At 47.9% G+C, this 144,179-nt stretch overlaps 2 protein-coding genes across 5 annotated transcripts; one reads left to right on the top strand and one right to left on the bottom strand.

Annotated features, from left to right (window-relative positions):
- Nucleotides 1-43,907: 43,907 nt before the first annotated feature.
- LOC144173189 (uncharacterized) lies at nucleotides 43,908-102,102 on the top strand. 4 transcript variants are annotated; one of them, XM_077701695.1, is made up of 11 exons: nucleotides 43,908-44,079; nucleotides 60,851-61,053; nucleotides 70,240-70,315; nucleotides 72,764-72,855; nucleotides 74,599-74,634; nucleotides 77,876-77,977; nucleotides 79,054-79,143; nucleotides 83,904-83,957; nucleotides 84,857-85,018; nucleotides 96,320-96,528; nucleotides 101,074-102,102. In XM_077701695.1, the coding sequence occupies exons 6-11, from the start codon at nucleotides 77,884-77,886 to the stop codon at nucleotides 101,431-101,433; spliced, it is 969 nt and encodes a 322-aa protein (XP_077557821.1). In that variant the 5' UTR covers nucleotides 43,908-44,079; nucleotides 60,851-61,053; nucleotides 70,240-70,315; nucleotides 72,764-72,855; nucleotides 74,599-74,634; nucleotides 77,876-77,883; the 3' UTR covers nucleotides 101,434-102,102. The 4 variants fall into 4 exon arrangements, with proteins under 4 accessions (XP_077557821.1, XP_077557822.1, XP_077557823.1 ...); XM_077701696.1 differs by lacking the exon at nucleotides 74,599-74,634 and having other exon boundaries at nucleotides 70,180-70,315; XM_077701697.1 differs by lacking the exon at nucleotides 70,240-70,315 and having other exon boundaries at nucleotides 101,074-101,236.
- Nucleotides 102,103-117,789: 15,687 nt separating this feature from the next.
- On the bottom strand, nucleotides 117,790-126,454 carry LOC144173816 (uncharacterized). Its single transcript, XM_077702072.1, has 4 exons — nucleotides 126,099-126,454; nucleotides 125,327-125,368; nucleotides 123,661-123,714; nucleotides 117,790-118,684 (listed from the first exon to the last, which is right to left on the bottom strand). Exons 1-4 carry the CDS (start codon nucleotides 126,279-126,281, stop codon nucleotides 118,130-118,132), a joined length of 834 nt encoding a protein of 277 aa, XP_077558198.1. The 5' UTR covers nucleotides 126,282-126,454; the 3' UTR covers nucleotides 117,790-118,129.
- Nucleotides 126,455-144,179: the final 17,725 nt, after the last annotated feature.

Below are 144,179 nucleotides of genomic sequence, written 5' to 3'. Positions count from 1 at the left end.
TTTTTTTTGTCCGCATTTATTTCCCAACCCCGCCTGCCTTCATCCGTGTATGCATGCTATGCCCCCAAGCGCTATTTTTTTAAGACTCCTTGCGTGCACTTTTTATTTCTGGCAACGTCATATCGGCGCTGGACAAACGATTTAATATTTATGCTGCGACACTGCTTTACTTACTTTCCAGTAAACGACAAAAGAGAAAGATGATCTTTCCTTGCTTTTATTTCATTGCAACGGCAACCACAAAAAAAAAAAGGGGGCTGTTAGTTTGTACGGTTCTAGCACAATGCCAGCCGCTGCGCAGTCTACTAGCGGCAAGATTCTGGCGCCAGGAAGGTGCAACAAAATCTACGATGAAAGACGTTCTATACGAAACTCAATATGACGGCGATAGGAGAGACTCTTTGGCGAAAATTTCGCTTCCTCGTGTGCCTCCGAGGAGGCTTCGTGGTCTTGATATTTTTTGTTCCTTTCCGTCTCCCACCCTCTCGATTGCCGATGCCGCTGTTGCTCTAAGGGATGTAAGTGGAGTCCCAGCAGCGGCTCCCAGAGCGCCAAAGAGAACCACCTCCAGCTGTCTGATTAATGCTCAACGGGTGTCGGCGACAAGATTCCTGCTATAGTCGGTCCGGCCCTCTTCTCCCGGTTCGGTCGGAAAGTAAGTCACGTAGGCGTATATAGCAGGCAGACTCGACGCTGAGTCACGTATACTTACCACGAAGTTCCGACGCATCGGTTCGCCGCTGCTGTGTACGCCGTGGTGTGTTCGATTCAATCAAAAAGTTTCCCGAACCAGCCCGGCGTCTGCGTCGAGGGCTTTCAGAGATCGAATCGCCGCGCTGAACGTGGAGGGAGACGGGCTTTGATATTAAAGAAATGTGAAAAGAAGTTGACAAACGGCGGTCTTAGCTGAGCTTTATACCGGCCGTGGTCGCCCGGCGGTGCCCTGATTTTGGCGCTGAGCTTGTCAGGTACGGAACGTTTGGCCTAACGATATATGCTTAGGGGCTGCGTTGTTAGCCGGTACTCGCAGCTTGAAGTGCAGTGACTTTGATGTTGCTTGGCACGTCGTTAGGCTTAATGTTAAGACTAAGACTTTAACTAAGACTAATGTTAAGACTTTAGGACTTTCGGTTACAGGGCTCCTGCGCTGCCCAGGCAGCGCTGCACGGCAGGAGGCTAAAACCTACTTCCGTGTAGTACTTCCGGGTAGGACAAAGCTGCGTCGTCTTTGGCTTCGTGACAATATGATCCCGTGTTGACTGAAGCAAAATAAGCTGCATATTTATTTATTTATTTATTTATTTATTTATTTATTTATTTATTTATTTATTTATTTAAGAACATACTGCAGGCCATGTAGGCCCAAGCAGGAGGGGCATGATGTGGTAACAATATCAACCAAATACAAACAGTAAACAGCAAAGAACAGAAACAAGAACTCAAGTATAAAACAGTGAACGCTAGAGGCAACTACAAAGGCACAACTAAACATTTGCCTCAAATGAACCAAGAGAGTTTAGACAATTTTCGGGTGTATTATTCCAATCATTAATTGTGCGGGGAAAAAAGGAAAAAAATTAAACAGATTGGTGTAAGCGAACATTGGCGTTAAGGACAGAGAATGGGAATGACGAGTAGAGCGAGTAGCAAGGGGTTTCAAGAAAGAACTACAGTCTAAAGCAAGTTTGCGGTGATAAAGTGAATACAATAATTTAAGGCGGAGAAACTGTCTTCTGGACTGCAAGGTTGGAATTCCGTTGTCACGCATGAGCTCGGAAACCGAATCTGTGCGATGAAATTTTGAATAAACAAACCGAATAGCTTTCCTTTGGATCTTTTCTAATAAGTCAATATTCTTTTATGTATGAGGGTCCCAAACAGCGCAAGCATATCCTAGTTTAGGTCTAATTAGCGTTGTGTATGCAAATAGTTTAACATTAGTTGGAGCATCTCGAAGCTTATGGCGAAGTAAACATAATTCACGAAAGGAAGAGGGAGAAACGTTAGTAACATGCGAGTTCCAGCTTAAATTATTTGTTAAAGTTATGCCCAAATATTTATATTCCTGAACTTGGTTTAAGGGATTTCCTGCAAGAGAATACGAAAATTGGCGAGGATTCCATTTATTAGTGATGCGGAGGGAGACGGTTTTATCCGGATTTAGTACCATGCCCCATTCAAGGCTCCAAGAGAGGATTGCAGCAAGAGAGGAGTTTAGAACTTCCTGGTCACTAATAGAATGAATATTATTAAAGATAACGCAATCGCCGGCGAAAAGTCGAATATGAACGGGTTCTTTGATTACTGAGACAATATCATTACAGTAAATTAGGAAAAGTAAGGGGCAAAGAACGCTACCCTGTGGGACTCCGGAGGTGACTGGAAGAGTACTAGAAACAGAACCATCAATGTCTACATATTGACTTCGATTAGATAAATAATCCGAAACCCATGCTACAAGAAAAGAAGGAAGCCCGATGAGATGCAGTTTGTGAATTAATTTATGATGCTGTACTAAATCAAACGCTTTGGTGAAGTCTAAAAAAATTACATGTACCTGCCCACCATCATCAAGTTTTGAAGCAAAAGAATGAACAATTGAACATAATTGAGTTGTGGTTGAAAAGCCCTTCCTAAAACCATGTTGCAGTGGAGATAGAATCTGGTGTTCGTCAAGAAAATTTAAGATAAGAGTTGCTACTATATGCTCTAGAAGTTTCCATGAGGATGGCAGAATAGAAATTGGACGATAGTTAGCGAAAGAAAGAGGGTCACCTTTTTTAAAGATAGGAACAACACGCGCCACTTTAACATCCTGAGGTATAATAGCAGATCTAATGGACGCCTGAAAAACAATAACGAGGAAATTGGCTAAGGGTTCAGCATAACAACGCTAGAAAGCGTTGGGTAAACCATCGGGTCCTGAAGAAGATTTTAGTTTTAAATTGAGGAGCATGTTAAGAACGCCATCGTAAGACACCACGTTAATATCTGGGGAACTGGAATTAATTGGAGGTTGTACACCAGAGCTAGAAAAGACGCTGTGAAAGTATCGGTTAAACTGGCAAGCGATATCCGAGGGGTTATCTAATAATGCGCCGTTGTGCGAAATCTTATAAATCTTCTTTTTACGTTCGCTGATAAAGCTCCAAAATTTCTGGGGGTCTTCTTTTATGAAATTTGGCATGGTAGTATTAAAATAAAAACTCTTGGTCTGACGGATCTCTTGCGCAAGCGCAGAGCGGACTTGATGAAGTTGAGAAGGGGCACAACGCTTAGATCGCAAGCGCTTGGCTTTGCGCTTTAAGTGCGTTATCTTTCGATTGATCCAGGGGGTGAATTTGTTAGTTTTCTTGGTTTTGGTGGGTATGAAATGATCTAGGCAAAAATAACACATGTTTTTGAACGAGTTCCAAAGTACAGAGACATCATCATGATCAAATTTAACAAGTTGTGCACTGAGGTAATCAAGAACTGCCACATCATTAGCGCGTGCGAAATCTTTAAGTTTTTTAATACTGCATGACTTAGTCATATGCTTAGAGCACAGAAAGAAGGTTACAGAGACGATGCTATGGTCAGATAAACCAGGCTCAACCGAAACTTCGTATTGATTGATAGAACGCGGGAGAAAAACAAGATCGAGTAAAGAACATGAATTGCCGGCAAAACGTGTCGGTTGACATACAACTTGACCAAGATTGTGCTGCAGCAGTATATCAAAAATTACATTTGCGTTGTTAGAAGTAAGGGCATCAGCGCCTGACCTCAAGCGATCCCAATCAATGCTTGGGAGGTTAAAATCCCCGGCAATAATTAATTTCGGATTATTATATTGGGCCATATGTGACTGTAAATTCAACAAGAAGTCAGGCGCTGATTCCGGATGTCTGTAAACGGCACATAATATGAAAACATTCTCAAAACATACTCCCGATTGTTTTGAGACATAATCTCCACTTTAAACCCAGCGCGTCCGATCTCTTCCGGCGATCAACTTGGCACAATGGGAAAAAGTTTTGCAGCGATAAATACGTTTACATCGTCGAGGAAATTTCTGGTGACGGTGACGGCGCTCTGCCATGTCTCGCAGGTTCACCCATCGATATTCGTATGAAGTGGAATTTGAAGTGAGAGCTTCTTGTTTAAACTAATACACTTGGTGACAAGGAGCTTTCAACAACAGCCGATCAAAAAAAAAGAAAAAAAAAAAAAGACTAACGCAATCGGGCGTAGTCAGCGAGTCCGGCCGTTCGCTGGCTCATCTGCTGCGGTGCGCGGCGCTTTCGCGCACCTGTGCACTATGCCTGCACTTTAATTAAGCGCTGCTGGTTTGCGTCGCCATCACGAATACGTGGTGCAGCGGTAGTTTGCCTTTTTGTTGTATCGTGGCTCAGTGACAAAATGCAGCGAGCGTCAGAAGCGTGAAATCTGTTTCGGGATTCCGAAGGGACCGTAAAAAAAAGATGTCTTGCGAACTGAGTGGCCGTTCTGTTTCCTTGTTTGCTCTCACTTTATTTAATTATGGTTTTGTATCATATGTTCGCCATTCGCAATTAATAGACTAGAACACGGGTAGGCAACGTTTTGAGGTAGAGGGCCGAGTTGCATGAAGACGACGCGGCGGAGGGCTGGACGGCAAATCGGGTTGGAGGGGGATGGGGGCTTTGAATGCAAAGAGAAAAAAAAATCAGGCAATTGCCGGTAATATTTGACAATAATTGACTATAATCTGGCTAGGTGTGAAGATGGGGGACAATGCAACTTGAACGATCAATTCTATGTTCTTGTCTACCGTCTAACCCCACTTGACTTCGAAACTGGCGTGTCGGGCTTGAGATAGTTAGTGACAAGGGTCGCATGCTGCCCGCGGTAAGTAGGTGGCCGACCCCTGCACTAAAGATCTAAGATAACAAACACAGTGACAATCGTATGTAAATATTTGGGGCGCGCACCGTGTATGCGGCTGTGTTACGTTACGTAAGTATAGAAGTACACATCTACGCAGGCAGAAAAAGTGCGATCTGGTGATTGTTTCACGTACTTTAATTACGCTCAATTTCTTTATTTGACCCTGTTGCTTCACCTACCCTCTAGTATACATGTACCCTGCCGTTCATAACTCGTGCGGCGTAAAATGTTGCGTGAAAAATTATTTAGTTTGTGAAAATAGAAAACAAAATTTCCACTCGTTTTCAATGCGGTGCCGGGCCGTTGGTACCAGCTGAGCCGTCTGCGCTGGTCGTGTCCGCTTGCATGCTCCCGCTGAAACAACCTTTTGCAGTTATTTCAGGATAGAAGGCCAACATTCTGTGTTCTATGCTAGTACCTGCGAACTGTTTCTTTGTGAGCCGTATACACAAGGACGATAATTACAGTCAGAAAGTAAGACCACCCGACCGGGCGATACTGACGCACGTCGCGACGCTCGAGGCAGCTCGCTCAATAGAAAGCCCATAAATCGGCTTGTGTTAGCGGATATTATTTTTCTTAGCCTCTGCAACTACTTTAAGGGCTATTTTCTTCAGTGTTCAATCATTTAAACACACGAAAACGCAAGTAAATTAAGCACAACCAAGTTTTCCTCTGGCTTATAATTGAAAACACATGGAGGGCGGCGAGGGTCGTCTGCATTATGTACTACCCAGACACGTCGGGCAGGAGGGGGCGCTGCATGTTACCGAAACACCAGCGCAGGGGCCATATGCTCCAGAGGTTAGGCATAACGTACCGCTCTGACGTCTTAAGTCGTCAACCGGTTCTCGAAGATTCAATTATGCATGCTTAACGTTAGGGATACCAAACATAATTAGGCCTCTACAGTAGCCTAACTAGAGCGATTGGCATAGGCTTTCAGTCATTGCAAAGGAAAAAAACGGAAATATCGCGAAGGAAACAGCAGCAGGAACTGCCGGGTATGCCTAGAATTAGGCCTAAAGTTGCGCGTTGCGGCCTGTCGTCGCCGACCCGTCGTCCCCTCACCTTGAAGTACAACGAGTCTGACGTTGCCTGGCACGCAGAGAAGCTTAAGGCTAATTAACATTGAGCCTAAACATAGGCCCAGTGAGTGGGCCATCATATGAGTGGGCACGGCACAAGGATGCGGTTCACGAACTCTTTTGTGTTCCTTATCCAGATCGCAACGGGATTGCTGGTGTCACCGATTGAAGCATTACCTACCTGGGTCACGCCGGAGGGGCACTGCTGATAACGTGGCCAGCTGGATTTGAAGCGATCTGCCAGCCTTCATCACTTCACGACTACTAACCCAGTTCCGTCACTGGGAACGCGATTCTATGGCGCTCTGTGCCGTACACATCGCCGGGGGATATAAAGCAGCGGACTGAAGGGGCGTCCAGCAGTGGGCACGGCAGTAGCAGAAGGATGCGGTTCGCGAACCCTTTTGTGTTCCTTATCCAGGTGAGCAAACGATTCGAGAAATGTTTTAAAAGTGACTATGTGTTTTTGCTCCTGCTGCCGTGCCCCCGGCCTGTTCATGACATGTTGTGTCAACTCTCTGCATCACTTCGTTTTCTATTGCTTATGAGTGGCGACATTGAGAAAACCCAGGCCCACATGAAGTGTCTATCTCAGTTCCGCTGAAGGCTATTGCGGAGGATTTCGCAGAAATGAAGAAGTCAAAGGATTCAACTAACGAGAATCTCAAAGCTATTAATAAGAAGCTTGAGAAGATCACCTTCTTAGAAAAACAAGTGTCTGAACGCATGTCCGAAATTTCCCAGCTTGAGAAAAACCTTGCCGCGATGACGAAAAAAGTGGACGACTTGGAAAACCATAACCGTCGATGGTTTTTCAGTGTTATTCACGCCTTGTAAACGACGCGCTATATCTCAAAACTAAACTAGGATCGTGTGACGGATAGCGATGATCCACATTCATCCCTACTAAGATGCGCTGTGCCACCAGTGAAGGAGGGCCGCTCGCCGGAACCGCCGAAACGTGCACCCGCGTTTCCCTTAGAGCCGAGAACGTCGATTGGCTACAGCATTTAATTGGGTCCACCAATAGCAACGCCGTACTGTTAGTGCTTCGTGCGTCATTGAGGCTGCGTCAGAGCCAATCCTTTACGTCAGAGTGCGGCAGAATGGCGACGAGGATCGATAGGTAAATTTGAAGAAAATAAATGATGACCTTTTTTGCGTATTTGTGCGGCCCTTGCTTTACACAGAGGTGTAATATTTGGTATACGTTGTCCTGAAGGGTTACTGTAGCGACTGCGCAATTGAAATAGCGACCTTAGGAAGCCTATTTAGGGCCCCTTTAAGAAGAATAGTTGATGTCCCTGAGTTGATTGTGTCGCCTTATACTATATGCTGCAGTCGCATGTTATCCTGAATTGCAAAGGATTTTCCTTGAGAAGGTCAGGTGATACTCTCGAAAGGACAGTTGCCCGTATTGGCCTATAGTCGCGCGCCATGCTGATTTGCCGATGCTTAGTTTGGAGAAGCTGAGGAAAACCGAGCACTACCTTATAACGATTTGTGCAGCATATATGTGCACAGTCGCGCGCTATCTTGAATTGCCAGAAATCAGTTTGTTTCATGTTTGCTGTGCCCAGCTTTGCGTTTAGCTAAGGCTTTGTTTGGTACTGCACGGCCATTGCGAAAGATGAAAAAACAAGAGATCGGAACCCAACGGACATTGCATTACCCACCACCTATATCGTACCCCCGACGCCACAGAATAATGTAGGCGACGTTTTTTCCTTAGGAACCAGTAAAGAGCTCTCGCGGGAGTAAGACAAAAAGGGCGACGGCCAGCGGCAATTGAAGGCGTGCGTATATCTACCCGGCCCGCCGCGTGTGCGTGGCCCATAGGGCCCATGGGCTGTGCGAAGAAGGAAGCGCAAGACGCGCAGGATGGAAAACAGCCTCCTGCAACAGCGCCGCGGCGGCTTTCAGCCGTCGGCGGCCAGCGAGCCCGCAGTCCTGGCTATTCGCGCGTCTTGGGAGAAACACGGGCCCATGCATTAAAGATGCCCCGGCGGCCATTACTATTGCATTTCCGGCGGGCAAAAGTGGATTATACCGCACTGTCCTCCGCACTGTGCAACGCCTGCTTTTCATTCCAACCCTGGGCACTTTATCCGCGCTCATCCCCCTCTCTCTGTCTGGTTGGTCCTGGGCAAAGCGTATGTCTCTTATCCGTGTCTTCTTTCACGCTCACTGTTTCTTTTTGTGCGCATGCCTTCTTCTTGCACGCGCGCGCGCGCGCTTCTTTTTGTTCCTCGATCGGTTTTATTTGGAAGGCCGTTTTCTTAGCCGATATCTTTCTTCCTTATCGTTCCTGTATTATTAAGCGCAGCTTACGGCGCAACTTCTGGCCTTTTAGGCCTGCTCTTGCCATTCAGCTCCGTACTTCTTATTTGTTTTTGCTTTAACTCTTTTTTCGTCCCGTCGAGCTGAAAAAAAGAAACAACGTTGTGGAAATAGCTTCCGCGCACTTAGTCGCATGTTTTTATTTATTATTAGGGAGGGCGACGCTGGCGGCGTTTTTCTTCTGTCGTGCGGCCTGCTAGACTTTCGTCGTCGATCACGGGCTGGTACGGAGGCTGTTATGTTCTCGACCGGCGTGTTTACATCGCCCAATCGACTGGCGCTGTGCCCTCCCGAGACAAGAAGTTGAGCTTGTGTTTGCGCCGACATCGCCGCTTTTACAGGAGACACGTGTTTACAATTCTCCGTTCCGTTAGTATAGTTGTAAACAGGTTGGGGGGGGGGGGGGGGGGTATGTTGAGCGCGTCTAGTCTATTCCCGAGCTCCCGTTCTGCAATCATTCTAACGTTTTTTTTTCTTTTCGGATAGGTTTTAAAGGGGATTTATGCACAAAGAGGGGGAAGTATACCAACCGCGTTGGTTCGCGCAACTACATCCCTTTTGCAATAATAGACCACCGTTGGTGTTTGGAACTGTTTACCCTTTCTATTTGTCACTTCCTTTCGTAAGAAGCTAAATAGCTTACCCGTATACCGGGCCGGGACAACATTGCCGCCTCTGATCTGCGAGTGTTCGTGGAAACACGAAATCAACGGCTTACGGAGCGCTGACTTTCGCGTGGCCTCGGTGCCGATGTTTTCATTTTCCATGAGTGCGCGCGTTCGAAGCCTCTTTTAGAATTCTGTACGAAGGGAAGATTTCTTCGGGAAAATACGGCGGGAGTCTAAAGTGGCTCCTGAATAACGAAAGCGAAGAAAGATACGTTCGCAGGTTGGATGTTGCCTGTTGGTTTCCGTGGGGCTGAAAAGCTGGGGAAGTTGTTTTGGTGTTTTTATCGACAGCGTTGCGAGCGAAATGCACCGGATATAAGCGTCATCACCGCGTTCATTAAGTCACCTTTTGCGGCGTCAAATGCTTCACCCACGTTCGATAATACTCAGTACAGCGTAGTGAAAGGCAGCCTTTGAGATGTAAATACTGTGTCATTTCTATTTTGCCGACCGTTACGAATACCCGACTGTGGGTTTCCGCACTTACCGAGCCCTTAGTGGAGAAATAATCCCGCATTCCGCACTCAATGCGTTGTTTTGTTATGCAGTTTACAAATCCTCCGACACGCAGTTATTTTTAACGGGAGAGCTGCTAAGGCCGCCGAAAATCCTTCCGGCATAGGCAGCAAACCCGAGCGCACGTGAGCGCGTGCCTCGCGGCGACCGCCCGGTGGCGTATAATCGTTTCCTTGTCAGCACAGCCAGTTGCCATCTGAGCTTGCTAGGGGCCTATATCACAGCAGAAACCTGCCTAAAGCGCATAAAACCACTAGAACTGAAATAAATAACAGACAAAACTCGCCTAAAATGGATGAAACAATGCAATTGTAAGAAATAACATACGCAAATCCTCACCGCAGCTAGCTCAGACAGCCGTTTGCTGACCTATATGAAGAGGCGAAAACAACCTAAAGCTCACAAAATCACCAAAAAAAAAAAAAAAAGATGCAGTGAACCGACCCAACAGGAAACAATCACGGTTTTTTAATATTGACACGGGGTAGATGCGGTTAGAATTATATGTATTTGCGCTATTTACAAACGGAGAAAATCAGAGACCCAGCAGATGACCGTTTTAGCTCACGCCGGGCGCCACACCGACCGTCGCCTTCCTCGTCCTCCACGATTGGCCTCATGCCGTGCAGGGGGATTTCTCTTCATAGCAGTGGCTTCACCACTTGGCCAAGGAAGGCTGCATCGTAACAATATTCAACAGAAATAGCCGAATTAAGCCGAACGGAATGAGACAAAACCACAAAAACAGTAGTGAGAACTGACATAAAGGTAATGAAGCTAACCTAAGCCCAATTTATAATCCATAAAGATGCCATAAATAGATTATATTCGTGATAAAAATAATAATCTGCAAGTATGACAAACCATTCAAAAAGTTTTAAAAAGCGGTAACGGCATTTTAACCACGGCTAGGATGTTTGCTACGGAGGAGCGTAACTCCTACACTATGAGACCCTTTTTTGTTTAATGCCAGTCTTTGACAGTAACACAAGGCGAAAAGCAGAAACGCCCGTGTGTACGAGATTTCGGTGCACGTTAAAGATCCCCAGATGGTCAAAATTAACCCGGATCCCTCCACTACGGCGCGCCTCATCGTCTGCGCTGCGTCGACGCGTTAAACCCTACAATCAATCAATCAATTGACAGTAACACAAGACACCAGGTACAATGAAAAAAAAAAACATCAACTTTAATGCCACTATGCCATCAAGAGCCGGTGTTGTCTTTTAAAATTCCCTTCTTCTTAAAATTCTTCTTCTTCTTCTTCTTCTTCTTCTTCTTCTTCTTCTTCTTCTTCTTCTTCTTCTTCTCATTATTATTATTATTATTATTATTATTATTATTATTATTATTATTATTATTATTATTATTATTTATTTCAATTTTTTGTTTTATTTTAATATTGGCTAATTTTCAAACTCTTCAAACACAAGAAGGAAAAAAAACTTCAAAATTTTTCTAATTTTCCTCGAGTAATGTACCTAGGCAGTAATCTCTTTCGGTTTAACGACTGATGTTAGGCCTATTCCCTGATTGGGTATGCGCCATTAACTACAAGGAACAACCATCCCTTCACAATCCACACGTGGAGACGGCCACCGGGCCAGCTGACGAAGTGAAGGTCTACCGAGCCGGAGACGCGCTACAAGAGGATTTTCCCTAAGCCACTGGGCCGTCAAAAGACGACGACAAGAGGAATTACGACGAATGCTACTGAATAAAACACTGTACATACTTTAATCACTGACACACTTTCATCGCGATCACTGACAGTGATCATGATGGCGTGGGAACTAAAAGCCTTTAATTGATCTGACAGTATATTTTTTTTTTTGCATCTTGATGAGCTGTTGTCGGTTCGAACTACAGGGGAAACGCTGAAATGGAAGCGCGAACAGCTTTCGCTAGTGAGAAAACTAATAAATTGACTATCCATACTGCTTTAAACGCTCACGCATTGCTTTGTGGACTCCACAAGAAAACCTGACAGTCCTTACGTACAGATTGGTGGGTCGCTCTTCTGCCGCATACGAAAATGCTATTAAGGAAGAACGCTAGGGCAGTCATACTCTTTTGTGAGACTCTTATATTGCAGATGAAATGCTTTTATATATAATATGGAAGCCGGCTCTGCAAGAGCCCGTTGAATAGCGTTTTACGGGACTCTTTGAGTTTTATGCAGTATTTAGTGGAAAGTCATAGGGCCTTCGTATTTTCCAGTGCACCTCATATTTCTTCCATAAATATGACTTCAGAGTAAAGCGCTAGTGTACAGTAATGAAGCCGCCCTGACAGCTTCTCGACATATAGCGTTTCAAAGGGATGCATGGGGTGTTATGCAGCTATTCATTACATGGCTTTAGGGCCGTCCCACTCAGATATCAAACTGCTTATATGACGCCTAAAGCTGTCTTCTCAGCATTGCAAGTGCGTCTAGGAGTGAAGCAAAATTATTTTATTTGTTAGAGCGCAGCCCTTTGGCGGCTGTCTCTGAACGGAGCCGCGTTGGCGGCGTAACCGAGTGAACGATGGCAGACGACGGGTGAAAGGAAAAGCGAACGACGAAAGAAAGCAAAGGAGGAGGGTGTCATGAAATTGGGAGGGGAGGGCGGTTCACCGTGGCGGCGCGAGACAGCGCTCTCTGAGAGTCTGCGGTGGAGGATAGGAGGGGCAGCCTGCTCTACCCGCACGAGGCGCTCGAGGGTGCGACGCTTGACGAAAACGTGAGGGGGACATGCGCGTGACTATGATGTGCGTTCGCTTAAGACGCAGCCCGTGGTCCGTCCCTGAGACGCACTTCGCGCCGCCGGCGCAGAGGCTCATCATCGCTGCCGTCGAGAGAACCCACGAGTGAGTGCTGCCTCAGCGCACTGCTGCTGCGTGCTAATATTGCATTAGGGAGTATCGTAATCCCCAGCCCGCTTTTTTATCTGCGATTCCCAATTTGAAGTCCTTGCATCCTTTGTAATTGTAATTTTGTAGTTTCAGGGGTTTAAAGAGCTGAAGCTGCATCTGGGCTGTGAGGGGCACCGTATATAGTGGAGGGCTCCGTATCAATTTAAGTTATCGATAGTGCAAAAACACCACAGAAGTTGAACAGTTGTTTACACTATCGGCAGTTTTACTGTAGGCGGCTGTTGTTAGGTAGAATGATCGGTAGTTCTCCGCTAACCGCAACTATAAAGTGACCGTTTTAGAACGCTGGCACCACCTGCGCTTGCGCTCGTGAGCTGCAACTTGTTAAGCTGTGCTTGCTGCCTCTCGCTACATTCGACTAGATAGTGTATAAAATAGCTGCCGCAGAAGCTACCACAGTTTTCCCGTTAGATTTAACGTACAGGTAAATCTTAGACTATAAGTAGAGCAATAGCATGCAACAATGTTAAAAGATAATGCGGTATGGCTCAAAATAAACCATTACGCTCATAGCGTGAGCTTGCGAGCATGACAGTAAATATATTTTCGTCCATTCAAACAATGTGTCTTACTGCAAGGCAATGTGTCTTACTGCAATGTGTCTTACTGGCACAGCAAGGCTGGCACAGTGAAGAACAGTGAACACGGGAGATTGTGATATCGGCTGATATGTAGCGCGAGGGCAACAAGTGCGTCAGCAGCTCCTTTGATCTTTGATCGCAAAGGGACTGGCCTTCTTGGCCATGTACGTGATAAAGGTGGATGAGGAACGTGTGCGCTTGCACACTGCGCAGTTACGTTGTTTAGTCTTCGCTAATGGCGAATTCCATTGAGAGATCAGGAGCAGTGGCGTCGTGCAGTGAGGAGTAGGGGAGAGAGCACTTGGGAGCACGCGGGAGCAGGACCACTGCACCTGCCATTGGAATGCGGCACGCACCCGGAGAGCAGGTGGGAGAGGAAAAAACGGCGAGGGAAAGCACGCTCTCGACCCGACTGTCGTGGCCTGCCGAAATGGGCATGCATGCACGTTAGCATTTATCGGGTTAAATAAGGGGACCCGGCTACATTGCTTGCAGTAGTAGCAATATGAGGCCCGTCTGCAAGATCGGCGAGTGAGGAACAGGCGGTATCATTACGAGGGCATCTCATTTTGCACATATGCGCCATCTCGCGGGGTGGAGTAGAGGTTGTTCTTGGAGTCGCTGGTTCGAATTTCCCCGGCGCCGTTCGTTTCTCTTTTCTTTTTTTTTTTCCTTCTGTCTCTAGCGTTTTTGAGAACTTAGAACGAATATTTCAGTGGAAGAAACACGCCCCCACACGCACAATCGTTAAATGACGTACAACCCAAGTGGGAAGCTCCTTCATGTATACTGAACGGCACCGTTGATTCTGGGCGTGGAGGTCACTGAGAGCAACCCCGCGGCGGCGCGCGCCGTGTCGTCGCTCCATGTGGCTCAGCCCGAAGAACACACGGCGTCCTGCCGCGGGAGATTTCCCGCCGCGCGAACTTCGTCGTGAAAGTTCGCTCCACGTAAGCAATCTCTGCGGAAAAGCATGTGTGAACAAAGCCGGGCAAAGCACGTGTGGCGGTAGGAAGCACTCGCATGCTCGTAGGGCTCGCTGCCCATTCCGCAAAGTTGAAAATGCACGATGGATACCGCCGCGCTCTCCAGCCCGCGCTCGCTGAGCCGCGACAATTCGCAAGAAAAAAAAAAAACAGAGAAACATAAAAAAGGGGAGGATATGACGTTAAAGGTCATGCGACTTCCTTCGTACTGCGCTTACTCCGCTTTTCAAGCGGGAGCAGATCGGACTGCTCCCGACTGCTCTCGGAGCAGCGAAAGTGACCTCGCTCTACCATTGGATGACAGTGCTCCTACTCCTGTTCGACCACTAGAACACGCCTGCTGAGGAGAGAGCACTTTCAGAGTGCTTTTGAGTGTCCCTGCTCTCCCAATGGAATTCGCCATAAGTGTCATTGATACAATTTATGTATTTCTCGCCTTAAAAATGAAATTCAGTTCACAGTCCAAAATTACAATAGGAATATTGCAAAAACCTAACAGGAATTCCTGTCGTACGACAAAAAAACATTGTTGACAACAGAAGTCCTGTTGCTACGACAAAGCCATCTGTTGGTGCGACACACCTTTCTGTCGTAACGACGAAGTCAATTTTCTCAACGACAAACATTCCTGTAGTCACAACAGAACTGCCATTTACGCTACTCTCCACAAAGGGCAATAACAATCAAACCATGTGCAACTACTAATGGAACATCGGGATCACGACAAGACACAAATTTGGCATGACGGAACATCAAAATCAGGACTGGAAAACGACACACTACAGAACATCAGAATCAGGACACGAAAAGAATACGACAAGACGACAGTACGACACGCGAAAATACGACAAACTACAGATATTTTGCTGTCGTCATTTTTGACTGGGTTGGAAATGGGCGCCTGTCCTTCACCTTCATGTCCTACGTTTGAATTTTTCCGTGCTTGAATGAATGAATAAAATCTGTAATCGACAACAAGTGCTGGCGTTAGGGCACCCGCCCGGAGGAGGGGATCCTCAGTCTGGGATATCCTGGCTGTTGCTGGCTGCGCGGGCCCTGTTCACCAGGTCAAGCTGGATCGTATATAGGGTCCTTGCTGGCCGGCCGCTCCGTTCGCTGATGATAAGAGGAGTTGGGGATGGGTTGTCGACGTGGTGTTTGCTGAAACTCCCATACCTGATGGTATATGGTGCCGAGTGATGGGCAGTAGTTCGCACTTAAAGCTGTTAATCATGAAGTACCAACTAGCTCGAACTCACACGTTATTAAGTTTTTCTGGTGACCTCTCTTGCAGTTGCAGTTGCACTGATGAAAACTGGAAGATATTGCAGGTTTTGCTGTCATAAACAAGAAACGAGTCATCCCTCGGCGAACACCGCTAGACGACGTTCAAACGGAAGATAATTTGTGTAGTGCCTGACATTCTAAATACGCAAGGACGCTTTGTGCCTTGACTGCAAAATTTATGCATCTCTACGAAAAGGCTGGTCCTTGAATACAAATGATGAACGAACAGGGTAACTAAATGTGATATCACTAAAAGAGAAACGGAAAAGTGGGGCGTCCAAAACAATAACATTGCGAAAAGTTTGGAGAAACTTAAAATCTATAATGCGACATAGTCTAGCGTGGCTTCTGCCGAAAAAATCAGGCCGCTCCCGCAGTAACGACGTGACCAACAACCTCCTGCCTTCTCGTTTTGTATACATGGCGATTTCCGTAGCGATAGGGGCAGAGCTCGCGCCAGAGGAATACCTGGGTAGAGGCAAGCACATTTTAAAGCCGTATACGTATTTCACGATAATCATGTAAAACAGACCATACCCGCACGCACGCACCTACTTGTCTCACAAGCCGTGTCGCCTCAAGAGCGAAGCCGTGCTGTGTGGGAAAAGTAGCTTGCGGGCGTTCCCGCCATTAAGTAGCCGATCTGTTATCGAGACCTTTTCGATGCCTAATTCCATACTGTGGCGAAGGAAGTCTAGATTCCGTGCCTTCTGCAATTTAAATGAGACACTGATTCAAAATTCTTCTCATTAATTACGGACGTGCATCCCGCCCTGCATATTTCGGTTACAACTGATGCCTCTTCAATTAAGTCTGCAAATTCGTTTGATGAGTTTTTCGCCGCTGGCTAATTATGAAGCTTAAATTAGTGAACATAAACACCGAGACAACTAAACAGAATCGAAATACCTTTAAGAAAAGAACCCCTTTCGACACGAAGGTTTTCTGACCGGATAGTTGGTACATTGTTGACGGTAACTTTGGGTGCACTGCATTATGTTGGTACATTCGGACTCCAAAAAAACAAAAAAAAAAAACAGTAAAGAAGATGGAACAAATCAAGGGCAACACACAACAGGCACTGAGTTGTGTGATTTCATTGCTTTGTTCCGTTGTTTACGCTGTTTTTCTTCGAACCGTTCCCCGTTAGTATCGCCTGACGGTTTCTAGTAACGACTTACCCATGTTAAGTCTACAGTACCCCAGGGCTTCATTCTTAGGGGAATGTTGTTCTTGATTTTGCTTAATGACATTGGTATTCATTTGTGTTCCACCATTCAGTTGTTTAGCGCCAGCTGTATTATCTGCAAAAAACCACGGAGGCCACGGAGACCACGGCAGACACGGAAAAAAACAACGGGAATCGGCAAACCATGGAGACGCTAATGTTTTGCCGTCGTATTTTAACCACTAACACAATGGTCCGATGAATGGGAAATCCCAATTTGTTTGGCTAAAAGCAAATTACACCGACGGGGCGACCACACCACAATGAATATCACTACTGTCTAAACAATATCTATGTTCGTACCGTGTGCACCATAAACTAGCTTGACATCCGCATAATGTCGGATTTAGCATGGAATGTACGTACATATCAATGCGGCAACTATAGTAAGGATTTTCACCTGGATCCATTCGGCGGACTTCATGCAATGCGAATGAACCAACAAAGTGACCGGTTTGAAAACAGCTAACGTCGAAATTTACATACGTGTAACAATTATCTGATATCGGCATCACAGATATCTTACTAATTCACTCAAGTTTACGTGCCCAATCAAGTTGAAAGCCAAGAAAGATCGTTGCTATATATAGCGTATATAGTGTTGCGTATATATAGCGTATATATAGCGTCCCACAAAACCCATGGGTTTTGTGGGACGCTGCTGGCAGAAGCGTTCGAAGCTCCTCCTCTGCTACCGTGCATAGCCAATCGGCACTCCCCCGGTAAACTTTCAATTGTACGATTTTCAGTTCTACGTGAGAGCGTATAAGTCCTAACTTAAGATTCGTGTAGAGCGTTTGTGAAGCTGGGCGATAACAGTTGGCGTAACGACAAGAATGAGATCAGCGGCTCAGTTGACACGGCGTAACAGAAATAATTAGACAAGCAGTAACATAAGCAACTTCGTGCGCAATAACAGAATAATGAGGCAAACGTTGACAGCAGAAATTAGAGAAAGCGTGCGCACGCATAATATAGATTTCCTAGAACAATCCACGGAAACTTTTAGTGTAACATGCAGCGTAAACGTGTCATCCACTCAGCAGCGTTTTTCCCGGTAATTAAAAAAAATCATTTGCTCTATTTTATTTTTTCCTTCTGCTCAGAAACTATGTGGGCTGGTAACGTGGAAAACTGCTGAGCTTGTCGCATAAACATTCCAAGCGCATTTCCTAATTAGAGCACACGTCTAGGTAAACAGCGCAAACAATTTTGTTAACGTAAATCTGCTCGTCATTTGCAGCACTTCCGTCCTTCGCGACGACGACTGCGAGCCCTATAAATACGAGCCAGACGTCGAGAGGACGAACAGCAAACAAAAGGATTGGAAGAAGCAAGAGCTTTGCACTTCATTACGCGCAATTCCGCACTGAAAGCCAACCAACCCTTCTTTTTTTTCCTTCTTTCTTATCGCTCTTCAAACACATTAGTTCAATCTACAGAGCGAAACAGTTTGAGATTTAAAAGCTGACGACGTTTCCCGCGCTCCCAGCAACGCCTCAACGCTTAATGAGCCAAGAGAAATCTCTCTCGACGTTCCTAATGTAGCCGGTATTAACTCAGTTCCACCCACTCTTTTCCTCTTCCTCCACATACCGCCACCAGGCAGGCGGCCTAATTAGAAGAGTGACGGGCGGGCCGTTCGCCCACTTTTTGTGTCTGCCATTTTGAGAGCCGGCTAATCACGTTATCTCGCCGAAGGGGCGCTGTGAAGTGCGACCCGGAGGCCCTAAATTGGCCTTGGAATACTCCCTCGCTGAATATATTGCGAGGCGAAGCGAGGGCTATAGAAAGCGCGACTGCAAACGAAAAAGGAAGGAGGTGAAGAAGAAGAATTGCTGTTATTGTTCTACACCGAGCGCCTGCGCCAACCGTGCACCGAACACCCGGCGAATTGACTCCGTCTAGCGTTGTTATTTCTGCTTCTCCTTTTTCGGGCCCCTTTTGTCTGACCTCGTTAGATTTTGTTGATTTATGTAATCACGGACACCCGTTGTGCCCCGGCCTATGCGCCGCTTATTTTGCTGAACTGCATGCGTGCGCTGTAGTGCAATCCTCAGTAGCCCAATCACGGTGCCGAGTTGCTGGCGAGAGAAAAAAAATAGCAGTGGCTTAGCTCGGCTATGCCAGGATATACTTAGCGTGAGCTAAGGTTCAGCTGGTTATTCTTAGCTTTCCTGGTTGTCTAGGATTAGCTGATTATCATGCTTACTCCTGCTAAAACGATTTCCAACCCAATCCAGTCCAATCCAGTCCAGTCCAGTCCAGTCCAGTCCAGTCCAGTCCAGTCCAGTCCAGTCACTGCTACTCGAGCTTGCGCAGCACGGCTCTCCAGGAGCCACGCGAAACTGCTCAACCTCGGCCAGTGTGCTCACGCTACAAAAAAGAAAGACCGTGATGCAGTCTAAGAATATTAGTGTAACAAGCTCTCACGTAAGCGCTATGATCGCTGGTGCGCAATTTACCCCCTACCTTTGTCACAGCGCATTCACGTTGATACCACATGAGGAGGACTGGAGGTGTCATTGGGAATAAGGGTTTCAGTCGACAAATATGGTGCAAAAGCAAGTGCTTAAGTAGGGGCGTGGGGGGGGGGGTAAAAAACATGGCATATATATGTGCAGCTGCTGTGGAGGGACGACAAGAAGCTAATTTAATGTCACTGTAACTCAATGTCTCACTCTTTGAGGTCGCGTACTAACATTGTTCACAAATGGACAAGTTACCACTTGTTAGTAGTACGGCTGGAGCATTGTAAGCTTCAGAAGCTCAAGCTTTTTTAAACCCGAAAGTGTTTTATTCCGGGATTTACGAATATTTCACTTACGTCATATCCATCACGGACGTGACGCCAGTACAACGAAGCAAGCAGCCTGTATGGGGCTTCTTGCGGGGAAGCAACCTTCAGTACTAAAGAGTGCGCTATACTTCGGGTTCTTCGCTTTCGGGTTTTATATTTTATCCCGAAAGTGTTTTCTTCCGGATAAACCAAGATTTGAATGACGTCATATCCGTCACAGAAATGACCCAGTACACCTTTGACGAAGCGACCCGCAAGCAGGACGTCGCTTGCCAAGCACACCCACAAGACAGCCGCCGACCCGCAAGTCATGCCCAGCTGCAGATTTCGCTGCACATTTTACTTTCGTGTTTTACCGATTCCTATGACAGAGGAATCAACCAGTTTTTTTTTCGCCTCGTCAGCTGGGAAAGTGAAGCTGACTGACTTAATATTTCATTTACAGGTTGAACATTCAAAGTGTAAACGATAATAAGTAATTATTCAAAATTGTTTTGAGCATCTTAGTACGAGCCAGAGAGGCGAAACTGCGGCGTTCTGTCGACTCCATGCAGGGTAACTAAGGCAGAAAGTTGGACCATTAGTTCATGGTTTTTAAGGTGAGAAACAATGGTGAAGACGCTGCACAAAGAGTTATAAGAAGACACACACAGACAGCCACTGGACTTGTAAGATTTTTTTTGGTGCAGTTGTGGCAGCATCTCTCTTTCTAAAATGTGAAAATTCCAGTAGAATAAAATGTTTAAAAAGTTTCGGGAGCACCCATTAGATTTTTCCATGTCGTCAGAATGCACGGGAATCACTTCTCGTTCAGTTGTAAAGGCATGCGCGTGAATGGGTGTGTTGACGTCGCTGCAACATGAATTGTTGAACCCTCTGCCATGAGCCTCTGACAGCTGCTATCACCGCCACTAGCCAATCTCCCTTAGTGGGCATGCGAGGATTATGTGCTGGTCGTCTGACGTGTCAGTCAAACGGGGAGTGGTAAATTGAATTGGGCCGTGAGCTTCTCACGGCAACTGACGTCGTCATTGCCCATGAGAGGGTGTGCGTGAACTGGGGGTGGTATGTTGACGTCGCAGCCAAGCGAAGATTGTTTAATTTGACGGTTGGGGGCGTCTGACGGCTGCTGTTGTTTTCACTGACCAATACACCTGATGTGGTATGTTTGGATTGGAGGCAAGTGATGAAGGTTAGATCAACATTTAAGGAGGCAGCCAGGAATACCGCAGGGCTATGTGCCGAGATAAGGATAGCCATGCTCCAAGCGTTTTCTACAAGCGGCGACGAAGAGGAGGCGAACGAAGGCTAACTGTTCCATGACCTCTTCTTTGTGAACCCATGGGTATTGCTGAAACGGCCGGGAGCTTCCGACGGCTGTCACCATCACTAACCGATTCACCTGACTGGCTATTTTGCGGGGCAGTAGCAGCCAATAGAAAGCTCGCTGAAACAGCCGGGTTACCTAAGGCGGTGTTTTTTTTTTTCGCCAAATGAGGCAGCTAACGCGTAATTGATGCTGACCCATTAGAGAAAAGCACTTACCTACTAACTACCGTAACTGAGACCACTTGGGGGGAGCTACTGCGTGCTTTCGTATACGAGCACGTCCACTCTTTCGATCGAAACTTCTTTGATTCATGTGCGCAACAGCGATCATGCGGGAGGCTGCTTGGAATTCTTCGTTCGTTTCCTCTCCGGAGAGCGTCGGGGAGAACGGATTTCTCTCCACTGCCGCGCGGCGGCTGCAGTTGCGTGAAACCCACCCCGCTGTGGCCGTGCTCTCCGGGGAACACGGAGTCCCCGAGCCGCCCTCGCGGCATCCCGCCGAGATCACCGGGGTCGGGCCGCGCCGCCAGTGCCCGCTGGGATCTGTGCGGCCGGAATCCGGCAGCAACGTGGTTTGACTGGGATTAGGCTCGAATTCCAGCCCATTGACAGAAGGAATGTTGGAGACTCGGCAAAACGCAAGACAAGGGCCGCAGTAAAACACTCGAAAAGAGAGGCCTCGAAGTAAGACCGTGTGGTCGAGGGAAATGCGGTTGCTGTATACTGAGTGATTTTTTTTTTTCTGTCTTTCTTTCGGTCGGGCAATCCCGGGAGTCAAATACTTAATGTCTCGACCCGGGTGCTATTTAGAAATGCGGCTTTACTTTTAGTGCCTCCAGAAAAAAAAAAAAAATCTCATTCCTGACTAACTCACGGTTTAATGAAGGCACAATCGAAGAAAAGGGGAACAAGAAAGAAAAAATAACGAACGAAGGAATGGAAGAAGCGGATGGGTAAGCTAAAAAGAAATTACAAGAAAGAAATTGTCAGCAGACTGTTCCGAAGAAAGAGGCTACGAAATAAAATGGGAAAATGAGAGAGAGAGAGAGAGAGAGAGAGAGAGAGAGAGAGAGAGAGAGAGAGAGAGAGAGAGAGAGAGAGAGAGAGAGAGAGAGAGAGAGAGAGAGAGAGAGAGAGAGGGAGGGAGGGAGGGAAGAAACAAAAAAGAATTGAACAAAAACGGGGGCAATGAAAATACAGGAGGTGGAACAACCAGTGAGGGCGTCCAGTTTTTGTGCTCGCGTTATATACATCGGAACAGAACACTTGTACGTACTTGCCTTAAACATGCATGTCAAGGTCTCTCATCTATTTTGCGCGCTTCATTGAACGTGTCAGTCCTTTACCATAAAAGAACCGGTTTCTTGCATCGCTTACATTGACGTTGCGATACCAACTTCAATGTAAATACACCACTCAACGGTCGTTACTGAGACTCCGCGTAATAAAAAATATCCGCGTACACCAAAGCGTTTGTCCATTTTTCTGTGCGCGCCTTTGTTACGAACACGAAACAACCGGAACTGAGCATGTCCGCTGAATCAAGATTGCCTTAAGTATTTACGAGTATTTTAATTGACGACTTTCTCATGTTTGTTTGAAGTTGCTTTAGTGTTTCATCATGTCCAACCCTTCGTATATACTAATGAAGGCGCGTTCAGTGGAACTGTTTATTTGTCTGGGAGATCACACTCTGCAATTGCGGTATCCCCCCCCCCCCCTCCCCCCAACAATTTCCCGTCTTCTCGGCGCCACCGCACAGGAAGTTGTCCAAGGAGCTACGCTCTTTCCCCAACCCCCTTTCTCCGATATGGTGGAAAAACACCCCCTGCAAAAGCGAATAAACCACCTATCTGCCTTTGGTCTAATCGGCGTTAGATGCGTCCGGCTTGAAACGTCTTAGCCCAAATGCACGACCGTCGTGGCCGGCTGGGGGGTGACCGAAGAGCCGGGAAAGTTCGTACACTTATACAAAACGGCTTGACGTTGGCGTGGGCGCGACTCCTTTGCGGCTGACGTCTCTGACGTTCCCTGCAAGAGGGTGGTGCCGTCTTCTGCACCGGGAACGATATGCGCGCCGTATGCGCTAGGCTGGTCGCTCCCGCAACGTGACCCGGGGTCAGAGGTCGGCTACGGTGATTACACGCGGACAGCGGGTGTCCGAGTACCTCAAGAGGACTCACCTTTTCCTCTTTTGGGCCACGTCTCGCCTCATCACGCGGGCGCGTCACTTCGCGTCAGACCTCAAGCGACACTCGCCTGATAAAATGCCCACTGGCTTCTCTACCCCCCCCCCCCCTTTGATTTTCGCTAGTAACACCACCAACATACCTCCCTCCCATCTGGGTTAATAACCTCGTCAACCCAAAAAATGGAAGCGGGCCCCCACACTAGTGGTGGTTGCATTGTTGGTAGGTCTCCTCGTCTAGGAGGTGCTGTTTTTACTGTAGATTCGTTGCTGCATCGCAGCGAATTCTCACCTTCGACAAGTGCAGGTCCGCTGATCGCGAAGTACGCGGCCCTACGCGGTCACAAAGCGAGATTGAATACGGTGACCGCCAGAATAGCCGGGGAAGCCAGCAAGCTTGATGTTATAGGCAACAGGACGCCTGAACTGGCGCTGGATACGCGCCGTCAGGTTATTTCCGCCGGCAAGCACAGACAATTTTAGAGATTTGCGTGCGTCCCCCAAAGACCACGAAGACATATATTCAGCTCAAAACAAAAATAAATAGAACGGTGCACGTGCATTGAATCATGTATGCGCAGTCGTCCTTCATGACGGACAGCATTTGTCTTGAGTAAAATGCTGTCCGGTTACCAAAGGGCATGCCACTCAATAAACACGAAGACAAAAATTGTATCCAACGGTCGCAGAGGCTCAGAGTTTGATGACCCGCTTTTTGCGAATAGGCCACTTTATTCGCGTTAAAGGGGCCATGCAGACAAAATACAAGTTTGTTTTATTCGAAAAATTTGGTGTCTTATAGTGCCCTCAGCGCCTGTCCGGCAGGAAATGATGCTTTATTCACTGAGAAATTAAACATTTTAAGCCAAAATTTCATTTCTCCGGCTAAATCGTATGTTTTCATGACGTCTAGAATGACGTATCCAGAGCAGGGCACTAGAACTAAAGATAGCCTGCTGACCAGGGCTGCTACCATCTCACAGACGGTCGTTTGGTCACGGCCGGGCTAGAGCGGCGGTGAACGAGGTTTTTTTTTTTTTTTGTTATCTTGTTTATATTATTTATTTTGGTTATCTGGTTTGGTTATCTTGTTCATCGCCCCCTTTCATAGTGGAACTGCAATACCGCTGAAGTGCCAGTGTTCGCACTTTGCCTCTGGCCGGACTTCTATACCTGCCATATTTTTATTAGGGTTCATACTAATCGTTTCCTAAAACGTACGTAAGCTATGAATCGACAAACACGGTCATGCAAGTGACCGTGCCGCTTATTTCCAGTAGGCGAGTGTTGTTTCAGACAAGTCCAACACTCCCGACGGCTGTGTTGGGCAAAGTGCCGCACTAACTGCTTCGGTGTTTACGTCTGCGTTGGTAATGTTAATTGTTCACCGCACAAGAATGTGCACTAAATTTAAGCACAAACAGCTCGTTTGGCAAGCTTAAAAGCCCTGCCTAATTTGCGTTTGCTTGTTTTGCCGGCCTCAGCCAATCGCACAGCTGGGCATATGACATCATATATAGGTTCTGCTGCGGGAAATGAGCTAGTGGGTCGCATGGCCATTCCCTTTTATCCTCATTATGTAGCTTATTTCAGCGACGTTCACGTTAAAAGTGGTGTCACTTTGATTTTAACGAGGCAATCATTCGAATGAACCAAACTTGTGCTTTGCCTGCATGGGTCCTTTAAGCAGAGAAACACCACTGCCACAAATAAAAAAAAGTCAAATTTAACTGGTGTCGACGTTAGCATTACTTAACAGCAGACCTTAAAAACAAACACGGGCGATTCCGGCGCAGTTTCAGAACGAGCGTTCGATCTATCTTGTATATATTAAGCCTTAAAAAGTTGCTGCACTAATTTGCTATTTACCTATGAATAACAAGCAAACAAGGGCCATTGTGGGTGCAATAATTACATTAGCAAGCCTGCCGGCTGCAAGTATCGTACGCGCGCACAAACCAGGCAGTGAAGTTCCTCTTTTATTTTCAAAGGATGCAAGACTCACTACACCAATGAAACGCGTAGCGTTCGGGTAAGCTTTATTTTGAAAAATTCGTTTCCACGCTGCTTGGTTCTTGACTAGCGACATTTCGGCAGCGCATTAAGACTTGGTCATGAGGGTTCTGATCCCGCTCAATGAAAAACTTAACCCTACAAGTTTTCTTGAAAAGAGAGAGAGAGAAAATACTTTATTCAAAGCGTCCGGCTCAGTCACCGCACGCGAGTTTCTTTTTGTGTTCTACTGCTACATTTTTCACAGCGATGGCCACAAATACACTTAGTGAAATCTCGCGCTAACCATGAACATGGGCTCGGCATTTGTAGCATCTGCACTGTATGTTTTTCAGAGGGTCTTGCCTTTCGATCATCTGTCTCTGCTTTAATGGTTGTTACGTGCGGTTTTTCTGTGGAAACCAAGCAACAACTGTCATCAATGTGCAGCTAAGAACTTCGCGCATCGATAGACACCAGAATCTTCGCCGTTGACCAACGAGTGCCCAAGTACTGGCCTAAAACCCCGGACTACACCGCCTGGCGCGGTAAGCCTGACGCCGCTGCCGCTATGGCGGCCGCCGATCCATCTTCGCTCACCAACCCGCCAGCACCGTGTGCAAACGCAATGGATTATGACGAAAACAGCGGTAGGACAATCTATCATCCCGGACCATGGAAAACTCTGCTCAGGCAACGCTGCGTCGAAGCCACACAGCTCCAACCACCGTTGCTTGCCTCCAACTCCCCTGTACACCAAGTAAGTCAGCCACTGGCACCCCCTCGCAAGGTTTCTGCTCCCCGACTACCCGAAACCGACTATAAAGTCGTCTATCGACCTCGCGATGGTTGGAGACTTGCCACATGGAGCGATCGGCAGCTAACCCACGGGCTTCAGCAGGCTAGCAACATCCCGCAAAACATCTTTTACCAGCAAGTCACTCTACAAGTTCAGGCCGCAGAGAACCTTATGGTGGCTAGCACCCCTACGCCTGCCTGCGCGGCCGCCCTTAGCGAGGTTACCAGCATTCAACTCGGCACTGCTACAAATGCGCTAGCGCCGTACTTGAAGCCTTTCCCTGGCACTGTTCGCGGTGTAATCACTGGCCTGGACCCAGGCACAACTACCCAGCAGCTACCGGACATCATCGCCTCCCCACGTCACAGAATCATCCATGCCCGAGTGCTTGGCTCGTCTACGACAGCAGTACTCACCTTCGAAGGTCCACACATCCCTTTCTACGTCAACCTTTATGGTCTGCAAACGAGATGTCGGCCATACCACCACTCTATACAGTGCTGCGCGGTCTGCAGGGATGTGGGTCACCGCCGTGACGTACGCCCAAACCCTGACGTCCGCATCTGTCCCCAGTGTCACGAACGCGATCCGAGCGACAATCACCAATGCGTTTCGAAATGTAAATTGTGTAGCCTGGAACACCCAACGGCAAGCAAGGAGTGTCGAAAGAAACTCAGGCCTCCTCCACCCCCCTTACGAGTGCGTGAACGACTTGCCAAACTCCCATCCAGCACACGTATCACCCAACCGCAATCCACCCCCTCAAATACAGTCGCCGCCGCTTCGCCCCCTCCACCACCACCACTAGCGAAGCCATGGAGCCATGTTGCTAGCCAGCACCAAACCCCACCAACTGATTTTCCTCCCTTGCACCCTCTTACGCAGCCCGAACTCGACAGCCAAGCTATGATCACCGCACTTCGAGAAGAAAATGCCCAGCTCAGGCAACCGTTGACAGCCCAGGCAGAGCGCACCGCCAACCTTGAAAGGCGTTTAGAAGAACTACTCAGCACAACCGCATCCACCCCCCAAACTACCCCTCCACCAGCCGCGCCTTCTTCTGCCAACCCTACGCCACCCCCAAACCCCTTCACATCGGCGGACATCGCTTGCCTTGAAAGCCTCATCCGTGATATTGGCCAAGCCCTCTCGGAACGCATAGCTGCCCTTGAAAGCCAGTCAGATCTCCCCGCCTCACCAGAGCCGAAACGCCGCATCCCGCGGAAGGACCAAGCACCATCAGCCAGCTCCACAGCAATGGACGAATCTGAAGATGAGCACTTCTCCCAAGAACACCCACCGCAGTAAGTGCCACACTCCCTCGCACCTTTCTCTCTGGCAATGGAACTGCAGTTCATATCGCAATAAGCAGCATGTACTGAATCAATATGTTCTACCCAACCCTCCCACTCTCATTGCGCTTCGAAAAACGGACACAGAAAACCCCCGCCTGCAAGTATACTCCACATTTGTCTCCGGCTCCGCCTCTCGAACGGCCATATTAGTGCAATCGCACCAGCCTGCCCAAATTCACACCCTTCCCACTGATTTAGACTATGTGTTCGTGGAACTCCTCCCGGGCACTCGCCAGCTTAAAAGCACTTTTGTTCTGAACATCTACAGTGCTCCCTCTCAACTGCTCCCCACGTTACTCCCACTCATTCCCATCATGCGGCAACGCACCAAAGACCATGCACTGGTAATTGTAGGAGATTTTAATGCCCACCACACCACCTGGGGTTACCCCAAGGACAGCAAGAAGGGCAGGCAGGTTTACGAAGCCATACGGCAAAACAACCTGCACCTATGCGATGCTCCCGGTACAATCACCCGTATTGGCAACAGCGTATCTCGTGACTCTTCACCGGACTTGACTATGACTTATAATGTGACAGACCCAATTTGGACATGCCTCCCAACATTAGGGAGTGATCACCACATCATCAGCCTGCAGCTGCCTCACACAAAAGCTACAAAAGCTCGTCTTGGAACTGCACGCTTAACGGATTGGACACAATTTCGTCATGACACTCCTGCCCAATCTATTCACGACATCGAAAAATGGTCAGCTGCCATCCTAGACACAGCACGCAAGTGCACAAAGGAAATCCCGCTGACCCCTGACACCCCCGTGGTAGATGCGCACCTCGATCATCTTTGGGCTGCCCGCCGTTGTCTAATCAAGCGATGGAAAACTCGAAGGACCAATCGGCGCCTCCGCATTCGGATCGCTAAGTTGACCAAGGAGGCTGCGAATTGTGCCCAGCATCTTAGCCGGCAAAATTGGGCTCAATTTTGTACCAAGCTCCAATGAACGCTAGGCACGCGACGAACTTGGCATCTCCTCAGATCCCTAATGGGCAACAACGAAACCAAAACAGCAGTGGCTCACCAACTGCGCCACCTCATACAAAACTATCCCGGCACGGAAAAATAACTGCTAGAGGAGCTAAGGAAACCATGAGCACGACCAGACGGGGACTCGTCCCTGCCCCATGCTCCTTACACAGGCCCCCCAAACGCTGAACTCGATGCGCCCTTCACCCTTCCAGAAATTGAGGCAGTCGTGCGCAACCTCACCCGCAATACCACACCGGGTAAAGACCGCATCCAGAACAAATACTTGCGCAATTTCGATACAGCCGCCCTTGAAGCTTTGTTAGAGTACATCAACAAACAATGGAATGCGGGTACTCTGCCACAACTCTGGCGGCACGCGGATATTACTCTTATCCCAAAGCCTAAGAAACCATTGACTCTAGCAAACCTTCGCCCCATTTCACTGACATCGTGTGCTGGAAAACTGTACGAACCTTTAGTGCATAACCGCTTGGTAGCACACATTGAGGATAATGATCTGTTCCCAATGACCATGTTCGGCTTTCAAACCCATCTGTCCACGCAAGATATTTTAATCCAACTGAAGTCGGACATTATTGATCGCCTCACGTCATCCCACAAGCGCTGCATACTCACTCTGGACATCAAGGGTGCTTTCGATAACGTTTCACACTCGGCAATACTTGCAGAACTCGCATCTCTCGGATGTGGACAGCGCATGTATGACTACGTCAAGGCCTTCTTAACGGACCGTACTGCGACAATTGGTATTGGATATCTTCGATCTTCCGCTTTTACAATTCAAGCGAAAGGTACTCCGCAAGGGTCAGTCATCTCGCCACTGTTATTCAACATCGCTATGAAGGACCTCCCACCACAATTGCAGTCAATTCCCCATATTAAACACGCACTATATGCGGATGACCTTACCGTCTGGACACCTACTGGCTCCATTGGAGAGCAGCAAGACGCCTTGCAGCAAGCGATTACTTTTACCTTTCACTACCTCCAGACACGAGGCCTCCAGTGCGCACCCGAAAAATCGGCTTTACTGACGCTCCACTCCCAGCCTTCTCACAAATCTGCTCGAGGTATACCTGAACCTCAACTGGCCATTGCAGGGAAGCCAGTCCCCAACGTCCCGCAACTGTGTGTGTTGGGTCTCACAATACCCAAAAACGGCTCTGGACTGCACACAATTTCCCCTCTACATAAAACCCTGTCGCAACTGATGCACCTTCTGCAACACATCTCCCACCGCCGTCGAGACCTTAAAGAGCACGATACCCTACAGATAGTGCAAGCTTTGCTTATTAGCCGCATTACCTACGGAACCCCATACCTCGCTCTCAAAACAACACAAAAAGCTCGACTCAACATCATGATTCGGCAAGCGTACAAAACTGCACTTGGCCTCCCCACTGCCACTGCGACCCAAAAACTACTTGCTTTGGTAGTCCACAGCACGTGGGAAGAGCTGCAAGAAGCCCATCATTCAGCTCAATTACGGCGCCTGCAATTGACTCCCACAGGTCGACAAGTCCTTAAAGCACTACGACACCGCCCGATACAACAAACGATGGAACAACAAAAACGCATCCCTCTAGCTCTGCGAGATTGCATCCGAGTGGCCCCAATCCCTCGAAATATGCGCGCCAACTACCGCATTGGCCGCCGGGCTTCTCGGGCTAGACCCCTTACTGCGCGATACGGGGACGACCCCAGCGCCCTGTACACCGATGCTACCCCCTACCCTGCGCGCGCCGGCCACGTAGCCTGTGTAGTGACACATACTGGCCAATGCATCAATGCCGCTACTACTCGAGCAACCTCAATCGATGTCGCTTAAGAAATAGCCATTGCCCTGGCCGCCACTTCCCGCTCTCAACCAGTTACTATCCTCACCGATTCACAGACAGCCTGCCGAAACTACCAGATTGGCCGCATTTCATTATCAGCCCTACTCATCCTCCAAAACTGCTCGACAATCCCCGATATCTGCATCGTCTGGGCTCCTGGACACACCGCCATCCCCGGCAATGAAGCGGCTCATGCCGCGGCTCGCGATTTGGTACACCGAGCCATTGCCGACGGTGGCCAATGTCTACCCCCTCAAGATAAACCCCACCCACTGAGCGGCTACACAGAGATTCTTTCACATTACAAGCAAACTCGCCGCAGCCTCCCACCACCACACTGGCGCCTCTCTATAGAGGAAGCTACAACTTGGCGGCGTCTCCAAACAAATACCTACCCACATCCCACCCGCCTCCACCTCATCTTCCCCACCCAACAACCTTCCCTTTGCGCTTATTGTCCCCAGCCTGGCACCCTCTACCACATCATATGGTAGGGCCAACGAACTCCAGTCTTGCCCCCCCTTTCCAACCCAACCGTAGAGCAGTGGAGGGCTTCCCTGGCTAGCCCGGGCCCGGATATCCAGCTTAAGTTTGTGACCCGAGCACGGACGGCCAGCCGAAGTCAAGGCATCCCGGACTAGGGACGCCTTCCACGGAGCGAGGCCCGCACATCAGCCTCTGTTGGAGAAATAAAAATATTTTCTCTCTCTCCCTCCCTCTCTCTCTCTCTCTCTCTCTCTCTCTCTCTCTCTCTGAGGGTCTTCTGGCGCATCCTGTCGCATGGTTCATTACTTATTGATGCTTTTGTGCGTCAACTTCAGCAAGAATCCGATGAACTTAGGAAATGTCGCTAAAATTGTACCTGCCGAGAACTGGACAACAACTTAAAGAGACCACTAAGAAAAATACGTTTGTTTAATTCAAAAGACTACATTTACTTAACAATTATGCCAATTTTCATGCCAACCTAGAATCATTATCACGAATAAAAAAGAAAACGGACGAAACAACGGCGATTAACCGTCCTCTTTCTAGCCTAGCTCTCATCACAGGACATCACGTCAAACGAAGAAATTTTGTCTGCAAGCTTGTCAATAGAAATAGCGTAAAGGTAAAAAAAAATAACCCAGCTTCCCTGAATTGACGCGCGAACGCTGATGTTGACAACGAAGCTGCCTGGCGTCCTCTAATCGCAAGGCTAAGCTTCACAGAACTTCTCAAGGCCAGCAGATCGATTCTCGTTCGCGCCAGGTCATTTTTGTTGTGTTTAAGAGTTCCTGTATGTAGCTCCCCTAGGGGAGCAAAGTTGCTCGTCCATACGCCATCTTGAGTTCTAGGTCGTGCGGGAAAGCCACCCGTCTCGCATGTAGAAGCTGCCGCCGGGCCGCCGCGCCAGCGGCAGCGGCGAGGAGTGGCCAGGAGCGGCGTGAACAAAACCTGGCGCACGATAGCACGATAGTCGGCTGCTTATCAGCTGACCGGCCGCCGCTGCCGCCGCTTCCGCAACCGTGGATTCTCAGTGGAGCAGAACTGAAGGAATACGGGTTCTTGTGCGCATCACTGAAAACGGGCTTTCCTGACGAACTGGAACCCGCTGCATGTGGCAATCAGAGGCGAACTCTTGCACTAAGCGATATGCAGGAACTCTGGTTGTGTTCCACTGCTCGCGCCATCTACTGAAACCTCTTGTTACTTTTGAGCTTGGAACACTGCCACGGGGGGCGCCGCAAGCGCTTTTTGTTTTTTCACGCCGTATTTTTATTAGCTATCCCAAAAATTAAGCGTCCATGTATTTTTTATTAAAAGAACAATGCAAATATCGCTTATATATTGATGTCTTGCCTCAAATATGCTTAATGTTTCTTTTTGGTCCACTATGTCGGCAAGTATAAACGCTGCCACCAGACTTAGTAGTTTAGAGAAGCTTTGCCAAAATAAGCGTCTCCTTCAAGCATTACTTCGACTTGCTGCATTTATGCACTTGGCCCTTGCCATCATCGCTAGGTTATGGCTCTCCACATTGCTGCGACCACGTTACCACGTTTCGTCCCATGAAATCCTCGACCAAGAGCCATTCCACTGTCAAAATAAAATAGAGACTGCTTCGCGCTGATATTGTCCACATGGGCCGATTTGGTGACGGGGTCCAGATCTCGCGGCCCACTGCCCTGCTACTCCGCCGCTAGTTTGGGTGGCTGTGGTCGTTTGTCTGTTTGACTGTATTCTACTTCCCCATTCGCATCGTGGAAACATGCCTCCATGTTTCGACGATTCGCTCCTACTAATACACTCCTACTATCAATATCGTGCTCACCTGTTCTCTCACACGAGACTAAAGTTCACTCAGGGCAAGTGTCCTTGCTTGATTAATTGTATGATTCGCATACCCTAAGCAGGCGTCGGAGGAATCTGGACGCCCTCATAAGAAAGACGTACAAATCAGCCCTCAGCCTGCCTACTTACACCGCGAACGAACGTCTCATGACACTTGGCCTCCACAACACCCTGAATGAACTCATCGAAGCCCAGCGCGTGTCTCAGCTGCAAAGACTTGCCCTCACCCCCACAGGCCATCAGGTTCTTCATAATATAGGCCGAACCACGCCCCCTGCTCGTCTTAACCTACAGCGCATCCCCCTTTCCATTCGGCAAAAACTCAGAACAGCGCCCATACCCAGGCACATGCACCCCATTTACAACCGTACGCGAAGAGACGCTCGAGTACGCCACCTCGAGAAGCGTTACGGCAATGACCCGCAGACCCGTTACACGGATGTTGCGCATCCCTCCCCCAATTATCCGGCTACGCTTGTCACCCTGGACACTTCTGGCAACACCCTTACTGCGGCAACTTACCGAAATATGCATACACCCGAAGCCGAAGCCCTGGCCATCGCCCATGCCATTACTACACATCGAAATCAGCCATATATCACCATCATTAGCGATTCACAGCAAGCCTGCCGCCTTTGCCAGGCCGGTCTCGCCCCACAGCAAGCCTTACCCATGCTACGCTGCCTACCTCCGGACCTAGAAGTGACCATTGTATGGACTCCTGGCCATGCCGGCCTGGTTGGGAATGAAGCGCCTCGTGCCGCAGCCCGCGGTCTGCACTACCGGGCATTCCCAACTTCAAGGACCGACACGGGGTGCTACCCTCCCACCACTGAAGACACGCTCCCTGCCCTTGATTCCACCTTCAGTGCCATACTGTCCCACTACAGGCACACACAAAGAATATACCCCCCGCCCCACCCCTCCCTCCCAACACACTACGCCACCCTTTATCGCCGCCTGCAAACTGAAACCTTCTATAATCACCCCATCCTACACCACATCTCGCCGTCTCTTTTCCCCTACAACTACCCGCACTGTCACATACCTCTAACGACTTACCACCTTGTTTTCGCTTGTCCTCACCACCCTAACCCCATCCCATCCCCCAACCCTGAGCAGTGGGAGTCCGAGCTGACCAGCTCAGCACCAGAGCGACAGCAAGCCCTGGTGCAACGAGCTCTGGACGCAGCTCGGACTCGCGGCCTCCTGGACTTGGGAGGCTGAGCACATCGTGGTGTGCACAATAAACGTTTATTCCTCCTCCTCTTCTCATAATTTGCTTATAGTTTGTTTTATAAAAGAAAAGACAAAATCAGCAATATATGCATTCTTCGCTAGGAACGAGTTCTTTTTTTTTCACCTCCTTGTCGAACAGAACAGATTCTTTACACAAAACCAGTCGCTGACAGTCGACGATAAGCCATCTGGATGCGCTGCAAAAGACTGTCTTGAAGAAACTTCGTGACACAAAATAGAAGAAGGCGCAGGAGCACTTTATTGCAGTGCCATCCCGCTATGTTTACCTGTAGTCAACCCTGTAACGCCTCGAAGTAGCGAAACTTCTTCAAGGGAGCGAAAGCTAAGGACGCCGATTTCCGTCTCTTAATTCCCTTGACAAGATGATTTACTGGACCGCATTGAGCGCCGCCGGCGCACGTCATGTGGGATGCGGCGTTGTCTCACCACCTTTGATTTTGGAGGCAGCCGCCATTCACTGTAAACGCAAACTAGCCGGAAATGGAGTTTTAATCAAGTAATGTGCCCTGAAAAGTACCTATAGCAAAAAATGTACTCCCTAGGCATGATCTAAAGAAGTGGACGAACCTCCACGGTAGTACCGTTGCCCATCCGGGTAGCAAAAGGGAGGATTTAGAACGACTTAACACCATTTGTGAGATGGCGTTCGGTTCCTTGTATACTACCACGTCCACAATAAACGCCCTATCTGAGGTAATCATCTCAAGCGGGCGGTCGCCATGTTAGTCTTCTTTTGTCTCCGTGCACCAGCACTTCAACCGTGGCCTAATGCTAATTAGAACGAGTAAGCAGGACGCAACGGTTGCACGCAGCTACAAAACCAATACCGTACGTATACCCGTACAGATGCTTCAACCAGCGCGATCACAGGCAGAGAGCGCGGCCGTGTTGTCTCAATCTGTTTATTTTGGCGATAGGTGGTGTCAAACTCTTCTGCTAACGAAGAGGCAGTTCTCGCCGTTGCAAACAATTGCAACATTCATCTGCTTCGCTTGCTTGCGCATACATAGACGATTTAAATTCCCGTGCCAGCGCGCCAACGCACCCGACTGCAGCGACTCAACTTGCCCTGGCGGCACGACTGGCTGCCCGGATGTATACAACCTCTGTTCTATCAACGCAGCGCGGCCGCGCGGCCGGTGACTCGGCGCGGCCGGAGCTTCAAGCCTCGCCTTGGGCCGTCGTTTTTTCTTATTTGTGAAGGACTAGTAGTGCCATTTGGTGGAAAGATTTTCATGTGCCCCTGTCACACGAGGAACGGCCGCAAACAGCATTTGGATACGGCGACAGGTGTGGACAGCTCGCTGGTAAGTGGTCTTTCATCAGTCGATGCGTTTGTCAAACGTTTGGATAGGGTTAACAGCGAAGTACCCGGGTACCCGTGCCGCTCACCGCTCATACGCGCACGGGCAAAGAAAAAAGCGCACACTCGTATTATTTTACTTGTTTGTGGGTTTTGGGGTATGCGTTCGCATTCTTTTGTAGGCTGGTTCGTAACAGGGCATTCGAGGTAAAATCGTTTGTCGCGCGCGGCGTAGTTTCAAAGCAACGTGACGGTTACTTCGTGCTGGCGAAAATCAGCGCAGTCAGACGGAAGCGGTAAGGAAGGTAGAGAGGTCGGGGAAGAGGGCGCTAATATATAAAAGAAAGCCTAATGCAAGACGAGAAATATAACACAACCCGCCTGCATTTCTCCGAACTTCAGGACAGAGCCGCACACGGGTACGTTGTCACAAACTCGAGCGTACGACGTCTAAAAGTACCGTATATTTTTTTTTCATTTTTCAACGTGACCTGAGCCACTTATCTTCTCATTGCCGCGCATGCAGACCTGATTGTGTCCCTGTGTTTGAGCGCACAGCCATCTTTTTGCGACATAAGAACCAGCAAACGCGAGAAATTGTAGAAGCCAGCCACATCAGGCAAGCTGGTTCCGAATGTGTCAGTCATCCCTCTATCGCCCTGCTTAATCGAGAAGTCGCATATTTAGACGCACATTGAGCGCTATTTCGGTGCTTCTGGGAATACGTGTTGGGGGTGGGAGGGGGGTCTTAATCCATGTATGATGCGGTTATCTTTGCTGATTTTTCGCCTTTCGTGCGCCTCAAAGTTCGTTTTGTGGTTTTGTTGTTACGGTTTTTTAGTATTTTCGGCTGAGTGCGCCGAGAACTGTGACGCATTGGGGGCGCGGCAATTGGGCGCTTGGGCATATAAAGCTTTGAATTGTGCAATAATAAACTAGTTGCGAGTGTGCGCTTGTGCCGTCTTCATGTGTTCTTGTCCTCGTTAATTTGCGCGCAGTTTATTTTTCGCAATGCATAATTACCAACTCGCCCAACTCGCAACCCTTTTACAGATCCTATACTCCGTAAAAATGAGTTGCCTGTCCTTTTAGGTACGGCAAAATCTCGCGCAGCGCATCATTCTGCCAGGGGGCCATATCCTAATGTCAATGCACACACTATGAAAGCAGCTTGCACTTAATGCGTCACATTGTCTGCTGATAAGCATTTTAGATTCGCCCCTCTCATCATCATTCACTTCGTGGAGATGGCGGGATTTATTTCATAGCTTGTTGTCACTGCAGTAATTAATAGCAGAATCAGTCCTACAAATCACAGAAACGGTTCGTTTCACGTTACACACTAACTCACTTTGCACCACACGGAGGAACAATCGGTTGCAGTGATGAGGCATAAGGGTAACTTGTTGTTAAAGGGTCATTGAAGACAACCAGCAAGTTGATTTCAAACGGAAGTCGGACCTCCGCATAGCCATTTCAGCATTGATTTAGTGCCAAGATGCCTTAAGTGCTGAGAAATCGCTGTTCAACTGCTCATCAAGCGTGACGCAAACACGACTGCAGTCGCTGTTTGCATCAGGATAAACCGGAAGCAAGTGAAGCAGCGGTGATTAATAGCAGTATACAAGCAACTGAATACAACATTACCACGTACCAAGCAGTTTGGTCAGTTCCGGTCAAATCGCTCATGCTTCCCCAAACTCCCCTGTCATTTGCCGTTCGAGACCACTAAGCAAAATGTTTCACCATTGGACCTGTGATCAGTATTTACGCTTCACTGAAGAAGAACATTGGCCTTTTGAGGCCTCGCAAGTTTTGGCGTCGAACGATTTTCTCATGCGTAGCTCGCATGCTCCCTTTGAAAGCGGTACTGCCACCCCAAGTATGGACGAGTAGCACCATCCAGCGGCAGCCAAGAAAGAAGTTGTGCGCGTCAGGCCACTTAAGCCCTTCCGGTGAAAACGTGTTTTTGCTAGTTTCAACCTTATTTTTAAACAAATGCCAGGTGTAAGAGGGGTATAATAGTGTTCCCCGTGAGCTAATCTATCAACCTAGAGAGACTTGCATTTTAACTGCACTGTCATTTAAAGTTGTGCTCGAGTATATTGTGCGGAAGTAATATCTTTTTATTGCTGCAACAGCCACGATGGTTAATGTACTGGCACTTGGTTTTATGAAGCCTTTGCATTCCTAATTTAAGTACTGAAATTCGCAGGGAACCTGGCATAACAATTTTATTACTGTGCCGAATTATTAAGTTCGTTTAACCATAGTGTCTGTTTTGAATTTTACATGTGGGGCATTTTTTTTTCTTTTTTGCTTTTTCAGGTAGATGTTCCTTTGACTCCCTGCCTGCATTCCGCGAAAGGGGAAATTAGCCTCCGCATCGATGGCCAGAGTGTCTTGACTGCATCATCTTTACTGGGAGGACTGTGTAGTCTGTTTGCATCGTTCTGGGTTTTCAACATTCAATATCCCAAGAAGGCACGTTTGTGGAAGGCACGTTTGTGGAACATGCCTTTTTGGACCTTGCCAGCACCAAACCACGTGTGAAGGATTTAGAACTAATTAACTTTTATCGCATCAATATCCCTCTCCAATATTTTATTTGTTTTCAATCCTGTAATCATTGGATAGTAGTTTAAAGAATTTCGTATTATGTTTCTGACGTTTTCTTTTTTTTTTTTACTGAACAGGGGATATTTGATGGGCCCTTCTGTATGCTGATAATACAGCTATCTTTTAGTGAAGCAATAATATTAACCAACTAATATAACTTGAAACAATTATCTAAATAATGTTGGCAACTGGTGCCAAATGAATCAACTCAAAATTATCGGAAAAACACGAATTACATGGCTTTTTCTTCTCACTCTGAAGAAGCTGTCGCGATACCACCCATTCTGTTCTATATCCTTGCAATTAACCCCTCAGACTGGGTAACTTTTCTTGGCGCATTTGTGTCTTTATCAAAACGCACTGGTATTTTCCGCAGCATATTTCTCGTTCTTTATATTACTCATTTATCCATAGCCATCTCATTGCTGTCTGTCTCCTACATCATTTATCTCTTGTGCCTTTACCATCTACAAAATGTTCGTTACCTTTCAATATCAAATCGTTACACAGCTCTCGCACATTTCACCACCAATTGAAAAAAAATTTTGTTGTAAACCACTGCAACCGTTTTTTTCACTTTGTGTACTGAGTACTGATGCGTACTGATAAGTACTCACGCGTTCTCAATCCTCTAGTATTACATAATGATGTCACTTACCATGCCGTTGTGTTTGTGCCTATATGTTTTTCGCGTATTTCCAGTTCTTGTAGTAATATTGTTTCTACAGTTTGTTCAACTAGCACACAGATCGCTCATTTCACCACCAACTGAATTTTTTTTGTTGTTGTAAACCACTGCAACCATTTTTTTTCACTTTGTGTACTGAGTGCTGATGCGTTCTGATAAGTTCTGATAAGTACTGACGCGTTCTTGATCCGCTATTATTATATAATGATTTCACTTACCATGTGGTTGTGTTTGCGCCTATCTTTGTTTTTCGCGTATTTCCAGTTCTTGTAGTAATATTAATTCTACGGTTTGTTCAACTAGCATTCTATTGCTGTCTTCCATTCCTAACTGGCGTGTTTTTAGCAATTTACCATTTTTGCTTTCTTATAGGAGGTCGCCCTAAGTTTTTATTTCGGAGCCTCCTTGTGTACACCATGTACCATGTAAACTTGTATGCGAAAGTTCGTTTGAAATAAACCTGAAACCGAGCAAAACCGTGTGAAATCAGTACTCCCGCAGGGAACTAGAAACTCTCCCTTGTGGCCTTGAAAAAACTCCTTTCGGAAGGCCTACAAAACCGCCCCAACTTTGCAAAACTCCATTCAAAAGAAATATATGCTTCCCTTGAACCTCCTAAAAACTCCCCTCGCGAGGCCTACAAAACGTAAAACTCCATGCAAAAGAAGTAAATGCTTCCCTTGAACCTCCTCAAAACGCCCCTAAAATAACATAAGTACTTCCCAAGGGAGCCATAATAAGCTCCTATTCAACCGCCTAAAAAGTCCATAAACATCACTTAAAAACGCCTTGAGGAAGTAAAGAATACTCCATTTTGATCTCCTTAAATTCTCCCTAACATTTCTTAACACTCCCTACCTCCTTTCTATCACCTAAAGACACCCTGTTTTGAGGAGGTAAACAAAACCTCCCTGTTCCATGTAGTAAAAAAACTCCTACAAGGAGGATCACTAGAGGACAGGCGAAAAAGAACCTCTAGGGAGTATATGGGTGGAAAAAAAGTTTAGAGTGTTGAGTGGTCGGGCCTGGAAGCGTTCGTTTTTAAGTTCATGCTTTCTTTAGTTAATAACGACGTCATTTACTGTTATTATCCACATAAGAATGTTGTGCCCTATTTTCAAATTTCTAGCTTTTTAGGCGTTAAGGCAGCGAATTCATCAGTACAGGACGTAGCTAGAAGACCAAAAACATGGAATGGCCAACGATATTTTTGCCAGGAAGAAGTCGAGTAATCCTCGGCGCGTTTCTTATTGTTATTTTCTCTGCCGCAAACGTCGTTCTTGCCCGAAAAGCGCCGGGAAAGCGGCATTAGACACCGAGCTGAGGCCGGATCCACAGTGGCGGGCGTGAGCATTCCTCGTACGCGCGTGCGGGGGCCGACGCCCACGCCATCGCTGCGGTCAAAGACAGACGGATTAAAGGAAAAGGCAAGCGCAAGGGCGTTGCCCCTGCCAAGTCGGCGCGTCGTGAGCGTTCGGATCGTGGTGCGAGCAATTTGCGGGGTCATCCGTAGCGCAGCCTTCCTGCAGCCAGCCAGCGCGCTATGGCTCGACGCCCTGGGATTCCGCACTGTCCGCGTAAACTCGCCTCCGGCAACCTCAGCGGGCCAAACTCGCCCGGGCGAAAGCGTTTTGCCGTGCAGGTTCGAACGCGCGTCCAGTGCGCGACACACCCTGAGAAGACGCGACGCCGAGACGGGTCGCTCCCCACTGCCGCCAGAATCATTACGGTGCCGGGCCGCGTCCCCCTCGCGAGGTGTATCCGGAACCTTAGCTCGTTTACCGGACCTTTCTTTGGCGTGGATCCAAGACATGCGCGACCAGATTCATGCGAATTATGAGTCCACGTTTAAAACTTTGTGCCGGTATTCACTCGAAGCATTCGTGCAGTGGTACGCAGGACTCGCGCAATGGTCACATTGCTTGTTAAAGTTGGACACAGCCTTTGTTTGGTCTGTCTTCAACAGGGAACAGTTCTGCGTCTCCGTGTACGTCTTCGCTGTCGGTCATGATATTTTTGTGCAATTAAATTAATCTCTCCCGAGCATCCATACTTGTATGCAGTGATCCTCTTAAGTTCAGTTCAGTTTATTTTTAAAAAAAGATCTAGATGGATATGCATAGATTGCTGGGCTAAAAGCTGTTAAAAACAACTTGACTAGGGCCGAGGCGATTCATGGCGCGGCGCAAATGGCACATTAAAGAATTATTAGGAACAAATATAATGTTTCCAAAGATGTGTAGTATGTAAACAACAACAACAACAAATTAAGTTGCAGTAGATATCACAAAACATAAGATATAACAAGAAAGATACTGAATTAAGCATATTAGCAAACAACACCGTTCGTGAGCAAAATAAAAGAGATCAAGGAGATGTACATAACTTAGTACAATGCAACAGTGACGGATAATTACATGAATAAAAGTATAAGCGGAGACAATACAAAACAGAAGGCCGGTTTTAACTCCAACGTAACAAACAACTAAAAATATAAACTGAGACACTGTCAAAAGAACTGAAACAAGCAAAAACACCCTAAATAATTCAAGTTTCATCAATTAGTACTGAGTTTACAAAATACCGTAGTGAATCCATTCACCGTGTTTGATGAAATTTTTTACACCTTAAATATACACAGTTCCCCATGTAGTAGCTTGCCGCCGATATTCCTTGAATATTATTACAGGAATTTCCGCGATACAGCCTCCTACTAAGCGGACTCCTCACTAAGTCGCCGCAAGTGTTTGCTGTTTGTTTCCACAGGGAGTTTCATACGTGGAGCAATTTCATTAAGTCGTAGATGTTGTGCAACAAACAAAAAATAAAGCGAAGAGCGCGATTCCACAGGACAAAGAGGTCGGCAATTGTTCCTCAGCTCGATACCGCTGTACAGCAGAGCTATCTAATGCTTCTGAGCCTGCGGCTCTAATCAGTAACCGGTGGGGCCGGCTTAGGTGCGAGTTTGAACCCCTGGTCGCCGAGAAGACTCGGTTTGGCAGCAGCGGGCGGCGTCTGCGAAGCACCGGGATGATCATAGCGGCCGTTGGAAATTTCGGGCGCCACACACGCTGCCCGACGAGGCGCGGTGTGTGTCGAGACTGCAGGGAAAGGGCAGTGATAGATCAGAGACCATGCCTGTAGTACATTGTACCTGTCCAAAAAATTAAGTGCTTCAACAAAACACTCCATTAAAAAATTCACGCATCTCCACGAAGTGAATCATGAGGGGTGGGAGAAGCACTGGGGATCGTTCTTGCAGCCGTGGCATTGCCCATTCACGCATGTGAATGAGTGACAACGCGTGTGTACAGTAATCCAGTCCAATCCAATCCAATCCAATGCACCTCGCGTATGCGCAACGCTGTGTACACGGATGCCAAGCCCCGGACAAAGCGAGGTCCTAAGGTGCTTCGCCCCTAAAAAAGCCCCTGCATCGGGGGCAAGCTGTGATCTGGGTGCGTTGGCTTGATATGGCGGATATAGAACCAGTGCTGCTTAAATCCGGACAGATAGATGTTGAACAGTGAGGCGCTTGACGTCCAACAACTCAACAAGGAAAAAGTAAAGGCCGAAAGATAACCACATGAGAACAGACAAACTTTTCACGATGCATGCGAAGAAAATCTAATTTCTTTCTCGCTCAGTGAACACTTGGGGCTCAGCTTCACACGATGCTTCAGTTGGTCTGCCTATCCTGACAACGCTGCCTTCAAGCAGAGGTGAGCCCCATTAAGACGCGTTACCAGAACGAAAAGCCGGGACAGCAAAAAGGAAGCCACAACACAGTGCCTGTGTTTTGTCTTCCTTTCGTCGTTCCCGTTTTTCGCGCTGTTTATTGCAACAAGTCAATAACCAATTTTCAGTTTTGAGTTTGAGTTTGAGGGGTATTTATTTAAACCAAAGCAGATACACATACAATGTACACAGAGACCCAACAATGCCCAAACCCGTGCTCTTTGCCCTAACTAGACCTCTGTGCTCACGTGGCTTATTTGAATTTTAGGTACCAGTGTGTTTTCTTGGAGGGTAGAAAATTACCCACGCGGAGGAGCACCGCCTGTCTTGCTTGCTCTTCAATTTAATCTTGGCTCCAACGTCCCTCATTTGGCAGATCGCGGCTTAAACTTTCCCACAACTTGGCCTAATTAATGAATGTTGGGCTGGCCATCATGAGGTCGGGGCCTCGTGAGATCGCCCACCTACATCTATGTACACCACCCTCTTTAGTCAACCTGGGAGATTGGTTTGTACAAATATTTTTGTTAAGAAAACTTTTGAACGATCTGTAACCACAAAATATGAAGTTGAACGACGCGAGACCAACTGAGGCCTTCCAAGGCTCAATAAAGACGTTTTACCAGCTGACCAATTAATCGTGTAACCACGAATGCTGTAGGCATATACTCTGGTTCTGAGAAGATGACGCCAACCTTGTGTCGTTATCGGAGTCCTGGACGGTGGCGGGAATGGTGGCGAAGAAGACTGAGCTGTTGGGCTGCCGCCACCTTGTCCACGGAGCGGATCACCGACAGGCTCCCGCGGTTCCGGAATGGCGGTACTTGATGAGCCCGAGAAGCTCCATCGCTCCACCGGGTAACTCGGTTCGGGGCACGAGACCACCTGCCAGAGCAGGTTGTTGGATAAAAATTCTGGAAAGTCTAGATCAAGGAGCCGTCTTCGCTAACGCAAAATGCGTACACCCCGGCGGCAAAATAATCCGGGGTATGCGAGCGCGTGGCAAAATGCATCGCCGCGCCACCTGACGATGCACTTCTGGTGTCGAGACATCCATATGCGCGTGCGCGTCCAACCATGTTCGCTGTCCTGTCTTTTCCTTCACGGCGAAAGCAAGAACGCCCGTGTGTACGAGATTTCGGCGCACGTAGAAGATCCCCGGGTGGTCAAAATTAATCCGGAGCCCTCCACTACGGCGCGCCTCGTCGCCTGCGTGGCGTCGGCGCGTTAAATCCTACAATCTATCTTTTCCTTCACTTCAAGCGTAAAAGCTGACCGCATTCAGCGTTTGGCGATAGCGGTCACTTCCTTTGCTAACATGCCTCGCCCGCACACGTTTCGGGGGCTAACGGCGAGGGTGAAGTGTTCGCTGCTCGTTCTGCCCCTATCCGACAGATAACATATGTTGCTCTGTCGGTAACGAACTAGTGCCACATATATACAAACGCGTCTTTGTATGTTTTGCCCCTGTCCGACAGATAACATATGTTGCTCTGTCGGTAACGAACTAGTGCCACATATATACAAACGCGTCTTTGTATGTTTTGCCTGAAACATGCAGTTGGTTGATAGCTAAAAATGGGCGCCCCAAAGAGGAAGGAATAGGGGCGAGAAATTCTTTTTTGAATAAAATGTGATGGAGGGGTCACCTCGCAAGCGTACTCAAACGGGTTTTGACGGGGGAAGACGCGGGCAGAGGGCAGAACACTCGTGGGTATCATCAAAAATAACAAAAAATTAATAGTAGGTTGCAATGCGCGGTGAATTGATTGACACAAACCGAGACAAAAATTTCCCTCCTAGAAAGTCAAACAGATGCTATCACCCCTAAAGCGAAGATATCAAAACTCGTAGCAATACGTCCTTCGACAGAGTCAGGCTGATAGAGCAAAGCACGCTTTACCCTTGCCCTCCACCGCCGAAGCGTGTGCCAGCGAGATGTGTTGAACATAAAAAGTGACCTCTACATAGAGCCGAGCGCTCAGTGCTATCAGCTGTGCCGCTTGAAGCGAAGGAAAAGACCGGGCAGTGTACCTGGGTAGGACGCGCACGCGCACGTCGGTGTCGCGACACAATAAGTGCAACGTCAGATGGCGGGGCGATGCATTTTGCCACGCGCTCGCATGCCTCGGCTTATTTTGCGGCCGGGTGTACGTGTTCGTGTGTGCGTGCGTGAGTGTACGCGTGTCAATTTCGCTTAGACGAAGCTTGTGCCAAGGAAGAGACCCGAGTCTGGTGCCAACGTTTTGACAAGAAGACTTGCCTTCATCAGGGAAACCGCGGTCATCCTTGTAACCCCCTGTATAGGGGTAAGTTCCTTCAGAGAGAAAGTGAGTGAGAGAGGGCTGACTGGCGAAAGAGAGGAAAAGAGTGAGAGCAGGATTTCGCTTTTTTCGACCAGAGCATTCGGTGGCCGAAAATGTGTGTGCGTGTGCATACTTCTCCGTGCATGCACGCATGCGTGGGCATGTGTGTGCGTGCGTGTGCATGTGCGTGTGCCTGCGCGTGCGTGGGTCTGTCTGTGTGTGTGTGTGTGCGTGCGTGCGTGCGCGTGCGCGTGGGCGTGTGCGCGCGTGCCCGCGTGCGCGTGTGTGTGAGTGTACGTGTGTGCGTGTGCGTGTGCGTGCAGTGAACAATGGGGTTAGGCACGTGGCAACAGCTACGACGACGACTGCGACCAAAGCTACGAGCGATGATGTGTTCGACGAGCGGCGTACCTGGACGCCGCTTAGTCCATGTTCCTTGTTCTCGGGAAAGGGACACCGCTTGCCTTCCGAGCTGGACCATTCTACACGCGGCCGGAACGACGTCTGGCTGGGCGGGCCCCAGTCCGGGGGGATTTTCTTGGCCGCTCCCGCAGTGCCGCTTCCCCCGGGGCAGCCGCTGCACTTGACGGTGCTTCTCTGCGACGGTACATCGGCGCTCGCACCGCTTTCCGAAGAGGGCACATCGCCATCGAGATCAGGCCCGTACGGCACGATCTCTTCGGATAGCACGCACTCCGCAGACAGCGCTCGCAGGTAGCCGTAGTACACAGCGTACAGGAGGGCCAACTGCGGGGGTAGATAGTGTCACGTAGCCAAACACGGTGCAGCTGTCTTGGAGGAAAGTTTGTTCGAGAGAACCTGTGCTCCCCTAACAACTCGAATCACAGGCGGCAAAGCAGCAGTCAACAAAATGGCGTGCGCAGGCGAGCGGTGGCGAATCGAATGCCGCGGCGTGTGCTCAGCGGGTATTTATCTTTCGGCGCGAGCGCTTCTCGAACCGTCGAATTGCATCGAGAACACTGTAGATCAAAGAAGACTAGTCTAGGCTAATGGCGTTATGGCGACACATCCTCTCTATCAAATAAAGATAATCCGTGCGGCTTAAGAGAAAAAGAATGGGACATGCGCTTCACTCGGGACACAGATAACAGAGCCCGGTGCAGCCGGGCGGTAAAAGCAAAAACAAATAAACAAATCCAATGCATGGTTCGCGGCAACGTATAACTTTGGCAAGTGTATCTTGTGAACTAGCCTAGGAGGGCATAAAATTTTGGCAGTTTACGCAGTAGCTGCTGTTAATAGCGAGAATATTTGCTTGCACAGCGGTGAAACCCATCAACGGCGAGACAGTTATTGGGGAAGGGGGGACGGAGTGAAATTTTTTCTCGCTGTTTAAACTTCAACAGAGGCTTGCGGATTATGCAGTACTGTATTGTCAATAGATTTAAAAAAAAGGTATTTTTTCATTTCGGGGCTTACTTTTACTGCTGCAACCCCAGTAGGAAATATGTAGAGGGCGGCCCGAACAGTCAGCTGCAGAAATATAAAACAAAGCATGTAGATAGCGACCATTATTATTCCTAAATTTTTGTTTTTCCACGCGTGTTTCACGGCTTCGGACCTCTATTACTTCAAATCTACAGGCAACTGGCTCATTACAAAATGCGAAATTCGTTTTCCAAGGCAAAGCAAGTTGCAAAGCGTTCGCGCCTAACCACCGTCTGAAATTTCTTTCTTTTTGCTTCATCAGTCAATTCGTAATAACGCATGCACGATTTTATAGAAATCGATGCCGTTTGTCGCTGCGGCACCGACTTTGCTGGATTGGTTTTCATCGCAATCTAGGCCGGAGGGTTAGTACACTTAATTGTTCAGATGTCTTTCTCTTGCTTTTTGCTGAACAAAAAGGCATAAAGAAAGGACACAGATGCTTCGTGGTCGGAAGTAATCTCGCCAACGAAAAGTATCGCTACTGCCAAAAGCAATTAATCCCCTGGAAAGTGAGTTTTTTTTTTCTTCACATGAATTGGTGAAATCTAATTAAGGTATTAATTAATAACCGTCGATATGTCGTTACAAATATTTTAGCTTCGGGGAGGCTTGACTACCGAACGAAAACACGGTTCACTTACTTCATGTCGATTCACAAATGCCGAAAACGTCGCGTTTGGCGTCGTGGTGTTTTCGTAAACCAAGGCATGGGGTATGTAGACACCACTAAACTGAAACAAGTAGGAAAAAATTAGACGTATTAGGGTTGACACAAAAACCAACACTATTCTGCGGGGGCAGGGCGGGCGTGAGGTACATTGAAATATTACTTTTAGCTGTACCGTTTGAACGTTATTTTCTCTTGAGCAAACGTTTTTTTTTGTTTGTTTCGCCAAAAATCTAATTTTCCCCACGTACAAAATTTAGGCTGGGTGTATCCTGACACGGCTCGTGTGTCAGTTCTGCGAAATAATTGTTCGGCACAGATCTTTTAGTCACTTGGATCCGACCGCAACCAAACGTATTTTTTCATATAAAATCTAAAAGGCAAGCCTGTTTAAGTGACCGCGTCACATTTGCGGTACAACCACGGGTCTTCCGGAGTAGCTGTGTTGCTGCCTGTCATTCGGTTTTCTTTTCGTATTACTTCAGGCATCCATGAAAGCAAAGAAATACCACAAACTCAAACCTATCGACCACCTAAAGGCTACCATACAATTACGCAATTTCTCAGAGCGACAGCAAGCCCTGGTGCAACGAGCTCTGGACGCAGCTCGGACTCGCGGCCTCCTGGACTTGGGAGGCTGAGCACATCGTGGTGTGCACAATAAACGTTTATTCCTCCTCCTCTCGAGGAAAAACCGTTATAAAGGATTAACGAAATCCTGCTCAATCCTGTCACAGGAATAAGTCGTCAACTCATGCCTTACGCCCCGCCCTATCAAGCGATATCATCTTGACGAGCGTGTGTCCTTTGTCAGCTAGAAAAGGACCGACTCATCATGTTAGGAGAAGTCAAAATCAAAGAACCTTTGTCAGCTTCAGGTGCTCGATGGCGGGAATCATTACGACGCCAAGAAAAGTGCGGTCAGAAGTTCTTGGTCATTCATCATAGAAGCGTTGCCTCGCTCATTTATACCTCTGTCGTTGCCTTTTCTTTCGCCATCTCGGAAAAGCGATATCTAGAGGTTGCCATTTTGATGGTGATGCGTCAAACCTGCCGTTATTTATTTTAGGTGCTGACTCAATCGCACATTATCACATCAATCACCTTGCATTGGAAGTTGAGGGACAAGCGGCTCAAAGAGGAGGAGAAGGATGATGGAGAGCATCTGGCGGAGTGGTCACGGGAGGAATTGTAGGCAAACTTGACATAAGGAAGTGTCACATCCCAGTCTCGATGGTCGTCGGAAACAGTGAAACCATGTCGGTGAGCATCTGCATGGTGAACTGCTCAATATAGCGCCATTGGTCTGCACGCGGTCGTAGGGTTCGAGCGCAACTTGAAATGGTGCACTTCGGCCACGTCATTTATAACGGCGCCTCAAGCAGCACTTGCGAGTACATTCCGCGGTTGTTCTCCTGTCGAGGACTACAGAGCCAAAGAAAACGCAGATTTCTCACGCCAATACGACGTCGTTTCAAAGCGACGGCTGTCGTTTCACACGTCTTTTTAGAGAATTCGACCCCTGTACGTCGAGTCCCTCGAACATTTAGAGCCCTTCAAACAGACGGCGTCAATCTGTATTAACGCTTTGCAACGTAAGAAACTGTTGTGCGGAATATGCCTGTACTATACCCTTCTGTACGTTACTATCATTGTGTAGTTTATCGGAGCTCTCTCTCTCTCTCTCTCTCTCTCTCTCTCTCTCTCTCTCTCTCTCTCTCTCTCTCTCTCTCTCTCTCTCTCTCTCTCTCTCTCTCTCTCTCTCTCTGCTGAATTTACCATAGGCGTAAACTAGACGCACTAATCTACCGGTGTAGGCCAACCAGCCTGTTGCATTTAATTCTCTTTAAGGTGATCTGAAACACTCTTCCAAAATGCTGTTTCTCTTTCCTGTGCCTAATTTTTGTATTCATCGTTTTCGCGAGGACGTATGGTATACATTCGCGTCTGTCCTCTTTGCCCTGCACTTTCAGTTTTCTGGTAGGAAGCACAGCCCTGAAATGGCAGCCTCGTGAGAACCACGGAGGTGGGAACGGCCGAGCGCGCTGTCTACTTATTCGCGGCTGTAAACACGCAGTGGCGAGGACGTGCGCAGCGATAAGCGCGGGTCACTCACACGATCGCCGAAGCAGCCGAAGCAGGAGCCCCGCTCGTGTGTGCTTTCTTCCAGCGCTGACAACCAGACTACAAATTGAACAAGGGGCATATGGAGTGCCATTGCCGCTAAAAGGTCGACAACACCTTCGGTGTCCTCGAAGGCGTTATTACGGGCTCAGTTGCGTCATTGCTGACACTTCGCTGGTATTAAATGGCTTCCCTTCGCTTGCAGCATTGAATGCTTTTGGTAACGGCTATAAAAAAGGCAATGCACTAATAAACTCAAAAGGGAGTATACGCGACACTCTTGCGGCCGAGAACCAATCACTGAGAATCGCTATAGTGCTTCTTCTCAGTTCTGTCAATTACTAAGGTACTAAAAAAGGTATAAAACTTTGAAACCCTCTTTCGTCAGGCCCGGGTCGTTGCGGTCCTTTCGCAATGATTTGGGTAAAAAAAAATGGCCTCGTATCTGCTCCTTTCGTAGCAAATGTCGGCGAGAGACGATAGTCGACTGGCTCCCCTCCCAAGTACATACCTCCCTTCTCTTTCCCGCTTACCTCTCATGCTGTTCCTTTTCCGTCTGGTTACTCGCAAGATAGCACGCTAGAGGATTGCTCAAGTCAATTTAAATTTACCGCATTCCACTGCTTCAAGTCGGGTGCCTCGATGACAGCGCTGGCATACGGCGGAGACGCGCGTGTATCGAGGAACCCTACTCCAACGTTGATAGAACCACGTTGCCCTACTCCACGAGCGTTCCAAGCGGAACGTAGAACCTATCTAGTTGAACCTTTCGTTACTGTTGCCGGTTGATTTCTTAAAATGCCGCCAGGAGCTATAGTAGCGCGGGCAACAGCAGGTGGTGGAGTGAATGTTTTATCTGCTGTTGGTGTAGTATTTCGTTTGCTAGCGCAAAAACCAAGAATCCATGAATTTTTAACAAATGAACACTGTAAATATCCCTTATGTATTGATTTCCTGCCTTATATTTGCGTAAAGTCTTGTTCTTGTTCAAAAATGTTGACAAGTATGAACACTGACACCGGACTTAGACGTTTAGATTTGGCTGTGGGTATATAATTATAAGACTACTGCGCAGATTCTGTTTCACTTTGGCCGGCTGGATTAATCGAGTCACAGGCAGACAGACAAGCAGACGTACAGACAGACCAAAATATCTGCGTTTAAGTAGCCCAAGAAAGATTATCGTCTTTAAAAAAAAAAAACGCAGTGTCGAGCGCTGAATGCACAGCAGAAGCCACGGCTTACCTCGTGTTGTCGCTCGTAGAGCAGCATGACCGTGGTCGTCCAGCAGAGAACCGCGGCGATTGTGTTCCAGGCGATGAACGCTTTCAGGGTCGAGGTCAAGCACTGCGCGGACGGAGGAAGGAAGGAGGACGAACAGGAAACAAGACATCAGATCGTACGGCACGATGGACAATCGTCGAGAGAACGGAGAGGAAACAGTTGGTGTACACGACAATTTGTCAAGTTTTGACGGATCAGCTCGCCCATCTCCTCCCCGTGGCACAATGGCTACTCCGTTACGGTTACTTGACTATGGTTACGCTGCTATAGCGTTTACACGCACGTGAAGTCGCTGAAGCGTTTTCCCTTTTGCTAGACACGCGCGCTGTGCACACGAACGTTGTTCGTTTCCTATCTGAGTAAAATCAACGTTAGATCGCATGTGAGGAACTCGGCTGCTTACCCAGACTCTTGCAGCACTCAATTATTAATGTATTGTGTCTTTTCATTCGACAAAGGTTGATGGATATTATCTGGTAACGCGGCGTCCGGTTGGAAAACTCGAAGAGCATGCTGTTTATGTGTGGGTCTGGTTTCCCTCCTTGTTTCTAAGCCAGCCACTCCAGCGCAGCACAGCGTCATGAATATCCGGCGGAAACAGTCCCGTCGAGTAGTAATAATTTGGTAACAAGACAGAATGACGCAAAAAAGAGCCATCTATTGTAAAAAAAAAAGCACTAGTAAAATGTCCATTGCGCAAACAGTAATCTCGTTTATAACCGAAAAAGACAAAGCATTCACCTGCTTGCGCAACGTACCGCGGTGTCGGGACACCGCGCACGGCGGGCGAGCTGCAATGGAACCTCAGAATATTCAGTTTTCCCGCGTTTCGCCTGAAATTTGGCGCGGGCAATCCAAGGATGCCTTTTTGTGTTCTAATATGAAAATGAGGATGACTCATGCAGGTTTCGCCATGCAATGACGTCATGAGAAATCAGGGCCGCAAGTTGGCATTGGAAAATTTCCATGCAGTGGGTATAGCATTCCCACTTCAATCGTCAGCGTCGCGCTTCTTTTTTACCTCTTATGGCCATTATATATATATTCCCACACCTGCCATCCTACTTGACGCGATAATCTGTTTCCCGGATTCAACGGGGTGATCGGCAGCGTCCGGCCCTAAAGCGACCCAAAGAATGGACGCCAGGTTTATTTGGGAAAAAGAGGTTCAGAATTGATCTTGAAGAAAATGTGTCGCATTAAAATGCACTTGACAAAACAAAAATGCCTAGAATTGCGCGTATTCGACTCCAGTTCGGTAACATTAAAACCAAGACTGCGTGCCCCTACAGGTCACAAATGCTGGACATCCAGTCCTTTTTAGCAGTTGCTTAGGGACATATTGGTTGCTGATCGCGAGAAAGTGGGTTGGATACCGGCAACGGCAGTGGTTTCAACAGCGAAGCTGTTTAGGAAATCGTTATTTTGCGTGTCCTCGGTTAAAATACCAAGAAAATGCCGAGCGCTCGCGTGTGTGTGGCTCACGGTGACCACCAAGCTTCCCCGGTGCACGTTTGACAAGCCAAGCATCGAGAAAGAAGCTTGCTACACAATCCTGGTGTGGTGGAGGGAATCCACAGCCACACCACAGATCCTGGAGAATACGTCGGGTGGGATGCTGTGTCGTCGTGCCGAGATTTTTGATGCAACTGATCTTCAGTCGTAAAGGACCTTGCAAGCTGGCGGCATTCTTCCGCGTACTTGGCAGCTTCAGAAGCTGTGGAGCACTCGGAGCGATCCGGTCGGTAGGGGAGAACCGTATCAAGGGTACATGACGGCTATAGACCATACAGGAGGAAAAAGGGCGAGAAACCTGTTGTGGCCTGAATGGCTGTATTGTACGCATAGGTCACGTAGGGCAGTACAAGGTCCCAGTCGGAAAAAAAAAAACAAAAAACACCAGCGTTCGCCGTAATCGGGGCAACACTTGCTAGGTACGAGAGAAACTCGAGCGGCCTCGCAATGGTGGTAACAATGGCTCGGACCCGTCATAGCACCCGCCCCTTCACGGTGATGTCCAATGATTATCCCTTCAAAAAAAAAAAAAATGAAGGAAGCTCACACTTATAGCAAAGATGATGGAGTAAATGTCGTTGGGGCAGCAAAGCAGCAGCAAATCGGCTGCAATCGTGGACTTAGACCGTCGTGGTGGTCGTTAAGGTTGCGTACAGCTTCGCTACCTTCAAGTCTTACGCGTTAATGTGCGATTCTTTCATTTTTTACTGATGAAGACGAGGAACGAAAAACGCCTGTATTTATTTTTCGGCGCGCGAAGAAGACCCCACGTGGTCTTATTAAATTAATGTGGTTCCCACCCCTACGGCGGGCCTCATAGCGAAGGGTAGCTTCGGCGCGCGAAATGCAAAACTCAACTTTGTACTCACTATCAATTGCGTTCAAAGTGAACCATTACGTACAGCTGAGTAACTGCGGGAATCACTATCACTGTGCCGTCTAGGAAGCGGAATATAACCCACATTCTGCTGCCTCCACCCTCCATACGTGAGACACAGCGATGTATGTGGTCGGTTGTTCCGAAGGCCCAAATAACACTGCATCGAATCGCTTCTTCTATGGGATCTTTCCGGAAACTACTAAAATTGACGAAACATGCAAACTTTAAAAATATCACGATACTCACATTAACAGGAAAACCTTCGTAGCATTCTTTACTCCGCTGCAGAAACAGAACAGTAGAGTCGCCAATCTTTTTTAATGGGTTCATACATGAATAGTTGGAACAGCGAATTTCCCAGTTTTCACGTTATATTTTACGATACGTGCCTTGATAGGGAAACTTGTTACCAACTGGCAATAAATTTATTTAGTATTTACTGGCCATACGGCGTAGCTCAGTAAAGATTACAAACATATCTGCATATCTTATAATTACGCGTATCGAGAAGGGAAGCGAATTTTACTTTTTCACAAACCGTAGCACATAAGCCCATAATTGTGCGTTGATGTCGACAACAAGTAGCAATATATCTTTTTATGCACTCTTTTGTTGTAATTCTGCTTCGTCGACCCGCTTTCCAATGCTTCCCAATGCTTCCCAGCCGAGACTGAACATATTGATGGATTTGCGCCTTTGGGCTCAAACCTGGCAAAAAAAAAAAGTGAGCACCTTCTGCCGCCCGCGATTAGTCCATCAAAACTCTACAAAGTGTGTTTTCAAATACATTCACTCTTACTTGGCGATTGCAATACAAAAACTGCGGTGGAATGCAGAATTTATTTATTTATTTATTTATTTATTTATTTATTTATTTATTTATTTATTTATTTATTTATTTATTTATTTATTTATTTATTTATTTATTTATTTATTTATTTATTTATTTATTTATTTATTTATTTATTTATTTATTTATTTATTTATTTATTTATTTATTTATTTATTTATTTATTTATTTATTTATTTATTTATTTATTTATTTATTTATTTATTTATTTATTTATCAAACACACCCCCGACTATAAAACGTTCATGAAGGTGAGTGCCGTTTATTAAGGGCAAGCAACGGAAACGACGCTATAGGGTTCAATATTTATAAAAACAAGCTGTAATTTTCAATACGACGTATCATGTATGCTGGTCGTTCTGTGGACATACAAACTTACAGTAAAGACAATCTGTACCTTTGATAGCCAGCTTTATAATTTACCGCACAAGATTCCATACTGCCGCACTAACCAGCGGCCGTAATACAACACGACAACGAGTGGCGCTACATCAAAACGCGAACTTAACTTACGAATGCAATTGCTGCGAGTAAGGCTACATCGCTGAGGGCATTTATGGTGCTCTCCGCGCTGAACAGAATGTCGAAGAATCCAGCGAAATCTGCGAGAATCGGTGCAAGTTTCAATTCTGCAGCTTTAGTGAGTTCCTTAGTCATGACACAAATGTGCTCGTAAAATTTCAAATCTCAACAGGTCTTGCAGTTTCGGTTGGGCGTTGGTGAATGAGTCAGTCAGTCAGTCAGTCAGTTGCGCCCTTCCATGGACGTAGCCAGAGGGGGGGTTTGGGGGTTCAAACCCCCTCCAAAATATTTTCTAGGCAGCGCGTACGCGAGCCTTACTGTTCCTTTCGGCTAAACGCATCTTTTCCCGTAATTCAAAACCCCATCCGAAAAAAACAAATTCTAGCTACGGCCTTGGGCACTTCTCTTTAAAAATATAGATATACGATGAAAGGACGAGCCGTCTCAGCCTAAGTGGTCCTCTGTTTTCACCGTCCCCTATCTCAAAACCATGCTCATCCGTGGTTTGTTCACCTACGCTTTCCAAGCTTGGAAGGTACAGATTAGATTTTACCGTGTCAGCTTTGGGGCTCAAGAATTTTAAGATGTTTGAGGCAAGGTGCAAGAAGCACCGATCCTGCTGTGCTATGCATGTTTTTACTTTATTCATATTTCGCATGATGGTTCCTCCTTTTCGACATTTTATAACGAGTAAAAATGTTGCAGGGGAATATAAATTCTAGCGACCAAGAGGCGCACAGTCGACGCACACCTAGAGCGACACCTTGCTCAAGCGTGACTGCTTTTGGCCATCCTCGCCCGCTGACTTGGAAAAGGAACGACGCCCGCCGCTTTCGCTTGCGCGAAATCGCTGTCTCAGGAATCGTTTAAGGGAAGTTTTTCCCTGTCTCAGCCGAAACTCGGGACGTCTTGCAGAAGAACAAAAAAAGCTCTGTTTGCTACTGTTGTTACCAGGCCGTTTTATTCTTTCCCTTCGCGTTGAAGTTTGAACATGCATGCAGAGGAAGAAGTTGATAAATAAACGAATAGGGAATTAGTGAGCAAATGTTGCAGCGCTTCATCCTCAGGTGGAGGTATACTTCACCGTCGCGTAAATTAGAATTATGCGCATATTATTATCGTACGCCGAACCAAATATGACTTTGAATAGAGCCGACCAGAAGGTGAAATCTGAACATCCAATTGAAAATAGAGCACTCAAATTTCCACGGAAAACAGAGCACAAGTGCTTCTAAAATAAACGCACGGATTACATGCAAACATACGGTTGCAGTAATTTAGGTGCATTTATGTCGAAGGGGACCGGACGGATAAGGCTGCGCCACTGTGCTATTATAACGGCATCAGAAAGTATACATATTTATACATTAGTAACAAGAAGACCTCAAGCATTACTGAGCAAGTGGCAAGCGAGATTCTGTACCGACGTGATTTCGGTGCTTTTATGACAAGAAAGCTCTATTACGCTGACAATCCGTGATTCCGGCGCACTCGCCAGCCGTTCCGGTAACTGGCGCCATCACTCTAAAGAGCTTTTCCCACCGAACCTGACGCCACCGCCAGCATTGTCACCCAACTAAAAAAAAGCGGCAAAAATTATCACTATGCTCTTAAAAACAAAGGGAGGCATATATATTATAGGCAGAAACGCACTCAAACGTGTCTTAATCAGAGATCATAAACCCAGTAAATTGCGTCTTATTACGTGAATGTGCTAATTCACAGACTTCCCGCGGTCCTGTAAACACTGCAAGATCTATTTACCAAACAAAGAATGGCGACAAGTGCCTCGACGTGGAAGTGCCTCAGCGAAAAATCAACACGCTCGGCCTTGCCATCGCACAGAACTTCGACACTCCGAAACCGTCGAGTGTCAAAGCCGCACGTTTACGCGCCCTCAACTAAAGCCACACGCGCAAACAAAGCTTATTTTGAAGATGGCGCGCTTGCTGCAGTCATACACAGGGTGGTACGACGACAATTGGAACACTCTAAAAATTTTCCTGAGCGACACGCCGCTCTGTTCGCGCTCAGTCTTCACACGAAGGTCGCATTTTGTGGTCTGTTTTAGTTGACACAGGGAACAGCGACGGTACTTACCGGTTTGTTTTGAAAATAAATAAAAATTACCCCACCTTCCCGTGAGGGGAACCCTGTGGAGATGCGACGCATCTTGGGGTTTCACTTGGTGTTTCCGTTGGGTTAATTCTCTGATTGCGTGAAACGTGTGACGAACGCGTATGATGTATTCTTTATTTCTTTGGCCAGTGCTGGAACGACCGCGGCTATGACGAAACGTGGCGCGGCTATGACGCAACACAATCCAACACAATCCACTTTAATCCAATCCAATCCAAATCCAAATCCAATCCAATCCAATCCAATTCAATCCAATCCAATCATATCCTATCATATCCAATCCAAGCCAATCCAAGCCATGCCAAGCCAAGCCAAGCCAATCGAATCCAATCCAATGCCCCTCGCGAGAGAGTGCTCGCTATCGGAGAGGAGAGGGGGTGAGCGGTGGAGAGTGCAGCTCGCGCGGCGAGGAGAATGGGGGAGGGGTGTGGACGAACATGACCAACGACGTATGGAGGGACAAGGCGAGTGAATGAGATGCAGTCGCATCTAAAACGATTTCCGCCTACGGGAAAATTGCAGCTGATTTGGACGTGCGAGCCAGCGCAAGTTGGAGTGACGGCGCCACATGGGGTATGCAGAGCGAAACGCACGCTTTGGATTCACGGTAGGAAGGAGCCAAATGAGGTAGCTGACGATCAGAAAATCAGTTACTTCGAAGAGCTCTGCAGGAGATGGGAAAGCAGGTTTTCTGATCGTCTGCTACCTCATTTGGCACCTTCCTACCATGAATCCCAAACGTGCGTTTCGCTCTGCTAACCCAGGTGGCGCCGTCGTTCCAAGATCAACTTGCGCTGGCTCGCACGTCCAAATCAGCCGCCATTTTCTCGTAGGCCAAAACCGTTCTTATTTATTTTCAGAATAATCAGGCAAGTGTCGTCGCTGTTCCCGGTGTCAAACAAAATAGACCACAAAATGCTACCTTCGTGTGAAGTTTGAGCGCGAACAGAGCGGTGGTTCGCTCAGCAAATTTTTTTAAAGTGTCTCAATTATCGTCACACCACCCTGCACAAGCTGCTACGCCACCAACAAGCAGGCATGTAACAACTGCCGTCCAAAGGGCTGATGCGCCGCGGCTCGCTCCGCCTTAATACCTGCGGGGCTGATCAATTAGCCAGAGCGCTTAAGTAAACTTTGGGTACGTACGTAGGCTCCTGCCTTGCACCGTCTCTCTCTCGGTCGAGCCACTGCTGTAGAGAAAGATGCTGGCGCAGTTCACGCACTGAAACGGCACGAAGAAATGACGGCTATTTCAAGGCGTAATAGAAACACAAACGTAAGGCAACAAGTACGTAAACAAAAAAACCATCAAGGCAGGCAGAGTTAGAAAAATAAGTTATGGTAAATCCACGAGCGATTGTGTTTCTATGTGAACGCTGGTCATTCGCAACACCGTCGACTTAACGCTTTGCTGGGCAGTTTTGGCCACAACAACTTTGTGCCACGATCGGTGCTTGCCCGAGCTATACGAGCAACTCCAATCCAGTCCCACACCATCCAAGAAATGACGCATTCATACCCTACCGAAATATCTTTTTTTAATCAAAAGGGTTCATACCGGACCTGTTTAACGGCCGTAAAGATTAAAAGGGTTGTAACCGGGCCCATTTGAGGATTATACAGGATTAAACAGTTCCGGTCTGACAATTATACAGGTCTGACTGGTTCCGGTTCAGACCCGTATACAGGTGCGAACCGAACCTGTTGGACCGCGAACGCGTCTGGTTCATCAAACGGGTACTGCAATTGGTCCAGTTCGGCGGCCATACTGGGGTCAGAGCAGACCTGTTTGAGCTCATACAGGACCGCTAATTGGCGCTTCTGTGCTGTACCGGACTGTACTGGGAAGAAACAAAACTGCAGGGGTCACGTAATCGCGAAACTCAGGAGTAGCTAAACAGACGAGAGATTAATGAGCTATTGGCTTACATGAAAGAAGGCAATGAGATACTGCCTCCGTACAGGGGCGCAATGCGTAAATGTTTCAATTAAAAAAGGAAAGACTAAATAACTAATTACTAAAGTACAGGCCACATTAAAATTCCAAGGTCAAGTGTAGGCAATGTAAATTTGATTTTTGATGTGAAGAGTTAGCATTTGAAGGTTTAAATCTTCTTTATCCCAATGTAGAAAATTTAAACGAAGATTTTTTAAAATTTATTAAGCAAGGAAATAAAACGAAAACATTAAATCTTGATGTGAAAGTTAGCACTTTCAGACTTAAATATTAGACTTAAATATTGCAGAGCACAACGTATTACCTTTTCCACCTCACCACTGTTATACTTCAAGGAGCTATTAGGTACCCCTTGCAACGTCACCTGTACCGAGCTTCTCTTGTTTTTTGTACGCTTAAACTTCTTTGGGACTGAATTATTTTATATTTTGTATTTTCCTGGGCTGGCTAGGTTGTGTACTAGTCCTCAGTTAGCTGTGTCATCGGGACGCTAAGCTTCAGCACATGTTAAATTTTCCTTTTGCACAGAGCAACAGCGGTGCTGTCAAAAACCCACAAAAAGAACAGGGGAAGGGGGTGAAGAGACATGTTGATACACCAAATTGCTACATTTGGGCTAGATGTACACCAATGTACGACTAGTTCCAATAAAGATGCACACTTTTTCGGGGTAACCCCCAGTTTCCATAATGTGGTGTCACTGATTGGTACCTGTTTAAAGATGGTTCTTTCGATAGGTACTTTTATTCTGAAAATAGACATTACTCTTCCAAAGAAGGTCAACCAACTTGAATTACTTGCCTTGCTTGCTGGGATACAGAGCAATTTCGAGACACGTAAGCTACGAAGGCCACAATTTAGCTCACACTGTTTTGAACGCATCACGTCGAGGGCGTATTATTTCCTTGCAAAGCATCCGCAACCGTACATCTCGAAACTGGAATGCAACATGTTTCACAGTAACAATATTTTCGCACCAAGCAAATTACATGTTTACGTTCGGGTTTATTTTAGTGGCCTTATAATCTCCACTCATGAACAAATGAAACGTGAACGCGCAAATATTAACAGGGCCACACAAGTAGCGCAACTTCTTTCTATGCAAGTCAAACTGTCCCATCACCCCATAACAGCACCAACGTTTGTAAACGTGACTTTTTTTAAATATACCACAACCCCGTCTATATGTGACCTCCGCGAACCGAATTATTTGATTCTGCGGGTTCTGGTTCGTTTGTCCACACCTGTCGGTTTATACCTTAGCCTTCGTTCGTGTCTTTTTGCGCCTTTTTAAACATACCGAGCGAAAGCAGTTTTGCCAGGTTGGATAAAAAAACCTCCGTCGCATGCCCCCGCGCGAGGGACACGAGTAAATGCAGAGCATTGGGGGTGGTCACGTGGCGTAGGTTGTGGTAGTTGGCGGTGGCAGTTGTAGTTGTTGTTGTCGTAGGGGGTTAAGTAGTTGGGTTGCGAGACGAGAGAGAGAGAGAGAGACGAGAGACTTAAGTACGTAACCTGTTATTTATTGCCATCGTTTGCACCCCACCCTCTCTGCGGGGCAATCGGTTCGATCTTTGTTATTATTCTTTTCTTTCTTTTCTTTTCTTTCTTATTATCCCTCTCGGGAGGGCAGTGCGCCATCGTCGAAGTTCATAAGCGATGGAAGCAACACCTTCAACCAGTACCGCGACGCGAGCCAACGTCAGCGTTGCAGTACCAGTTCAAGACATCGTGCCATCCTCTTCATCGACGGCGGCCGAAGACAAGGCGGCGAGACGGCGCGCTGCTGACGCCGAACGTAAGCGCCTGAAGCGCGCTGCCGACGCCGAACTTCGTGCACGAGAAGCCGCGGCCAAACGTCAACGTCGGGCCGCGGATCCTTCGCTCGGGCAACGAGTATATTCGTAGCGCGCGCAGTAGAGGGAGAGGAGGTAGCACCTGCTGCTGCAACGCCTCTTTCAGCGCCGGAGCACGCGCATGCGCGCCCGCACCTGTTGTTGAGAGCGAGGAGGAGCGGGGGAGGGGCGCACGTGCTGGCTGGCTGCGGACGCCGACTTACGGACGCATAACATCGTGAGTTAAAGAAATGCTCTGCATTTAAAATCAACACTAACTGCTCCCACCGTCAGTTGTGATGCGAACTGTAACATGGATTGCCGGGGGAAAAATTGACCGCGTATCTGCTCCCTTCGTTGCAAATGTCGACAAAAGACTTTATCGTCTTTATCGACTTTTGCCGAGTAAATGCCTTCCTTCGCTTTCCCGCTCACCTCTCATGATGTTCCTCTTGCGTCGCGTTCCTCCCAAGGTAAAGACGGCAAAGGTTTGCTAAAATCATTTTAAATTTACCGCGTTCCACTGCTCCAGGCCCTTTGTCTCGATGCTAACGCTGCCGTACGACGAAGACGCACGTGAATCGAGGCGCCCTACTTCAACGTTTATAGAACCGCTCTTCCCTACTCCATGTGCGTTGCAAACAGAACGTGGAACCTATCTACTATAGTGGCACCTTTCGTAACTGTTGCCGGTTGACTTCTTAAAATGGCGCCAGAAGCTATAGTGGCGCGGGCGACAGCAGGCGATGGCGGAGTGAATTTTTTTTCTTCAGTTGATGAAGTATTTAATTGCACAAAGATCAAGCATGTATGATTTTTTGTAAAGGAACACTGCAAATATCACTTCTGTATTAATTTGTTGTCTTATATTTCCGTAATGTCTTGTTCTTCTTCAACAATGTCGACAAGTATAAACATTACACCGGACTTAGACGGGTAGATTTAGGTGTGACAATATGAGACTATTGCGCAGCCTTGTTTTACTTTGGCCGGGAGGCTGAATCGAGTCACAGACAGACAGACAGACAGACGGACGGACGGACGGACAGACAGACAGACGGACAGACGGACAGACAGAGAGACAGACAGACAGACAGACAGACAGACAGACAGACAGACGGACGGATGGACGGACGGACGGACAGACAGATAGACGGACGGACAGACAGATAGACGGACGGACGGACAGACAGACAGACAGACAGACAGACAGACAGACCAAAATGTCTGGGTTTAAGTAGCCCAAGAAAGACAATTGCTTTAAAAAAGTGGGGGGGGGGGGGGGGGCGTGGTAGGGGTGACTCGGCGGCGCTGACTAGACCAATTGCCTTTTTTTTCGTTGTGGAGACGACACATAGAATATTGTCAATGTTTTAACATTTATTACAGGCATTGTTTGACATTGAAACTTCCGAAACTTGCGCATACAATTGCAGCTTTCCCTATTATGGGGTCATTTGTTCTGCCCCTTTATTACCACGTTGTCTGCATTCGCACATGTGCTTTGACGGTGCAAGCTTCCATTTTAAGTGCAACACTTCCATTCCAGGCAATGCCCACTCCCACGTACGCATACGTGCGCTACAGTGACGGGGAAAGAGCGCTTGTCCCTGTCGGGCTGATCAAGCATTTTTGCCCAGAGGGGTTGGAGGACCTCGCGAAGGGCAGGAAGGTATACTGGCTATCTTTGGCACCGGAATTCGTCAAACGGGAGGAAGGTTCTACGACGGCGACGTATACTCATGCTTCGCTGTGAGTACAAGGCCTTATTTTGGCTCTTTGTTGTCCGTGTTTGATTCAAGTTCACCCAATTGTGTATAGCTTGTATTCACTAGTAAGGCACGCATGGAGGAAACCATGTGGGTGCGCCGTCACTGGTTACGTCGGGCTCCGTGGGATGGCGGTACATGTCCGGGCTAAGCACATGATATGAGTTGCACGTTCCGAGCTGTAACCCACCGAACGCAAAGTAATGCCTCAACTCCTTTGTGAGTGCGATTAATAACTTCTCTGTTGACACCTCCGTTCAGAATCGGGTTGAAACAGAGCAGACGACGCACGCCTGTGTTTCTTTGTTTTTTTAAATGCAGAGCATTTCAGTAACTCACGATGTCACCCGCGTTGACGTCCGTAGTCGTAGTCCGCACCCCTCCCCCTACACTATATAAAAAGAAATACTATCCGGCGCCTGGTTTCGATCCCTCGACCCTGCGGGCGGAACGCAATGTACATGGTGCTCTACCCACTGCGCCACAAAGCCGACACAGAATGGGAGGCTACGAACGCGCCTTATATCCTTGACTCATTCAAACTACGTCAAGAAGCTGCTGATAGAACGCATTCACTACCACCAACTCCCCAAACACTAAACGTTAACGCAATACACCCACCCCCTATGCGACGCATTTACTCGAGTCCCCCTCGCAGGGAGATGGGCCCAATTTTTCTTTTTTTTTTTGGCGTGCGGGCACAGTGGCACAAGCCGCGCCTTGTCCGTGGCGCTTCGGCCGTGTTTGTGGTCGTTTCCAGGGTTGCCAAACGAGGAAATTGACAGCTAAACTTTCCAATGAATACCACCTGTAAACATGATCTAGGCCGGCGAGCTCGGATGAAAACGGATACCCATTGCGATTTGCTCCATTTTTTAAAAGGGCCGTGAAGAGAGAATGCATTTGCCTTTTCTTGATTTGATCTGACTCAACAATCTTCTAAGAAACTAAATCCATAATCCATTGTGCCTGTAATTTTGGAGACGCCTTTAAATGCTCGTTTTGAGGCGCATCGTAGTGACCATGCGACATCGTCGGTCGGCAGCGCAACTAGCTGTGACGTCATTTTAAGAACATCAGAGAGTTAAACGCTCTTAGTGTATATTATTTGGTCAAGCTGTAAACACTATATTTTGAAAATAATACATCTTTCATTGGTTGCCATAAACAGTTTTCTATGCGAGTTACCGGCGCTGCGACCGCTTTAGTTGTCTGGCACCATTGCAGCACTGTATTGCTGTTTGTACTGTTTGTACCGAGTTTCCGTGCTGAAGTTCACGTTGTATTGCCTTATTCTCTTCGGAATCTTACATTTTTTGTACCAAACGGCGCAAAGCCGCTCGGACAAAAAAAAGAAATAAAAAAAGTTACCCTGCTTGTGATTCGAAATTCCGGCTGCCGGGTCGGCCTGCACTGATATCGGACTGTGCACGATGTACAGGCAATAGCAACGACGGTGTCTTCAGCACCACGCGCTTTGAATAGGAGTAATTTCAAAGTGCGCGCGCATCTCCCAGAGAGCAGTGCGCCCTGCAACCCCGGCGGCCGTAGCAGCTTCTGATTTCTGCTCTAAATTACGAACCTAGAAAAGCTTCCAGCGTTGCACTAACAAAAACTTACTTTGCAAAACTTTTTGTTGGGGATGGAATGTTAATAATCTATATTCGTTGCAGCATATAGGCGCAAAAGCTTCCGAACTGACGTTTCCTGCCCCTATATTTCAGATCATGCCATTTTCAAACTTAATACTGTGCATGTGCAGTCACGGACGTATGTAACGCGATCACGAAAATATGAACCAGAACACACAAATTAAGCGCGATTTCTTTCCATGCAAGTCAAACTGCCGCGTGACTTTAAGTAACAACGTTCTAAAATGTCATTCATCATCATCATCATAACCAGCCCATTTACGCCCACTGCAGGGACTAGGCCTCTCCCATTAATCTCCAATTATCCCGGTCCTGTGCTAACTGCGACCAATTTATCCCCGCAAACGTTTTGATCTAATCTGCCCATCTAACTTTCCGCCGCCCCCTGCAACGCTTGCCTTCTCTAGGGATCCACTCTGTTACCCTTAATGACCAGCGGTTATCTTGCCTTCGCATTACATGCCCTGCCCACGTCCATTTCTTCTTAATTTCTACTAATATGTCCTTAACACGCGTTTGTTCCCTGACCCACTCCGCTCTCTTCTTGTCCCTTACTGTTACACCTATCATCTTCCGCTCCATTGCCCGCTGAGTCGTTCTCAATTTGAGGACGAAAATGTAGCTTTCCAGTAATTCCAATAGCGCGCCATTATTCGACCTCCACGAACAGTACTTTTCAACGATGCGTGTTCTGGTTCATATTTTGGTGCTCTCATTTAATTTGACCTTGATTCTACAATGGAGGTTGTTAATGACTGGATTACGCCTTTGTATTTCTAAACTCGTGTTAAAATACTTTTCTTTGCTCTGTAGAAATACAGTGTTATTTTAAAATTTCTCTGAAATAGAGGCACTTGCGGCGCTTTCTGGAGTGATGGCGGACGAAGACAAAAGGGCTTCGTTCGTGCTGGAACTTTCGTTCACCGTCGTTTTCCATAGCGATGATTTTAGCTGCATTCCGCCTGATGCATTCATTTCATTTAGGGAAAAGCGTAAAGCATTCCCCGAATTTTCTACAGACAAGTAAGTTATCCACTCAAAAAACCGGCATATTCACGGGAACATTGGATGCAAGGATCCAAGTCAAGCGGTCGATCAGAGCTTTCTGCCCTCGAATCCGTCTAATTTTTCCTTGAAAGTGGACGGAACTGAGTTGAACTTAACACCTAAATGGGGTTTGAAATGAAGAACGTCGACTTACGAAGCATCCTCCCGTCAGAGCAGCGATTGCTTTTCGTGAATGCAAGAACCTCGGCATTTTTCTTCTTGTCCTTCTTCTGCTTCTTCTTTGTCGTGATCGGTGGGGACTGCACCACCGCTCGGCATGGTATGTCGGTGTGGTACGGCGGTAAGAAGGACTAAGCAACGTACTTTAGTGATGAGGCACTCGTCACCGTAATCAGTACGATTTTTTACTCTGCTTATTTCAAAAGCGCCCTATTCGAACTTTTATAGGCAGTTAGTTACCTCCAAGAATTTTTTAGTTGAGTTTCAAGATTTTCGAGTTGCGTCGACTCGTGTCGATTCGAGATTTTCGAGTCGAGACGAGTTGGTAGTATTTTTCACTCGGAATTTCTTTCCACGTTTGGTAGAGTTCTCAATGGTATTTTATTCCCCTTAATTAAATTTGTTGGGTACATACGGCCTAGTTTTGACGGGTTCCCAGTTATTCAGATTATACTTAACCAGCTTATTAAGTGTCCCAGCCCTTTTCCATAACTTCCCATAACTTGTAGGCAACGGGTGTGTGCCTCACACGCATTTACATTTTAAAAGTAGTAGTAGTAGTAAAGTCCGTTATTGGGAAGGGACGGCCGGTTGGCCAGAGGGGGGAAATGGGAATAGCAGGGAGGGAGGATTAACACTTCTTGAATCTTCAAGGGCCGTAGAGGATCTAATTGTCCATTGAGGATCTAATTGTCCAGTTTGAGGGAGCGAGTGGGTTGTAGGCCCCGGCTCACACTACTTACTCGAGCCAGACCGCTCTCAAGGGAAAAAGTGCCTAGCGCGGCAAGGAATTGGGGGTCATGATATGGGGGATTAGCTGGAGGCCAATGAAGAAGCTAAATTTCTGTTGTAACTAAAAATAATTCACTTCTATTAGCTCTTTCCACTGCTTTTTTCCCATAGAAGCTATTAACTTCTCGTTGGTCGGAAAATTTCGTGTCGTTGTTGTAAGCAAAAAACCCCAGGCTAACAATTGAAGGCAAACGGCGTAAGTTTCTTCGCAATCGGGCAAAATGCACAGAGCTCAGAGCCGCAGCCCCCCTTCCCCTCCCCCCAATATCTTGCTCGTTAAGATTGGGTCTGCAGCTACTCTCGAAAAATGGGGTTGACGTCATTATACTCGGGTACAAGTTAAGGACGGCAATAGCTCCTGTTATAAATCACTTCGCCGAAGCGACGGACCCGGATGTCAACCCGCGTGCGCGTTTTGAAACGAGATTGCGCTTAATGCGTAACATGGTATTCTTTTTCACACCTGGATTTTTTGCAGTCGCTGCAGGAATTTAAAAGAAGATTAAGTGTGAGAAATCACGAAAATGCCTCGTGCCATGTTCAAAACACTCGCAGTCAGGCACTTTTTTGCGCCGCGCGAAGTAACAGCCGGCTACGGTGATGGGACGCAGGGGCAACTTCCGTGGTCGTTCTTCAGTTGCCCTTGAGTTTAGCAACTCATTTCAGTTCATTCCAAGACTGCCATAAGTAGACCCGTAGACTTCCGAAGAGCACGGCGAATACAATGAGCGACGAAGAAAGCAAAATCGTTTTGCTCAGCAGTGTAGTAGGCAAAACCTAGCAGCAGCAGCTCGCGCCCAAGACGCCAAGCGCATTCAGCAGGCTAGGCAGGACCCAGCAGTTATCGCCCAAGACACCAATAACAAGGGTCAGGCTTCAGCATGTGTAGCGGTGTGCAACAGCTTTTTAATGACAAACGATGCTTTTTAAGAGCGATTATCCGTTGGGCCGGCGAACCTGCGCAGAAAAACTTTGCCGAGCGATAACGTCATCGCACGCGCCGGCATCATCAACGTAGGCATTTTCGTAGCTTTGCCTCGCCTTGTTTCGGCGGGATTCGTGCCGCCGCCTGCCGGAAACGCTATATAACTGGTAGAAGGACGGCTTTGGAAACGCGTCGCGGGGTGGCTCGCTCTATCGCTTGTTGCGATGATGGCGCAGTTTTGACGGTGCAAGAAGAATTAGTGCCAAACTGAAAGAATTCAAAAGGCCGGGAGGCGATAACGTCAATCAACTTCTTTATCAGCGTCCCACGCGCCAGACCACACAAGCCGAACGGTGGCCACCGAACGAGTTCAAAAACCCTCTGCGCCCTCCGCTACTGTGGGAGCTTCACCGCGAAGCCGTTTGGCACGCGCACATTGTACATACTCTAAAGGACCGATGGTTCATTGCTCTTTGGTGGTCTAACGACAACACCATGCAGACAACTTGACCCAGCCTTGAAGCATAACCCCGCAGAAAACTTAGCCGGCGAACCTGCGCAGAAAAACTTTGTCGAGCGATAACGGCGATAACGTCATCGCACGCGCCGGCATCATCAACGTAGGCATTTCCGTAGCTTTGCCTCGCCTTGTTTCGGCGGGATTCGTGCCGCCGCCTGCCGGAAACGCTCCAAACATAACCACGCTTAAAATTAGCCGAACTAAAGATAAACTATAGGTGGAAACAGCCTGCTTCGCTGTTGTACCACTTTGCGCCACTAGTGCGACGCTGCCCCAATTTTTTTATTGCTAAGAAAAGAAACGCGAAAGCTAAAACTTTTGCGTATCCCTTTCTCTAAAATTTTTTTGTGGCGTACAAGTGCACACGCCTGACAGGCTGTGGCTCTGGAGCGCGCAACGGACGACGTGGCGCCATCTGCCAACCGTGAATGCTTTTACCTTGGCCCCCTCACATCCGATCCCCTTCAAAATCTGCGCCCGCGAACAACTCCGTGGCGGTCTCAGCCATTCCCGGAGTTAGTCATGGACTACAAAGGGTAAACCCGCATTCAGCAACTTCAGCCCACACATATTTGCATCCTACAATACATAATGCGTAGTACATTGTCCGGCTGATTCATACGCCCTTTTTAACGAGGAAAATGCGTTCAAAACGGTTATTTCTACCAAGCCATCCTCCCAGCCGGTTTGCCGACGTCAGCTATACAGCTATACAGCTATAAAATTTATTGTATCGCTGTCAGCTATAGAATAAATTGATAATACAATAAATAAATAATATAATATAGCTGACAGCTATACAATTGTATTTATTCTATAGCTGTCACCTATACAATAAATACAATTGTCAGCTATACACTTTATTGCTACGGTTGTATGTATCGTGCTCGAGATGCAAACCACTTCGTTAGGGATTGCCGCCATCAACGATGGAGAGAAATAAAATTTGCTCATACCTTTCCCCTTAATCTATTGTCAAATCTACGTCGTGTGCTAAAAATATTCGCTGATAGTTCACCTTCACAGAGCGGAATAGCTCCTAATTTGTCTCCGATCTCACTCATTACAGCTCGACCTCTGCTAAGTAGTCATGGGTAAAATTGCACAATGCAGCTTTATAAAAGGGAACTTTTATAGAGTTCTCTTTTGATAAACCTCCGGTTAATTTTGTCCTATTTAGTCGGAAGAGGAAAATGAAGTATTAGTAGGCAGGCGCGTTCCTGTTGGGGAAGAAGAAGAAGAAGAAGAAGCAAGGTTGGAGCCATGGGGCTTTTTCAATCAGCCACCGCAGTCGTTTTCCTGACGGGAGTATGCTTGGTAAGTACCGCAGAAATCTTAGCCTTATGAACGTTTTGTTGCTTCCTCCGCACCGTGAGACTATCCGGACGGGGTAAGGATAATGATAAGTAATGATAAGGATAGTCGGTGGTCGCGCACTAGAAAGGCAACCGAAAATGGTTTGGAAGAAAGGGACATGGTTTGGGCTTGGTACAGCTGCACATAAAACCATTCTGCATTTTTTCTCAATTTATTGGTTTTCCGTTCAAACACGTTTATTTTTCTGTGCTCTTGGCCTGAATAGGGGTTTAATGGTTGATTCGGTTGATATGGCACCAGAAGTCATTGGGAGAGGCTTCGGTCCTGCAGTGGTTCCTGCCACTGTCGACCTAGTTGAATAATTCTCGACCCCCATTTGAGAACACTTAGAATGCGTACCCCTAAAATACCCGAGTCCACGAGGGCTTTTCAGGGGACCGCAAAGCCCTGCCCGAAACTCTCCCCCGCATTCTTTTCTCAATTTTGCCAAGCCTTGTTTGGTTTGCGAAGTGGTGGCTTCAATGCATGGCTTGTTGGTTGGGTTTCTCCGCGTAGCACATGTTCTAAGGTTGTCTTTCTGCACAACAGGACAGCTATGTAAAGAAGCCAGACACACTCAAAGTGGCGCATATGTTTGGGGACTTTTAGCTGCAAGAGCAAATTGCGTGACGATATGACACGCATCAGCATAAAATTCATACACAGAGGGTGAACATGGCATAAGTATTTGGGTGATTTTAGCTGGACGGAAAAATTGGTTGACGTTTTAACGCGAAACATCACTTATCATGGGTGCCCCATCTTTTGTTCCAGCCCGGAAGAAGTCCCCGGCATACTCATGGTTGAGAACCCCTGATCTAGATTATGCGAGAATACTTTGGTGTGTGATAGGTAGTAGCTAGTTCATGAGTAGCAAGTTTCAACAAGCGCACAGCCCAACTTGATGAGACGAACTATTATTAGCAATGGCTGGGAACTAGCAAAGGAGAACGCTCGTTCGTGCCTATTAGCGCTTCTAGCTTTCCGGGATGCCTGCTGTACCCTGAAAGTATTAGAATATTCAATACCATTTAAGGCTTAAACAGATAGCACTGCAATTCAGTAGACGGGAGCAAGAAGTCCAGAAACAAGCACTTAAAGGAACCCTGCAACACTTTCGATAAGCGCTGTCGCTCTTTCCTTCGCGCCTGGAACCACTGCGAAAGCTATAGTTATCGCCAGCACGGAGCGGCACTGCGTGATTTGCTGGTCGCATGTGTCTGCTTTGTTTTTGTGGCTTTATTTTCAAGGCTGCTATCGAAAAGCGTTCATTGCTGCAACTGGAGGAAAACCGGCCAACAGCCGCTACATGGGCTTAGTGACGTAATTCGAGCCGTCGAAGAACGTCAAGACCGGGAAAAAGAGGAAAGCCTTTTGAGCCAGTTTACAAGTTATCTTTTGGGCATAGAGCAGTAATTTCTGGATAAGGTACTTCGCGACCTCCTAACCTAAGTACTGGGTGTGTTGGGCGACTACGTTCTGCAAGCATTTAGGATTTCAAAAAAAAAATTCAAGAAAGTGCTGCAAGATAACTTCAAATATCATGGCGTACTGGAATGCCCGTAGTTGCTGCAAGACGATCACATAGCTTGTACTCTGCGCTGCTTGCGTAATGTTCATACCTCACTGTTGAATTCAGCGCATTTTTGGGTAAATTAACTTATGCAGCTCTTCCTTAAGGCAAATTAGAAAACGCGTGACATAGTGCTGTTGTGCGAGCCTTTAAATCGGCTTTCCTCGGGGTGTGTCTAAGCCAGCGCGGACTTTGTTATTTTTTTTTGAGCGATTCGCAGTTAGACTGGTGAAGCTCTTTCAAAAGATTTTTTGTTAAAATCAGATGGGGTAATCGGACTAATTCATGCCGGAACAGACTTCGCTAGTAGGATTCAACCAAATTCTTTGAGCTGAGTGTAACCAGAAACTGAAAATGTTCGGTTAGAGACATGAATAAAAATACTGTGGTTCATTCCTCTGTCGTAGGAATCGGTAAAACACGAAAGTGAAATGTGCAGCGAAATCTGTGGCTGAGCATGATTTGCGGGTCAGCGGCTGTCTTATGGGTATGCTTGGCGAGTGACGTCCTGCTGGTGGGTCACTTCGGCAAAGGTGTACCGGCGTCATTTCGGTGACGGATATGACTTCAGTGAAATCTTGGTGTATCCCAGCATAAAACACTGCCGTGTTAAAATATAAAACCCGAAAACGAACAACCCAAAGTATAACGTTCAGAAAAGGGGAAACCAGCGAGCAGAACGCAGGACAAGAGGAGGAGGCACACACACAATAACGTACTCTTTAGTGCTAAAGGTTGCTTCCCCACAAGCAGACCATGTGTGCAGGGGTGCACGCTTTACAGGCCACTTGCTTCGTTGTACTGACGTCACTTCCGTGACGAATATGGCGTCATGAAAATCTTTGTGTATCCCGAAATAAAACACTTTCGTGTTAAAAAGTGATGACAAAATAAGAATCTAATCTATTTTTTTTAATCTAATGAACAAGAAAAGTAGTTACGACAGTTCAAATAGGAGGTACTTCGCTTCTTGGAAAGTCAATATTATGAAAGCTACTGTACAGGAAACATTCTTTTTGAGCTGATTGTCTTTTTAGTAAAATAAGGAATATGTTTTATTCTAGCGTGTGAAGTGTGTTCCTCTAAAGCCACAAGCACGTATCTTCTCATTGCACGCGTTGTAGTGCATCAATCTCAGCGGCGCCGTTCTATACAGCACTGGCTGGATTCGGGAGAAGGTGGTGTTTGGAAGGAAACTGCGTAAGTTTGATGACCTCAACGACGGGGTATTTTCGTATCTCTAGAATAAATTTCGCGGAATTTTTAGCTGGGGTCTGGGTATACTGATCTTTCAATATGTCATTGTTCATCGCTATAACCTGGTATACAATGTTGCAGCCCCTGTAATTCTTGGTAACTGCTCTGTTTCAGGCATAATAACAGTACCCAGTTGTTGTTCGACTTAGTGCTGTTAAAAAAAAGAGGAAGCGATTTTTGAAATTAAATATAATCAATGCGCCATAAAACATCTTCTGCAAGGCCACGCACAACATTCAGTAAAAGCTGCTAGTCTTCGCGAAAACCACTCGACAATCCTATACTTTAAGTATAACAAAATTTGTATTAACAAGGGAACATATGTGTTAATTGTCCTGTCACGAATCGTCTGACTAAGGCTGGGCGAATTTGATGACCATTCGCAACTTCCTCAACTATGTATGCAAGTAATGCAGATACCACGAAAGGTGGGTTCGATTCCCGGCCGCGGCGGCCGCTTTTCTGATGGAGGGGAAAGGTAAAAACACCCATGTGTACGAGATTTCGGCGCACGTTAAAGATCCCCAGGAGGTCAAAATTAATCCAGAGCCCTCCACTACGGCGCGCCTCATCGCCTGCGTTGCGTCGCCGCGTTAAACCTTACAGTCAATCAATCAATCAATCAATCAATCAATCAATCAATCAATCAATCAATCAATCAATCAATCAATCAATCAATCAATCAAATCAGATACCACGAGGGCACAGGGAGGGGGGACAGTGCTATTATTTCACCGTGATATTTTGAAATACGGGAAGCGTGACTAACAAGCCTCACCTCCATTTCAACGGAAACCTGGCTGTCTGCGGAAACAGAAAGTCAGGAATTGTTTAGCTGTTTAAAATAGCCTCTGTTCTGCTGCTGTAACCAACGTACGAGGTCTTGGGCAGTGTAGTGATTGCTATTAGGGACGAGCACGATAAAGTTGTCGTGTGTATTCGTATAACGCACAAATTTATAGTTGCTTCAGGCTGCTGCCGGTCTTCGCGTAAGGTATACGTAAGTTTTACCAGACTCTGGTTTTACGTAAGATTTCAGGCTTCTCCAAGCCTATTCAGTATTAATGTATTTTGCCCTCCCCCCCCCCCCCCTTCCCATTTTTCCCAATATTACCCACCTCCCTGTAAAGTACTGCTTCTTTTCTTGACGTCTATTCAGGTTTTAATTTTATTCCGCTGCAGTTCATTTGCCAACCCGATCTACCTTGCTAATGCATGCTTACATATTTGGTCCTGACCATGCATCCCGACCTAATTAGATCCCCTTCAGTGACTCATATCTCCAGCTACCATTCAGCTATCGTATTAACGTGACTAAAACAACTAGGAGAAGCCAAAGCACATTTTTTAGGAATACAAAACAGCCAATTATGTTTCAATTATTAAAAAACTTCAGATCTACCTGCGCTTAACGAGGCGTCATCCACCTTTCAAATTTCTTGGAAAGATTTATGCAAGAAAAGTTTTATTTGTTCAAACGCAAAGTAGCAGGACTTTCTAACCTCTCTTGATTCCTCTCCGCAGAATCAAGCAACACCCAAAATACCCGTGGATCACACCAACCCTAAAACGACTACGCAATGAAAAAAAAAGAACATCTTTCGAGGGTCAAAACAAATACATAACGCAGTAGTGTCTAAGTATACTAAACGTAGCTGAAGGGTACGCACGCACGTTAGATATCTTAAAGAATAATTAGTTTCAACAAACTGTTCCGGAGTTACTTGAACTAACCCACGCAAATTTTAGCAATCAATCCCCAGAAAAAAAAAATGGGCGATAGAATTAATCTGCGGCGTTAACTCCTGTGCACCCATAGAAAATTGCTGCGTCATTTTAAGCTCCAAGTTTCGTCTTCATTTGTGTAACCGCGTCCCATAATTTTTATGCAATAAATCCAATCACATTTCACTTCGTTAACATTAAAAAATTATAAAAAGCATAAAACCATTTGCTTCTCCATGCGAAGGCGGTCTGTTCAAAGCTTTTACGTCACACCATTATTACCGTAATGATAAGCGTGTAACGAGCACGTAATAAGCATAGCAGCGTAATACGTAAAAATAACCACCAAAAGTGCGGATGAAAATTTGGTCCTAGCCCCTTAAAACATCAGGTCACAGCTACGCATCATATTTCCAAGCCTATCTGCTTGTTTTGCTGCAAACATCACGGAAAAGCTCAGGCACGTGGGGCGCGTGCTTCATTTTTCGACTATCGCCCGGAGCTCGGGATCGTCTGTTAAATGTTGCCCCTGACTCAGGAGAATGAGGAATCGCTGCAAGCTTTTAGATGGTGTCCGGCCTAGCAGATAATGTATCATTAAAAGTAGGACTCGAGATGCATTTCATCAGCAAAGTGACAGTGCGCCTTTAACGTGGGACCTTTCAGGTGATTCTGGTGGGATTCTCGACTTTGTGTTCACCGCAGAGTGTGTCGTGAACGCCATCAGTGACTTGTTCCTGCTCGCTATCGTCGCATACGTAAGTACGCCTTTTTTTTTCTTATGCAAAATCAGCCACTTGCCAGTATGGCGCCTTGATTCACGCGTCCGTACAGGGTGGAGACACGTATACGCTGGCGCCGCCATTTTGGGTCACTCGCTCGCCGCCGAAGCAAGTCATTGTATCAAAACCACGCTAAAACTATCGCCGCAACGCTGTTTACTGGTGAAGTATGAATCATCTTATCTGTTTCGCGTTGCTGGGTCTCGTGGGAAACTAAAAGAACAATGCGTTGAGCATGACCCCATTGCGGCGGCACTGGACTGTTCAAAGGGTGTCTCCACCCTGTACGGCGGCGCTGGCATCGAGGCACCCTACTTGCCAGTTCCTACTGGCGCACTCAAGTGGCGGTAAACTGAAGCGAATGCGGCCCAGTTTTTCGCCCCGCTGCCAAACGCCTGGCCACTACGTCGCCAACTTTTTACAGGTTAGGGACACTGCACGAATAGTGCTTCACGAATTTCTTTTCCCACTGCCATCATCATCAACATCATCATGGTTTTTGGTGTTCACTGCAGTACGAGTGCTTCTGTCATCCTCCTCCAGATGTTTTTGTCATGCGGCTCCGTAGCCGCTCCTTTACTTTTAAGTTTTTTTTTTATTTCATCTCTCAATCCAGTTAATTGATTTCTTCTATTTCTAGTTTCGTCTCTCGGCAGCCACTTTGTTACCCCCATTCTTCACTGGCTGTCAACTCTCCTCATTACATGCCCAGCCAAAGCTCATTTCTTTTTCTAAATAATACCTTACAACCGAGTTTGTTCTCTGATATAAGACGCTCGTTTCCTCTACATAACTGTTACTTCAATCATTCTTTTCATTGCATGCTGCACTGACCTAAGTTTTCTTCAAGGCGCTCAGTAGGACGCCGAGTTTCGGCATTAATAGTAACTCACCTGGTAGTAGGCATTGTTTGTACACTAAGCTTTTCAGACTTTATGTTTCGCTGCTTTCGGTGTATTCAATTACTGCTCCAAAGTAAGGGCAACTGTTCTCAGTTCAGCTAGTGGGCTTTCTTTAAATTTATGGTCGGTTGATTCTTGAGGAAAAAAAAGAGTAAAACTGCCAAGAGTACAAAATTCTTTGCTTAAAATTTTTATTCATAGTCTACCACCACCGCAAAATGAAGAGCTGACGCAGCTTTTGGAGCTTTCGAACATTTTGTCCCTTGCTGTAGACCCAAAACAAAAATTAGCAGTGGCTTAGCTCGGCTATGTCAGGATATACGTACCGTGAGCTAAGGTTCAGCTGGTTATCCTTAGGTTACCTGGTTTTCTAGGAGATTAGCTTTATTATCATGCTTACTGCTGCTAAAACGATTTCCATTGCAATCCAATCAAATCCAATCCAATCCAATCCAATTTAATCAAATCCAATGCAATGCAATGCAATCCCATCTAACTTAATCTAATTTAATTCTATTCAATCCAATCCAATCCAGCCGCGGCGGCGGCGGCTCTGGCGCGCCAGCTGTGCGCCGTGGGACGTCACTGCTCCTCACGCATGCGCAACACAGCTCTCCGGAAACCACGCGAAACTGCTCAACCTCGGCCAGTGTAGCTCACGCCAAAAAAAAAAAAAAAGGTCACAGGGAAAACAAAATTTATAACTGAAACACAAGTCCCTTTATATATTTGCCGCTTGATTTCACTTAACATTACAAAAAAAAAATTAAAAAAAAGTGCTTCTGTTTCTACCCACCTCTTTTTTTTTTTTTCACAGCGAAGCACGAACCGAGATGAAGGCGTTCCTTTTGATGCAAGTATACTCTCCTGTTTTAAAAAAAAAAATATTAAGAGTTTCCGGAAGCAGCCTTGATCATTTCGAACTCGCTAGGGGTGGCATTTCTAAGTATTTTGACGGTTGTTTTTTAGTCCATTATATCAGTAATCTGTCGACGCAAAAACATAATAATTGAACATATGCATTTTTGAGCGCGGCCTAGGACGCATTGAGGGATATTCGAAAATACCTTTTAACCTCACGTAACTTTGTCAGAAGTGAATTTTCTAGATATCTTGAAATTTGACACTATGCACTTATATCAACAATCTTAAGGCGCGAAAATCAATCCTACAATTAAGTTTTCTGTCCAAAGTGATATTGAGGCGTTCGCGGAACCTCGTTTAGGTCGTATGTTCACCAGTTCAACTCCTCAGAAGTAAAATGTCTGAAAATCCTCTAATAATTGTTTAAGCACCCATCTTCCGACGCAAAAACCTGTGCAGTAACTGGTCAGGCCTAACAGATGTTGAGGAATTTGTGAAGATGTGTTTGTGCCTCTTTATACATTCGGGTGTTAAAATGCCGTAAATTCGGCCTTAAGTGGCCTATGTGCCCTCCAAAAATAAGTTTTAGTTTTCTAGGTCCATTAGTTTGGGCTGTGCAAAGACTAATCTGGCTTTTGCAGTCAGGCAATGACATCAACATGGTTTTAGTTTAGTACTGCGTGCATGCGTGAGCCTCGTTTCGGCATACCAAGTTGTCATCGGAGGGGTGATGGTACCACCCCGAAGCGTATATACTCTTGAAAATGAAGGGGAATACAGTCGCCCGGGTAGGCGAGTTGGTGACGCATCGGGCGCGCGATCCGAAGGTCTTAGTTTCGGGTACAACCAGCGGTGCATTTTCTACCCTTCGTAACATAGGTCGCGCCGTAGGTCGCAACGTTGAGCATTGGTCTAACCTATCGTTCGCTTTATAGTGTGATCCCAGGTGTGGAGCAGCAGGGGCGCTCGAATGTAGGACAAAATGGCCCCGGACAATATGGTCCCAAGTAGAAACCCGGAAAACGGGCCACAAGTAAATCATTTGACACCGTAAAAGTCCATATCTATAGCGATCACTTTTTAGTGATTGATGTAAATAGCGAAATGTTGCAAATGTTTTAGCATTATTTTTTGAATTTTCAAGGTGTTTAATGAAGTTGTAGCAAGATGACAAGGCAATACTTATGCACGTACTGCATGACTTTATGCACATGCAGGTCACATTGCGTCACATTGCGTTTTGTCATGGGCTGATTTGTGTTCGTATATTTGGGCTCATAGGATCATTCTCTTTGGACACTTTGTTATAGGGGTGCGAAAATAAATTTGGTTTTTATTTCCTGTTTATTTTTATGTCTTTCATTTCCAGTAATAAAAATATTCTTCAATGGGGTACAGTAAGCCGCGGTCCGAAGTCGCTCATTTTCGGTTACAGTATAGTTTCACGAACTTTTGCTGCAGAAAATATTTTGTACAACCGCTACTGCGCTTTTGTTAATTGTTAATCTCTCATAATTGAACGCTAATGGCTGATAATAACACTTCAAAAAATATTTAATAATCAAAATTGTTACTTACATCTTGCGCAAAGGCAGGCTATATGCAACCGCTGTTCGTTAACTTTGATACTAGTGCAGGAATCACTGTTGTGCAATAGCATAGCACCAGCTCTGTCGGTGGTTATTAAATACAAGTCGAAATCAAGAGTGAAATCATGCGCAAGAATGATCTCTTTTTTATAGAGCGCTGACTTTGCCATGTACAATTAGTCAGAATTCCATCAAATGAGCAAGAGAAATCAGCCGGCCCAAACAGGGTGGCAGGTGGATTAATTCTCAGCCCTATTCCAGGAGTTCCCTCTGTGATATCACCACCCTCTTCTGCACCTGCCTCGCTTCCCGCTTCCTTCTCTTGCTGGAGCTTTTTGCACACGCCCCCTCCCATTCACACCAACAGGTCTATGCCAAAACGCTATGTGACCAACGGACCGCATCCCGGATAGGGCGGCTTGCAAGAAAAAAATCAAGTTAATAATAAATGCTAGAGAACCGCCATCAGTTAGCAACTAATGTGGGCGAAGTGATTAACCGCGAAACTTTCACCAAAGTGCCTTCCACGCTTCAAGCTGTCTTGGGGGCACCCGCCGAGGTGGCTCAGTGGCTAAGGCGTTGTACTGCTGAGCACGAGGACGCGGGTTCGATTCCCGGCCGCGGCGGCCGCTTTTCTGATGGAGGCGAAAAGCAAAAACACCCCTTTGTACGAGATTTCAGCGCACGTTAAAGATCTCCCGGTGGTCAAAATTAATCCGGAGCCCTCCCCTACAGCACGCCTCATCGCCTGCGTTGCCTCGGCGCGTTAAACCCTACAATCAATCAATCAATCTTGGGGGCATTTCGTCGCAATTTTCACTTGGGACCATATTGTCCGGGTTTCCGATTGGGACCATTTTGTCCGGGATCATTTTGTCCGGGTTGCCGATATACTTCAGGCCTATCGCAGCAAGAGCTGACCGATGCTAGCTACTCAGTTCTGAAATAAACCGAAGAGCATTGGGCGGAGTAGGAAGAGGATAACGGCGCAAATAACGATAGCGCGAGTCGTACCGCCCCAGATCTTCCTAATCCAAAAAAGGTGGTAAACGGGCGGCCGCATTCACTGGGCGATTTTACCATCAGGGCACACCTAGACATTGTTACGCACCTCCTTCCCTGGTATTCAGAGAATGTAGTGGTATGAGGTGATGCGCACCCCCTCCGTTTCGCGCTAAATGTTGGGGAACGCGCCGCCCAGAATAATTATGGCCGTTGGGATCGGATGCGGAGGAAGAGTGCATACTCAGACTACTGTACGGCTGAGCGGACAGATGGCGCACCACTGGCGCCGGCCTCCCGAAGCAGTGAGCTTGATTGCTGTCTGGGTGGGTGTAGTAGGATAACCCTCCTGTGCTGCCCGAAACACAGGAGAGTTATTCTACTACCCCATACACGTTTGTGTTGCTGTCATCATCGTCGTCGTCGTCATCGTTGTTGTTGTTTCCTCCTCCTTCTTCTCCTCCTCCTTTTTCTTCTTCTTCTTCTTCTTCTTCTTCTTCTTCTTCTTCTTCTTCTTCTTCTTCTTCTTCTTCCTTTCCTCTTTTTCTACTCCTCCTCATCCTCACCCTCCTTCTTCTCCCCAGTGATATGCCCATACAGCTTGCCTCCTCTCCAAGGTCGCCCATCTTCATTTTTCAGTGCCTGACATGCACCTTGAAAGGGTTCATCGTGTGGAACACACTTTCCACGGTAATTTGTTGGACGGCCTCGTGTATGCTCCACTACGAACGCGACCAACACGTAAGTCGGCTGTGGTGTCACTGGCCTACCTTAACTCCATAAACGATCTACTGATTGATTGATTGTGGTGTTTAACGCGCCGAGGCAACGCAGGCGATGAGGCCCGCAGTAGTGGAGGGCTCCGTATTAATTTTGTCCACCGGGGGATCTTTAACGTGCGCCGAAATCTCGTACACACGGGCGTTTTTGCTTTTCGCCTCCGTCAGAAAAGCAGCCACCGCGGCTGGGAATCAAACCCGCGACCTCGTGCTATAAACGATCTTCTGAATTGCGCACATAATCTGGCCCGTGAGTTGCAGTAAACTGTAGTCAAATGCCACTGTTCTTGATCAAACTCCGCTTCGCGTTGACAACAGCGTTCGGTTTCTTGGGGGAAGTCAGATTTCCTTTTCAAAGACCAGATATCTTAGCGTTTCTGCTGTATACGACAGACTCGTAAACGTAACGCCCGGAAAGAGGGATTGTCTGGCCGTAATTTTACTAGCGCCCCGCAGGATAACTTGTTTTACTGGGTGACAAATTTTGGGGAAGGCTCCACTACGGTGGGGCAGAGGCTGTACTAAACGTCCTTTTATTGCGTTGCTTTTTTAAGCGAAAGCTCTACCACGCATTTTCTGGCAAGGTCATTCATGGCGTTGCAATGACCTTGAGCTGGCGGAGCGCAAGTGTGGCAGGTGCGACGTCACGCCACGTGATCCGCTGCAGATACGTGTCGCAGCCGCGCTCACTCGGAGCCCCGCCGCAGAGGAAACACGTGACTAGGCGAGCGGTTAACGGCTGCTTCGCTGGCGCTTGGTCGCTCAGTCTGGTAGTGGATGGCGTGCCGCTGCCGGAGCGCGAATGTGGCAGGTTTGGTCCAACTGTAATGAAACCCTGTGTGAACAGTCGTTGCAAAACCATGGCAAACAGAGCTTTAGCTCATGATAACTAGGTTTACAAACGGTAAATATGACCGCTTTTTTTTTCACAAATTGTCGGCGTTACAACTCATAGTGTAGTTTGGTAATCGAAATAGATTACCAATAACTCTTAATGCGTATATGGTCATCAGTGACGTTTTTTCTTGTTTGTTTCAGTTTTCCGGCTTCCACCCGTACTTGGCTTTAGCCAACGAAACAGAATTCATCCAGAACTCAACTGTTGTGGCTTTTGTAAATCAGAACTTTGTAAGTAAAATCCTGTCAGTGCTCCATGTACTCCTAAGTTTCAAGACAAAAAAGAGCCCCTCTCCCGCACTGCTGTCTCAGTGTGGCTGCAGATTCTTATTTGGGACGTGGGGAGGATCGTACTGCGGTTGTAGTCGTACTCGACCAGACCCAGAAACCCACTTGAAACCATCCCGTTTGGTGCGTTTAATGCTGCAAGGATTGTGAACGATTGCCCTCCATGAGAACTCCGAGCCACCTCTGACAAAACATTAGCAGTGGCTTAGCTCGGCTATGCCAGGATATACGTAGCGTGAGCTAAGGTTCAGCAATCCAATCCAATCCAATCCAATCCAATCCAGTCTAGTCCAGTCCAGTCCAGTTCAGTCACTGCTCCTCACGCATGCACAGCATGGCTCTCCAGGAGCCACGCGAAACGGCTATCAAGCGGCTCCGGCGCAGCGTCAGACTTGGCTAATGCGCAACGGAGGCGCACAACTGGGCACGCGCCGCCGCCAGTGCGTCTGCCGCGGCTATGACGTCACTCCTCTGGAATTCGCAAACCGGCAATGTGCATTGGACTTAATTCAATCCAGTCCAATTCAATCCAATCAAAATCGAAATCCAATCCAATCTAATTCAATGCTCCTCGCGCATGCGCAGCACGGCCCTTCAGGGTGCACGCGAAACTGCTCAACCTCTGCCAGTGTAGCTTACGCTACAATAAATACGAGCGAGTATAAGGTTACGGCTGCGTGTGGATGCTTGGTGTCATTCGCGAGGTACGATTCTCGAACCAAGACAGAGAAAAACGAGCAAACACACTGTCAGCCGAGGACAAAGAACAGAAACTGAAAAGCGACCACGTGGACAGTCGAGTTTGTGTTGTGCTGAGGCAACGGTGGCGCACGTTTGGAAGATCCTAAAACGCGCGAACCTGCACTCCTTGCGTTACCCCTTTATTAATCAACGAACAACTTGGGCGACCTTGCCCGTCAGGCTCTACGTAGCTCAGGGGCTTCACGCCAGTCGATGAGCGTGTTATCGGAATCGTGATCTTCAAACCGCGGGTAATAACGTTTTTAGGCAACAAAAGTGCACGAACATGTCGTTCAACCTATCGTATTATTCTGTTTCAGAATTTCAGAAAGCACACGACTGAACTATTAATCTGCTTGATCATGCCTTGAAGAAAGAAAAAGTTGTAAGAAGGCATTAAGCTACGCAACTACTGAAGCAACCGTAAAAATGCGTGTTCTTTTCAGACCCGTAATAAAGATAGGCCCCCTATATTTAAATCATCCCACCGGCACCTTGTTGCTTGTATTCGTTGAAGGACCCGATCGTGTCACATCTATTTGGGCACACTGCAAAGTTCTAAAGGAAACTATCGGATGAATAACTTCCTTTTTACCTAAAAGATCAGGCGCATTATAGGTCACTCTGTTTTTGTTCTACGCCCAACACTGCCTTGGTTGCTGAGGAATAAATAATTACCGCTGCCATTTCTCTCTGCCGTTTCTCTGCAACTTTTGTGGCGTTTAAGAGCTCATCACAAAGCGCCCAAAGCAAGTCGACCCCGACCTTAATCGATAGTCCTCACCTTCCTGAAAAAAAACAAAAACAAAAAAAAAACCCCGGGCCATCTCTACTAACCTGAAACCTGGGGAGGAGCGAAGCATGCAGTGTATAAGTGTATTCTTGGCGCCTTGGCGTTTTTGCCAACGAAGATGAAACCATCGGGATATAGCTTTGCTGTGAGTCTCTTGTCTTTGAAGCACGGAGCTCTCTAGCGCGAGGCGTAAACGAGTGTCCCGGTGTTTTTTCAGTACGCGTTACGTTCTAGCGCGAGGCGTAAACGACTTTCCCGGTGTTTTAGTACCGTGACTACATGAGACGATGATTACGACGACGACGACGACAGCAGACGCCAACAGCCTCATCCCCTACGGGGCTTGGCCCCTAAAACCTGTTCTTATTGGCTTTTACTGCCGTCGTCGCAAAGATGGGAAGGCAATCAGAAACAGTCTAAACCGTCTTGGTGTGGTGCCATCCAAGCAAAGTCGGGGGCCCTTTATGGGTGGGACTTGATGACGCTGGCAAAGCTTTCCCAGGAGGTGCTGCCACCTGGGGGCAGGTGTACGAAATGCACGCGCAGTTGACTTAACGAGCTGACCGCCGTCTCATTTCACAACGAGCCCGCTAGTAATAGTTTTCGCTTACCGTGTGTACCGGGACCCGACTGCGCATGCGGGTGCGGGCATGGCGAGGCGGGGTCGCCCATCAGCGGAACTGAGTCACTCTACCGGAGCGAATTCGCACATGCCCAGTCGGGTCCCGGTACGCACGGTATAGACGGTACACACGGTATTCCAAAACTCTGTAATCTGTTTTCGCCAACGGCCGTTTCATATACGGCCTCATGGTCAGTAGTTATGATAGGCTCTCGCTTTACCTGTATGCATTCATCTTTTGAAAGCGGATGTGCGCAAGGCGAAACATTTAAAGGAAATCTAAACTAAAACAAACCCAACCTCCTGGGCTGATGCATCCTATTTTGTAATGCTTGCTAGTTATGGTTAGTGTCTTTTAAAGGGACACTGAAGTGATTTGTAAACATTGCGGGATTACTAGCGCAAATTGTAGTTCGGAGTCCGTAGGCATTGTTTCGACCACTCTGGCCGCGTTTACGCGAATTTATTTAGTAGAAAAATCAATTCGAAAATGCTGTCCTCCTCTCTTTACGCTCGCCCATTTTCTGTGGCGTTTTCGTGTGACGTCAGCAGGAGATGAGCTGGAAAATGGCTGCGCTACTGCACGGTTCGCCGACCAGCCGACCTACCGATCGAGTCAGTCGGCCCAGCGTTTCGTCCGCCGGCCGCCGACGGGTCGTCGCTATTCGCTCGCTCAATTGAAACTAAGCCACAACACCTTTGTGAATGAAAGAATGTGCCTTTCCTTACTTTGTTAGTTTGTACACTGTGTCAAACTCAGAGTCCGGGTCGCTCCACACAAGCGCTGCACAAGTACACATGCGACGCTTCGCTGACTTTACGCTAGTAGGAAAATCTAAGGCCAATTGAAGGCGGGAGAAGAGTCAGCGAAGTCAATATAGGTACTAAGAAAATAAAATCACCTGAAACTTTTACCGTACAGCGCAAAACTAGGGAGCAGGAAGCACTTTTTGCGCTGGGTAAACAAGCACAGCGGTCAGCAGCACGACCGCACATCTGCGAACGCTTTGCCGTCAAAGAAATGCAATTGCTAGACGTGAGATATTGTGGAAGTTTAGGGGACACTTACTGCAGGAGTGATATAACACAAATAGTCACATAAAGTACTTTAAATGCTTAAAATAAATAAAAGTGTAAACTGGTCATACATTATAAACCTTATATATCCAAATCGGCTAGCTCCGGCTCGTGGCCTAGCGGTCTGAGACGCTGGAATTTATTTTGAAAGTCGTTAGTTCGAATGCCCGGGGGTACATGTATTTTTTTTTAAGTTGATTTTTTCGTATGTGGCCGATGTTTTCTGAACTGAGTTCACCATTTTTGCGCCGTAAGGTTCACTGCTCCACGAGCGAGATCGCAGAACGCGCGCATACTGACAATGACGCGCTAGCGAGTTCTCGTTGGCGTGCTGTTGCCACAAGCACCGACTGCTTGCGGGCAGTGGGCCCAGGCCTGAATCAGCACACCCTTGGCCTGGCGCGAACTAGCTTTTTACGAACAGACATGAGTGAGGCAAGCTCCGAATATGCGGGAAAAGCGCATGGCATTTGAGAGTCTGCGGTGACGCGGAGGGCGTTCATTCACTGCGTAGGCCTCGTCTAGTGATTTCTACGATTCCAAGCCGCCCTGGGAGGTTTATCTTAGACATTTGACAGCCGACAACATGGCAGAAGCGCGGTACGGCGATAATTTAGAAATCGAGAATGCCCATCCAACAACGCCATCAGATGTCAAGCATGTTGTTTTACAGAACCGAAACTGAAACCGAAACTTTTGATTGCTAACCTTGGGCATCGTCCAATCACGGTGCCCCCCCCCCCCCTCCTGACGTCACAGCCTTTAGTTGGTGCGGCCGCCGCAAACCGCGCATAGTAGTTTTTCTTCTTTCGCGCTTTGTAAAATAATTACCGATTTGTCAACCGGATAAACGATGAATAGTGTGTTAATTTGAGCCAGTCTACACAGTGCAAGCAAAATCGGGAGCTTGACAAATTCACTTCAGTGTCCCTTTAACAAGCACATGACGGGCATGTTTTTATTTTACGTTTACGTCTCCCTGCCTCAGTGTTTCTGATTTTTTTTTTCAGGTGGACGCTTAGGCAAGCCCCACCAATCCGTTTCACTGTGCATTTGCGATTGGTGATGTCCCAAATTGTAGTGCGGGAATTTTCATCGGACGTTGATACCGTTTTGTCACACATTCGGCATTTTCTCCGTTAATTGACAACTACTGTTGCTGCGGGTTGTATATACTTGCATTCACGAATCTCTAATCTACTGATATGAGGCTGCTTGTCTTTATTCTTTAGTGAGGTCGCGCTGGAAGTAGTCCTGCCGTCGCCAAGCAATGAACGTATCGCTAATCTTTACCTGCATATAAAGCTGCAATGGCAGGTAGCGCAAGACGCCGGCAGCATGGCTCTTCAGAAAAAAAAAAAAAATATTGGCATAGATTACACCACAAAAAGTAGAAGCAACGCGAATAAAAACTTGCGAGCGGTTCTGCAAATAACAAAAAAAAAACCTCGTTATTTTTTTTTTTTCCAGGTGCCACCATTAGCCTTCCTGTACATAGCTACAACGCTCCTCGCTGCACTGAAGGTAACATCCTCAAAAGCGTTTCTTTGCCTTCAACACTTTGGGCTTTGGGCTGCATTCACAAAAGATTTGATGCATCATACACAGCTGCTAGTCGGCCAAGTCAGAACACTTTTTGATATACTTAAACCGTGTGACCGAATATGCGCTCTGTAATTAGAAAGTAATTATACGGTACGCATCCTCATACCCCGCCCACTGGCCAGCACGTGTAGCTTTTTTGCGGCGCATTTTAAACCTTTCTGTGACCGACATAGCGTAAGTTCTCTTCTTAGACTTGAAATCAACCAATGAATCAACTAGCGTTAATGGCAATTATATGCACACGTGTGCACGCCATAGCTATCGTCAGCAATATACAAAATTAAGACGCTTGAAGTCAGTAATACGAGGTAAGTTCTAATGTTTTTGAATGGCCTCAACTGCACCTTTGCGAGGCACGTTCACTACCAATACCATAGTTAGGAATGTAATAAGATTTCCACAGCAGTCAATCGCTGAGATTAAAAGCTGACAGCACATGAGTGAAAGGCCTTTGGGCGCTTGATGCTGATATTGTAAACTGCTCAGTGGCTAAGGCGTTGTGCTGCTGAGCACAAGGACGCGGGTTCGATTCCCGGCCGCAGCGACCGCTTGTCAAATGGAGGCGAAAAGGAAAAACGCCCGTGTGTCGAGATTTCGGCGCACGTTAGAGATCCCCAGGTTGTCAAAATTAATCCGGAGTCCTCCGCAATGGCGCGCCTCATAGCCCGGATGTAGCTTCGGCGCGTCAAACACCCGTTCTTAATCTTTAATATACAGTGCCTTCGCATTCGCCGACAAGCCATGCATGTGAATGCTCAATCAGTGCCTTCATTCGCGCTTTCAAAACTCGCGCTCGCCTTCGACCGGTGCTGGTGCAGTTGGTGCTCCTGTACGGCGTGTACTTCGGGTACCTGCAAGCGGTGTGCCGTGGGCAACTGTTCAACGACCCGTTCCAGGCATACGCGCGCGAGCAGGACGCAGCCCCGCTCCCATCAGATTTCCCCGCCACCGGTCGCTCCATCGACAGCCTCGTGCCTCAGGTGAGTGCCTTTTGAGGCGAAAGCGTGAGATGCCTCATCAAACGGGAAAAGGGACCGTAATCGTACTCGTAGTCGTTGTCGTTGTCGTCGTCGGCGTCAACACGAGCGGTACCAAAATGGCTGCCGCTCGAAAAATAAAATAAATTGGGTTCATGTGGATTTGAACCCGGGTTGCCAGAGCAACAGCAGGCAGGTGCGATAACCACAGCACTAACCCGGCTTTTTTTTTTGTTTATTGCCTGCTTGGCGACAACACAAAACGCACTGTACAGATTAGTGGCTCCAGCCATCAGTCGGCTGAAGGGAGTAGCTTAAAACATTTTAAACTGCGCTTGTACATCCAGAAAGGGTAAAACCTCAGGTTCATCCGGCATGATTTTGTACACTCCTCTTGTATAAGCAACACTTTCAATGAAGTACTCTCGCACTGCGCGAGCATCCGAGTCGGCATTTTTAACTGCCACGCGAGTTTTTCACGTAGAATGCAGACTAAGTGCCATGAACATATCATAGGGCACGCCTCAATAATTGTTTACTGGCAAAAAGCGGCATCCATAAGGCGTTGATGGCAGGCCTTTTTTCGAGGTTCGTTGGAGGATGTCCAAGTGAAACACCGCATCCCAACAGTCGAGAAAAATGTACTCAATTGTTACAATTTTTTTTTTACCTAAGCGGCAGTTAAGTACCCGCGGGTGTACATATAGTCCTTTTTCTTGTAGCCAGGGTTTTACTGGTAATGTGCTGCCATGAAGTTTGAAGAAGAAATGTTTAGCGGATGAACGTACTGGCATTCGTTTCGCTCTTTTTAGAGCATCTTTCCCTGGACCTAGTGTACAACTGACGATAAACCGAAACAGGTAGGCACACATCCGTCATATCTTTGTACAAGCGCTTCCGCGGTACACTACTCAAATACTCCGAGGAAAACCTAACTTGCAAAGTCCTAGAAGCATCCACGACTTCGCGCAAGAAACCACGCACATGTACACAGCGGATTTCAGAAGTTGAAAAAACATAGTCTGGAATAACGCCACGCGTACTCGGACTTGTACTACAGTACGTAGAAAGCAATCTCTGGCTGTTCCCGAAACATAAACCTAGAAACCGTTTGTCGGATAAACAAATGTGCCAGTCCCAAACCACTTTTCACAGCGCTAACCCGGCACCTTGCCTGCACGGAACAAGAATAAGCCTGGTGCGGGCCCCGGGACAGGTGCACGTGGCGGCACACGAGTAGAACGGCTGCACGTTGAGGAGAGCTCTGACTGTGGGGAAGCTGACACGTGAATTGCGGCCAGTCTTCCTGTCGGATTTGGATTGGATCGGAGAAACGTTTATTGTGCCTGCAGTAAAGCGCGCACGCGCGCTTCGGACGTGGCCTACGTCGTCGTCTTGGCGGGTGCTCTGCGAGGATCCTCGCTCGCCGTTGCCGGCTCGCGAGGTTCCTGCCTAGCCAGCGCCTCGATGACCTGCTGGATGGCCTGGAGTTCGTTTCTTGGTAGTCACTCCGGAGTAATTTGCGTCGAAAGGCGAAGAGACGCAGACACCATGTACCAGCAAAGAAGTATTTGATAATCGCTAAGCTTTCGCCTTCAAAGCACGTAAACATACTTCGGTTTCGGGAGAGTTTTTCTCTCTCGGTTGCGTGACTTTATTTTTGCCCCCGCTAGATTGGCACCTCGTAGGAAACGCTCAGCTTTTAATTTCCGGACTGCTGAGTTTCACAGATAATGTTTCTCTTTCTTGGTTGCATTTTAACCGACGTGTCACTTGACTCTTGCGAGCGGTCACTTGACTTGACTTGACTTGACTTGACTTGACTTGAAGGCTTAGGGGAAAAACGAGTGTCTTGGATCAGGCAGCCAAGTTGGTTGGAAGACACCACAGTTTGTAATGAGAAAAATGCGTGTAATTTGACCGGGCATGTAATGTGGATAAGTCACAACCGTGGCAGATAGACACTAAAAAATAACTATTCAGAGAGGAGACTAAACACTAGGCGTCAGTAGAAATTGAACTAGGAGACCAGAAAGAGGGGACTAGCAAAACGCATAACTTGATAGAGAGATGAGATGGGGAAATTTCTTGGGAAGAAATGTATTAGGACAGCGTTGGATAGGAGCGTTTGGAGGAGGAGGAGGAAAAACTTTATTGTGAGCCTGGTGATGTGGGAGTGGCTCCTCTGTCCAGGAGACTATGGGACGACCTTGCTGTCTCAAGTCTATGGGAGAGGCTCTTGTCCTGCAGTGGACCGATGATGATGATGATTATTATTATGATGATGATTATGATGATGATGATGGCGATGACGACGACGACGACGACGACAAAGGCATGAAATGAACGGGTAAGACTGCAATCGTCAACCATCATTTATTGCCCTCCGAAAATATGGTGCCATCAAGATATTGTCATCCAGCTCGGACGGAAGGGGTATGCAGACAAGCAGGAGAGGCGATGAGATGGCGATGTGGATGCAAGCGATAATCCAAAAGGGTACCTTGTGCACTCAAGCAGCTTTGGTAGCTTTACACACTCCTTTTTTAGCAGTCACGGGACAGGAACATACAGCGCAATCGCCGCAGCAGCGGCCGTTCGCGCGGACAGGGAGAGATGGATTACCAAACCCTGAATCACCAGTTTGGCGTGCGCTGGGAAGCGAGAAGCGCCTTTTCCCTCGATTGTAGCCTTCCAGGATTCTAAGAACCACACATCGGTACAGCTAAGAAAACCTCCAAAGAATTTGTAATTTTGAGAGAGAGAAATAACTTTTATTTACATAAAGGGTTAGGGCGTGGTGCGCACGACCCGGAGGGTCGCGAGGACTTCAGCCGCGGGTCACGAGCTCCTTCTGGAGCTGGGGGTCCGAGCGGCCCAACGCCTCCATCCACTGGTCAGGAGAATTAATTGGAGGGAATGGGTCCTCTGCACAAGCCCACATTTGGTGTTGGACCGTGGCTTTTTCACCGTAGCGGGGGCAGATCGAGGATGGGTAGAGGGAGGGGTGGACATGACGAAGGACGGCTCTGCACGGTAGAGATTCCGTTTGGAGTTGACGCCAGAGGCGTTCCTCCTCCAGAGTGAGGGATGATTGAGCGGGGGGAAGCTTGCGGCGGGAGAGGCGGTAATGCTGTGTGACCTCTCGGAATGTGAGGAGGCTGACCCTGGTCGATCTGGCTCCATGGAAGGAAGAGTCCACATAGTACGCCCGGGTGACAAGTGCTCGGGCTGCCGTGTGGGCCGTCTCTATCCCTCCAATGCCCGTGTGAGCCGGAAACCATTGGAGTTCGACCGGGTCGGATGGCGAATTTAGACCGAGAATTTTGTGTGCCGGGGCGGAAATGAGCCCTTGGCAAAGTTTTGAACGGCCGTTTTCGAATTCGAAAATACAATTTCAGGGGTGGGCCTTTGGGTTAATGCTCGTGCTATTGCCGCCTCTTCCGCGACATGCGGGTGACGGGTGTGAATGGTGAAGGTTGCAAGAGGAGGAGATGATGTTGAGTGAATTACAGCAATGACGAATGCATCTTTATGCCGATATTCTGCGGCATCGACATAGAGGGTCACTCGGGAAGGGGGGAAATTTTTTATCTAGTGTCGTGGCTCGATGAATCCGCCTGTCGATATGAAATTTTGGGTGCATGTTTTTTGGGAATCGGTCGAACGATGATATGATTTCTGATTGATGATTTGATGCAGTGCACAGACTCCGGGCTTTGAGCTGGGCCGATCCCGAGTTTCTGCAAGAGTTTCAAGAAAATTAAAAAGAGCGCAAAGGACGAGGACAAAGAAACACAGTAGACGGGACGCTTATTAAGTTATCTTTCTGCAAGAGGAGTCTGCCCGCGGAGCAGCGCCCCCTAGGCAGTTGACTTGGCCAGTTTGGTGGCCTTCGATCAGTTCTGCTGCCGTATTGTATGTCCCTGTTGCCTCTAATCTGGCAGTGGATGCGTTCAGTGGTAACTGCAAGACGGCTCGGTATGCTTTGCGGATGAGACCATCTACTTTATTCATTTCGCTGTCGTTGAGGGGAAGATAGGGATGAGCATATGTGAGTCGGCTGATAACAAACGCTTGTACGAGTCTCAAGCGGTCTTGTTCTTTCAGGCCGTGCCCTCGGACGATCCTACGGAGCAGGCCAATTATTTGAGTAACATGCGCCGAGAACTTTTTGATTACCTCCGTATTTCTTCGATTACTCTGTAGCATAAGGCCTAGAATTTTGAGGTTCGCGACCCGCGGTACAGGCTTCCCGTCCACTAAAACATGGATGGAAGCCTCTCGCGAAGGTCCAGATCTTTTTGCTGTAAAGACAAGCATCTCTGATTTGGTGGGAGAGCATTGCAGGCCCGCTACTCGGGCTCCCTGCACGACGGCTGTGGCGCCAACTTGAAAGGTTGCTTCTATGTATGCATCACTTCCTCGAGTGACCCGTAGGGTTATATCGTCTGCATAGATGCTGTATTGAAGACCGGGCACTCGATCCAGAGCACAGGATATGTGTGACACTGCTAGATTAAACAGTAAGGGGGATATGACCGACCCCTGCGGTGTGCCGCATGACGGTAGCTGTATTTCAGGATATTGTAAGTCCCCCAGTGTCAGCGTGGCTGTTCTGTGTGATAGGAAGGCGCGAACATAGTTGTACGTCCGTACGCCTGGCCCTATGCGTTCTAAGCCTGCCAGGATGGCCGAGTAAGATACCTTTTCAAATGCTTTTGTCAGGTCCAAGGCTAGAATGGCCGCTGAGTCACGTGAGGGGAGGTCTTTCAGCAAATCCCAGTATAGCCTCAGGTGGACATCGTTTGTCGCAAGCCCTGCCCTGAAGCCATACATGTTGGGCGACAACAATTCTTTTTCTTCTATGAGCCTGTTTATTCGTGCCATAATTATTCGTTCCATTATTTTTCCAATACATGACGTTAGCGATGTCGGCCTGAGATTTTCTGTCGAAAGCTGTTTGCCCGGCTTAGGGATTAGGGTAACATTCGCATGACGGAACTCTTAGGGTGCCTGGATGTTCCTCCTCGCCGCGGGCGAGGAGGAACATCCAGGCACCCTAGGAACTCTCAAAGAAGAGTGCCCTCCGTCCAATGCTTGTAAAAGAACTTGGTGAGATAAGATATCGAAGCATCGTCGAGGTTTCTAAGCATCTTATTCGTGACTCGGTCTTGCCCTGGGGTGGAAGACGTTCGCACGTACTGCAGCGCTCCCCTGACCTCTGCCTCTGTGATATCCTCGTCCAAGGAGGGGTTAGGCGGCCCGACGTAGTCCTGGTGCTGTTGCTGTTCCCCATCTGGTACATATATATTGATGAGGTCTCGAATTGCCTGGTACGGATCGGTCGCAAGCTGTCTGGGAAGTCGGGTAATTTGGTTCGCCTGCTCCTTTTTAGAACGTGATGGATCGAGTAGGTGTCTTAGGAGGAACCAAGTCCTCTTCTTGCTCATAGCGCCTTGCAACCGATCGCACAGCTCTTCCCATCCTGATCACATTAGTTTGTTTGCAGAACGTTCGATTTCCTTGGCTAGGGTGGCTATTCGCTTTCTTAGGCACCTGTTATGCTTTTGAGTGCGCCATCGCCTCTTAAGGCCTTTGAGAGCTTCCCACATATGCTGCAATTTAGAGTCGACGGGTGGCGTCGGTATTTCGGGATGTAATTCTCTTTGGTGATTCCGTACATCCCCCAGGAGCTGCTCCGTCCATTGAGCTAGGTCAAGCGTTGGGGAGGAAGGCAGGTCCCCAGCTTTTCGTGCCTCCCGGAAAGCGTGCCAGTCTGTGATGACAGTCTGCATACGCTGTGGTGGTGTGGGGTGTTCGAGTGTCGTGTGTAGCTGTATTATGTGATGATCACTGCCGAGGCTGTAGTCTAGCCTACTCCATTCTGCATGGCCCGCTCTATAGGTAAGGGTGATGCCCGGGGTGGTGTCCCGTTTTACACTCGTTTCCTCCCAAGTTGGTAGATCTAGTGCATGGAGTTTCGAGCGTGAGCTTCTGAGATTGAATCAGATCCCAGAGCAGCCTGCCCTTTTTGCTGTCCCTAGGATAACCCCATGCAGTGTGTGCAGCGTTAGTCTCCAGTAAGGATGAGGGGTGAGCCTTAAGGGGCTTGTTTAGTGGCCAGGATTAATGACCGAAAATTATGTGTGTGTTGCTTGGGGCTACTGTAAATGTTTAGTAAATGAATAATCTGTTCTGTCCTACGCTTCCGGTAGACAGTTACAAAGTCATGGGGGATGCAGTAGCTATCAAAGTGCGTGTGTTGTGCTGATATGCTTCGCTGTACTAAAACTGCAGTGTCATGTTGTGTTTGCAAGGACTGATAACCTAGACATTTGACACGCTTTCGGGGTTCCTGGAGCGAAATTATGTCCGGGGAATTCTCTACGTCTTCTAGCAATAGCTGCAGTTCCGCTCGTTTTCGAGTGAAGCCCCGACAGTTCCACTGCCAGATCACGAGTCCCTTAGAGGCCTTCATCGGTGATACCATTAATTGGGACGTTTAGGGGAATTATTTGTGCGGCCAGGTCTCTGACACTTGACAGCATCTCCCGAGTAATGTTCCCAAATCGGGCCTGCATTTCGGCCTTGGCGCTCAGGATGCTGTGTACTGTTTGGGTGTATACAGGCTTTTGCTCGGCTAGCACCCTTTCTATACCCTGCAGCCGCTGCTCCGAGGGGGACTCGGGGGAGAGAAGAACCTTCCCATTGGGTGGGTTTGATGCTCTCCGCTTGGGCGGGGGCTCCTCTCGCTGCTTATTTCGTAACTGCGTGATCTCCTTATTGAGGGCGGCATTCTCAGCTCGTAGTGCGGCTATTTCGAGGCGCATGGCTTGCAATTCGCGTGCTATATCAGATGAGAGGGAAGGGGTGGGTTGGATGGAGTTGGGTGATGAGAGGGGGGATGATGGAATGCAGCTGGGGGTCCTGACCAAGTGAGTAGAGGCGTTGGGGCCACTCACCTGTTGCTGTGGTGGTCTGCCGTCTTGTAGGAGGGCGAACTTTAGCTGGTAGTGAGTTCCGTGCCGTGCTGTTTCGAGGTGGGTGCTGCCCCGCCTTGTGCTCGTTGCCCTCGAGGAGCTTGTTTCGGTCCTTGGCGCTCCAGGCTGTGCGCTCCAGGTGGTCGGTGCGGGTTCCGTGATGGAGTCCAGGGAAATCGGTGGGCCGGTCGTACGGAGCCTTGGGCAATTTTCCTTGTTCCGAGACCACCTGGGCATACGAGGGGGCTCGCTTGCGTGGTTGAAAGCGTCTTGGGCAGTCCGCGGAACCCGTGGGGTGAGGGCCCTGGCACACTATACACCGGGGGTGAGCACGAGTGGCCATCAGAGGGATTTGTTGTGCCGCAGCTGGAGCATCTCTTCTCTTGGGCTGTCTGATGTTCGGGCACACATCTTGCCGGTGCCCGGCTTGCCAGCACACCGCGCATACCTCCGTCTTGCGGCGAAAGGGCTTGCACCGGTACATGGCTGCCCTGTATCTCACCCAGAAGGGTACCCGATGGCCGTCGAACAAGACTTGTACCATGTTAGAACTGTTCAGACGTTTGGCATCAAGGATTGGTAAGTCCGAGTTGTAATTAAAAATGCTGTCGCGCACTTGTGCTGTCGTGCACTTGAGCGAAGCTGGTGGCGTGGCAGATCTATGAATCGCTGTAGCTGAACGTTGGTGTGGTCCACGGCTGCGATGTTGGTGTCCTCGGTGTCCGTGGAACTTGCCGCTTCTCGTGGTGCACAGAACGGCAAGGGCCAAATAAATTAAACAGCAAGAAAGGGGTCCAAAAGCGGAGCCGACGAAAAATGAGTTCGCATTGTGGGGCCCCCTAGCGGCCTTCCTTGTCATTTTGATGTTGCTCTGAATCTAAGCCTCCCTTCCTAGCTCGTGCAACGTATAAAATAAGGGTGTGGGTTTGGAATTCACAAACTATGTCACTTGTCTCTATGCCGTCTCGCAGCAACCGGGCTACCCTGAGCCGGGCTACCCTGAGCCGGGCTACCCGGAGCCGGGCTACCGTAGGCCCAGCTACACTGAGCCGAGCTACCCTAAGCCCAGCTACCCTGAGCCGAGCTACCCTAAACCGAGCTACCACGAGCCGGGCTACCCGCAGGGTAACCAGGGTCCCTTTAGTACCGCTAGCGTTGATTCACGGCAATCACCCGTGGACCCCCCAATCACGGGGCCTGGTTCTGTATCCACGGGGCCGCTAAGCCGGACGCCAATGTATCCGCCCACGTACGGACCGGTTGGACCAATACCAGGTTGGCGGCACATAGCCATAACCCCAAGTATTGATTGCTTTACTTAAGTGCGTGTGGTTGATAGGGCTCAAATATTAACGTTAAGACCAAATTGATACTGGTAGCTGCCGGAAAAATGTTTCAGTATTCGTTTATTTAAATTTTAGTTGTGGGGACCATGGTGTTCAAGCCTGCATTCTTTGCGGCCAGACGGATTTTTAAGCCTTCTAGAAAGTGTACGTGTTTGGAGATGTAAAATTTAAAAGCCCGTGAAATTTATTAGTTTTATGGGTCATATAACGCACAAGCTTGGGCGGAAGTGGCTGAAATATCAATACTAACGAACCAAGCGGTACTTATGGATGGAGACATACCTAACGCACTCAACATCATATCCATCTTTCAAACGCGAACTATCTTTCGGGGGAATTGGCAGAAATTCTACATTTTCAACTTACACTGTCTCATTACCAATATAATGATTATGGAACTGTTACGGAGCTCAGTATTTTTTTCGAGCTTTTCAATTTCATGTGCGTGCAAAAAAAAAAACTTGATTTTAAATGAGTTTTTTTATATCTGGAAATTCTCCATTTTCAGCAACACATGGACATGTGTAAACATAAAAATGCATGATAGTAGTTCTAAAACTATAATTTAATCGAGTGAACTATCCCCAAAATTCAGCCAACCAGATATCGCGAGAAACATAAAAACATTTTTTTTTTCGGTCCTAATAATGGGAGAGGAGTTATTTTTGTTGCATGAGGCGGGTTAGACTCCCGGCCGCGGCGGCCGCTTTTCTGGTGGAGGCGAAAAGCAAAAACGCCCGTGTGTACGAGATTTCGGCGCACGTAAAGATCCCCGGGTGGTCAAAATTAATCCATATATAGCCCTCCACTATACGGCGCGCCTCATCGCCTGCGTTGCGTCGGCGCGTTAAACCCTACAATCAATAAAGAGTCATAGCAGATCGGAAAAACGGTTCCTGTACGGTAACGTCTACCGTCTGGACGCCACCGCGCATGCGCAGAACCCTACCGTATACCGGAGCGACTTGGCCGCGCGGTACCGAGACATACCGTGTCCGTCGTTCGGAAGCGGGCGGCCGCTTTGGAAGAGTTTAGGATACGTACGATTTGCTCACGCCTAGTCGAACGGATTGTAAATATGAGATCGTTGCAACAAGTGAAATCCACGCGATTCTGACAGCTCAAGCAGCAAGCGAAACACGGTCCCGGCCCAACTGCCATGGCTTGTGTCGTCGAACGACGCATGTCCGATAGCTTCTTTTAGGTTAAATAAAGGCGGTACGGTTACTTAACTAGTATTAAAAGCAACATGGGGCCCGTCTACAAATCGGCGAGTGAGGAAAAGGCGGTATCAGTGCGAGGGACAACGAAAAACTAGAAACGCTTGACCTACTGGCGCCATCTATTGAAATGGCGTAGAGTTAAAATGCCGCTCCATGTTCACGCAGTCGCAGTTCGAATCTCCGTAGGGGCGTTGGGTGTTTTTTTTTTTTTTTTTTCTAATACTGTATTTAGCGCTTTTGAGAACTGAAAACTAATATTTCAGCACAGGAAGCGCCACAGACTCACGAAAAATTGCCAAACGACGTACAACACAAGTCGCTCCCAGTCACGGTAGCATGTCCGGTAGTTACGCTCTGCTATAACTCTAAAAACGAGCCTTCCCGGTACGGTCCCGTGGCGGCTACCGTGTACCGTACCGGAACCGTTTTTCCGATCTGCTATAACTCTCTAATATTTTTGTTGCATGTCCACCAAAAAGTGCCTGTAAAAATAGAGAGACTGCTAATGTTACTCTAGCATAAAATTATAAAAATTGGCCGCCATTCTGCCCTGTGAAAGTGGATGTCCAGCAAAGCTGTTGTAAACCACTGCAAATGGTGATGGAGGAGGGCATGAAATGTTTCTCGTCGTCTCGGCGGGCTTGTCACTTGCTCCCGGCTAGTGTCACTAGATAAGGGTACATACAAAGTATCGGCGCTCTTTTCTCCTAATGTTCCGCGCCGCCGCCTTGATGATTGGTCAGTTCGCATTGCGTGACATCTGTTTACATTGCATGGTTCGTGGGCGCCGCCTTTTTGTTTATGCGTTTGAGTCGGTCAACTCTGGTAGGCTTAGCTTGTCGCCCCTGCTCTGCGGCTGCGCGCGGATGACGTCATTCCCAATGCGAATAAAAGATAACGCGTGCAGCAGCAGAAGTGTGTCCAAAGATGCCATTTTGCTGCATCTTCGGTAGTGTTGTTAACAAAAGACCCTGTTGAAGTTAATGGCGAGGCCGTAGATGCGGCAATCTCGCAACACTGATAAACGCCAAAATGGCCACCATTGCTGACTTGGACGCCTCAGTGGCTGTACTCTAATACCTTATCTACTGACACTACGCTCGGCTTCTCTGGTGAAATATACAGCTTTGCTGCACAAGTCTCGTGTCTTTGAAGCACGAAGCGTTCTAGCGCGAGGCATTGGAAAACGAGTGTCCCGGTGTGTTCTTTTAGTACGTGTTTTTGACCGTGGATATGAATCCGTTGGGGGTAGAGGTATACAGCTTCGCTGTAAAATCTCCCAAAACCTGCGGATATATTTTCTTGTGGAATAAGTCAACCCAGTGCGCTGGTAGTACGACACTGGTAGTTTACAAATATTTGAATCGAAATATGTCGGCATTGAAACAGGCCACAATAGTAATGTCTTAGCCGAAGTGGGCACCTAAGCACCACCTAATTCACAGTGACCATATCGGCAGTGTCGGCAGAACAGCTTCATCGACTTTATGCCACCGGAGGTGCATTGTTCTGTTCTTGCATGAGGCCAAAAGTTTGGTTTCTGTTTGCAGTTGTGACTATTTTATTGTGAAAGGCGGAACCAAAACTGCAGGGCCACAGGTTTTTACAGACAACTTTAGAAACCAACGACCGCTCTTTAGACGGCCATTTTGGATTCTGCTTGACGCGTAGGTGAACTACAAGGGAGTATGCATGAAGAGTGGAAGTCACACAGCATAAAGAAGCACCTGTCATGAAATTACGCGCGCCCAGGTCCGCCCGCGCATGCCCCTGGGGGTACGCTGCCGCCTCCTCTGGCAGGCGGGCCGTGGCCACCTTCTCACTCACCAATGGTGCCACCTGTGGGCTCCGTGCCACCCTATGGTGGACCTAGTCCGCCACCTCCGATGGGACCCGCCGTCCTTCCGTACCCTGCTCAAGCAATGCCACCACCGCCACCGCCAGCCCCTCCTTCACTACCGGTAATTCGCGCACCATTGACGCCCACAGTCGACGTACTAAAGCCCACCGTTGGTCCCGTACGTCTTCCCAAAGTTCAGGAAATGCAGCAACCACGAACTACACAGTTATTCTCCACTAACCAGACATGTTCCACCCTCAGCTAAGTTCAAGGTCTGGAAGCACAGAGTTGTGACAGATCAGGCGAAGAATTTCTCCGCACCACCTAAAGTTAAAATGTCTGCAATTATTGAGGAAAAAACATATGCGTTTGCACCATGCATAACAAATGGAGAACTTAGAGGCCTGTTCAGAATTAGATTGACCTCATTACCTTCTTTCGAACATCTAAAGCAGTGGCTGATAATTCAGCAGATGCTGCTACCACGACCACTTGGTAACTTCCTTCGTATACACCTCAATTGAACAACCGAGTTTGTTAGCTCTATGGTGGCGCGCACCTAAAATTAACTTTTCGTTGAAGTTAAAAACAGTTTCAGATGAGCTTGAACTTGCCGGATGTACGTGCATTATAATTTAGATTTGATTTATGAACCAGCCACATAATTAAAGATGCTGAATGAACGGCAGGGTGTAAATGAGCTAGGCGGAGGGAAAAGACGAGCTTGCGACTTGTGTACAGGAGCCGTCAGAAGTAATTGGAGCACGGGAGCTGTGGCCGAATTGCATGGGAGCGCCGCGTAGCTACACCGGCTGTAAACAAAAGGAGCAGAACACGCATGCACGCCTGCCGACGGTGATAGCCCCTGTATACTTCTCAACCCACTTCTTTTAACTCGTCTTCGAGCATTATTCGCAGCATACTGCTCTCAGCGATGGCGCTCATAGCAGAGGCGGTATCTGGCAGCTTCGCTCACACACTTTCACTGCACGCGAGCTGCTGGAGAAGCGTCGCAATCGCAGAGATCTGAAGCGACAATTTTTCTTTTCTAATAATTTTAGGTGGGTCTGCTATCAGCGCCATCACCGAGACCACTATGCTGTGAACAACGCTCGAAGCCGCTGTAAAACAAGTGGGTTGAGAAGTATAGAGGGGCTATCGGCGTCAGCAGGAGCGCATGCGAGTTCTGCCCCTTTCGTTTACCGCCGGTGCAGCTACACGGCGCTCCTATGCATTTCGGCCACAGCTCCCGTGCTCCAATTAATTCTGACGGCACCTGTACGTTTGTATAATCAACACTTTTATTAGGGCGATAGCCTTAAAGGGAAGGTGAAGCGGTTTTAGAATTAAAAGAAAAGTTGACTAGCAGCAAGTACACATTGAATAGTTCCCGTGTACAAAATATTTTCGCAATACATGCAATAAAAGCGGCGCAATGCGCAAACAAAAGTGGCCCGATGCCCCGCCCCCATCTCGCCGCACGATGCCGGAAGACCGAAAAGCGCGGGCGAAAACCGGCTGAAAAACGTCATACCTGGACTTCCGGCCGGATCGGCCGCCTCTGCCATGCTCTTTTCGCCGTGTTTCCTTGTGAATGATACTTGTTGTTGTTGTTGTGGGGGTTGATAGCACTTATTTGTAGAACTTTCGCGTTCAAAAAGTATGCACAAACACCAAACGAGGCATACGTTATTATGCCGTATTCCTAAGCAGGATAATGCCACGCCGGGATGTTTGATAACATACGGAAGCGACAACCGAGATGGTGTGCTTGATGACAGAGAATATACTACACTACGTTAGATACTTTGTAAAACGCTCCAGTGCATTTTTCTTATTTTTTCTTCTCTTTTTTTATGCGATGGACGTGAATGTTCAAATTAGATGCTAGATTTAGGAAGGATGGTGAATAGTCCTGTACTTTGGCCCGTGATGTTTCTGTTTCGTTCAATTCCAGAACCAAAGTCACATTTGTTCAGGAACTACCTGTTTCGTCAAACGCGTTGGTTTTCTTTCCCTATGGGCTTAGAACAGTGTTCAAAAACCCAAGCCGATAATGCTACGGGGGCACCAGTATGCTACAGTGTTTTCAGAATAAATGCAACTCAAGCAGTAAGACGCCACTCATCGAAGTGCAGCTAGCGATCGCGGAGGCGCCTTAGCGCCGCTGCCCAAATGGCGCGCGCGCGCGCGCGGGCGCGCATGTGGGTCTGTGTATGGGTATGAGTAACGGGGCTGGGGTGGGCGACAATGAACAAAAGAAATTCGGAAGCAGAGTCCGCTTGTTGGTTTATGCGTGTACCGACAACATATGTCTCGCATATACGTTTACAGCGCATGAACGCTATTTTTTCGCGCAGTGCACGTACGTGCTTTTTGCTGGTAGATTGTTTATAAAACGCCACTTATTCTTCGGCATAAATGGTTTCGTATATAGTAACAAATAGTTCAGGCAGTACCTAATATTAACATACGGAATAGAAACCCCCTATGCTGGTTGCCTAATTCATAAATATTTTTACAGAACCCTCTAGCCGACGCCGCAGTCACTGCTTCGGGGTTCTCGGTCGTGTAAAGCAAATTTAAGCTCCAAGATATTTGGACCAACAGCACGGGAAGTTATAAAATCAACTTGCAGTCTTGTGCGAACAGTAAAATGCAAGCTAAATTGCCGAAAAGGCAAGCACCACTACCGTGCGATCGTTCCCAATGCTTCCGACAACCCGCGTGGCCGAAGGGTGTCCTCCTTTGACGTAATGACGGGCGCAACCAATCAGGGGCGTCAGAAGACGAAAAGCGCGCGTCTTTCAAACGGGACCGCGCGTTTTGTAAAATAAATGCTGGTTGGACTCATGTGCGATAAAATTCAATGCGATATTCGGATTCAGCGCGCAAGAAACTATATAAACGTGCCTCTAACTCAATTTTATTGGAAAGCGCTGTGCTCTATACTCCCAAAAAACCGGCGTTGTCATTGTTGTAGTTGATCGCTACACGGCGCTCCTACGTGGTGCGGCCACAGCTCCCGTGCTCCAATTACTTCTGACGGCCCCTGTACATCAGTTAAAACGCTAGCCTATCTCGAAATTTTGACTGCGTTGACGTAAAATAGTTCGAGAAAACTACCCGCACTACACTGCATGCTGAACAAATCGAAATGAACATTGCCGGCCTGACGCACACAAAGGCGTGCAAACGTGAACAATCCTTTTCAGACTCCTATAAATAATCGGGCTTTAAAACGCGAACACAAGAAAAATTGGCCGCGCATCTGCTCCTTTCGTCGCAAATGTCGATAAAAGACGATAGTCGTTGTCGACATTTGCCAAGTAAATGCCTCCCGTCGCTTTCCCGCTTACCTCTCATGTTGTCCCTTTTGCGTCGCGCTCCTCCAAGGTAAACACGCTAAAGGTTTGCTCAAGTCAATTTAAATTTACCGCATTCCACTGCTCCAGGCCGGGTACTTCGGTGCCAGCGCTGCCGTACGGCGGAGACGCGCGTGAATCGAGGCGCCCTACTTCAACTTTTATAGAACCGCGTTGCCCTAGTCCACGTGCGTTCCAAGCAGAACGTGGAACCTATCCAGTGGAAACTTTCGTAACTGTTGCCGCTTGATTTCTTAAAATGCCGCCAGAAGCTATAGTGGCGCGGGCTGCAGTCTGATTTTTTTTTTCTGCAGTGGATTTAGTATTTCATTTCGCCACCCAGTCTAAAAACACAACAGTAATACCGCGAAAACCTAACTGGAATCCCTATCGTACGACGAAAAACTTTGTTGGGACAACAGAAGTCCTGTTGTTACGACAAACACATCTTTTGTTACGACACACATTTCTGTCGTAACGACAGTTCAATTTTCTCAACCACAAACATTCTTGTAGTCACAACAGAACTGCCATTTACGCTACCCTTAACAATTGGCAATAAAAATCAAACCATGTGAAACTACTGATGGAACATCAGTATTACGACCAGACAAGAATTCGGCGCAACGTAACATCAAAATCAGGACAGGAATATCGCGCACAACTGAACACCAGAATGCCGATACGACAAGAATACGCGAATACGACACGCGAAAATACGACAAAGCTAGACATTTTTTCTGTCGTCTTTTTCGACTGGGCAAAATCAAGCACCTATGATTTTTTCCCATAAAGGAACACTGTAAATATCACTTGTGCAATAATTTTCTGTCTTATATTTGCGTAATGTCTCGTTCTTGTTCAACAATGTTGGCAAGTATGAACATATAAACCACACTAAGACGTTTAGATTTGGCTGCGAGTGTATAAGACTATTGCGCAGACTTCACTTCACTTTGGCCGGGTGGCTGAATCGAGTCACAGACAGACAGACAGACAGACAGACAGACAGACAGACAGACAGACAGACGGACGGACGGACGGACGGACAGACAGACAGACAGACAGACAGACAGACAGACAGACAGACAGACAGACAGACGGACGGACGGACGGACGGACGGCGGACAGACAGACAGACAGACAGACAGACAGACAGACAGACAGACAGACAGACAGACAGACAGACAGACAAACGGACGGACGGACGGACGGACGGACGGACAGACAGACAGACATTTATGGGTATACTAGCTCAGGAAAGACTCGTGTTTAAGAGGCACACTGTTTTTGTTCCGCAGGTTGTCAACGTTGAGGGCGGCGTAGGAATGCCGCCGTCGCAGGGTCAACGAAGAGTGTCCTTGAAGCCGGACGTGTCTGTGCTCACCTACTCATCGGCCGACTCTGTCGCTACGACCGCACACGGGACCGGACACCCCCCGCCCGAAAGTCCGCTTGGGGGCATCACACTCGGAGGAGTGGTAAACCAGTTCCTGGACAGCTTCACCTCCACGGAAAACGTGGGTCGTCAGCAGCCACCGTCAACGCATGAAACGAGCCAGGGCGAGCAGCGCAAGAAACGCAAGAGACGCCACCAACATCAGCTCGACTTTGCCACAGGACCCGACGCAGGGATTGGGGGCGAATCCTCAACCCCTTGAACGGAGATGGGCTGCTACCGGGCTCTGTTATTTTGTCTTGTTCTAATTTATTGCTTTATTCGTCCTATTTTCTTGTGCGCAGTACCAGACATAGTGGCGAAACTTGACCGGAAACGTCCACAACGTCTTGCTACTGATTTATATGTATTTCATTTTTTTTTATTTCATTGCTACATAGTGCTAGTATACGGAACGTCGTAATTACAGGAAGGGGCAAAGGGGAGGAACTTAATGCTGCGTGAAAACAGGATCTAAGCCTAAGAGCAATACTAAGAAATCTTTAATACCTTAAAAATACCAGAATAAAAACAACCTTAACGCGTGCTGTGATTATGAAGTATATTTTGTAGAACAGATACATTCGAACCACAGTTACGGCTTTTTCCAGGAGCCGTCCGCACCATTACTTCCGGCAGGGTTGCCAACCGTTACTAAGACCGTGGCTATCTAAAACTACCATTCTCCCAGTGCACGCACGCTTTTTGCACGCCTAAAGAGGGTGTTTTGCTTTGCGGACACAATCGTGCGATCAGTATGTCTTATCCCAAGTACATTCTTTTACATTGTAACGGGGCATAGCGGTAGGCCATACCACTCAGCGCCATTACAAAGGACCAGCGACGACGACGACGAAGAAGGGGCTGGCGTTCCCTGCATTGGCTATGTGGTCGCCATCTTGTAAATATTGTAAATAGACCATCCATCACTCCTCCCCATAGTTCGTGTCATCTGTCGTGCCGCTACGTTACATTTGGTGGAGCGTGCGGATCCATCCCCGTCCCAGCCCCATCTTCGCTCCTCATCGGCATCGGGGCTATCATCGAGGGGGCCTAAACCGCGTCGGGCAGCCCCAGCCCCCCCCCCCCCCCCCCCGCTATTAGAACTCTACGACAACCCCCCGCCCCGTTTCCACACACCGTGACAAGCCGATCCAGAGCCGCCAAGACCTTACGATATGGCAAGACGACGACGATGTGTCATCAGCCCTGTGGCCCGACGTGGTGACAACCCCTCAGCGGTTCGTCGTTGCCTTGCGGACATCGCAGCTACGGGCCGGTGTTTACCAAACCCATCACCTTCATTCGTGGCGGCAAGCGGTTCTTTCTCGTATTTTCTCGCATTCGTCATCTGCATCACCATCCTCACCATGCCGCAGCTTCGACCGGGACGGTCGCCCTCGACCGGGGGGGGGGTAATGTAAAGGGGCATAGCGGTGGGCCATACCACTCAGTGTCATTACAAAGGACCAGCGACGACGACGACGAAGGGGCTGGCGTTCCCTGCGGTGGCTATGTGATCGCCATCTTGTAAATACTGTACATAGACCATCCATCACTCCTCGCCATAGTTCGTGTCATCTGTCGTGCCGCCACATTACAATATTGTTGGTGTCGGTTACCCCAACGCTTCCCAGCTTATTATGACTTGCAAATACCTGTAAATATACGTATCCTTGTGTTAAGTTCGGGTACCTGACTTAATCAATACCGCCCAGCATCTAGATATCGTTCGTTAGTTACAGCTTGTTTACCTGTATTGTGTTTGTTTTCACGCCGGCAGAGCTGAATTGGGCGTGAGGGGCGTAAGGAGAAACCGCGGAGGCTTCTTAGTTATTCGCCGCGCTTTTGTGTCCACCCGACGAGCGGGCCCGGAGACGACGCATACAAACGCGTCGGTCACCCCGTAATAGCTGAAAGCGATGTCAGGTCTCCAAGGGGGATTTCCTTGCGTTCGTAAGGAAACCGGCGAAGGGGGACCGTTGACATTTTAACGACCGCGATTACCGCCATGAAAAATCCCGAAGCGGAAGGGAGCTCTGAAGGTCGGTTAAGGGGTCAAACCTTGGGTCAAACATAGCAAGAGGGCACCAGACGTTCTGTCTGTGACAGTTGCACTGCTCAAAGTTACTGGGCGAAGTTTCCGTTCGTCACTCGTCTGAACCTGGTGACTTGGCGGCTGGGATGCATCAATGGTAGGCGACCAGGCTTTGCTAGGCGCTCCGCGTGTTAACAAAGGAAAGGAATTTTGGTGGCGTGGGGCACAATGATAGGCGGCACGGCAAGGACATAAGACGTGCCGCCTGAGAGCCGATTCCCGTCGTTAGGCCTGCGTTTAGTTGGTTGGTTTTTATTTGTTATATTAGTGTTTTGCGTAATACCTTTGGGTTTCCGCATGAGAGCGAGAGAGGTGGATCACGTGACTATTTTGAACCCACCTAGCTTTGTTTGTCACGGTGGCCAATTAGTGGCCTAGTGTGGGTTAATCAATGAGCCATCCTCACTCACAAATTGTGACGTCCCCGTTGTGAGCGGGGTTTTGGTGGTAAAACCGAGCAGTTTGGTGTTTTTGGGAGGACAGAGGGAGGAGAGAGGAGAGCGCGGCGAGCCCCGCTCGACGCGGGCCTTGCCCGACCTCTTGTATGCGATCATGAGCCTTGAAAGTTGTAAATACGTAGTGTAAATAAAGTGTACATATTGCACATTTTGAGTTTACTTCGAGCAGACCGTCGTCGGCTATGTGCTGTCGGGGAACGAGCCAGCGAGTCATCGTTTCAGCTATCATCTCATCGGATCATCGCTTCGATCATCGGCGACCGATCCACCTATTTTAACTCCCTGTTACGTATCATCCTTGGGGGAGGTTGCAGAGTTGGTGTCAACACCTCATGCCGTACCGCTCGCCCAGGCGATACTCCACTGACCACGGAGCTTCGGAGAGGACGCTCCTTCCGTTGTGTAACAATGCCTGCCGATGGAGTGACTGCGTCGACGACACCCTTCGTCATCGTGTCTCATCCCCTTGAGCCTGGCATGTTCACCAAGACAGACGAAATTAATGTTGACGACTAGCTCAATCTTTTTGAGCGTGTCAGCGCTCACAACAGGTGAGACTTTACCATCATGCTGGCGAATGTGACCTTCTATCTGAAAGTGGAAAGTCCCGCACGCAAGTGGCTCCAGACGCACGAGACCGACTTGACCAGCTGGGAGGTGTTTAAAACGGAGCTGCGAGACTTGTTTGGAAAGCCTCTTTGGTCGCCAGCTTGTTCCCCGCAAGGAGCTCGCATCTCGCTCCCAGGCGTCGACCTAATCTTACGGCGCATATATCCAGGACGTCTTGGCCCTTTGCTCGAAGGCTGACAGCACCATCACGGAGTCCGAAAAAGTGGGCCACATACTGAAGCGCATTGCGTGTGACGTATTGAACCTTCTTATGGGCAAAGACTGTGCCACTGTGGAATCCATCATTAAAAAATGTCGGTGATTCGAAGAGGACAAAGGACACCGTATAGCCCACAACTTCGCAAGACTTCCGCACACAGCAGCGGCATCTTCGTGTGAAAATGAAAGCCTACCAGCATGTCTTTCACCAAGATGGAAAGTTGGGCGAGTTGGTACGTATTCATGATGGAAAGTAACTGCGAGTGAGCGACCGTCTTGTGAATTGCTTCTGCGTCCCTCGTCGCTTATTGCGCTGTTACTTTCCATCATGAATAAGTCTTCCACTCATACAAGATCCCGTTCCGTCATCAACGGATATCACCAAAATCGTGCGCCAAGAACTGGAGGCCATGGCCCCGACTACTGCGGCGCCATACGCGCCCGATCGGGACGAGCTCCACACCGTTTCCGTCATCCAAGCCGTTTCCCGCGACGAAATAGCCAACATGGGCCTTCACCCTGTTTGCTCGATTAGCAATCTGTTCCGACACGGGTTTAGGTCACCCCGTTCCCACAACGAGCATCCTCCTCGACTGAGAATAAGCCGGGAAGCGTCACGCTGGGAATCAGCGTGAGTCCGGGGCCGAGCGTCATCGTTCTCGTCCTCTTCCACCAGCGGCACAGCGCCGATGGCATGTTTGTCTCTCAGAATTTCCCCGTCACAATATGCCCGAGCATAAACTCCTGAATACACATACAAATTGTGCTGTTGCTGGCACGGTTTAACGCTTTGGGAATCGCACGTAGTTTATATACACTGCGTGTGCTGCGACGCGGAGCATGTCTGCCGCAATGCACATTGCGGCAGTCATGCTCCGCCTCGCTCGTCTATACTGAGGCGCAAGTTAAACGCTCGGCGGCTCATATAAAGAAATTACGAACGAATACAGAGACGAGCGGCGTACCCTCCCCGAGCCACACCGCACCCTGACCAGGGAGCAACAGACAATACTCAGGCGCATCCAGGCGGGGTCACTAGCCCACCCCGTCCTGTTGCATACATTTGACCCTGAACACGAGGGGGACCGCTGCCCATTCTGTAAAACAACAGCGGCACGCTCGCACACATACTGGCGTAGTGCACTGAACTCAAGGCCCCTATACCCCCCCACCCTCCCTCCACCCCCCCCCTACCCCACTCCACGAGCGATGGGAGACCTTGCGGTCCAGCCCCGCCCTGCCGACCCAGCTCGCGCTGACGGCCAGGGGCCAGGAGCTGCTGGCCCAATACGGTTCCCGCGACCTGGGAACCGCTCCGTCTGGCGTCTGAAAACGCCTCCAGCTCAAATAAAGTTACTACTACTACTACTACTACTACTACTACTCTGTGATCGAAATGCCTTGGCCCCACCCAGTGTTAGGCTGCACGGCGAACCCTGCGCCTTGGAGTTTAGAAGGGTACCATATAAGCGAATCCGCACAGAACAATTGAACTCCAACGAAGTAGCGTCGCCGCAGAAGCCTCAGGTGCCTGCAGAACACACAACTCCCTACAGTTCGAGTCTGGCCGTATACGATCAAGTGGCGGCAACAGGCGTTTGTTGCTTCGTCCTTCGGCTTGCTCCTGCGTTGAATCATCTGCGATCAACTGTGAATACAACGGAGCAAGCGGCCTGTAAAGGGTGCACCCCTGCACTCAAGGTGTTCTTGCGGGGAAGCAACCTTTAGTACTAAAGAGAACGTTATACTTAAAGTTGTTCGTTTTCGGGTTTTATATTTTAACATGAAAGTTTTATGTCGGTATGCACCAATATTTCATTGACGTCATATCCGTCACGGAAATGACGCCAGTACATCATTGCGAAGCGACCCGCCAGCAGGACGTTGCTCGCCCAGCACACCCACAGGAAAGCCGCCGACCCGCTAATCATGCTCGGCTGCAGATTTGGCTCCACATTTCACTTTCGTGTTTTACCGATTCTTATGAAAAGAAGTCAACCATAGATTTTTTCTTTTCATTTCTCTCGCCTCTTCACGCCAGAGATCCTTAAATTATGCGAAATGCTAAAACATCCAGGGTTTCGGTTACCTCCTGGTATTCAGCGAAACTACGCCACGCTGTTTAACCGACTATGGTTTGGCGTAGCCTTTACCCGTCGCTACAAGCACCTCATTGGCTTTACGAGTGACCCCGACTGTGAGACATGCCATCTACCAGAGACTATTTCGCATGTTATCTGCCACTGTCCACGCTATGCGCATCTTCTAGAACAATTAGCGAGAACATTGGCCCGTTTGGACTGTCGTGTGGTGTCGGAGGAAGTGCTGCTGGTACCTTGGCCAGACGTGAAGCGTTCCCACAAGGAATTTAAAGCTGTGCTGACATTTCTGCGCAGCAGCGGCCTCTCAGAGATATTGTAGTTGAGGCCCGTCCGGCTTAACGTTCAGCAGTTCGGCGCCAACTCAGATTCGCACTTTTCCGCTTCATAGATGGCATCACGTACCGCCCCCAAAAAGCTGCGTCAGGTAGTTGCAATCTAGCAGTGTAAAAACAACCAGGACACCGAAGCACGCTTTATTCCGCCGCACGAAAGGAAATATAGCTCCGATGACGGCATGCATCGGTCGTGCGATGACACGAGCGTTCCCTGATACGACCGAAGATCTTGGCCAACAATGTCAGATATCAGTACGGAATGAATACCGGCATGACTTGGTCCAGATGTTTCTTTTTGCGTTTTTGCATGCTGTTGTTTTTTCTGGAGAACACGAAGTCGGCGACTTGCAAAGAGGGCGAGGAGGGTGCTTCTCGTGGTGCGAATGAAAATATACATTCATTTCCTGCGACCCCCAGATAAGGCCACTGCGTCTAAGAAGGCGACAGAAAATGTATTTGGAGGTTTTCTAAGCCTTTGGTATCAATCTACGCGCACAGGTAAGAACACAGAAATGCGACAGCGCGTATACACAATTCACTTTCGCGCCAGCATAGACGGCGGCGGTTACATTGCTCCGACCGACAGAAGAGCATTGCAGCGAGCTACGAAAGCGGCAAGGGGTGCGTGTGGACCTACTGGGCTGCAGGCTTTCCTCAGCATTCGTTGTCAATCCTGCCGTTTGCGGGATATATGCTTGGTTCGCTGCGCTTCTGTGGAAGCCAGGAAACGTGACTTCTTCAAGGAGAATTATATATCCCACTTATGCGTGTTAAATTACTGCAGCGACGATTGCGAGTGTTACGCATGAAGAAAATCACACCAATGTCAGAGCAGAAACTGAAAACACATTTCTTGCGGGCGAGCAAATCACGCTGTGCGGTGCTGTGCCGGCAATAACTACAGCTTTATCAGCCCTTCTAGGTGAAGAAGGGTGCCTAAAGTTGTCACCCGCTTCGCTTTTAACATGAAAACATATTTGTACTCTGATCAAATTTCTTCCTTAATATTTTCCGCAGTCAATATAACATCATTTATAACATTTCTCGAATAGTGAAACAGCTTAGTTGGAATTTATTACCGCTGTATTGCCTTTGAAAAGTTTCGCACAATGCGACATAGGATTTGAATTAAAAGTACACGATTGTACGTGGTATCGACGAGATAACATTTCGTCATGAAAAATCACCAAGCAAGAAGAACTATCACTTTCCCGATCACACTATTATGCAAGCGGTTAAGCCCAATCTAAGCTACGCGCATAGTGGTTCGAACGGTAGTAATTGTGGTCATTGCTGCGACGCCTTGCGAGTTCTTGGACAATTCAATTTGCCTAGCTGCCCGGTGTTTTTAGCATGAGAAGGGAAACGGGAAACGGGGTGTTGCGGATGGGATCCAGCCATGGCTCTGCTTAGAACGCTCTTTTATGACCGGTTCTTCCTCTACGTATCAATGGTGATTTCTCTCTTAGCTCGTTCTTTTTGTTCTTTTCCACGAAATGTGTTTGGTGTACCAAGATATTCTGGCTTTAAATCCTACGCAGCGCACTTATTTGAGGCGTTTTGTTGTATTGTTTATTTTTGTAAAGAAATATAACCAATTATTGTGACCACAAATATTACGGAACTACGAAAGCGCATGTAACAAGTGCAATGCGTAGGTCACAGCTTGCGTAAACGTTACCGTAACGCTAAAGTCATATGTTATACATTGAGCTAAATGTGACTAACGAAATTTGATGCCGGTTTACTTAAATTATCGCACGTTTCTCCTCAATTTTTCATAATACGTCTACACTGCGTACGTGTACGTGTACGTGTACGTGCACTGTGTACGTACGTACGTATGTGCATACGCAGGTATGTATGTATGTATGTATGTATGTATGTATGTATGTATGTATGTATGTATGTATGTATGTATGTATGTATGTATGTATGTATGTATGTATGTATGTATGTATGTATGTATGTATGTATGTGTCTGTATGTATGTATGCAGATATGTATGAATGAAGGAATGAATGAATGAATGAATGAATGAATGAATGAATGAATGAATGAATGATCAGCCTATCAAGGGCGTTGCCCGTGGGAGTCCAACTGCTTTTATATTGCTCTGTCCGAATAACTCATTTACGCTTAATTTCTTTATTTCATTCTTTCATAGCGCTAGCGGTCTTGTGCTCTTTCTATTCTCATTTCAGGGTAGTCATTCCGTTACCACGGTGGTCCAACGGTTATTCGTTCGGGCTAAAACATGCCCTCCCTTAGTTCACTTTCAGTGGTATATCCCCCCCCCCCCCCCCCCCAGTAACACAGTAACCCGAGACGCTCATTCCCAATGTCGGAGCGCTTTTTTTCTCATTATTGTTTCGGTGGCCACATCGGCCGACCGAAGATTGTTTAGACGTAATAACTCCCTGATTGGGAACTTTGTAACCTATAAATCCGGCTATCAGATGCTTTTCGGCTGTTCAGGTGCCCCTTGCTTCTCTTCGGGCCGAAGATAAAGCCCGGCGTGCGTGTGGCATGTACAGCTCCGAGTGACATGAGCCTGAGAGCGCAGCTTCGCGGCGCTCTGCTTCGGCCCGGAGCCCTTTACCCACATCTGGTGAGCTTAGGTTCTGAGCGCTGTACCTCTGCACGCAGTTACAATTTCGGAAATGCAATAATCGATACGAGATGGACTCATGATCCTCTACTAGTTAATCATTACAATCAAGCATCTAACCTAGGATAATTGAAACGGTGATTAATGAAGTCCAGTTACTTATTTCCATAAATAGCACTTGGCACCTGCCACGGCCCCTGATCACTTAGCACAAGAAAAACAGCTTTATTTCCAAAATCCAATTTTTTTAATATAATTAGTCTCGATGAAACACCCCGTATACCCACACATTTCTTTTACACATTTTCGATTTACTACCCTTGCTTATGTGTTGCCTCTGTATGCCTTATATTCCTCATTTACCCAGTGCCTCACCCGAGTAGGCACACCACTGTTGGTGAGCGCTTCAACTAAATAAATAAAATAGTGCGTGGTTGCATGTTTTGGCGGCCGTGAACGTAGACGTATTCCTAAACAAACCAAACATTCCAGAAAACGGAAAAATTCAGCTAACACAGAAGATTTTGCACGTATGTATGATCATTCATGAATATTTTTGGACTTTTTGGAAGAGAAGCTTCAATGTTAACATGCACAGACAACGTAAAGAACAATGAATACTCAATTGTGCACTATTCGAAATCGACACGTCCGAAAAACATTTAAAGCAATTGGTAAAAATTAACCTCCAGCACTGACCCAGTAATTACCAGAAAATAACACCAAAAACAAGAGTGAAAAGTTGGGCTGATCAATACATAACTTTGAAAGAAACCAGCGCATCAGGCGGAACACGAAGAGAACTTGACAAACACTTGCGCAAGTGTTTTTTATACTTCTCTTTCCGTCCTGTCTGATGCGCTCTTGCTTTCTTTCGAACCATGGAAAGACCCATGCAGATTAATTGAATGCCTGCAACGAACGCAACATTTCTGTCACTTCCTGAAACTACCTTTCAACGTTCCGTTAACAACGTTTAAAGCAAAAAATAGACCGTTTACTGTAACAGACAACGCGAACTGGGCAGTCTCACGCATTGTCCAAGACTACATGACCCAGCGTTATCAATAGTCGCAGCGTTCACGTGGCTGAGACAGACGCGCGTCGCGGCCAGCTGAGGCAGCGGAGAGATAACGAATATGCGCCTGCTGACGCTGTGACTACAAGGCGACTTCCGAACGTGGTGTACCATGTACGGGCATGAGGTCAACTCGGCCTGGACTGCGTTTGGTGCGCTTTGAAAAATTTGAAAATTTGGCACTGTAACACGCTGCAGCCACATCTGGGATATAAGCGCGCGATAGTGGGGGGCTCCGGATGAATATTACAACCACTTGCAGATCGTTCTGCGAAATCTCGACACGGGGACGTAGTTCCTTCTCGCCTCCATCTGAAGAGCGGCCGGGATGGCACCCGCATCTTCGCTGCGCTTTTGTCGCAGCCACGCAGTGACGGGTATCTGGACATATTTTTTTAGGCTGTCCGGTTGTGCACGGGTACTGCAGAATTGGTATGGGAACATTCCCGAGTGCTTGCTTTTCGCTTTTTTAAATCGCTAAATTTTGATTGATTGTAGGGTTTTATCGCGCCGACGCAACGCAGGCGATGAGGCGCGCCGCAGTGGAGGGCTTCGGATTAATTTTGATCGCCTGGGGATCTTTAACGTGCGCCGAAATCTCGTACACACGGGCGTTTTTGCTTTTCGCCTCCATCAGAAAAGCGGCCGCCGCGGCCGCCGCGGCCGGGAATCGAACCCGGGACCTCGTGCTCAGCAGCGCAACGCCTTAGCCACTGAGCCACGGCGGCGGGTAAATTGCTAAATTTTGCGTTGCCGTTGTGTGATGACTGTAGCCTGGGTAGTTGTGTTTTTGCTTCCCGCAACCCTGAAATCACGGCGGTGTTCCACTGAGCAAGGGACGTAGCTATTCCTGTACACACGGGTCGCTCGCTATAGCCACACTGTATTCATATAGTTCCCCGACGTGGGACGGGCGTGCTGCGTATCTTTCTATGAAGTATTTCAAGGTACAGGCAAGGCACGGAATTTGCTATCGAATTGATCAAGAATCTTTGAGTAGCACTCTGATTTATTCCGGACAGCAACGGTTATTCGTGAGTTATATGGACGTGGTAAACTGATTTCGCAATTCTAAAAGATAGGTGTGAAGAATCTGCAGAAAATACAATGCAAGATAATTGTATGAAATCGCGCTGCTACTTTGGCGTCAAATTTTACTGGCATGCTTGCACCCCGAGTTACTTTGTATCAAAGTAACTCAGAGAACATCAAGTAACATCAAAGAGCTCTGGCTTGCACCTACGTGTGCCTTCGTGTTCATGTGCTTGCGTGTGAGCGAGTGTATGTGTACGTGTGTGCATGTCCGTGCCTGCGTGTGTTTGTGGGTGCGTCTGTGTATGTGCGCGGGTGCGTGCATGCGTGCGTGTGTGCATGTATGTGTGTGTGCGTCCGTGCGTGCGTGCGGGCGTGCGCGCGCGTGTGTGTGTGTGTGAGCATGTGCGTGTGCGTGTGCGTGCGTGCGAGCGCGCGCTTCTGTGCGTTCGCGTGCGAGCGTGGATGCGTGTGCTCGTATGTGCGTGGGTGCGCGTTTCTGTGCGTGTGCGTGTGCGCGTGTGCGCGTACGCGCGTGTGTGCGTGCGTGCGCGTGCGTGCGTGCGTGCGTGTGCGTGCGTGCGTGCGTGCGTGCGTGCGTGCGTGCATGCGTGTGCGTGCCTGCGTGCATGCGTGCGCGCGCGCGCTTCTGTGCGTTCGCGTTCGTGCGTGCATTCGTGTGCGCGTATGTGCGTGGGTGCGCGTTTCTGTGCTTGTGCGTGTGCGCGTGCGTGTGTGTGTCTGTGTGTGTGCGTGTGTGTGAGAGTGATAACTGTGAGAGCGTGAGGGCGCTAATTGGGAAGCGCGCCGCCGGAATCTGGATGCGTCATCGTAGCATTATCAGGTACAGGCTCGCCCTGTAAACTATATGTTGTCAGATTCACGTGTGTGGTACAAATGTATTTACAAATGTATTTACTGTGGGCGCAGTTATTGAAATGGGCTAAAAAATCTGAATGATTACGGGCACTGAATATCGCCGCCCCAAGTGCGGATGAATTGCGGAGAGTAAGCGATAAAAAAAAAAAACATCAAAGAGCTGTGCATAGGGGCATACACAAAATAAGAATCAATGTGTGATATCTCGAAAAGAAACAAACAAGTCCACTTATTTTACGTGAAGGCGAAATCGTCTCTCTGAGCAGGACATGCCTGGCTTCCCAAATCCCTAGGTTAACATACAGCGTAAATTACACATCCATGTGTGGGACCAGAAATAGATTGAAAAAAAGGGAAAGAGGGAAATATAATATGGAAGAGCTCCAACCTGTTTAATCCAAAATACAATTTAAGGATTTTTCTGATAAAAGTGTTAAGACTACGATGCTATCATTTATGTAGGTGTAAAAGGACAGAACCTCACTGAGTTATTACAAGCCATGGCGCCAGCATGATGGAGGGGACAAGATCAAGCAAGTCACCGTCGTGGCCTGCCGGTGGTTGGTCTAGATCGGTCGTCGGTAACAAAAATGGGCCGAGCATACTCCAATAGAATATAAATGAAAGCAAATGAACCAAGTACCCGTCAAAGAGCATTTTAACAAATACGAATCACTCAAATCTTTACTTCAGCATCACCAACAGCAATTCTGTATGTTGGGGGGGGGGGGCGGTTAAAATCATAAATCCGTTGATCTGTTTGACGACAAAAGTGCCGCATAAACAAGGCAAGTGCTGTTGTAGCCAACGTACTAGACACATGAATGCATACCAGTTACAGCAGAGTAGTGGTTTTGGCGAGTTGGTACATACGTGTCGAAGCGCAGGACAAGACTAGGGAAAGGAACACAGGAGAAGACACACAGTGCGATGTGTGTCTTCTGCGTTTTTGTCTCTCGTTTTGTGCTGCGCTGCAACACGTTGATACAAGCTACAATTACATACAAGTGGCACTTGTATACGTATTATGCGCAGATACTACAAAACACATTGTAACATTCGTGTTTCATTTGTACACGAACTGAACAGTCTGCGCAAATAAATAAAAGATGTATGTGCGTGGACTGGCACAAAAAAATTTAAATAATAATAAAACAAGGCAAACACCGGTGAACTGTCATTGACGACCAATCGTTTATCCATGCTTTAAAGGGTTGAAAATGAGCGATGAACCCTAAACGTAATAAAAAGTATTAAACAAAGACCGCGCTAGCAGGGATGGAAAATAAGATGAAAGAAAGAAACGAAAAAAAAAACAGAAAAATCAAATTTCGTTATTTCAAAGACTAAGCTAAACTTCCGAGCATGGATTTCTTACCTCTACTCTGTATCAGTGCATCTTACAGCACACCGTGCATTTCTTTGCCTTGGGGACTGAAAATCGAACGGTGTGAAAGAGGATTTTGGAAGCAATTTTGGAAGTGCATATTTAAACTGCAGAAAAAATAACCTCCATACCGACAGTAAAAGTAACTCATTGGTCAGCCTGAAGAATTTCCATTAATTGCAGTACAAGGAGAGTGATACTTTTGATTTAATATACTTAATTTCAAGTAAGGTGAACATTCTGTGCGCTCGCACAGTTACCTCCATCAGCAACTTTCAGCAATTTCAGCCTTGAATGGATAAAAACAAGGAATCAAGTAATAAAAACGTTGCATTTTACGATTTCTATAAAGGCGCGCTGAGATTTAGGAAGATTGCTACGCTAATCGAACAATACAATAATGTGGTACACCTGCTTCATATTAGCGCACGAGTCAGCGGGTTTACGCATTACTCCGCTAACGCACGCGTACGCAGATGCAAGTGGCTGCATAAGCTAAGTCTCCGTTCGCGGGAATGCCGAAGTTGGAGATAAAGAAAAAGCTGTCCCTGTAATCTGAAAAACGGGTGCTCCTAAATGTATATTGCTCATGCTACGCGAAGGAGAGAGAGAGAGAGAGAGAGAGAGAGAGAGAGAGAGAGAGAGAGAGAGAGAGAGAGAGAGAGAGAGAGAGAGAGAGAGAGAGAGAGAGAGAGAGAAGGAGAGAGAGAGAGAGAGAAGGAGGAGCAGGAGGAGCAGAAACAGGAGGCAAAATGTTTTAAGGAGCAAACAGAAAAATAAAGAAGTCAGGTGGCGTTTTCCGTTCAGGAAGCCCCACTAAAGTTTTTTTAGCCGCTCAAATGCGAAACCACCCCCTTGCCCTCTTCCCCAATTGTACAAGAAAAATATTATTCCTGCATTTTTGCACCGTGACACCGCCAGTATGCAATGGACACAAGCAGCAGCTTTACCGGCAAGATTTGAGGTCGCGTCACTTCGAGCAAGCGCTTCGTCTTGGCTCACAGTTCAATAATAAAAAAACTAAACAGCATTACTGCGGAATCAAGCCGTCGTTCGGTGAAAAAGCAAAATATTCACCGCTTCGACCAACGCCATCGGTCTAACCGTGCTCTTCCCCGCGCGCTGATAAGCGTGGAACCCGGCTCGCAAGAGATGACGCTGCAATGCATAGTTGCAATCAAAGCGGTGGTGCCACTCGCAAGAGTGACGGTAAACTTCTTCGCTCTTTCGCGCTCATGCCGCATAAGCCCAAAAGTCCGGCTATCCGCGCAGTAACATACCAAGACCGCAGCGTGTACGCGGGGAGTGGTAGAGCCTAATAATGTTTCCTCCTGATTACGAAAGACGGAGCCACCAACAAGAGTGGGAAATTTGATTGCGAGCGTTCTCGAGCTGCGGAACTTTCAGAAAGCCTAGCGCTAAAACTATTCGCCTAGGAAGAATTCTACCGGCATGTATGCAATCAGAAGAGCCAAAGGTAGGGAATGTTGCGAACAGAATTTCGATATTGGCCGATTTTTTTCAATGCGGCGTGCAGAAACACAGGTACCCCCGAAAACCCATGTTTTCGCTCATATTTCTTACTCGTTTGTAAAAAAACGAGATCCCAGTTTAAAAATCTGTCCGCAACATTCCCCCCGTTTTTGAAAGCGGAAAAAGTTGATACTAACTCCATAGGGTTAGGCCAAATATTAGGCGCGCTATGGCTTCTGAAAGTGTCCATGTATTGTCTACGGGAGGCCGGCACTGCTGAACCCTCTTAACACATGGACAGTATCGGTATAGGCATCTTCTATACATAGCCATTTATTTATTTCTCCGCCATCTTCATCTCTCTCGTCCTCTATCCACGCTCTTTCCTCTCCGTCCTTTCCCTTACCATCAGAACAACCTTTCTGTGTTTTTTCATTTCAATAAAATTCCTCTCTCTCTCTCCAGAGTGTATTTTTAACTAAAAGAGCAGTGCTTGCCTGGGTTGTGTCACAGCTTAAGGGTGTTTTTTTTTTGTACGTTTCCTAAACATTGTTGATAGGTATGAACCATGCAACCGGCGCTAGTATTTTCAATAGTTCTTTGCCTATATATACTCCGTGTTCATACACACTGCTACGCGAAGTGTTTTTGACAACGAAACAATCTTCATGAGTTTAAATCACGTGACCTTGGTTAAGCAAAGAAACATTGACGGAGGCCAAATCACGGGTAAGATCCAAAGAAAGCTTCCCTCTAATCGTTATAATCATACGTATCATGAATCGCATCGCTCATATCAGCGCACAATGTTGTATCTCCTCCAACGCCCTCGTCCACAAGCGTTACCCCATTTTTCTCTTTGTTTCTTTTTTGTTTGCATTTATTCGAGATATTTCTTACACTAGTATTGTCTTGGATGACAAGGCTAAACACCAAATAAACGCCTGACGAGGCATTCTTCAAGCACCAAATCGCGCAACAGTCTGCGCACAACACGCATGTTATCCCCCTTAGCGGTAATGGTAAGGGCAAAAGCTACTTTTCACCCCTGACCGCTGCTGTTTTTTGCCACTCGAGGGCGCTGCTCGTTGATGTTCGTGGCGCTGCTCGTTGAAGCACAGAGCACTGTGGGGATATAACAGATATGAAGTAGTGAGAGGAATCTGCAAGGGAGTAATGGTACCAGCACTTACCTTTTCAAACGCGGTAGTGTGTGTCAAATTAGAGATTCAATCAGGGCTAGAAGTAAATCACAGGGCGGTAGGTCGATTGGCATTAGGAGCACACAGTAAAACAACAAATGAGGCAGTGCAGGGAGACATGGGATGGGCATCCTTCGAAATGAGATAAGCACAGAGCAAAAAATGTTTTGAAGAACGACTTAGAAATATGGATGATCAGAGATGGGCGGCCAAAGTGTTACGGTATCTTTACGTAAAAAGCGTAGACACACAGTGGAGGAAAAGAACTGGAAGGCTCAGGACAATGTATATGAAACCTGGAAGTGTAGGGGAAACGACCAAGGCAATAAAAAATTAATTGAAAGAATCAGCGACAACGACCTGGAAAAAGAGGATGGATGCGAAGAAGTCCTTAGATATCTGCAGGATCGGGAAACAGGAGATCACAGGGGAAAATTATTCGATAATACCAAAGGGAGTGCATTGCTTTTTGAAGCCCGGGCGGGTTGCTTGCGGACAAAAACGCTTATCCGTGAGCCGGTACAGGAATAACTATGCGCAGGCTGCGGAAAGGAGCCAGAAACCATGCGACATATTGTAACGGAGTGCAAAAGTATCCGTCCGGTCCTCAGTGAGGGAGCCATCTAGCTTCCGGAGACCAGGTTAGCGGAAAAGTGAATTGGGCAGCAGTAGAGGTTAGTAAAAGAAGGTTAGCATGCTGGTGGGGAAAGAGCAGAGAACAATCTGGGAAGACATGCGAACAAAGAAGTAGGACTAGCACAAAAATTTTGTAAAAGTATTTTTTTATATTATTTGTATTTATTTTGTTTGTATTTTTTGGCGAGGTGATTGTACAGTGGCGTTGCGACTAAGGCCGCTGTGCAACGCCACCCCGTTACAAAGGGGAAGCCGCTAAGCATCATCATCATCGTGGCCGCTGCTGGGACGGAGGTACCAATCATAGCTCGCGGTGACGAGTGTCACGAGTCAACGCTTCAAGCTTTATAATCCGAATGCCGCGATTGACAACTCCAATTTTAGTAGATTAACATTACGTCAATTGACAGACGAGTCAATGAAACTGTTATTATAAGCTAAGAGAGAAAATTTATTTTCGCAGAAATTAGAAGATGAAAATGCTGAATGAAAGTCAAACACCAAGCTATCTTCCCTTATATGTTCAGCTGAAGTGCGAGCATGAGTCACAAACCCGGGCAGAGACCAGCTGAGTTTTTAAGACAGCCGCCACTCCTTGGCCAAGAAACGTAAATTTTTCACGTGTAAAATTAACTACGAATACACATTAATAAACAGCATGTAATGTATGATTTCCTTTTGTAGTTAATACGACAGTTCGCGACCCCTTCCTGGCGGCTGGAAAATTTCGACTGTAGTGGCAGTGGCGACCTTGGCGAGTGTTTCGACGAGGGCCGCAGTGTCCACTGTTGCGACCGAGGCTACCGTAGCGAATGGGGCAATCGATGAGAAGAGTCGCTCTCGTCGTCGTCGTCGTCCTCATCCCAGCTTCCGAAGTCGTCCACCTCTCCGACGCCACTCGAACGACGGTAGCCGTGATCGTCGTCGACGCCCGAGTGCTTCGGGCCTCCGAAATAGTCGTTGTAGGGTGGCCTGCCATGGCCTCCTCCACCGAGATCGTCGCCAGGCTCAAACGCCTGGTTCACGTGGCCAGTCGGGCCGGTCGAAACTGGCTTGGACGGGACGGGCTTGCTCGGAGCGGCGGGGGCCTGGTTGCGTTTGCCAGTCGGGCCGGTCGAAACTGGCTTGGACGGGACGGGCTTGCTCGGAGCGGCGGGGGCCTGGTTGCGTTTGCCAGTCGGGCCGGTCGAAACCGGCTTGGACGGGGCGGGCTTGCTCGGAGCGGCGGGGGTTTTGTCGCCACCACCGAGGTCCTCCGTCGGCAGGAGCAGGTTGCCCATGGGCCGCAGGCCGACCAGCTCATCCTCCGACCACTGGGCCTCGTAGTAGGCGTTGACGTACCAGATGATCAGCAACTGCCGCAGAAACGCCCAAGGTACACGCAGTCTGAATGAACATTATTGCAAACTTGGCACCGTGCTTCATGCAACTTGTAAAAAGTAGGTTATACATGCAATTCCGCGGCACCATTCAAAATTTGCGCAAAAGAAGTTTTTCTTCGGCGTACATTTTTGTTTCTGCGGGTACAGCCACTAGCCTCACAAATGAAGTTACTGCTTGCGCTGAGGGCGGGATGACCGAACGAATTTGCGTCATGCTATTTGCAGGACGACGTCCGAAATACTGACGCTAGCTTGGTGATACTAAAATCGGAGTTTGTCTGCAATTGCTTTTCATTATGTCCAATGTCAAGTCCGCAAAACAAGCACTGAAGCAACATTTAAGGAAATCACAGCGGCTGTGAAGAGGGAAGCGAAGCTGGCGCTCTGGTTGGATTTGCTATGTTGAGGTTTAGCTATATTGGGGATTTGCTATTGGCGGTGAGATCTTTGAGTGGCGCCCCCTGGCTCTGACGTCGGCTTAGGGATTCGCGCCGCTGTCGTCTGCTACACTCCGCTTGTGAGGGGCAACAGTGCCTGGGCTAGAAATCGCCCGCTTCGTTGCTGTAGTGCGTTAAAAAGCGTATTTCTAGCGACTCAGTTATTTTGCCAGCTTCTGACGCATCTGAATAATTTCAAGCTGTATCCCCCACAAGTTTGCAACACACGAAGAGATAGAGAACAACTTTCTTCAGAGTACCGGTCAGAAGATCGTGTGTAACTCGTCCTTTCTTGCTTATTCGCGAGGATCAGCGATCAGAGCTTCTCGATAAGTATTCAAAATGCGCAGGCTTCCCTGCAGTATTTTTGAGATGCTCCTATGAAGACTCAACAGTGTAATACTATGTACCAAGCAGCGGCCTCTACACGCTCATCGCACAGCAGGAAATAAAGCGGCGTTCTTCTGTTTCTTTCGTTGTTGTCTTGTATCGGATTAATGTTTCTTGCTTTTTTTTTTCTGCCCAACGCATTAATTTTTCTGCGCCGTCACCAACTTCTTAGTATGTTTGGGGATGTTTGCGAGCCTCACAAAGGTCGTGTGGATATTTCCTTCATTTTGTATGGCATACATTCCCTTCTTCACAAATTGGCTTTCATTACGGCTGCGTGCAAGAAGGTGCATATCCGCAGCGTGTTTTGTTTATTCACATGCAAATACAATGAGAAGGTTTGTGCTACGCCACCGCGATCGCGCCCTAAACAACGTGGTCTACAGTACTCGAAGGCGGCTTTTGTGCTCCGAATTTCTATCGTAATTATATTGTTATTATACTCTCTGGTCCTGGACTGAGGACCCGGCCCACTAACCAGATCGATTTAATTGTTAAACAAAGTTTCCCCCTCCTCCCCTTACTCCTCCTCCTCGTCCTCTTGAGTGCAGTTTTCCTATAACGCATATCCGAATATCGGGAAGATATGGCTGTGCAAAATGTTCCGAAATATCCCTCCAGGTCTTAACGAACATATATGTGTTACTACAAATTTAACGAACACGTGACTCGTTTTGCTCAATAAACCTTCATACTGGTTAGATGCATGGTACAGAATCAGCACTCGCGTATATACACACTGGGTTATTTGGAACTCAACCTACAATTTATGCAGTCTATAGGGCATGTCGGCAAACTTTCATGCCTTGACAACGTAAAGTGATGTGACAAAACGCGTTCGAGCGTTCGGCAAGGTTGCAAAAACTGTTTTACCTTACATATGATTACCGGGAATCGTGATGCCTTCTGCCAAAGCCGACAGCCCTGAAGGCCTAGAATTTGTTTTGGTCTTCCATTTTCGCTGTTGTCGGTTATTAGCAGCTGACTGTTCCTTTTGTTCGAATGCTTACATGAGAAGCTGACACCTAGCTCCGACTCTGCGCTCTCCGCACAGGACCGGCTTCGCAAGGAATGGGGTGGCGCCGGCAATGTTTCTCCCGTAGCGGTATCCAAAACTATACTTTAATTGAAACCATGAGCTAGTGTATGCGATTTTAAGCCTATTATTATGATAAAAAGTTACCCACACGCCAATTCTGGTGCGGACAAGCATCAGACGTTGACCGAGCGCAAAGAAACAGCAGGGAGAGCGATCCTGAGTGAAGCAGACGACAAATGCGAGAATCCCTAAGCTGACGTCACGGAGGCGCGCTTCGCAGCGCCGTCTGTGTTCGCGCTCACCGCCAATATTGAATTACTCGCCGCGGTGGCTCAGTGGCTATGGCGTTGTGCTGCTGAGCACAAGGACGCGGGTTCGATTCCCGTCGCGGAGGCCGCTTTTCTGATGGAGGCGAAAAGCAAAAAATGCCCGTGTGTTCGAGATTTCAGCGCACGTTAAAGGTCAGTCAAAATTAATCCGGAGCCCTCCACTGTGGCGCGCCTCATCGCCTGTGCAGCGTCGGCGCGTAAAACCATAAAATCAATCAATCAATCAATCAATCAATCAATCAATCAATGTTATATTGAATTATAAGTACAGTGGTCCGATCTTTACGTCACAGATTAAGGAGACACGCGATTGGGCAGAGACAATGACGTTTTATGATAGCATGGCTGCGCCAGTCACAGCGCAAGCTCTAGTGCGTCGCACAGCTGGTCGCCGAAGGGCGCGCGGCAGTGCGAAATGTCAGGGGGAGAGAGGCCGCGCGTGGCTTGGGAAAGAGGCGGTGGCGGTGGAGAGGAGTATAACGGAGCTGCAGCCATGCTCTCTCTGTAGGAGGAGGAGGAACAACTTTATTGAGCATGTAGCGCTTAAGCGCTAGATGGGGTGGTTCCGTCATCTCGGGTACCATATGCTTCCAGTGCCTCCTGGCACCTGGTGATCCAAGTTTGCTGGTCTTTCAAGGCTCTCTGTAGATGGCCATGCTTCACTGTGCAGTAGGCACCGTGGGAAAACCACCCTAAAAAGCCAAGCTTACAGCGATACAGTTGAAGTCGGCTTCAAAGTCGACGTTTCATGTCAAAACATGTGGTCCCAAGACATTCTTTTGATTTTCTTTATTTTTCTTCCATACGCTGAACCATAGCCTCCTCTATAGAGGAGGCTATGGCTGAACACACGCCGCTGAGTAAGCTGTTGCCGCTGGTGCGAGATCCTAGGATCCTAGCCATATGCAGCTTCGCTATGAAATGTGAGCCCTATTTTGTTCCATTAGAGACAGCGCGTCCTGCCAGGGTCCAGTCCTCCCTGATGGGGCCTTCAGACGGGGGACGGTTTCAAGCAGGTGACTCCCCGTCCCGAGAGCTCAGAGAGGAGTACTTATACTTTTGCAACTGGTTGGTGCAAAGTCTGTGCGTGTGGGCGAGCGTGCGAGCGTGCGTGTGTGTGTGTGTGTGCGTGTTTGTGTGAGTGTGTGCGTGTTTGTGTGAGTGTGTGTGTGCGTTTGTGCGTGTGTGTGCGTGTGTGTGTTTTGTGTGTGTTTGTGTGTGTGCGTGCGTGCGTGCATGCGTTCGTGCGCCTCCGTCCGTTCGTCCGTCCGTAACAGGCTCACTAGTCACACTAGCACAGCCCGTGTCGTTTACGGAGGGCCCGGAAGCAACATCCCGCTCTGCTTTATTTTATTTTTGTTTGCTTCTTGTAAGACGAATGTTTGGTATGAGGGTCGTCTGCAGCTGGCATGGGCGGTTTACGCATTGTCCAGTCTGGAGAAGTGCTAGCCTGCTGAAAACCGGTCGTTTTTTTAAACGAAGCTTATGTGACTATATATGGTTTTGGGAATTTTTGAGGCCCGAGGAGAAAAACTCCGTGTACTGCACATGTCACTGGTGCGCGAGGCGTTACATAGAGCGACGCGCTGGAAAACGAACGTACCGGTGTGTGCGTACGTGTGTTATTAGCCCGCGGTCCCTCCTCAAGTAGCACGCCATTCAAAACATTATTTTAACCTCAAGCTTATGCCTCACCTCACCTGGATAAGCATCTTTAGTAGATCAGTTATCAATAGGCACCATTGTGAAGATCCGTAGCGTCAAAATAAATGCACGTGCATGTATATATGCATCTTAGGGATGAGCGTCGTCAACACTCAAGAGAAGTAAAATTTCATCATATCTTCCGTTTATTGCCTTGAGGGGAAACCAGCGAAAAAAACTGGTTGATTCCTCTGTCACAGGAACCAGTAAAACACGAAAGTAAAATTTGCAGCGAAATCTGCAGCTGAGCATCATTTGCGGTCGGCGGCTGTCTTGTGGGTGTGTTTGGTGAGCGACGTCCTGCTGGCGTGTCGCATCGGCAAAGGTGTGCTAGCGTCATTTCCGTGACGGACATGACGTCAGTGAAATCTTGGGGTATCGCGGCATAAAACGCTGTCGTGTTAAAATATAAAACCCGAAAACAAACAACCCTAAGCATAACGTACTCTTTAGTACTAAAGGTTGCTTCCCCGCAAGAAGACCCCGTGTGCAGGGGTGCGCCCTTTACAGGCCGCTTGCTTCGTTGTACTGGCGTCACTTCCGTGACGGGTATGACGTCACCGAAATATTCGTGTATCCGGGAATAAAACACTTTCGTATTAAAAAAGAAGCTAATGCAGGAGATACGAGACAACACACCTAAGTGAACAACAGCATTTTTATTCGTTTCACACGTACGTGTTGGCGCATGCTTTGGCTTAGGTGTTCACAGGGTGTGTCGGTCTCTTCAATTAAATTTTCAGTTTCTAGTCCAGCGTGTGTGTTGTCCAGTCTCTCCTGTGTTTACGTCTTTCTTTCGATGGTTTCCCCTTCCGTGAATATGTACCAACTGGTCGAGCAAGCTGCACTTCTTCCACCTAATTGATCACCCCTGTGTCGTGGGCTTCAAAGCTCCACTAGCCTCCACCTTCAGAGAGTAAAAGAGGTCATAATATTTTTGTTTCCCTTTCATTTGCCTGTCCACCAACTCAGCTACGTAACGCTTCTGCACGTTATTGCAAAAAGTAAATTAGTGGGAAATCAGTGGGAACTGTATACACTAGAGCTTACCTGCACAATAGCCAGAAATGTGGCCGTGAAGAGCCTGCTCTGGAAGTACCACGGCTGAAACACAAGGGAATCACGCGTGAGCCCGCACACCCAACTGCATCTGAGCACTGTTTGGGTTGCTCCCGCGCTACACAGCGGAACCTACCAACACTGACAGTTCTGCGGCGTATAACAAAAAAGCATTATACCACCAAGGTAAACGTTATTGCCACGTAGACGTTATTGCCGCGCTAAGCAAGCATGTGCCACGTATGGGACAGCTGCGCCAAAAAGTAGACGCCTGCAAGTGAGGAGGGCGCGGGTAGCAGCCGTTTTGTTTTCTGTTTGCCGCTGGAAACATGTAAATGCTGCCAACTTCCCAAAAATCTGACAGCAAAGCGCGAACCGTGTACGTCGTTTGAGCTAGAACGCGTCAGTGGTTAGTAAAACTTCATCGCCGACACTTGTCCATAAAAACACTTTATTAGCGAAAATTTCAGCTTGATAGGTTGCACGTGCACTGCATACAGAACACCCGTGTTCAAGCTCATTTAGCGTATTCTTATATTTATCTGTTTATTGCGCTTGAGAGTTTCAGAAATGCAAATAAAATTAAAAGCGGTCATGGATGGTGTGCAGGCACAGTCCGAAAGGGGCAGACTGCATAGTGGGCCGCGGAGAACAGCCTCTGATATCTGATGAACGAAGAAGGCGAGAAACGTGAGAATCGCCGTGACCGCCCCCCACCGCTTTGCTCTTACGTCGCTATACACCTTTCATGCGTACTTGGCTTTCCCGCACAGCCTGAACGTTGGAAGAAAAAGCCACCGGAGAGGTGCAGGAGTTCTTTTTTTCCTCGTAAAAGATTGTTTCTTGCTAACATTACCGGTTCCTAAAGAGGCGTGTTATTCTGTTCGATTATCTTCTCCGCCCGCCGTCGCTCTGAAAAAAATTCACGCATCTCCACGAAGTGAATCATCACGAGTGGGCGAAGCACTGGGGATCGTTCTTATCGTAAATCACCCGTGGCATTGCGCACTCGCGCATGTAAATGAGAGACAACGCGTGTGTACATGATGTATAAATTCCAATCCAAACCAATCCGATACAATTTAATCCAATCCAATCCAAAGCCAATCCAATCCAATCCAATGCTCCTCGCGCATGCGCAACACTGTGTGCACGGACGCCAAGCCCTGGACAAAGCGAGGTCCTAAGGTGCTTCGCCCTTAAAACGGTGTTGTGATCCCGCTCGTCGTTCTGCTTATCACGTCACTCAAACTGGTTATTCTTGTCCAGTGAGGAGCGAGTCATGATTACGACGATGTAAATGCGCTGCGTACGTAAGCCCGCATGAGCCTACATTTCTTTCTTGCCTGGATCCTAGGAACACATCATATTTGTTACATGCGTACCTTGATACAAAATAACTTCTTGGGTCACTGTCATTATTAAGGGGACGGAAAATTAACGAGAAAATGTCACATCGGTAAACAATTGAAAGTTTTTCAGAAGGACTCAATGCCTTCCCAGACAACCCAAAGTCTGTGAAAACCACTTCTATACAAAAAGACACTCAGATAGCTTTATTATTCGATATTATATGTATGGTCGCAGTATAACGCATGAATATTCGAAACTGGTTTTCTTGCTTATCCTTGTGGAAGAATCTGTTCCTACCACTTACCGAAAACCTGAGACCAGCTCGTGAAGCCAAGGTGACCAAGGCCTGAAACAACAACAAAAATCGAAGTGTGTGAGTCGGGGATTAAACAAACATGCAATAGTGTACACGCAACACGGTTCCTATTCTCTTTTACTTTTGTGCAAACAAAAACCTCTTCGTTGAATCTTCAACTCCGGAGTTGCACAAGTAAGATAAACCGATGAGGTGCTCCCTTTCAAGCGCAATAATTCTACAGTTATAAGAATAGAACAAAAATATTAAAAGTCTGGCTTCACCGCATGAAAACACAAATGCGCAGAGGAGCCTTACACATCACAGTTTTTTATTCTGTCTTCCCTTTTTAATTCCACGGGTTAATTTACAACAAAGAAAAAATGTCACACAGCATCCTAGGCCGAGCATAACATGACCAAACGCCACACTTATATGAGGCATCCTCCCGATGACCAAACTTATTACGGTCGTTCCAGACAACGTTGGTCCACGAGGAGATGATCGTTAATCTGACGATTGCGTTTGCGTAATGGGACAACACCGCAACGAGGGACAGCTGTTGGCTGTCATGAATACACTTCTTTCGGACTGGCCTCCGCATGACCATGCCGCAAAAAGAAGAAATATTTTTTTTTGCGTATGGTTTCTTCCATTTTTTATTAGGATCGTGTCGATTTATGCTTAGAGCTATAAACAAGCTGAATGGAACACGCGCAGTGGGCACGCCGGACACTGACCGGGTCAATGGTGTGCAGGGAATAGAGTGCTAAGGCCTTACGTAGAGTCCCGTGGTCTTGGGCATACAGCTCAGGTGGTCGGCGTGCTCTCGGTCTTCGGTGAGCATGGTCAGGTACAAGAACAGGTTCAGAACCAGGCACAGGAGGATCGCGAAAGTGTTCCACAGCAGGAACATCTCCACGGGCAGCAGCACAAGCTGCGCGCACGAGGGACACGATGACATAAGCACTTACGATTCATTCCGGGTAAACCGATACATGGGCCGTGCTGCGCTATAGGCTGTATTCACTGGCGAGGCACGCATGCAGGCAACCATGGGAGTGCGCTGTCACTGGTTACGTCGGGCTCCGCGGGATGGCGGCACTTGTCCGTGCTAAGCACATAATTTGTGTTGGACGTTTCAAACTCTACCCCACCAAACGCAAAGTAATGCCTCGACTTCAATGTGAGTGCGATTAAACATCACCGTTGACACCACCATTGCGGATCGGGTTGAAACGGAGCAGACGACACACACCGTTTTTTTTTTTTTCTGCGGCGTGCGGATGCAGTGGCACAAGCCGCGCCATTATAGTGCCTCAAATATATTCTTGGCCGTATAGCCGGTATTCAATAGCGCGGAATACATACAGGCAACCAATGTGCGCCGCCATATCTGTGGCCAAGCGTCTGTTGCTAGGCGACGTCGTGCGCACCGCCCGCAGATCAGGCACCCCTCTTCTCCTCCATGCAACCATGCGAGTGCGCCGTCACACGTTACGTCGGGCTCCGCGGGATGGCGGTACTTTTTCATGCTAAGCACGACTGTGAAGCACGTGACTGTGTTTCAGTCATGTGTTTGCAGCCACACCGAACGCAAAGTATTGCCTCAAGTTCAAAGTGAGTGGGATTAATAACATCTCTGTTGACGCCACCGTTTAGAATCGGATTGGAACGGAGCAGATGACACGCACGCCGTTTTTTTTTTTTGTTGTTGTTGTTATTCGGCGTGCGGCCGCAGTGGCCCAAGCCGCGCCGTGTCCGTGGCGCATCGGCCATGTCTGTGGCCGTTTCTAGTGTTGCCAAGCGAAGAAATTGACCGCTAAACTTTTCAACGAATACCGCCTATAGCGCCATGTCCGTGGCGCTTCGGCCATGTCAGTAGCCGTTTGGAGTGTTGCCAAGCGAAGAAATTGACACCTAAACTTTTCAGTTTAGCTGTCAGTTTTAACTTTTCAGTTTAAACTTTTCAGTTTAGCTGTCAATAGTTTCCAACTCCACTCAAAAACCGCTTCCAGGCAAAAAGGGAATTGCATGAAACCTTTGTGGCGCGTAAAGACGTCAGATTTTAAAACAAGTCTATACCACTTGTTCAATCGACTAGTTTAAAGTTCAATCGACTACACCTAGGCTGGAGTAGGGAAAAGGTGAGCATAAAAGCAACACCACAAAAAGGAATGCCCCTTCTGAATGAAGAAGTAGTAGACGACGGGTGGTACGTACGCCACCGAGGCTGAAAAAAAATGCGATGGCCGTGAAGCAGCAGAAGATGGCGATGAAGGCCTTCACGAACAGCGTGATCACGAGCCAAGCTGCAAAAGAAGCGGCAGATATGAATCCTTTAAAAGATTCCAGGTGCAACTTTCCCGCTCATGGCAGTCCTTTCAACAGTGATTACTCTCCAATTTTTTAGCGAAATGAAAAGTTCTTTTGCACAGCTAATATTTGGGGTGAATACTTGCTTTGTGCACAGTTTCAAGTCACGCACATTGCGCGACTAAGGTTCCTGAGCCATGGAAACTATCCCATAGAAATGCATGGGGAGTAAGATTTGACAGCGAAATGCACAAAAAATGTTCGGAATCCTGGAAAGTTCTTTTAGCGCTTTCATCTTCACCTTGACTTCTGGCTTTATGCCAAATATCACTTTCCTAAAGTGGTTTTGCTAGGTTTCTGAAAGATTGTAATTTTTAGCGAGAAAGCTGGGTATGGTGCCTCTTATATATCTCGTGACAATGTCATAACAATAAATTGAAACAAACGGACTCCTCATCCACCAGTCAGGTGCACGCATTGGCGTAGAATTAAACGCGGCCGCATCAAGCGAAAAGGACGTATGGACGTGAGCATCAAAGGAGGAATCAAAGTGTCCGGGAGCAGCATTAATATTAAATAAATAAATTAAGCTACCTACCCATCTTGTGTCCCGCTTGCGGTTTTTATAACCATGGGACCTCCTCCTGTATATACTGTGCACCCATATCATGTTTGTTTAATAAAACTTATTTTCAATTCAATTTCAATCTATCAATCAATAAATCATTCAGTCGATAGTTTATTTACGTGCCGAGAGACAACCCGCAGGCATTTATGCCAGGGCACGAATCAAAAACCAACAAAATGAAATTTTTAACGCAAGCACTGTATACTTTGAAAGAAAGCAGCAGAGCATCAGGCGGGACGGGAAGGAGAGTAGACACACACTTTCGCTACTGCCGAGTTGAAACGCGTGCTACGAAACTCCTCGTGCCAAGGAATGCCTCACGCTTCAAAGGCGCACAGAACCTCGGGAGTTTTGATGTGAGGACCTCGAAAAATGCGTGGAAGCCTAAGCCTAGCGTATACACCTCCGCAGTTCAATGCGAGGATGTTAGTAGTGCCACGGGAGTTGCTAATGCGGGTGGCTTACTTTCTATGCAGGGTCCTTCAGTGAAGAAGGGCAACGTGGCCAGCACAACAGTCTCCACGGCATCGAGCGTGCTTATGACCTGTAAACAAACAAACAAACAAACAAACAAACAAACAAACAAACAAACAAACAAATAAGGAAATAAATAAATAAATAAGTAGTTTATTAACCTGCTCGGGAACAGTCCATAGGCATTTGTGCCAAGGCATGAAGAAAAAAGACAAAAAACAACAAAGAAACTAACCTTCCGCGGGGAAAATGTATACACTACACACAGTGAAGCAGTAACCGAACTTCGTTTATGCACCATAAAAACGATTTCATGCTTGAAATCAATGAGAACGACGGCAGACGAACGTTCAAAATGAGACCGTGTTCTTAACATGCACAGCATACGATACAAGAAGCAAAACAGGCATCCCTACTAAAGGTATATTCCGGCCGACGGAACGATGAACGAAATACACCATAGCCCGTTATAGAAGAAAAGGGGTGCAATATTTTGCTGTGACAAAATAAGAAGTGAGCAGAGTCGGTGAGTTGTGGAGAATACCGGCAACTACAGTAGAAATTTTTTCTGCCCTTTGCAGTTTCCTTAACATATTTTTCTCCTTAACTGCAAAGCCCCTTCCCTCCCCCCTCCCCCCCGTGCACCCGATTTGTTGTTCGGCGCTCCCCCGTATCGGTTTCATGCAAATCGGCCCTCCACCTCAAAAGGTTGCCGACCCCTGCTCTAAACTTGCGCTTAGCGGTCACATTACGTATTACATGGGTTAAACTACACAATGCAACCACAAATAAAATTTTGACCAACTCCGTTCAGGGTCCCTTTCAAATAGCGATTACTATAGCAATCAACAGCTTTCCGTAAGCCTTTCATATTGCAGGCGCAATAACGTCATGCCCGCAAGCTAAAGATACATGATGTGCACGACAGGGTTCTATCGAGACAGGATTCCACATGTATCATCGTTATCATTGGTCTATTTAAGTCCACTGCTCGATGAAAGCCTCTGCCATCGATTTCACCGCTCCTGCCCTGCGCTGCTTGAATCCATTCTTTGCAACCGAATTTACCTATCTTAGCCCTCCATCGAGCTATCGGTCTTCTCCCATTCCAGGTCCCGCCTCTCGGCAGCCACTACGTCACCCTCAGCATGGTCCACTGGATATTGTCACTTCTCCTCATTACACGTCCAGCCCAACGTGCAAGCATGTTTTCCACTGAGAGTTTGCTCCCTAATCCGAGACACTCGCTTCCTATCTTCAAGCGTTACTCCTATCATTCTGCTCTTGACGACTCGTTGTGCCGACCTAAGTTCTCTTTCCAGGTTCCCAGTAAGTTCAGTGCAGAAATTTGGGGTAGTTGGTTATATGACATCGACATGGTATAAATGGCGCGACAAAGCGCTCGTCCTGTGTAACTGTCTCCTCCTTTGTCCCCGTTTTGTCGCGCCTTTTACCATGTTCCAGTAGGTTATCACGGTTTTGCCCCACAAGCCATTTCCGGGAGACGCATTGGTTGAATGTATTGACAGGGGGTAGCCTATACCGCTCATTACTTCTGAGCGTTCGCCGTGTGCTTTCGAGCCCACAGTCATTAATCTATGCCTGATTTCCTTTTCGGGACTTGGCTTAGCACCAAAAGCTTTGCGGAGGATAGTACCATTCCTTCACCCCTTCTAGTGTGTCACTACAATTTAGAGCTGCAAGAAACCATATGATGCGTACCCTTCGATGTAAGTAAAAAGTTGAGGAAGAATTGAACAATGCTCACCAGAAAGGCGCAGGTCACGACACGTATCAACGTCACGGTGGAACCTGGCGCACAGGGCAGGTGAGGAAAACATAAAGTTTGAAATTTTTTGCAGTGTGATACATCATCCCTTTGAATCGAAACACATTTACACTGATTCCTGGTCCATTTACGCCCTAAATTTATAAAAATAGTGTTCTCCAAATTGCCGTTCTCGCAGTGGAAATAACATCAGCAAAACTGCGCCTCTCTCCCGGCCGCCCACCCCACTTCCACCTCTTTCGCAAAAAAATTGCGTTAGACGTTACGCCACGAGTAGCTGTTGTGTACTTGAAACACGATATATGACGTGGTTTAAACTTACGCAAAAAGATTTCTTTTAAGGGGGTACCAGAAGGCTTTTCGTTAGGTTTTGTGGTCATGCTGAAAGCTTGAGCAAAGCACCGACAGTTTGTATGCACATATTTTAATATTTGCACGAGCCCTTCACCTAAGCAACGAAGTCTCATACAAAAAAAGTGGGCCTCTTCGAAGGAACCCGCTATCGTGCGTAGGCAAAAACAAGTGTCATTATCATTATTAGTGTCGCCTTCTTCGTAAACGAAGACTAACCAAAAAGCTAAACGCGTGCCCATTCTTGGCAAAACATGCTTAAAGTGGCCATGCAGATAAAATGCAAGTTTGGTTGATTCGAAATACTGACTTTTAGAACAACACTGACAGCACTTTTAACGCAAAATTCCTCTCGATACCTGCCCAGGCTCGACGATTCCACATGCCGATCTTGTTAATACTTGTTTAGTTTTTTTTTCAGTTCTTTCCAATGCCACTGCACTGGCTTGCGCTGCACCTGATCCCATTTTTCCATTGTATACGCGTTTGCTCAGCCTGCCGTCGTTATTTTGTCTTTTTCTCGCTCCGTTGAGCTCAGTTTTCGCCGTCTCACTGTGGGGGAAGTGCACATCTTCTGCGGTCTGGACAGTTGGGTTAATTCGAAATATTGCCTCGTTAGAATCATACTGGAACCACTATTAACTCACAGCTCGCACAGATAAGCTATATAATTCGAAAAAAAAAGGGAATTGCCACGCGACCCATTAGCTCATTTCCCGCACTTGAACCTATGACGTATTGGGGCAGCTGTGCGATTGGCAGAGGCCGGCAATAGCAAATGCAAGTTAGGCAGGGCTTATAAGCTTGCAGAACGAGCTATTTGCGCTTAAATTTAGTACGCATGCTTTCTATAGCAGTGCGAATGGTGGGGCAAACAAGGGGAGTTGCGAAAGTACACGTAAACATAGAAGCCCCTGTGCGTACTGCTGTTGGCCTTGCGCTCACTATTCTTATAGCTGCACAGTGTGGACCGGTGCTTTGAGGTTGTCTCACACGACATTGCCCGATTGGCATAAGCGATATTGTCTTACGTGAGCCTGTTTGTCGAGCATACCCGATGTTTCACGAAACGAAATTTCTACCGCAACAAAAACAAGCCAGGTGCAAATACGGTCAGAAACAAAGCGAGTGCGGACAGCGGTCCTGCGTGGTATGGTGGCGCATATAGGAGAACTGACGGCAAACGAGGCATTTAGGTGTTCGCTGCAGACTAAACAGAGCACTAACTTTCCTTTGAACATCTGCTCTGGATACGTCATCGCAGACGTCACGAAACACATGATTTAGCGGGAGAATAAACATTTTGACTTAAAATGTAAATTTTTCTGCGAATAAAGCATAGTTTGCTGCTGGACAAGCGCTGGAGGCACATCAAAACACCAAATCTTTCAAATAAAACAAACTCGTGTTATGTGTGCATGGCTTAACTCACACCAGTGGATACCAAACAGGGGTCCGCGGACCCCAAGAGGTCCGCGAGGGTATTTAAGGCGTCCGCAAAGCCGTACCCGAAGCTCTTACACCCCCCGTCCATTTCTCCAATTTGCTAGACCTTGCTGGAAACGCAAAAAGGTGGCTTCGCTACATGACTTCTACGTTTAATTTCTCCGCGTAGCACATGTCTCGAAGTTGGCTTTTCGCACGACACACAAGCTATGCGGTAAAGTGAGACACACAAAAGGCTGGGTGACAGCAGCAAAAGCAAATTGTTGAAATTCGACACGCATAAGCCTAAAAGTCACAGATAAAAAACGGGCATTGAATAAGTATGTTGGTGACTTTAGCTGCACGTGCAAATTGTTTGACATTGTGACACGATCAACATAGGGGTCCTGCATCATTCTTGCAAGCCCGAAGGCATCCCCGGCACACCCATGGTTGAGAACCACGCTATTGCGCCGTATTTAAATTGTACTTAGCGAAAACTCGGTGATATTAAGGAAAACCGAAAAGTGGAAGGACTGGCCCTTTTTCCGCAGAAACCGGCGCTGTCCGTACGCAGAAACAATAATTCTCGTCCCCGTCTTCGTCGATGCTTACAGGGCGAAGAACGCGTCTATCATGGCGAAATTAGGCCATGTTTGTACACGCGACGGTCACTTTCTCTCGCGTAGCAGAGTCATCTTTAAATTAGACTTAGGACGAAAATCGCGCGATGTTTGTAAGAACCACCACACCGATTGAACACATTCTGGAGTGCTCAAAAGGAAATAAGTGCCCTTCCTCGGTGTCTAACTGGGCGTTTTTATAAGAGCATCGTTCTGAGATAATTCTGCAAAGACGCACGTCTTCCCAGCACGTCTAAGACTAATCAACGAAAACCATTTTTCCTGAAGGGCATCTGCTAAAAACGATCTGCATCTTTTAACAACTGCTGCAACTGTATATCGCAGCGCAGTCTGAACGGCCGGACGCAAGTAAAGCCGCACTTAGCTCTTGAAAACTTACCGTCATCCTTCTCTTCCTTGCCGTAGTCCTTCTCCGGAAGGCTACCAGTAATAGCTGGAATACCAGAATCAACGTCACCAAAAAGGACGCGAAGCACGCGGCTCTTTTGAAGGTTTCGGATAGCGGCATTGCACGAATTATATACTGAAAGAAGTTCGGCGATAGGTCAGGGAGGCGACGAGGGGATGGAATTTTATTCTTTCCCTCGGCAAAAAAAAATCCATCATCATAACCTGCAGTCTGTAACCTATAACCTATTGAAAAATTTATAGTCTATAAATTGTAGTGTATAGAAAATTTATAGACAAAACCCTTTCCCCTTAGCCACACCCCTAGTTTTAAAGCCCATCTTTTTTTCCAACACACGGTGATTTTCCTCATAATTAAGTTAAATACCTTCCACGTAACAAGCAGCTTTGGCTTTTCCATCCGCAAGGCAGACCAGACCCAATTGCTGCCTGCAACCCAGCGCTGCTAATCCAACTTAGGTTTCGCCCTGTCGCCATCCCCACCGTGATTTCTATGCACTACCGCCTCTCCCGCTTGACCTATCCTCCGGCGGACAAAACTTTAGACAATTCTAAGGCTCACACGTGGCGACTTCTTCAGACAGGCACCTTTCCTAATCACGCCGTCCTGACGCACATCCACCCAGCTCTGTACCCCACTTCAGCCTGCCGCTTATGTGGCGGTCATGCCACACTATCCCACATCATCTGGGCTTGTCCGAAAAACCCTTTTCCCGAAATACCCTCCGAGGAACGGTGGGAGGCCGCGCTGCGCAGCTCGGACCCGGACGAACAGGCCCGCTTGGTCGCCAGGGCTGCCGAGGTCGCTGATCAGTTCACGCTGACAGCCATCAACGCGATCTAACCACCAGCATCGCTTTCATGATGCATAATCACTGATATTCCTCGAAATAAAGTTTTTTTTCTCTCTCTCTCTTCCTCCCGGCTTATGAGTACAGCGGGAGCTGCTCAAAAAGATTTCGCATCCCGTTAGTCTTAGGAACGATAATAACAGGGGAAAATATCACCAGGATGAGGAATGTATTTGCATGAGCAAGCACTAAACTTACCGCGAATCTGCGCAAAAAGATTTTAGGCGATTCGAATTTCGAAATCCCTAATAAACATATATGGTTCTTCCACTCAGCAAATTTAAACAGCATGGGCGCGGGTGACGCAATAAATAAATCAGAACCCGCCGTTAAAAAAATAACTCCGTTTGTGTAACACCTTATGTGTAACACCCTATGTGCTAGGTAACACCTAAGTAACACTCCGTTTGTGTAACACCTTATGTGTAACACCTTATGTTCTAGGTAACACCTAAGTAACACTCCGTTTGTGTAACACCTTATGTAACACCTTATGATTGATTTATTGATTGTATGGTTTAACGCACTGACGCAACGCAGGCGATGAGGCACGCCGTAGTGGAGGGCTCCGGATTAATTTTGACCAGCTGGGGATCCTTATCGTGCGCCGAAATCTCGTACACACGGGCGTTTTTGCTTTTCGCCCCCATCAGAAAAGCGGCCGCCGCGGCCGGGAATCGAACCCTCGTCCTCGTGCCCAGCAGCACAACGCCTTAGCCACTGAGCACAACACCTTATGTAACACTATGTTTGTGTGACGCCTAGGTATAATGAGTGCCAGGTTCTAGTGTCGCCACAGCACTTACTTGGCTCCCTGCAAAACGTTAATAAGTGTGTTCTACGACGTCTTGTCAGCATATATAATAAATTCACGATTGGCAAAAACGGCATGAAACGACGTCGACAGAGTTAAATATTAGGGACAAAGTTCTTTCGTACTAATTTTTCATATCGTAAAATTAGACTAACTCGTCCAGCTTTCCGTTCCATCGCACTATACGTACTTATACAAGGCTCCGATTCCACGAGCGCACCTTTTAGCTCACAAATCGCGTAAGTAGTACTTCTGCCCCAAGTTGTCTCAAATTCGATGTTGATGCGTGATTTGACCGCAGATAAGCCAGAAAAAAGTTTTGCCTGAAAAATTAGTTCACTGCGCAGCAGTATGTATGAAGGACTCAATATTTGCCAGTAGCGGCGTCCAGGTGGCGCTTATTCCGAGCAAAAGCTCGGTAATCGACTTTGTTAACATATAGCTGATGGCAATGTGCAAATTTAAGTATAGTGGCTGTACACACGAGGTACGTGCAACGTTGCAATGCATATCCACTATTAGACTTGATCGTTGTCCTCTCTGTAGTGGCTTATTTAGCTCTATGGGCCTCGTGCACTGGTATGGTGGCGCCACTGATTTGCTGTGTTCCGCGCCATCTTGCGGACAACGAAGACATAACTTCTGAAGTCCGCGAGCAGGCGACGTCGCGTAGCGTCTCGTTCGGCAGTGTACGAATATGAGCACAAGGAAAAAAGACTAGCCGCTATTCTTCGGCAACGCGATACAAACAGCCAAACGGTACTTTACTAAACAGAAAATGTCTCGCAAGGGCAACAGGAAAGCGAATTACCAAAACAAAATCGATTGTAGGCAAGCGCGGGTCTGTTTCCGCGCCGTAGGAACACGCTACCATTTTACAACGGCTTCAACTCAGCCCCAGCGGCGTCGCCCAAATGAAAGATAAAAATAAAAAGGCGAGAACCGCGAGCCCACTTACGAAAAGAAACAGTACTGCAGGAGTGAGCGTGTGCGCGTGTGTGTGTGTGTGTGTGCATCGCATTCTGGAAGCGATATGTGTGTGAGAGAGAACACTCCTGTGCTCCTGTTCTGTGGGGCCCCTTGTCCCCGCAAGAACATTAAATTACGGCGCAATGTTCCAGCGGCGCCGGCAACGATTTCGTTTGTTCGGCCGGTGGGCCAGTTCGGCTTCAACCTTTAGGCAGGTCCTCGTGTGTCCTCGTCAAGGCATGCATGATTGGCGTAAGTGCCATCATTTGGCGGACAGATCAACGAAGAGAAGAACAGCGACCGGACTTTCCAGGACTTGCAGAAGCGAATTGCTCCCGTGTAAACTCCACTGTGCCTTGTACGTGTCAGGAAGTGATTTGATATGTCCGTTGTGTGTGTGAAATCGCGGCTAAAGGTTTGTGTGTAATGTTGCGACACCAAGGATATGCGGCTTCAAGAGCCCGAAGATTCAGGTTTGTAGAGGCAGGTATTTGAAAATGCAACTGCTCAACTAAACTGTATCTGAAACTGCTGAAACTGCGATGAGTTCGTTGGATGGGCTCAGAAAAATATCTCAGAAAAAAATATTAGGTTCATAAACGCGTACTTCATGTGCGAATACTTTTGGACTTAGATGTTCGTGAGGAAGCTTTCATGAAAGCCTGCAAGCGCTTATTTACTTTGTTGTTTATCGCTCCAATCTCCACGGGCACAGCTATGGTAGAGCGCAGAACAGGAGCTATAATTGCTATAATTGTGCACAAATGGTTCCTCTCGCATTCGGAGTGCCGATGAAAAACAAAATACCATTTGGAATAATGGAGATAGTTTCAAAGCTGATAGAGTTGTACGCGATGTTTGTGTAACTACATGCCAGCGTGAATAGTGCTCGTGCATGTTATAATCTTTCTCAGCAAAAATATTTTGCGCAACAAGCTCCACTTGAACTCGTTTCCTTTCACCAACTGCGGCAGAAACGCAAACTACAAGTTGTACAGGAACATGTTCAAGATATTTGAGCGTCGTTTCAATAAAAGTAGATGCGAGCCTCCGAATGGTGGCTGGTGTGTGTCCATCTGTTTATTGTTGTTTCGCTGTGTAGCGTAAACATTCACGTTTCTAATGTTTTCATTTTAAAGCTATCTTCATATTTTGCTGCTATGACTACGCACAATGGAAGCATGCGTTATTATGGGATGCTTCATGTATTTTCTGATGCGTACACAGTTGTACTGACACCAGAGGCTATAATTGAGGAGCAACAAAAATAAGCATTCGTTCCGTTTCGTTGGATACGCGGCATATTTGCGCAGCGGTCTTACGCCAAGTAGCGTGCAGATGCGCAAATGCACCTATGGATCAGTTCTCTTTATTTCTCGGGTACTATGTGCTTTGTGCCCGTCGACGTCGCAGGCAGCTGATCCGTGTACTGTCGTCTGCTTTTATTGGAGAAGGGGGGCGCTTTCTAAAATATTTCAGCTTGCATTCCCGTAGAATTCGTAAATGGAATATTTGTATAATATTGCAACTGGGAACGTAATAAAACGCGGTAATTGTTGTGTAATAATTTCCCGGTTGTTGTTGAAATTGAGCCCCGTGGCGAACTGCTGTATATGTTTATTTTGTTCTTCAGAAAAACTTCCGCCGCCGCTACCAGGTGGCGCCACATGTTTACTTAAAACTAGCACAAAAATTTCGTTAAAGTATTTGCTTTTTATTTTTGACATTATTTTTTATTCATTTTGTTTGTATTTTTTGTGGCGAGGTGATTGTACAGTAGCGTTGCGACTAAGGCCGCTGTGCAACACCACCCCGTTACAAAAGGGAAGCCACTAAGCATCATCATCAACTGCAGTGCACGAGCCCCATAGAGCGGTAGATGAATGAAAATGCGGTGATGCTTCCATAGCAAAAAGAAACAAATCAATTTAGAGCCAGCAAAAAAGACAGGGGCATGTTTCCGCTGTATAGACAATGACTGCTCATGCGCAGAGCGACTCGCGTGTTGAGCGAAATAATTCAAAGCCAGCAATAAAAAGAAAGGCGCGTCCCCGTTTATGCTATTCGATGACCGCGCATGCGCAGAGAGACTCGTTTGCTGGGACAAAGAATGGCCAGCCAGCAAAAAAAAAAAAAGAAGACAAGGGTGCATATCCGTTGCTAGGCAACGACTGTGCATGCGCAGAGCGACCCGCCTGCTGAGTGATAGAATGCCGAGCCAGCCGTAAAGAGGAGCGTGCTTCTCTGTTGCTAGGCGACGCCTGGGCATTCGCAGAGTGACTCGCCTGCTGAGAGATGAACAGTAGAGCCAGCAAGAAAGACGAGGGCGCGTCTTCCTTCTTGGCAGGAGGAGCGTTTCTGGCGCTGTGCTGCACCTCCTGTTCAGCTAATTCGTGCGTGCGTGTGTGTGTGCGCGTGTGCGCGTGCGTGCGTGCGTGCGTGCGTGTGTGTGTGTGTGTGTGTGTGTGTGTGTGTGTGTGTGTGTGTGTGTGTGTGTGTGTGTGTGTGTGTGTGTGTGATGAAAACGTTTTTTTTTTGAGAAAATAGGGGAAGGGAGTCGTTGGGTTAAAACGTGGAGCAATGGGTGGCCATCCTATTCCGTTAGGCCGCGGGCTGTGGCTGCAGTCTTCGCCCGGAGAATCAGGGCTTCCTGTTCTTCGAGCTGGCTGCACCCAATGCTCAGGAGAGGGGGACAGAGGCGTGGGGAGGGTGAATTGGACGGACATGTCCAAACTAGTTGACTTGAAATGTTGGGAGACAGAGCTACGGGATGAGCAGCTGAACGGGTAGAGGGTGGGAGAGATACAGTGAAGGCGGGTGTGATTGTGGTACGTCTGTGTTTGTAGGCGGTGCCATATGCGGGCGTCGGTGGTTGTGAGGGAGGGTCGTCGTGAGTTCCGGTAGTGGGCTAACATGTCGGAGCATTAGAGGGTTAGGTCACCATGGGCCGATACGTTATTGGTCTCTTCTGGGAATGGTGTTGTTTTGCCATCATGTTCACAGTGCAAAATTACAAATACCCAAGACCACATTCTTTGGCAGTACCCCCAATACATCCAAATTAGAAAACAATACACTAGAGAGTGGCTGACCTCACCTAGACGAGAAGAGGAGCAACGCGGCCTGATTGACTTCATCCAAGAAGCCGTCAGCAGAAGCCTGGACCGAGTCCTCTGAATCTCGCAGCGCTCCCTACAACTCCTCCTCACTTTCTACCTGTGAATAAAATATTATCTCTCTCTCTCTCTCTCTTCTGGGAATGCCCGGTAAGTAAGCTCGCGGGCGGTGTCCTGTGCCACCTCGTTCCCAGGAAGAGATGTGTGGCGAGGAATCCACACTATGCGAGTCGTTCGGAGCGCTGGTCGGCGTGCTAGGATGTTAGAGCTGATGCGAGTGATGCGTCCCGTGGCGTAGCGGTGGCAAGCGGCTTGGGGGTCGGTCAATATTTGGATATACGATGAAGGCGCGTTGGTGACGGCCAAAGCGGTTGCAGCCTCATCGTCGGTATCAAGTTCAACGGATGTCGGTCGTTAGTATTGTGGCAGAAGCTGTGATGGGATTGGTTGAGTGTATTGCTGCTACTGCACAAATCGGGTACGTGTGATATGGGGCTGCGTTGGTGTAGTAGGCATCGGGATTGGCGCCGTATTTCTTGAGGACAAGTAGTACGCAGATAAGAATTTTAGATGCGACGCTGAGAGCATCTGTTGTCGGCGGCTCTGTCCTTCCTGCGTGCGGCCGTCGTCGTCGGCGTCCGCACTCTCCTCCGCTCACCCCCTCTCCTCTCCGATAGCGAACACTCTCTCGCGAGGGGCATTGGATTGGATTCGATTGGATTGGCTTGGATTTGGATTGGATTGGATTAAAGTGGATTGTGTAGTATTGTGTTGCGTCATAGCCGCGGCAGACGCACTGGCGCCGGCGCGTGCCCAGGTGAGAGCGAACACTCTCTCTCAACATCTGCGGGTGTGCGGCCCAGCACGCTCTCACTCCGCCGGTGGGCGGCGCTGCGCGCGGTGCTGCGCATGTGCAGTGCTCTCTCTCTCCGCGGTCTCCTCTCCTTCGGGCGCGCTGCGCATATGGGGTATTCACACGAGAGAGAAATCCGCCGTTTCGCTCCTCGGAGTGCGCGCCACGTGACCCCTACGTCACGGTTTCTCTCCGGCGCACCGCCTCCGATGGGAGATCGGAGCTTCTGCTCGCGAGCTACAAACCCTCCGACGCTCGGCGGCGGAGGAGGCGGGATTTCGTCTGCTCGTCGGGCAGCTGGCCGCGGCTGAAGTTCTAGAGCGGTTGCAGGCACTCTATTTTTAATCGGACGCGAAAATGCGTGGCGCACATGACAGGCCCACTGAGGGAGCCGCGTACACCACCAGCACGGGCGCTTGGCGAGCGGCGGCCGCGAAGTGGCGCAGGCCGGCGCCGGTAGCTCGAGCGACAGCTTGTTATTGCTCCCCAAGGCGCAAACAAAGCTGCGTATACGAGAAATGGGGTAATGATGTGATGGAAAGTTGCTTTAAAAATCGTCACCTGAGCCGCTTGCCAGAGCGCCGATCGAATATTCGCCGCAGTGTTAAGCCTAACATCAGTATGCGGGCCTGTAGGTGGGCCGGCCGGCTGCTACCACGTCGCGCGCCGTTCTCTGCGCGCGGCAGCACCTGCATCGCGTCGACGACCAATTTTTGGTCGGTTGACAAGATCAGTACGTATGAGCTTAATAGAAATTGCCGCCGTCGCGGAATGGGCCGTGCTACGGCAGCTCTGCTTTAGAGATAGGCGACTGCAAACAGTGATGTCCCTCCGAAAGTCGCATCCTCCGTGTGAGCGAAGGAGCTGGCCGAGCGGAACTCCGCCTGTGGTGACGTCACGACCTCCCTCGGATTTCTCCGCTGAAACGCTCCGTCGTGTGAATACCAACCGGTGTGCCACTCTCCGGCGGCCTTTCGGTCGACGGTTGCTCTCCGCTTGCGCTTGAACCCCCCCTCAGCGTCGCATCACACCAGGGTTCCCGCGAGGGGAGGTGGGCGTAATTTTTTTCATTCTAGTCGTGACTACGTGATGCGCGTGTGGCTGGGCAGGCATTCCATCTAACAGCGTCAGTGTAGTAGGCATCAGGATTGGCGCCGTATTTCTTGAGGATTAGGTACGCCGGTAAGAATTCTTCATTCTAGTCATGACTACTGGAGGAAACCATTGACCGGCTGTGAGAGCGCCGTTGACGTGTAAAACGTTCGTGAGGGGACAGGATTTGGGTCCAACGACATCGAAACACAAGGCCAGTCCTGAAAACTGCCTTATACGCGACAAGGGAAGATGCTGCAGAATGTGGTGCGCAGGCTCGCGAATGAAGCACAGTTTTTGCAACGAACCCCCGCCATTCAAAGAACAAGGGGTGCAAGCTGCGCGTGTATAAACAACGGCAGCGACGGGGCCATAAACATGCCATCTCACGAAGAAAGCTTCAAAACAGCCGAACATGACTTACACATGACGTCCGCTTCTTCTTCGGCTTGACGAGGGGTCGATAACGATGGTGGTTCCAGGAATGGGGATCGCACTCGAGCAAGAAGCGTGAGCGCGGGGACCCGTGGTTTGTTGGTTGGTTGCCTCGAAGAATTACACTTACCCACGCGGGGGATTGGCCAAGAAGGTGTGTGCCTAATCAGGATGCGACCTACGTTATTTTAGGTGCCAACATTAGAAAAGGAAATAGAGAACCAAAAATATTCTTGTCATAGTGGTGCATAGCACTTTCTTCCTTTTCTTCTTTTGACCAGCCAGTATTTCAACCTTCTGCGGATATCATTAAGCTATGGACAATCAACACATTCACAAAAAGGCGTAGCCAGTTCAAGGTCCAGATTTCGGTGTGGTACTATCATTGCTTCATTCTGTTTTTCTATTCGAACTGTTTCCCAAAGCCTAGCGCGTGACAGCTCAATTTCGATAGACGTTTTGAATAGAAGACTGCCACTGCGGCGCCGCTTTGTGTACTTGTAGGCTTGAACAATTGGGCTGTTGCCTTCCTGACACCTGCGTCACCTGGATCCCGGGGCATTAAGGGATGGCGGGAAACGAAGCAGCGCACACTGCGGCTCGAGGACATACCAGCCGAGCCTTCCTGCCACCCAATATTCGGCCTGCAACGGGCGCAGCAGACGCATCCATCACCTATGGGCCATATTGAAGCACCACCGACTCGAGCGGAGAATATATCCCCACCACACCCGATCTCACCAAGGAAGGAAGCGCAATCTTTCGTCACCTCCAAACAAACACATACACACGCGGAATAATCAGGAACCGCATCTACCCCACACAATTTCCGTATCTCCGTCCTTCCTGCGACATACCCGATACGTTGGCACACATGATCTTGGGGTGCCCTTGCGAAAACCGCCGCCCATTAGGACCGCCGCCCACTAGGACTGCCGCTCTGCAAACGCCCATACAACCGCTCAACACGACATTGCTGAAAAGCGGGAGACCCTGCTCGTCTACGAGGATCCGAAGAACCAGAAGAATCTGGTTTAACCGGGCGAAGACGGCAGCCACCGCCAGAGGTTTCTTGGACTGAGGAGACCTACCACCTTTTTTCAGCCAATAAACGTTTATTTCTCTTTCTCTCTCTTCTCCAACCAGCTCAAGTTTGTAGAACCGGCTCAAGTTTGTTAAAATCGTTCTATGAGCCCACGAAACAGTTTTAAATCTTAAACCGGAAGGGATGAAGGTAAATAAAATGGGAAAGCGCTGCGCTCAGAAATTGCATAAACCTGATTAGAGCCGTTATTGTTTCATTATATTTTACCAGTTCCTATGACTTCTCTCCTTTCCCGTAGGCACCAAACTTTGCGAAAAAACGTAACATTACACCTTTGTACACCTTACTCTAAAAACTATTGCGCAATATTTGTCCAACGACGCCCATGGTTGAACGCGAAGCTTTCTTGTGATGGATTCTTTAATTGGACAATCCCACACTGAGCGGTACGCGCCATTTTTTTTTAGAATAACCGCATCAGCTTTCGGGTATGCGCTCCACAGGCCTTACGTTTGGGTTTGGGGTCTACGGCATGAATCGGTACCTGCTGCATGCCGTACAGCGAGTACCTTTTCGAGTGGGTGCCGGTTCAAAGTTCTGAGCTTCAGAATATGACGATAGGCCTAACGTATTGCGGGTAACAGCCTTGCGGCATGCAGAGAAATGTCATCCTCATCGCACGTCGACCTGGGGGTAACGGCTGACGAAGTTCACCTCAGAACATGCATGATGTTAGGCCTACGTCGTGCCATCGCACGCCTGCGCCACTTTAGGGGGGCTAACAGAGCTTTCGCCGAGCTTCGCCCACTATCCCAGGATCATCACTTCACCCACGATCATCATCATTGTCAGAGAATGTCGGCTTGCCTGCAGTGCGTTTTCGCGCGCGGACATCACCAGTGAGAGGCTGAAAGTTTCGCTTTAATTAACACCACCATACCACCTGCTCTGTACTGCGATTGGTGACGCCCACTGCTTCTTCAGAGAAAAATGTCTTCCTTTCTTTCTTGACAGCGTCTCAACAATACTGTAATAAAGTCAACGCAGTTTACTGCTGAAGCACTCTTATTAATGAGTTGCATGAGTTACGCACAAAGCTGGTTGCATTGATTGCTAGACTAGCGGTAAAGATTTATCGTTGAATGCGAGTATTCAGCAGACCAGCTTGCTTCTACTACGGTTTTGAGAGTGCCCCATGACATTATTTTCGAGAAATTTTGTACGCCTTTGTTTTGTTGTCTGAAGAGTGCTTCCTTTTAGTATACAAAACAGGAATGATGACAGGCATTTATAAAGACCCCCAACACCGCCCCGAAGGATTTTGACACCCCCCTTCAACATCCTCCCAGTACCCCCCCCCCCCCCAAACGGATTTCGACCCCCCCCCCCGAAATCGAAATTCTGTATAAACCCCTGAATGATGACAGTCGAGCCAACAAACATATAAATAACTGCGTCGTACCTTCATATACACGAACAGATGTCTATGCTTAGCAGATGAAGTGGATGCGGGGCCAATGGAGTCCAAAAAGTGAGCAATTCTGGTATGCATGATGTGCACGCGACGGAAGAGTAGACGCGGAACTATGGAGCAACGCCGCCTGCATTTAATATAATCCTTTCTAGCCTTAATATACTGACTCCTCCCTGTT

Source organism: Haemaphysalis longicornis, unplaced genomic scaffold (assembly GCF_048455015.1).
Source record: "Haemaphysalis longicornis isolate Haplotype H1 unplaced genomic scaffold, Haemaphysalis longicornis Haplotype H1 scaffold_3, whole genome shotgun sequence".
NCBI lineage: Eukaryota > Metazoa > Arthropoda > Arachnida > Ixodida > Ixodidae > Haemaphysalis > Haemaphysalis longicornis.
This window is presented reverse-complemented; position numbering and strand designations above follow the sequence as displayed.

Coding starts and splice junctions, on each gene's coding strand:
- LOC144173189 (XM_077701695.1), top strand. CDS start 77,884: ATGCACCTTGAAAGGGTTCATCGTGTGGAACACACTTTCCACGGTAAT. Junction 85,019..96,319: donor TCGACAGCCTCGTGCCTCAG/GTGAGTGCCTTT, acceptor ACGCGCGCCCAG/GTCCGCCCGCGCATGCCCCT. Junction 96,529..101,073: donor CAGCCCCTCCTTCACTACCG/GTAATTCGCGCA, acceptor TTTGTTCCGCAG/GTTGTCAACGTTGAGGGCGG.
- LOC144173816 (XM_077702072.1), bottom strand. CDS start 126,281: ATGTCATCGTGTCCCTCGTGCGCGCAGCTTGTGCTGCTGCCCGTGGAG. Junction 125,369..126,098: donor CCAAGACCACGGGACTCTAC/GTAAGGCCTTAG, acceptor TTGTTGTTTCAG/GCCTTGGTCACCTTGGCTTC. Junction 123,715..125,326: donor GAGCTGGTCTCAGGTTTTCG/GTAAGTGGTAGG, acceptor CTTGTGTTTCAG/CCGTGGTACTTCCAGAGCAG.